At 44.1% G+C, this 144,179-nt stretch overlaps 2 protein-coding genes and 1 pseudogene across 5 annotated transcripts in view; 1 reads left to right on the plus strand and 2 right to left on the minus strand.

Moving 5' to 3' along the window:
* Positions 1-13,589: 13,589 nt before the first annotated feature.
* On the minus strand, positions 13,590-14,391 carry LOC111152956 (annotated as a pseudogene).
* A 3,641-nt stretch (positions 14,392-18,032) lies between these two features.
* LOC111152772 (WD repeat domain 59) lies at positions 18,033-110,672 on the minus strand. 3 transcript variants are annotated; one of them, XM_022511400.1, is made up of 27 exons: positions 110,480-110,672; positions 93,362-93,411; positions 88,373-88,508; positions 83,585-83,670; positions 82,509-82,589; positions 79,671-79,708; positions 76,392-76,480; positions 73,361-73,477; positions 69,184-69,261; positions 67,148-67,304; positions 63,823-63,902; positions 62,324-62,456; positions 62,064-62,188; positions 60,180-60,344; positions 57,297-57,392; positions 57,008-57,164; positions 56,467-56,536; positions 47,447-47,600; positions 43,935-43,991; positions 38,338-38,471; positions 36,623-36,704; positions 33,469-33,581; positions 31,796-31,946; positions 31,642-31,714; positions 29,623-29,749; positions 29,326-29,468; positions 18,033-18,878 (listed from the first exon to the last, which is right to left on the minus strand). In XM_022511400.1, the coding sequence occupies exons 1-27, from the start codon at positions 110,531-110,533 to the stop codon at positions 18,643-18,645; spliced, it is 2,982 nt and encodes a 993-aa protein (XP_022367108.1). In that variant the 5' UTR covers positions 110,534-110,672; the 3' UTR covers positions 18,033-18,642. The 3 variants fall into 3 exon arrangements, with proteins under 3 accessions (XP_022367108.1, XP_022367110.1, XP_022367109.1); XM_022511402.1 differs by lacking the exons at positions 43,935-43,991; positions 110,480-110,672 and having other exon boundaries at positions 93,362-93,675; XM_022511401.1 differs by lacking the exons at positions 43,935-43,991; positions 110,480-110,672 and having other exon boundaries at positions 31,642-31,946; positions 93,362-93,676.
* An 8,830-nt stretch (positions 110,673-119,502) lies between these two features.
* The window catches only part of LOC111153001 (zinc and ring finger 1), a 98,745-nt gene continuing 74,068 nt past the window's right edge, over positions 119,503-144,179 (plus strand). For both annotated transcript variants that reach the window (XR_002640976.1, XM_022511799.1), the window contains exon 1: positions 119,503-120,288. Coding sequence is in view for 1 of the 2 variants with exons in the window: in XM_022511799.1 (XP_022367507.1) it covers positions 119,865-120,288 (424 nt within the window). In the remaining variant the exon portion in view is untranslated. The remainder of the gene's footprint in view (positions 120,289-144,179) is intronic.

Below are 144,179 nucleotides of genomic sequence, written 5' to 3' on the forward strand. Positions count from 1 at the left end.
TTTGGGATACGTTGAATCTCAAATCTTTAAGCACTAAGTCTAGTAAAGATGTTGCCGTGTATAATAAAGAGCTAGTCAAATTAACTATGTAATGTTAACTATTAATACATTTTAATATTTTTCAAAATAAAAAAAAAGAATGGGAGACAACACAATGACTCATAGAAGAGGAAAAGGCACAGTATGCTTACTATGCAAAGAGCCTTTCCAGAGAATTCTACTTATGATATCATTATGAAACAAATCATAACATCTGCTTGCCTCGTGTTACTTGTGTTACGTGCAGGAACGCCACAGGCTTTAGAGTTGGTGACACCTGGAATAGTTCTGCACCTTTGCTTTACAGAGTGATGATTAGAGATTTACAGGAGTCCCGTCCTTGCTCTGCCCACACCCGGCAAAGCGGGGGTGAGAACAAAGATCTCCGATTTGTCAGCGCCCTTCCCACAGCCCCAGATCGAGAACCCAGAAAGCCCTCCTTATAACCAGCACTGTGCACGCCAAAACGCAAGATCATAGAAGAGCAGGGATGGTGTCCAATTAACAAGTGTGCCTTACAAACGTTTCAGAGTGCCTGAAACCCAACAGATAACTTGTTAAGCGAAGCCATGGAAAAGTGGAATCAGAATGAGTGGAACATCCTTTAAGAAATAATCCCTTGAGAGAAAATGAAACAAGATGGGATCGGGAGGGAGACAAACCATAAGAGACTCTTAATCTCACAAAACAAACTGAGGGTTGCTGGGGGTAGGGGGATAGGGAGAGGGTGGTTGGGTTATGGACATTGGGGAGGGAATGTGCTATGGTGAGTGCTGTGAAGTGTGTAAGACTAATCAATGAAATAATCCCTTGAGGGACTCTTGGGTGGTTCAGCCGGTAGAGCGGCTGCCTTCGGCTCAGGTCATGATCCCAGCATCCTGGGATTGAGTCCCACATCTGGCTCCTTGCTCCGTGGGGAGCCTGCTTCTACCTCTGCCTCTGCCTGCCACTCTGCCTGCCTGTGCTCTCTCTGTCTCTGATAAATAAATAAAATATTAAAAAAGAAAGAAAGAGGGGCGCCTGGGTGGCTCAGTGGGTTAAAGCCTCTGCTTTCTGCTGGGGTCATGATCTCAGGGTCCTGGGATCGAGCCCCGCATAGGGCTCTCTGCTCAGCGGGGAGCCTGCTTCCCTTCCTCTCTCTCTGCCTGCCTCTCTGCCTGCTTGTGATCTCTGTCAAATAAATAAAATCTTTAAAAAAAGAAAGAAAGAATCCCTCGAGCATCAGTGCATTGAGGCACATTACATTTCTGTAAACCCGCAGGTTGATCTTTGCGTGAAACGGTATCAGGAAGTAGGTAGAGGGAAAGACAGTGATTTTCCCTCATGGGGATTCTTGTGGAGCCTCCTAATCAAAGCAAGAACGCCCTCTATGATCCTCTGGATAGATGCTACTAGGAGAACTCTTCCAGTGACCGGGAGCTCACTGCCTTTTGCTAAACAATTCAAAGTTGAATTCTCCTCTGGTGTAATCAGATACACCGCTCCCCCCCCACCCCTCTATCTCGCGGATGTCACTTTTCTCTTTAACCCACTGAGCCACCCAAGCACCCCAACTTTTCTCCTTAATATGTCAGCAAGGCAGGCTGTGGGCTGCCTTCCCTACAGCTCTCACTGATTTCCTGGAAACTGATATGGATCCAGGCAGTCTGGGCTGCAACCTATTTGCTTGCAACTCGGGGACAAGATTCAAAGCCTCCTTTAACCCATCACTCCATCCTGACCCTTACTCCTCTGCTTTCCTTTCCCCAAACCTAGCGATGCAAAGATACTGAGTGTGGCCGACTTGGATGGAAGGATTGGTTGTAGTTGAGCGTAGCACAGGGAATGATCCGACAGGGAATGTTAAGTATCACTACTCTGAGAAACTTTTCAGCCATTTCCCCATGTCAGCAAACTTCTCAGCGTATCCCTCTGTGGGGCCAGACCTTCTGCCAGGTGTCTCTCTCCTCCCCATAGCTCCCCGGGAGTGTGAAATTCCTCTTGCCTTATTAGACAGGAAAACAAAGCTTTATTTTTTAGCATCTTTTTTTGATGACGTCAGAGGCAGCCCACCTCTCATACCCAAAGGGGCTCATCAAGTTTATTTCCCTAAATGAGAGTACTGTGAGACTCTGAGAGTCACATTATACCCATAATATGTGACACCTGACTTCAGCTTTACTTAACTATTTTACTTTCTCTGTACTTCAGTTTCTGCCTTTCTCATTCACTTCCAGAATTGATACTGGTAGAATCCTCTGAACCACCTCGCCCACCACCTGTATTTTAAACTAGGTTTCTCATTTAAAAATGCAATTTAAAATCAATGTTAATAGCTCAGATTTTAAGGGTACCTGGGTGGCTCACTGGGTTAAGCTTCTATCTTTGGTTCAGGTCATGATCTCAGAGTGGGATTGAATCCCCTGTCGGCCTCCTTGCTCAGCGGGAAGCCTGCTTCCCCCTCTGCCTGCAGCTCCCCCTGCTTGTGATCTCTCTCCCTCTCTGACAAATAAATAAATAAATTTTAAAAAAAAAGAAAGCTCAGGTTTTAGCAGTGCGTGAGACACGTTCATACTCAAGAAGGTGCAGGACAGGATCTCGAACGGCTTTTCTTTTCAGAGGGTTTTGTTCAATCCCTGGATCAATGAAGCTAGGGTGCATTACAGATAAGGCAGATTTTCCATTTCACTAGTAAAGAAACAGGTACAGTCTAGTCTGGATTAACTTTTATCCTCAACCTCGGTTCAGACCTGGGAATTGATCAGATTCTCTGAACAAGGTCTCTGCTGCCACCTGGTGGTAATAATTTCTCAGCTTCAAAGATGTGAATGTTCTGGAAGTCCTGGGCTCTTAAAAATTACACCTTGAGCTCTTTCCGCCCTCTCTACTTCAGATTTCCAACTCTATCAGAGCCTTTTGTGGAGAAAACAAGAAACAGTATATCTTCTATCTGTACTGCACAAACTTTACACTCTGTTGTATCAAATGTGTCCAAAATATTCACAGAAGGGACAAAAAGTTTTGATTCCTTTAAAGTTACAGATTGACACAAGTCTTTTAAAGCCAGCAAAAACATTAGTTAGTGGGATGCTTTCCAGATGGGAAAGAAAACTCACTTTTGTTGCATCTTTCTTTCTTTCTTTCTTCCTTCCTCCTTCCTTCCTTTCTCTTTCTTTTTTCTTTTTTAATATCTTTTTTCCATTTCTGATTTCCATTATGAAAAGTAGAAAAAACACAATATTGAGGGGTATTCTAAATTAAGAAAGTAACAGAAGAAGGTAATGTCTGGCCTGGCCCTGGCCTTTAAGACAGAGTCCCTCCCAGCTTGGACCTGTGTGTGCTGGCAAACTTGCAACCTTCCGAAAGCCCCAGAGGGTGAGAGAGAATGTCTTCCTGAATGGCAATCCAGAGAGCCTGACAGCCAAGAGCTGAGTTCAGTGACAAAACAAGGTCATTTTAACCTAATCATTTTCTCTTCCTTTATATCATATCTGGACTTAACGCAGCAAAATAAAGGTAGGAATGAAAGGTTGTTTCCAGATTTATGCTACTGAAATAAGTATTTTTATGATACAAGAAATGTACTTTTCTCACTGGTCTTCTGTTAGTCCAGTCTCAAAGAGTTGATTGATGGGCCTTACCTATACATGGACACTCAGTGTCCCTGGCGGCAGCGCTGGGGATTTCTGGAGTCTGGTCTGGGAGGTAATAACCAGTCTCCTAGGATGAGTCGTATATTTTCAAAACAGTGGCAGACGCCACATGTGTCATCGACTCCCGGGAGTTTTAACTGCTTTTCAGACCACAGGTGTGGCTTGAAAATAATGACAACCACCATAAGGGAACAGATGAGAACTAAAATCCAGATGAGACTCTAGACCCTAAGATGGGGGAAGGAATTGATTTTTCCTGTCCCCCGCTGGGCTGGACAGAGCAAGTCCACAAGCCCTTGTGTGACTGGTTACAAGATCTGCTGATTGTTACTCAAGAAAGTCTTCAGTTAGGTCCAGAGCTGGTCCAGCACATCCCAGGTGATGCCCAAAGTTCATACTTGTTTCTCAGAACCAATTGTGGTGCATCACAGTGTCTCACTTTTCTTCTTTTTTTTTTTTTTAGCAATTAAACTTTGAGATAATTATAGATTCACATGCAGTTTTAAGAAATAATACAGGGTGCCTGGGTGGCTCAGTGGGTTGGGCCGCTGCCTTCAGCTCAGGTCATGGGACCCTCGGCAGGGAGCCTGCTTCCCTCTCTCTCTCTCTCTCTGCCTGCCTCTCCGTCTACTTGTGATCTCTCTCTGTCAAATAAATAAATAAAGTCTTAAAAAAAAACACAGAGACACTGTACCTTTTGTCCAGTTTCCTCCAAAGGCAACATCCTGCAAGACTGCAGTACAATATCATACCCAGGATTTTTTTCTCTCTTTTTTATAGCTTTACTGAGCTGTAATTCGTATTTTAAAAATTGCACACATTTAATGTATACGTTTTGATGGGTTTGGACATATGTATAAACTTGTGATACCATCGCCACAATCAAGGTAATAAACACATCCACATCTCCGCAAGTCTGGTCTCACCCAGGATCTTGACATAGATGCGATTCACTGATTATTCACATTTCTGCAATTTTACTTGTACTTATTCGTCTGTAATTCTGTGCAACTTAACACCTGTGTAGGGGTGTATTCACCACAATCAATATACACAACTGCTCCATTGTCACAAGGATCTCTTGTGTGCCCTTGGACAGCCTTACTGCCCACCTGCCCCTCCCCCATCCCCTGACAACCAGTGATCTTTTCTCCAGGCTGATAATGTTGTCATTTCAAGAGTCTTATGTAATGAGAATCATACTAATGTGACCTTTTGGGATTGTCTTTTTCTGCTCAGCATAATTCCCGTTAGACTCATCCAGGTGGTTACGGGTATCACTGGCTCATTCCTTGTTATTGCTAAGTAGTGTTCCTGGTACAGATGTGCTCTCATTAACCAATCGCTTATTGTAGGACATTTAGGCTAACGCCATTTGGGGGCTATCACAAATCTTGGCCATTTTGGTATGATTTTCTCTGTTTCTTCTTTTTTTTTTTTTTTTAAGATTTTATTTTTAAGTAATCCCTATCACTCAAACAGGGCTTGAACTCACAACCCCGAGACCAAGAGTCACATGCTCCACCGACTCAGCCAGCCAGGTGCCCCAGTTTCCTCTGTTTCTCAGGTCTTGCCTTCCTGTGGTTCCTTGAACATTTTTAGAATCTCATCTTGATTTATGTATATATTGTTTTCTCCTTTCAAGTTTTTCCATTGGGACCAAGCACACAAAATGTAAAATTTATTATTTTAACCATTTTTAGGTGTATATTTACATTGTTGCATAGGCATCACCCCATCCATCTCCATAAATCTGTTCCTCTTGAAATTGGAAACTCTACATTCATTAAGTAACAACTCCTCACTCCCTCCTGCCCCTAGCCACAGGCAACCACCATTCCACTTTCTGTCTATGATTTTGACAACTCTGAAAACCTTATGTAAGTGGAACCATACAGTCTTATGACTGGTTGATTTCCCTTAGCATAACATCCTTCAGGTTCACCCGTTTTGCAGCACATTGCGGAATTCCTTCCTTTATTAAGGCTGAATAATATTCCACTGCATAAATATACCACAATCACTTACCCATTCAACCGACGACGAACTCTTGGGTTCTTGCTTCCATGTTTTAGCTGTTATGACCAATGCCGCTACGAACATGGATGTACAGATTACTCTTTGGGCCTTTGCTTTCCGTTCATTCGAGTACGTACCCAGAAGTGAAATTGCCATTAATTCCACATAGAACTGTGTGGTAATTCTGTTTTTAACTTTCTGAGGAACCGCCATACTGTTTTCCACAGCAACTATACCATTTTACATTCACAGTGTTTTTGAGTGTATCACACTATGTAGTTTGGTTAGTGGTGGTTCTGGGTATTACAACATTATGTGTGACACCACAGCCTACTGGTATCAATGTTTTACCCCTTTGGGTGAAGTGTGGAAACCTTCCTTCCATTTAAGTCCCTCTACTTCCCCACTTTTAAATATCATTGTCTTGAGTACCAAATGATGTTATAATTTTTTTTGATTGTTAAACATGATTTATAAAACTCATGAGGATAATTATTGCATGGACCCATATTTCTGCTATTGCCATGGTTCCTTCCTCCTTTCTGATGCTCCAACATCCCTTCTTCTAACATTCATTTCTGGCTGAAAACTTCCTTTGGCTATCCTTTCAAGGTATGTCCACAATTGCAAATTCTTTTCATTTTCCTGCATTCCGCAGGATAGTTTTGCTGGACATGTAATACTGGGTGGATAGCTCCTCTTTTTCAGCTCTTAAAAAATGTCCACTTCTTTTCTTTTTTTTTTTTTATTGTGTTACATTGGTCATTAGTTTGTTTTGTTTTTTTTTTTAAGATTTTATTTATTTATTTGTCAGAGAGGGAGAGAGAGGGAGAGCAAGCACAGGCAGACAGAATGGCAGGCAGAGGCAGAGGGAGAAGCAGGCTCCCTGAGGAGCAAGGAGCCCGATGTGGGACTCGATCCCAGGACACTGGGATCATGACCTGAGCCGAAGGCAGCTGCTTAACCAACTGAGCCACCCAGGCGTCCCTGGTCATTAGTTTTTGATGTAGTGTTCCTTCTTGCAAGCCTCCAGAGAGAGTATCAGATGAGAACTTAGTTGTCATTAGAATTGGTGTTCTCTTGGAGATAACATGTGGTTTCTCTCTGGTGGTTTCAAGATTGTTTCTTTGTCCTTTGTTTTCAGAAGTTTAATTATGATGTGCTTTGACATGGATTTCTTTGGGTTTATCCTGTTTTGATAAATGAATAAATTAAAAATTTTTTAGACAAATAAATAAATCCCAAGTAGATGAACAGTAGTTTTATGTTTTTCACTAAATTTTGGAAGTTTCTGGCCATTATTTCTTTGAATGTTATTTTTTTTTAATTTTTAAAAGATTTTATTTATTTATTTGACAGATAGAGAGGACTAGTAGGCAGAGCAGCAGGCAGAGGGAGAGGGAGAAGCAGACTCCCCGCTGAGCAGGGAGCCCGATGTGGGGCTCTATCCCAGGACCCCGGGTTCACAACCCCAGCCGGAGGCAGCTGCTCAACCAACTGAGCTACCCAGGCGCCCCGAATGCTATTTTTTGAAAGCTTTCAGTCCCTTCTGAGATTCTGATGGTCCAAATAAATCTTTTGTATTGTTCCTAAGATTCTGATCTCTTTTTTTTTTTTTTTTTTTCAGTCAACTGTTCTCTGTTCAGGTTGGGTAAATTCTAGCCTCAAATTCATGAATTCTGTTTTCTGCCATCTCCATTCTACTCTTGACTTCATCCAGCAAGTTTTAAAAATTTGCTATTGTATTTTCAGTTCCATAATTTCCATTTAGCTATTTTTTTTAATAACTTCTCTTTCTTTGATAAGACTTGTCCATATTTTTATTTTGAGAGAAGTTGTAATTGGTTGTAGAGGCTTTTTTATGATGGCGGCTTTAAATCCTCATCAACAGGACACCTGGGTGGCTCAGTGGGTTAAGTGTCATGATCCCAGGGTCCTGGGATCGAGTCCCGCTTCGGGCTCCCTGCTCAGTGGGGAGCCCGCTTCTCCCTCTGCCTGCTGCAGAGAGCTTGTGCTCTCTGACAGATAAAAAAGTAAAATCTTAAAAAAAAAAAAATCCTTGTCAAGAGATTCTAACATCTATTCACCGCAGTGTTGCATCAGTCAATTATTTTTTCTATTCAAGTTGTGTCAGCCTGGTTCTTGGTGAGACAGGTGATTTTCTATTGTATCCTGAACATTTCGGCTATTATGTTAGGAGGCGCTGGGTCCTATTTAAATCTTATATTTGAGCAAGCAGTCACCTTGTTCAGGTTTAATGTTTATAAGTGGGCCTGGCCTACTTTTCCGGGCTGCAGTTCCAATGACAATTTAATTTTCAGAGCTTTTGTGATGTTATTTTGGGATGCTTAATTTATCTGGAGCCACTGGGGCTCCTCTGGTTCCTGCTAATGCTGTCTGAGGGGGCTAAAGGAGTTTTCCAGGCCGGCTGCCTGGTCCCTCTGGGCAGGTAGGACTAAAGAGGCTTCCTGGGCCAGGTGCTGACTATGGTGAGATTCCTCTTGCCAGTGTCTCTGGCCACCTAGTGTCTCAGGGTGAGAGTGCTCACTGGTCACCATGTGTCTTTCAGTGGGGAAAAGGGTCTCAGACCCAGACAGGAGGGAGAGCATCTCCATAGTTGCTAGGCATAAATGGGACGGCCCCCTTCTTGGTGTCAGCAAGTCCCCAATCAATCTTTTGCTGGGGTTGCCTGACTCAGCTGGCCTTGGTGGAGCTCTCGTGCCACCTGGGCTGTCTTCTACTGCTAGGCTGGGGGTTGGAAAATGCTGGGAGCAGGTTACTTTCTTCAGCTGGTGGGGGAGGTGGTTGTAAAATGTCCTCCCTCTATGTTGTTCCTCCAGCCCTGGCATCCCAAGCAATTCACCCTTCTCTTTCCACCTTGCAGAATTCTCTGGTTGTCACCTGTACTGTTTCCAGAGTTAACAGCTGCACTTTGCAGGGAGGAGCAGGGAGAGGCAAGCCTACCCTGTCCTGCCCAGACCAGAGGTCCTGGTCCACTACTGTACCCATTTTGGTATTTCCTAGGTGTCTGCAAATGGAAAGTTCTTCTTTTACATCTATTACTGGAGGGATGTCATAAAGTATTATCAAGTAAGGCTAATTGTGGTGTAAAGCATATAATACAAACACATTATTCTACAAACAAAAAATACCTTCTAGTATTTGTTTGCACATTTGTATGTGAGAAAAGTGTGTAAGGGTAAGCACAAGGCTGTTAACAGTGATTGCTGGGGAGGCAGGAGGAAGATTATTAATTTTGTCCCCTTGTATTCTTTCACCGATTGCAGTGAAAGCTTTTTTTTTTTGAAGAACAAATTAAAATAATTTTAAAAAATCAATTCTGAAGACTGGAAACAACACAAATGTCCTTCAATAGGTGAACAATTAAGCACATTGTGGTCCATCCAGACCATGGAATATACTCAGCAATAAAAAGGGACAAAGCTATTTGGCTGGATCTCAAGGGAATTACAATGACTGGAAAAAGCCAATCTCTAGAAATTATACACTGTATGATTCCATTTATAGAACGTTCTGGAAACTACACAATCTCAGATCTGGAAAACAAATTGGTGGCTGCCAGGAGCTCAGGAGGTGGTGTGTGTTTGAGAGTGTGTGTCTGTGTTTGTGTGTGTGTGTTGGGGGGACAGTGACAGTGGCTATCACAGGGCAGCATGAGGGACCACTACTCTTATGCTGACTGTGGTTGTGGTGGATACATGAATCTACATGTGATAAAATTGCAGAAAGCTAAACACACACCCATACACAAGTGCATCTAAAATTGGTGGATAAGGTTGATGGATAGTACCAAAGTCAACTTCCTGGTTGTGATATTTATTACAATTACACAAGATGTTCCCCTAGGGAGAAACTGGGTGAAGAAGACACCAGATTACTTTGTATTATTTCTTAGAATCATATGTGAATCTACAATGACCTAAAAATAAAAAGATTAAAAGAATAAATTCTACTAGAGGGGAGGTGGGTGGGGAGATGGGTGAAATAGAGGAAGGGGATTAAGGGCTACAAACTTTCAGTTATAAAATAAGTCACAAAGGTGAAAAGTATAGCAGAGGGAACTCAGTCAATAATACTTCAATAACACTGTGTGGTGACAGACGGTAACTACACTTACCAGGGCAAGCACTGAATAATGTATAGAATTGTCAGATCACTATGCTGTGTGTGTGAAACTAATACAACATTGCATATCAACTACACTTCAATAATAAATAACAAGAAATGAAATCTAAAAAAGAAAAAAGAAAAACTAAAAAAAGTCATGAAATGCAATAATGATGATGATGATGATAATAATAATAATAATAATTCTGGCACCATAAGACAGAGGTTCAGGGAAGTATAAGCTCCCTGTGCTTGTTCTTAGCGACAGCAGCTCTCTCATCCTGGGAAGCAGTACCAAGGCTGACCATACATTTTTCCCAAAGAGATGATTTTCATCTCTTTTTGTCGTAGAGTCTGTATTCCCACTGTTGCCGTCCTAATTAAGGCACAGAAATAGACTTCTAACCAATGTCCCTTTCCACCATCTCTTCACTTCTAATTTGCACATGGTCAAACTAAGACCTGACCTGTCAGTCTCCCATTTAACCTCCCTTGAAGGCTCCCCATCATCTACAGCAGTTATTTCTCAAGTAAGATCCTCAAATCACAGGTGTTCCTAATTGGTCTGCAAGTCAAGCCCTCCAAGGGAAAAAGATAATTTGGTGTGTGTGTATGTTTCCTCAAATTTGACACATAACATTAACTACAATTTTAATAAACATCTCATTTTTTAATTAGTATGTTCTTAATGATATCCCCGAAGACTGCATATGTGCATATAAAATTGTGTTGGCCATTTCATTTTGTCTATCAAATGAGTGTGTTGTCTATTAAATTTGCATTTTCACTATTTACTGGTATGTATAGCATATCTCCATTTTTCAAAATGGATCAACAGCTTAAAAAGATTAACTGAGGGACGCCTGGGTGGCTCAGTTGGTTAAGCAGCTGCCTTCGGCTCAGGTCATGATCCCAGCGTCCTGGGATCGAGTCCCACATCGGGCTCCTTGCTCATCGGGGAGCCTGCTTCTCCCTCTGCCTCTGCCTGCCATTCTGTCTGCCTGTGCTCGCTCTCTCTCCCTCTCTCTCTCTGACAGATAAATAAATAAAATCTAAAAAAAAAAAAAGATTAACTGAAAAATAAAAATAGTGATAAAAGTGGACTGATTAACTTTCTTACACACACACACACACACACACACACAAACTCAAAATGGATTACAGACCTAAATGTAGGACATGAAACTATAAAACTCCTAGAAGAAAACATCGGAAATAATTTATTTGATATTGGCTGTCACAACATTTTTCTAGATACGTCTCATAAGGCAAGGGAAACAAAAGCAAAAGTAAACCATCGGGACTACATCAAATAAAAAGCTTTTGTGCAGCAAGGAAATTATCAATAAAATGAAATGGTATATGGAATGGGAGAAAATATATGCAAATAGTATATCTGATCGGGGTTCCTATCCAAAATATATAAAGACATATACAACTCAACATCAAAAATACAAATCATCCAAATAAAAAGGGGCAGAGTACCTGAATAGGCATCTTTCCAAAGACATACAGATAGCCAGCAGACACATAAAAAGATGTTCAACATCACTAATCATCAGAGAAATACAAATCAAAACTACAATGAGATATCCCCTTACACCTGTTAGAATGGCTAGAATCAAAAAGACAACAAATAACAAGTGTTGGCAAAGGTGTGGTGGAAAAGGAACTCTCATGCACTGTTGGTGGGAATGTAAATTGGTACAGACACTGTGGACAACAGTAGATTCCCCCCCAAAATTAAAAATAGAAATACCATATGATCTGGTAATTCCACTACTCAGTATTTACCCAAAGAAAACAAAAAATGCTAACTTGAAAAGATACATGTTTATGTAGCATTATTTACAATATCCAAGACATGGAAGATGTTATACACAAATCCAAGTGTCCATCCATAGATGAATGGATAAAGAAGATGTAATAAATAGCACATGACATGAGGAATTTAGAAAATAAAACATAAGAACAACAACAAAAAAAGCAGAAACAGACCCATAAATACAGAGAACATGTTGATTGTTACCAGAAGTGGAGGGGTGGAGACTTGGGCAACATGGGTGAAGGGGAGTGGGAGGTACAGGCTTTCAGTTATGCAATGAGTAAGTCATGGAGATAAAGGCACAGCCTTGGGAATATAGTCACTAGTATTGTAATAGCCTATAGGATGACTGATGGCAGCTATAATTGTGGGAAGCGTCTGAGCATAGCATAACGTATAGAGTTGTTCAATCACTATGTTTTACACTTGAAACTAATGTAATACTGTGTGTCAACTCTACTTCAATTTTTATTTTTTTCTTAGAGTTCAAGTCTACTTCATTTTTTTTATCCAACACTTTCATATATCACCCAGTGCTCATCATGACAAGTGCACTCCTTAATCCCCATCACCTATTTAACTTATCCCCCAACCCACCTCCCTTCTGGTAACCATCAATTGTTCTCTATAGTTAAGAGTCTGTTTCTTGATGTGCAGTCTATCTCCCTCTTTCTCTTCCTCTCTCATTTTTTTACCTTTGCTTTTTGGTTTTGTTTCTTAAATTCCACATATGAATGAGATCATATGGCATTTGTCTTTTTCTCACTGACTTATTTTGCTCAGTATAATACTCTCTAGCTCCATCCATGTCATTGCAAATGTCAAGATTTCATTCTTTTTTGTGGCTGAGTAATAGTCCATTATATATATATATATATAAAATCACATCTTCTTTATCCATTCATCAATCAGTGGATATTCAGGTTGTTTCCATAATTTGGCTATTGTGGATAATGCTTCTGTAAACACTGAGGTGCATGTATCCCTCTGAATATTTTTGAATTCTTTGGGTAAATACCTACTAGTGAAATTGCTGGATTGTAGGGTAGTTCTACGTTTAGTGTACTGAGGAACCCCCATACTGTTTCCGTGGTGGCTGCACCAGTTTGCATTCCCACCAACAGTGCAAGAGAGTTCCTCTTTCTCCACATCCTCCAACACCTGTTGATTCTTCTGTTGTGGATTTCAGCCATTCTGACAAATGTAAGGTGATGTGATATATCATTGCAGTTTTTATTTGAATTTCCCTGATAAGAGGTGTTGAACATCTTTTCATGTGTCTTTTGACCAACTGTATGTCAAATGCCTGTTCATGTCTTCTGTCCATTTTTAATTGGATTATTCATTTTTGGGGTGTTTTGTTTTCTTTTGGTTTTTTAGTAGACTCCATGCTGGGCATGGAGCCCAATGAGGGGCTTGAACTCACAACCCTGAAATTAAGACCTGAGCTGAGATCAAAATTTCGACACTTAACTGAGCTACCCAGAATGTCCCTGGGGAGTGAGTTTTATAAACTCTTTATGTATTTTGGATACTAAACCTTTATCAGATATGTCATTTACAAATATCTTCTCCCATTCCATAGGTTGTCTTCTAGTTTTGTTGATGGCTTCATTCACTGTACAGAAGCTTTTAATTTTGATGTAATCTTAATAGTTTATCTTTTTAAGATTTTATTTATTTATTTGACAGAGAGATGACAAGTAGACAGAGAGGTAGGCAGAGAGAGAGAGGAGGAAGCAGGCTCCCTGCTGAGCAGAGAGCTCGATTAGGGGCTTGATCCCAGGACCCTGGGATCATGACCTGAGCAGAAGACAGAGGCTTTAACCCACTGAGCCACCCAGGTGCCCCTCAATAGTTTATTATTGCTTTTGTTTCCCTTGCCTCAGGAGACATATCTGGAAAGAAGTTTTGATAACCAATGTCAAAGAGGTTACTCTGTTTCAGGTCTCATATTTAGGTCTTTAATCCATTTTGTACAGTGTTAGAAAAAGTGTTCCAGGCGCACCTGGGTGGCTCAGTGTTGGAGGACACATAGAGTAACAAGATGCTGAATCCTGGGCACTTTGGTTCAGGGGCTTCCTCAAAACCTACTGGTGGTCATCATCTTCTTTAGAGAGACTGAAAAGTTTGCGGATTCTGCTAGCTCTTTTGGGTCCTGGGCAACGAGGCACAGTAGTATCAGTGAGTCCAGGATTATCCTTCTTCCCTTTCTTTTTCTGAACAATGACCAAATTGAAAACACTGAGATTGGCATCCACAACCCCAAACAGATTGGCACTTTCTTTCTCCAGTCCTCCTTGGTCTGTAGCAGGAATGCTCCTTACTCAGCAGCACGCAGACACAGCCTTGGGTCAAGACATGCTGTTTCTTGGGGAAGCCTTGTTTGTCATTGCCACCACTGATCTGGACCACATAACCCTTCCATTCTTCACCCAAGACATCAGCAGCAACTTCTTTGGCCAAACACTTCTCCTAAAATGTATGAGGTTTCCATTCATCATCCACTTCAATGAGTTCCTCACAGCCAGTAGCTGGGAAAGAGATGTTCAGCTTCACCCGACCACCTCTGAGGTGCCACAACAAAGACAACAGCGTCTTGAATCTCTTCATCAGTATTTTATAGTTTTCAGAGTACAGATATTTCACCTCTTTGGTTGGGTATATTTCTAGGTATCTTTTTGTTTTGGGTGTAACTATAAACGGGACTGATTCCTTAATTTCTCTTTCTGCTACTTCACTGTTGGTGTATAGAAAAGCAGCAGATTTCTATATGTTGATTTTGTATCCTGAGACTTTATTGAATTTGTTTATCGGTTCTAGCAGGTTTTTTGGTGGAGTCTTTAGGGTATCTATATAGATACCCTATATCTATCATGTATCATGTATCATGTCATCTGTGAACAGTGAAAATTTTACTTCTTTCTTATTGATTTGGTTGCCTTTTATTTCTTTTTGTTGTCTGCTGTCACTAGGACTTCTAGTACTATGCTGAATAAAAGTGGTGAGAGTGGACAATCCTGTCTTGTTCCTGACCATAAAGTTCTCGGTCCCCCCCCCCGCCCCGCCATTTAGGATATTAGTTGTGGGTTTTTCATATGTGGCCTTTATATGTTGAGGTATGATCCCTCTAAATTTACTTTATTGAGGGTTTTTTTTTAAATCATGAATGGATGTTATACTTTGTCAAATGTTTTTTCTGCATCTACTGAAGTGATCATCACATGGTTCTTACCTTTTATTAGTGTGATATATCACATTGATTTGCAAATACAACTACCTTTGCAAGCCACAAATAAATCCCACTTGATTGTGGTGGAAGATTTTTAAAAATGTATTCTTGGTTTTGGTTTGCTAGTATTTTATTGAGAATTTTCACATCTATAGTCATCAGGAATACTGGCCTGTAGTTCTCTTTTTTAGGGGCGTCTTTATCTAGTTCTGAGATCAGGATAATGCTGTCCTCATTAAATGAATTTGGAAGTTTTCCTTCCTTTTCTATTTTTTGGAATAGCTTGAGGAGTCGGTATTAACTCTTCTTTAAATGTTTGGTAGAATTTGCCTGTGAAGCCACGTGGTCCTGGACTTTTATTTGTTGGTTTCTTGATTATTGATTCAGTTTCTTTGCTGGTAATCAGTTTCCTATTTCTTCCTGTTTCAGTTTTGGTAATTTGTATGTCTCTAGGAATTTACCCATTTCTTCTTGGTTGTCCAATTTGTTGGCATATAGCTTTTCATAATATTCTCTTGTAATTGTTTGTATTTCTGTTCTATACATTATTTCTCCTTTCTAATTTGTGATTTTATTTATTTGGGTCCTTTTTGTTTCTTTTTGATAAATCTCACTAAAGGTATATCAATTTTATTAATTTTTTTCAAAGAACCAGCTTCTGGTTTCACTGATCTGTTCTATTTTTTTTTCCTTTTCTTAGTTTCTGTATCATTTCTTTAAAGATTTTATTTATTTATTTGACAGAGACAGACACAGTGAGGGAGGGAACACAAGCAGAGGGAGTGGGAGAGGGAGAAGCAGGCTTCCCACCTAGCAGGGAGCCCGATCTGGGCTCTATCCCACGAGCCGGGGATCATGACCTGAGCCAAAGGCAGATGCTTAATGACTGAGCCACCCAGGTGCCCCTGTATCATGTATTTCTGCTCTGATCTGTATTTCCTTCCTTCTGCTAGCTTTAGGCTTTGTTCGTTGTTCTTTTCTAGCTCCTTTAGTTGAAGGTTGTATTGTTTATTTAAGATTTTTCTTGCTCGAGATAGGCCTGTATTACTATCTATTTCCTCTTAGGACCACTTTTGCGGCACCCCAAAGGTTTTGGACAAGTGTGTTTTCATTTTCATGTATTTTTAAAAATTTCTTCTTTTATTGCCAGGTGGACCCATCCATTGTTTAGTAGCATCTTATTTAACTTCCACGTATTTTTTGGTCTTTCCAGATATTTTCTTGTGGTTGACTTCTGGTTTCATAGCTCTGTGGCCAGAAAAGGTGCATGGGATGACTTCAATCTTCTTGTATTTGTTGAGACCTGTTTTGTGGCCTCATATGCTATCTATTCTGGATAATGTTCCATGTGCACTTGAAAAGTATGTATATTCTGTTGTTTTAGGATGAAATGTTCTGAATATATCTGCTAAGTCGACTTGTCCCATTGATATAATAGGGAGGTTAAAGTCCCCTACTATTAATGTATTATAATCATAACTAGTCCTTTATGTTTGTTATTATTGTTTTATGTATCTGAGTGCTCCCATGTTGGGTGTACACATATTTACAATTGTTATACCTTCTTGTTGGATTGTCCCCTTTATTATTATATAGTGCCCTTCTTTTTTTTTAAGATTTATTTATTTATTTGAGAGAAAGAGAGCAGAGGGACGGGCAGAAGAAGATGGAGAGAGAATCCCAAGCAGACTCCATGCTCAGTGTGGAGCCCAATGCAGGGCTCGACCTTTAGGTCTAAAATGAGTCACTCGTAGGTCACATATGAATGGGTCTTCGCCCCAAAATCCTCAGTAAGAAATGAATTTACACTGTGACCCATTATACATATATGCGAAGTGTGTACATATACACTCATAAACAGGTCACACAAAATGGTATTTATCCTTTTTATGGTACACGCTCATCGTTTCTCCTCTCCTCTATTTCATTTTTTTAATGCTGTTTTAAGATTTAATTTATGTATTTGACAGACAGAGACCACAAGTAGGCAGAGAGGCAGACAGAGAAAGAGGAGGAAGCAGGATCCCTGCTGAGCAGAGAGCCCGATGCGGGACTCAATCCCAGGACCCTGGGATCATGTCCTGAGCGAAGGCAGAGGCTTTAACCCACTAAGCCACCCAGGCGCCCCTAATGCTGGTTTTTATATACTAAATTGATTTCACAATCCATTACTGGGTCCTGACCTATAGTTTAAAACAGGGATGTACAACACATTTTGAGACACATACTTATATTTCTTAAGTTAATCCACTTGGAATTGTAAAATTCTAAGAAACAAATACATATTCCCCTAGAAATATGAAAAATATTTCTCTTTCCTGGCACATATAATATGTGAAGAGTTGGAAATCATTCTGAAGAATAAAACAGGTGGACATCTGAGTCATAGCCACTTGGAATGCAGATAAACAAAAAACAGAGTCTGCGAGGGAGCCCAAATGAAGAGTGGTAGGAACTTACCAGAACTCAGCCAACCTGCCCAGTGGCAACAAGAGACTGGATTATCAATGCTGTGAAGCCAGCTCATTTTCCTTTTGCTAAATGAAATGATTAAAAGACTCCTGGGATTGGGCTTCTGGGGGGCGTGTAGCCAGTTGAGCATCCAACTCTTGGCTTTGGCTCAGGTCATGACCTCAGGGTTATGGGATCAAGCCCCACATCAGGCTTTGTGCTCAATGCAGAGTCTGCTGAAGATTCTCTCTCCCTTTTCCTCCTCGCCACCCCTCCACACCAGCCCTGTGCTCTCTCTCTAAAATAAATGAATAGGGGCGCCTGGGTGGCTCAGTGGGTTAAAACCTCTGCCTTCAGCTCGGGTCATGATCTCAGGGTCCTGCGATCGAGCCCCATGTCAGGCTCTCTGCTCAGCAGGGAGCCTGCTTCTCCCTCTCTCTCTGCCTGCCTCTCTGCCTACCTGTGATCTCTGTCTGTCAAATAAATAAATAAAATCTTTAAAATAAAATAAAATAAATGAATAAATCTTAAAAAAAAAAAAACTCTTGGAATTGGAAAGAAACTTAAAATATCAAATTCTATTTTATCCCATCCAACAACAAGAGTAAATCAGCATTCCTTTGAAAATCTGAGCACTGACTTTGGTCCTATCCCAAAGAGTTAACTTCAATTAGAAAAACGATTAAAAACAATTTCATTAAAACACTGTTCAATCATCTCCTTTTTTTCTCCCCCAAACAATGACCTGACTTTTATTAGCCAAGGGAGAGCAGCTTGAAGAGAAATAACAAACATAAGATACATCTTTAGGGTCCGTAAGTACATCATGTATTTATAATTTAAGTGTCACTTTTAAAAGGCTACTATCCATCAGTTCATTGAAACGTACCAACTTGTATCACAGACTGCCTTATCAACTGAGTTAATGTCCGCTGTCCTTCGGCTCAGGAGACCATCCTTTGTATCTGACCTTGGTCTGAAATGGCATCAGAAAGGATGCTGTTCAGTGGTTTAAGGTTCATACCTTGAAGGTAAACATGGCTCTGGAGGCAGGTGCTTTACTTCAGGAAGATTTCCACCTGGCTCCGTGGCTCTGCACATCTGTCCCCTCCTTCCTGGTTACCTCTATGCCACCAACAGCCAAATGGAAGAGAAGCAAAAGCTCATGCACAGCCAGTGTGGTGGCAGTCTTTGAGGGGTACGTGCTCCAGTCTGGTCGGGAATGGCTTGCTGGAGCCTCCCTCCTGGTGAAGAGCTTATCATCCAACATTCATGGAGTCCTCTGGGATTGGCGACAGCGTCCCTGGTCCGTAAGTTCAGAATGTGCTTTCAAGCAGGCAGTGACATCCACACCCGGTGGGACACACCTCCTGGGTCCGAAACCACTCCATCATGTGGCTGGTGTGCCCACCATGCCCGCAGGTCAGGCAGAAATTGGATGATCCTCGTACCGCCACGTGGCAGATGGCACACTGGAATGTGAAGCCTTTGCAGATGGCACACTGCGTGCCGCGGACCTCGCTCCGGCAGTGGCTGCAGTACACGCCGAACTCTGCGGATGGGTGGAGGTGGCCAAAACAAGACACGCGGAAGGTTAGTTCTGCGAAACGCAACTGGGCATGGTGAGTGAGAATAATGTCTTCATGTGAGGAGTCTGCAAGGATTCTATTACAACAAAGATTCTTTTTTTTTTTTTTTTTAAACAGCAGATGCCCTTCTTCCACAATCTTGCTAAGTCTTACAAAGACACACCGCTGTCACTGCAGGCTGGGTGCAGGGGGACAGTGTAGGAGATGCCTGGCTGCTGGGAGGCCCAGGGTGAAAAGCCCAGGCGATGGCTACACCTCATCCTCTCCTACGCTGACGACTGCATGGGCCTGGTTCATAGAGGTGGTCACCAACTGTTGGCTGACAGAAGGTCACTGAAGGACTCAGTGACACCCAGCAACACCTGATCACTGTCACCAGTCCTCCCTATTTGAACACCAAGTGGCACAGATGCGCCCTGTCAGGATCCTGAAGTCAGGACCGCCGGGTCCCCAGCAACCTGGAAGAGACCCCGAGGGCTAAGCCCACCACCTGCATGTCCTAGTGCACCTCGGGCATGACCCCGAATCCAGGTGGCCCATGCGGACCCCCGTCTCCCCTACCCAGCTTCCAGTGTGCTTCCCCAGGAACAGACCATGGCCACACACTCTCCTCCGACGGCGCCCTCTGTCTGGCCCTGCCTAGAGCCCGCTGCCTGCCGCCTCTACGGGCCTCCGCAGGAAAGGCTGCTTCCCTCTTGGGTCCCAAGGAGCACTGGGGCGGCAGCGGCAGACCCGCGCCCCATTACTGCCTCAAGACCATCACCTCTCCCCTGGAGGAAATGCCACCTGGCTTCGCCGCCCTTACCTCTTCGCTGCCCTCACCTGCAGCCCTCTGGACACACATTCCCAAACCCCGTTCTCTCATGACTTCTGTTCACGGTTTTCTTTCTTCTCTTGACCCCAGTTCTTAGCACCATCCCCAGTGCCTTCAAAACCCAACCCCTGAACCTCTGCACACCCGACCTCCCCAGCAAGGGCTGCCTTCACCCTTTCTGGCGACAGTTTCCCTTGAGGCCAGACCGATGACATGGGCCAACATTATCATCACGTTTTTGGAAGTCTCCCCAACTCTCCCTCCATGGCACGAACCAGAACCCCCAGGCCAATGAGCGCTACCGGGCTGCCTACCCCACATCTGCCCCCAGCATTCCTGAGGGAAGGTGCGCCCGCAAGATACGCTTCTCACTAAATACACAACAACCAACCAGCAGACTCCCAGGGCTGCAACGCGGCGGTGCTGCCATTTTCCCGGGGGTGCTTCTTGCCTCCACCACAGCCCGTGTGCCCCTGCACAACCAGCACTCCCCTCTCTCACCTGCTGGCCTCCCCTCTTCCCTAAGAGAAGCCTTCATCTCTAGCCACCAAACCTTCAAATTTTCCTACTTGTTTCTCTTTTCCTTCTACCTCCTACAACAGAGGAAGGCTTTTTTCTTGAACCTGAGCCAATTTCTTTGACTCAGAACAAATGGCAGTCACAAAAATGTACCAGTAAAGACTTTTAAAATACATGGTAACCAAGGAAAAATTTTATCATGGTCCTAGTTCAGGTAAATCCTGAGATTAATTAGGCTGGTTTGATAAGTTTGGTGAAAAATATCCATGTCTTGTCCCTCTATGCACAACTTCTAGGTAAGAGTTTGGTTTATGTTCTTGTGAAAAGCCTAATTAGTTTAAATTCTTGAATTTCCTTTACTGGTTTTATTGGTTGGACAAGATTCAACCTTTAAAATTATGAGAATGTGAAAGTTGTGTATTCAATAAATTGAATTATGTCTTTAAAAGGGGGTTGTTTGGGCGCCTGGGTGGCTCAGTGGGTTGAGCCACTGCCTTTGGCTCAGGTCGTGATCTCAGGGTCCTGGGATCGAGTCCCGCATCGGGCTCTCTGCTCAGCAGGGAGCCTGCTTCCCTCTCTCTCTCTGCCTGCCTCTCTGTCTACTTGTGATCTCTGTCTGTCAAATAAATAAATAAAATCTTTAAAAAAAAAGGGGGGGGGTTGTTCTTTGACATTTGGGATAACTGTAAATGAAAACCCAATTATTCTCCAGATCTATCTGGGTAAAATTATTAAAATGTCATCTCCCTGAAAAACTCAGTATGTCATTAGTAACTGTGCTTCTCCATACTATGTCAGCTTAAATGTGATCTCTAAAATCATTATTAAGACCTGAACTAATGGGGCGCCTGGGTGGCTCAGTGGGTTAAGCCGCTGCCTTTGGCTCAGGTCATGATCTCAGGGTCCTGGGATCGAGTCCCGCATCGGGCTCTCTGCTCAGCGGGGAGCCTGCTTCCCTCTCTGTCTCTGTCTCTCTCTCTCTGCCTAAATCTCTGTCTACTTGTGATCTCTCTGTGTCAAATAAATAAATAAAATCTTTAAAAAAAAAAAAAGACCTGAACTAATATTTCATTTAGTTAATTAATGAGTCATTTGGGGAGATGTAGCCAATTTCTAAGTGGATATAAATTCACAAAGATAGGGAATACAAAAACACTAAGTCACTATGTGTAATTTTAGTATTTTTCTCTTGCCTCTTATTGTTCTACATAATGGAATGGCCATTAATTGAGAAGGACTGGCATGCATCTGGGCCACGCTGGTGTACAGATTCACTTCCTGCCACATGTGGAGATACAAAGGGATATAGAGATTGTATGAAAACACAAGCTGTCAAGGTGTCTTTTCCAGGAACCCTGACAAACTTGGGGAATCTCAGGGAAGGAAGCATATGACCACAGGTACAGGCTTTGCATGGGAAAGCTGGCAGAGGCGAAACAGAGCATTCCTGGTTCTCAATGGACAAACTAATAAGGACAATACAAATACGTCTGGCACATAAATGATCAAATTATGACTCCTAAGGCTTTATGAAACCCCCAGGCAGAAGTCAGCTCCCAAGGCTTAACACCACATGACCCTACATACAGAAGAGCTATGTGTATTAATTACCAGCAATTACACAAATATAAATAAAACCAGCAAGATGAATAAGATGTTAAATTAATAGACATAGAAGCAGAAAGTGGCTGAACAAAATTCAGGTGAGCAGACACACGCCTCTGAGGCAGGATTTGGGGGGTGTCCCAAATACCTCACCTGTGCCACCATAATTACCAAGCATCGCATACCACAAAGGAAAAAAAACTAAAATCAAAACAAAACAAACAAACAAAAAACCCCCACAAAATCAAATATCATCTTGTAGAGGAGAAGCAAGATAGCAGAGGAGCAGGAGACCTGAATCAGGGCCCAGGAGTTCAGCCAGACAGTCATTAAACCATTCTGAACACCTACAAACTCAACAGGAGATTGAAGAGAAGAAAAGCAGCAATTCTAGGAACAGAAAATTGACCACCTTCTGAAAGGCAGGAAGTGCGGAGAAGTAAATCCGAAGCCACTGGAAGATAGACCGCGGGGGGAGGGGCCGGCTCCCAGCACGTGATAGAGCAGAGCACAAAATCAGAACTTTTAGAAGTCTGGTCCACTGAGGGATGTCACCCCCAGAAGCTAAGTGGGGGCGGAGCCCTTGCAGAGACACTGTGGTCTCAGGACCCTTGGGGTCACGGGAAGACGGGGGTGTCTGAGTGTGGCAAAGCTGCCAGGTATCGGACCCAGGAAGCCTGCCTCAGAGTTGGAGCCAAGGTCAGGGTTCTCAGCTCAGGATTACCTTAAACCGGGATGAGCCAGCAGGGGATGCACAGGTTGTAGACCCCTGGATCTGGGCAGATCCTTTCTCTTCCAGGAAAAGCAGCGTGTGAGCACGCTGAGACTCCAAACGGGGCCAAGTGCCAGAGACAGAAACACTCGGTCACAGGCCGGGTGAGCATGGACCGCCGCCAGAGAACAGGGAGACAGGAAAGACTAATGGCTTTTCTCTGAGGGAGCACTGAGGAGTGGGGCCCCAGCTCTCCGCTCCTCTGGCTGGAGACTGGGAGGCCGCCATTTTCATTCCTGTTCTCCAGAGCTCTACGGAAAGCGTTCAGGGAACAAAAGCTCACGAGAGTGAACCTGAGCAGATTACTTAGCCTGACCCCTGGCAAAGGCGGTGCAATTCTGCCTCAGGCAAAGGCATCTGAGAATTACGGAAACAGACCCCACTCCCAGAGGATCAGCAAGAACATCCAGCCAAGACCAAGTTCACTGATCACTGAGAACTGTGAAACTCCAGAGCTAGAGGAAAGAAATACACAGAATTCATCGCTTATTTCCCATGATTCTTTAGTCTTTCAAAGTTAAATTTTTTCAAGTTTACTTATTTTCTTATTCTATTTAATTTTTCCTCTTTCCTACTTTAACATTTTAAACTGTTTTATTAAAAATCTTTTAATTTTATCTTTTTAAAAATCTTTTTAAGTTTTAAATTTACCCCTTCCTTATATTTAACCTTATTTTTTGTATACATATAGGTTTTTCTTTAAAATTTTGGGATACAGTTTCTTCTAATGGATCAAAATATACTCTAAATCTAGTACATGGCTTTGTTCTAGTCTCCAGCCTGGTCACATTCTTCCATCTTTTTTTTTTCTTTTTTTAGCCAACTTCTTATCAATTCCTTTTTTAGAATCTTTTAAAATTTTCATCTTTACAGTCATATTCCATCCCTTCATCATGTTTACCCTTATTTTATTTATATATATATATATATATATATATATATATAAAGTTTTTCTTCCTTTAAAATTTCAGGAGGTAGTTTCTTCTAATAGACCAAAATACAGCCAAAATCACGTGTGTGATTTAATGCAATCCCTATCAAAATACCATCTTTTTTTTTTTTTCAAAGAAATGGAACAAATAATCCTAAAATTTATATGGAACCAGAAAAGACCCCAAATAGCCAGAGGAATGTTGAAAAAGAAAACCAAAGCTGGTGGCATCACAATTCCAGACTTCAAGCTCTATTACAAAGCTGTGATCATCAAAACAGTATGGTACCAGCACAAAAACAGACACATAGATCAATGGAACAGAACAGAGAGCCCAGAAATGGACCCTCAACTCTATGGTCAACTCATCTTCAACAAAGCAGGAAAGAATGTCCAATGAAAAAAAGTCTCTTCAACAAATGGTGTTGGGAAAATTGGAGAGCCTCATGCAGAAGAATGAAACTGGACCATTTCCTTACACCACACACAAAAAGATAGACTAAAAACGGATGAAAATGCCTCAATGTGAGACAGGAATCCATCAAAATCCTTGAGGAGAACACAGGCAGCAACCTCTTCAACCTCAGCTGCAGCAACTTCTTCCTAGACACACCACCAAAGGCAAGGGAAGCAAAGGCAAAAATGAACTATTGAGGCTTCATCAAGATAAAAGCTTTTGCACAGCAAAGAAAACTGTCAACAAAACCAAAAGACAATGGACAGAATGGTAGAAGATACTTGCAAATGACATATCAGATAAAGGGCTAGTATCCAAAATCTATAAAGAATTTGTCAAACTCAACACCCAAAGAACAAATAATCCAGTCAAGAAATGGGCAGGAGACATGAACAGATATTTCTGCAAAGAAGACATACAAATGGCCAACAGACACATGAAAAAGGGCTCAACGTCACTTAGCATCTGGGAAATACAAATCAAAACCACAATGGGATATCACCTCACACCAGTCAAAAAGGCTAAAATTAACAAGTTAGGAAACGACAGATGTTGGCAAGGATGCAGAGAAGGGGGAACCCTCCTACACTGTTGGTGGGAATGCAAGCTGGTAGAGCCACTCTGGAAAACAGTATGGAGGTTCCTCAAAAAGTTGAAAATAGAGCTACGCTATGACCCAGCAAATGCACTACTGGGTATTTACTCTAAAGATACAAATGTGGTGATCCAAACGGGCATCTGCACCCCAATGTTTATAGCAGCAACGTCCACAATAGCCAAAGTATGAAAAGAGCCCAGATGTCCATCAAGAGATGAATGGATAAAGAAGATGTGGTATATATGCAATGGAATACTATGTAGCCATCAAAAAAATTTGCAGCAACGTGGATGGAACTAGAGAGTATTATGCTAAGAGAAGTAACTCAATCAGAGAAAGACAATTATCTTATGATCTCTCCGACATAAAGAATTTGAGAGGCAGGGTAGGGGGTCGTTAGGGCAGGGAAGGAAAAAATAAAACATCAAAGCAGAGAGGGAGACAAACCATAAGAGACTCAATCTCAGGGAACAAACTGAGGGTTGCTGGGGGGTGGGGAGGGCAGGAATAGAGTGGCTGGGTTATGGACACTGGGGAGGGTATGTGCTATGGGCAGTGCTGTGAACTGTATAAGACTGATGATTCATAGACCTGTACCGCTGAAACAAATAATACATTATATGTTAATTTTAAAAAAATGAAAAAAAAAAATCATCTCGTAATGGAGATGGTTTATTAAAAAGTGTTCTGTCTAGGACTATCCCTTCAAGATAAATGAAGCCTCAAGCCCTTTCTATAAATATAACCCCTCACATGAAACCAATTTTATCCCTAAAATTTGCTGCTGATATGGATGACCCTTGCAGATGTGATGAGCCCAAGAGGAAACTGCTGGCTTCCAGCAATTTCGAGACTAACTGTAGCCCTGGTAACCCCGGAGTATTTCTCTTTCAATATCTGCTGTTTGCTAGATTTGAGCAGTCCAATTCTTCCAAAGTGATAACTAATAAAGACGAAAATACGTAATGCTTTTGTCTGTGAGTCTCTCTACCAGAATCCCTCCCCTTTGAAATCTTGCAATACCATTTGCAATGGTACTAGGACTCACTATTCATGCTTCAGGGTCACTGAAGTCTCCATGAGTTCCTGTTTCGCTTCTCTGATTGGAGACTTTTTGACAGCACCCCCCAAACCACACCTCGTGTTCCCTTGCATGGCCAACAGAACCTAGCATGATGCTAATAATAATAGATGTCATAAGGGTGCAATGTATCCATTACCTATCTCTGGGATTCATATATTTTCCTGAAAACTAATTCTAAATGACAAATTGCTCCAGGCCTTCATTACTCTCTCTGATAAACTTCCATGCACTTAGATGCTCTGAAAAATACAATGTCCAAACAGCATTTTGCATCTTTGCATTCCCTCAAGTACATACACCAAAATAATCCATATTAAAACAAAACTTGTTTTTTGATACCTAAATCTCCATATTACTCTGGCTTGGTTTTTGGTTTTTTTGGTTTTTTTTAAAGATTTTAAGTCATCTCTACACCTAACATGGGGCTCGAACTCACAACCCCAAGATCCAGAGTCCCACGCTCTATCGACTGAGCTAGCCAGGCACCTTGTTTGGGTTTTTTTTTTGTTTTGTTTTTTTAGATTTTATTTATTTATTTGACAGAGAGAGAGAGATCACAAGCAGGCTCAGAGGTAGGCAGGGAGAGAGGGGGAAGCAGGCTCCCTGCTGAGCAGAGAGGCCGATATAGGGCTCAATCCCAGGATCCTGCAATCATGACCTGAGCCGAAAGCAGAGGCTCAACCCACTGAGCCACCCAGGCGACCCTTGTTTGGGTTTTTTAACCGAAACCACATACATACAACTTAAAGAGTCAAATAATACTATACGTTTGATTAACAAAACCGGCATTCCCTTCCACCCCCTCGCCCATCACTCCCGGGAGGAAATCCTTCCAACTCATTTAACTTTTTATTTCTACCTTCTATCTCCAAACACCCCTTTATGAAGCTAATTTTTAATTTCCACATTTAAGCATTCTCTACTTTCCCGTGGAAGCTTCTTTCACTCCCCAAATGCCCCCTAACCACACACACACCCCGTCCCTCATCTTCCCCACACAGTTCCATTATTACTTGGTTAGATCAGCCTTCTGTTTTCACATGATCTACCTAGGTGAGCCTTACTCAAGCCAAGCCATGTACCATGACCACTTTTCCCTTCTTGCACGCTTGGCTTTTCTCAGTAACCGTCTTATTGTTGTTTGCTTAGTTTGTTTACCGCATTTGCAAACCCTCTCTCAAATACCTGAATCTCTAAAAACAGAGCAAACACTGAAATCCAGTAGCTATTTTTCTAACTTTCTCTTTTTGGAGACGATGCTCCTCAGCACTAGGCTGGAGGGGTCTGCCTCCAGGTCAGCCGGGTGGGTCCCCCTTCACCACCATCCCGACTCCCTGCCTTCCCGGATAGGCGGAAGGTTTACTTTCACACGGGGACTAATCATCTGGGGCAGGATTCTAGGGCAGAAATCATTTTCTGGAGAATTCCGAAGGCAATGCCGCCTCATCCTCTCCTTCCCAGTGTCTGGTTCGCCGCTCCTGAGAAGTGCGGCGCTGCCCATATTCCTTATCCTCTGTGTGGGACCTGTGCTCCCTGGTAGCTCCCGGGTCTTTCTTTATCCCGGGTCTTCACTGACTATACTAGGTGCTTGGTGTACCCTTTCAATCTGGAAAGCTGTCTGCCTTCTCTGGAGAACAAAAATTCCTGAGTTTCTGTTGTGATAGAGGAAGGCTCATAACCTGCTCGGCAAACTGGGAGCAGGGACCTGGGGACCCTAAAAAAAGCCACCCAACAATAATCCTGTGTTTAGTCTCACCTTCGTGCCACTTCCCAAGGTGCCAAGCATCACTAAATTCTGAGCCACCGAGTTGGGGGCAGGGTGGAGAGGGATGCGGGCTCTGTTACGGTCGCACTGTTTTCCTGCCTCTCTGTTCAGGCCCCATAAAATCAGTAACCACTAAGCTGTCTCCCTGGTCCCAAATGCTATCAACAACATGATTCTCTTTGCATGGTTATACCTTTTCAGGAAAGCTCTGGATAGATGCTCGTTGGGGTGGGGGGCCTCTGGGGGAGAGGACATCGATGTGTGTTCAGACCACCCTCTCCGGTGACCTTCCACATCACCCTTTAAAACTCATCTCTTGGGGCGCCTGGGTGGCTCAGTGGGTTAAAGCCTCTGCCTTCGGCTCAGGTCATGATCCCAGGGTCCTGGGATCAAACCCCACATCGGGCTCTCTGCTCTGCGGGGAGCCTGCTTTCCTTCCTCTCTCTCCACCTGCCTCTTTGCCTGCTTGTGATTTCTGTCTGTCAAATAAATAAATAAAATCTTAAAACAATACAAAAAACACATCTCTTAGCTCCTTTCAGATCACACTCTTGCTTTTCCTCAAAAACTGGTATCTCCTTCTGAGTCTGTCTCTGGCCATTCCTCTAGACTTAAGTTGCAGGTACTGGCTTCTCTCAAAGCCCGGAGTGGGTGGGCTCTTGCTCTCCCTGTACTCTTCCTCCGCGCCCCCCAGGTCCCAGGTCAATGTACCCATTCTCACAGCTCCAGGACCACTTACATGCTGAGAATGCCCCAAACTGCTAGTTCTTGCCCCAGGCTCCCCTTTGAGCTCCAGACTCCTATCTGGCCACCTACGTGATGTTCCAGTCTGACAGCTCACACACATCTCCAGCTGTCCCAAACACACCTCTTAACTTTCTTCCAGCCTCTTCTATCTTAGATTGTGGCACCATGACCTACCCAGTTGCCCAAACTGGAAACCTAGGAATCATCTAAGCTTTGTCCCTTCCCCTCAATCCCACATCCAGTTTGTCCGCATATCATGCGGAGTCTACCTCTAGAAAGTATTTCGAATCTACCCCCTCTCTCCATCCCTGTTGCCCATCGCCCGAGACTAGGCTGTTGATCTCCCTCTGACTACCCTAAAGTTCTTCCAACTTCTACCCCACCCTCTTCTGATCCTTTCTTCATTTAACAGTCAGTGATTCTCTCAAAACAGAAACCAGAGCATGTCACTTACTTCTTAATACCCTTTGAAGCTTACCATTGGACTCAAAATACAGTCCCAATTCGTACCATGACTTGCAAGTCCCTAATTATCCTACAATTTAATTTGGTACCCCTCTCACTCACTGTGTTCTAGCCCTGAGCTTCCTCTCCTAATTTAATGTCTGCTGCTCTCCTCACAGATGGCTTCTCATCCCTCCACCGCAGCCCCTCAGAAAGGCCTTCCCCACACACGGCCAGACATCACCTGAAATTCCCCCTCCCTGCTCTACCTGTGCCAACATCCTTTTTGTTTGCTCATCAACAGTGACCACAACCTATAGTTATTTAATTTTTCTCCCCCACTAGTCTGTGAGTTCCAGGAGGGGAAGGAACATGCCAGCACTGTGCCTCACAGGAGCTCAGTATGGATTAGTTGAGTAAGTGAATGACTACCCCTCCTCCGAATCAGCATCTGAGTACCGTATGGAAAATTACTTCCCCTTAGAAGAGAAACGTACTCTTGTCATGAAATGCAAGGGTTTTCGGAAGGTTAGAGCAGACTCAAAATCCCTTAGAAATTTCTGTTTCTAAGTGAAAAGCTGGAAGACTTTTCACTCCAAGTCTTACATTTAAGGACAAATTAAATTATAGGACCTTTCAGACAGTGACGGGAAAAGAAAGAAATTCATATTCACCAATCCCTTTGTGAGGATCAGGAGGACAGGAGACAAACTTCAGCACCTCAGCTCGTTTCTCTCTCAGACCCCAGCGATAGAGGATTTCTCCATAGCATTTCTTAAAGTCATCAAATTGCTGGGTATTGGCAGGGTCCAGAAGCCTGGATAAAACTCAAAAGATTTCCTGTCAGTCCCTTTAAGGAAAAACAAGCTCGATCCCTAATGATCTTAACACACCTTTCTTATAGTAAGAGTCTTGATTTGGGGGACTCTAAGCATTATGAAACTGCAGCTCTCGCCGGGGAAGGTGTTTACCTTTTATTTTTATCATGCTGATCACGTTCTCGCTCACGGGGGTCATTGTAGGTGAGACTCCCAAAGCGGATTTCTTCTGGAGAAGACTCTCCCCAAGGTGAGGAGACATGTTCTGCCTCTCTTCCCGCTGAAGCAAATCGAACAGGAAGGGAAGAGGGAAATCAGAGAAGGCGTAGAAATTGTCTGGAAACTCTCATAATGCAGAGTGTGCTCAAGTTAGCTGCCAGAAGGAAAATAAGCTGAGTGGAAGATGCTGAGAAATGGACCTAAGGGGAGCTCTTTCGTAGCCTTACCTTTTTATTTACATATTTACTGTTAAGGTAACCTAATAATGAAGTGCACACAACAATTAAGCAGCAGATAACGGTAGAGTGATATAGGATATTAGATAAAGCAGTCATTATTGATAAAGACTTTTTCAATGACGTGAGAAAATGCTCATGATAAAATTAAAAACAGAACACAAAATCATATATATATATAGAATGACCCTTCACACACTCACACACACAGATTGGGAAAAGTGTTTTGGAATGCTAATAGACAATATTTCTAGGTGGAGGTTCAGTGATGATTATTTTCATCTTTAATACTTTTTAATACTGGGCATGTATTATTTTTTTAAAAGATTTATTTACTTATTTGAGAGAAAGAAAGAACAAACACGTGCGTAGATGTGCACATGCAGGGGAGAGGGGCAGACAGAAGGAGAGAATCTCTAGCAAACTCACATCCCTGAGATCATGACCTGAGCTGAAACCAAGAGTTGGACACTTAACCAACTGGGTCACTGAGGTGCCCCCATTGTAATTACTTTTATCATCAAGAAAATCAAAGGAACAAGGTTTCTGTCTTCCCTGCCCTACTTACCTGAATGGGTTTTCCAAGAAAGAGAAACTTCACTTTGTTGAAACATTTTAAAATTACATAGTTTTTTTTTTAAAGATTTTATTTATTTATTTGACAGAGAGAGATCACAAGTAGGCAGAGAGGCAGGCGGGGGCTGGGGGGGAAGCAGGCTCCCTGCTGAGTAGAGAGCCTGATGCGGGGCTCGATCCCAGGACCCTGAGATCATGACCTGAGCCAAAGGCAAGGCTTACCCCACTAAGCCACCCAGGCGCCCCAAGTTTCATAGTTTTAAAACTATTCTGAATATAATAAAATGACTTTTCCTGACTTCTTGTGCAAATGGTACTGGTAAAATGTTTTTCTGCACAACCCAGAATCATGGTTGGCAAGACAGCGATATTCTCTCAGGAAATTATTTGACACTGTTCTTACTAAGCACAAACTAATGTTTTCTGTTTGGGTCTTTTTTTTTTTCTTAATACTTTTTATCTCTTCCTATCAAATTACTGTAACTATGACTTCTTTGCCTGCCCTGCCTCTAACGGGCTCCACCTTTTATTTCCAAGTCTCTGTATCTGTGGCTTCTATTTTATAGACTAGGAAACTAAATCACCAAGCTCATTCAAGTTCAACATAAGAGAAGAATAAATTCTGAGTAAGAAAAAAAAAAAAAAGGGGGGGGAAGGAAGAAAATTAAGATGATTTTTAAAAAGAAATTTCAAAAATCCAGAAGCCACAAATACACTTGTTCGTTAAATAGACCTTTATGGCCAGCTGGAATCAGGCTCATCTTTATTTCTCTACCTTGAAAGGTGCACGTGGGAAGAGACAGCTATCAAGTGGCCCCACCTCGTGTGGGGTCGGGCAGGGGCGGCGTGTGAGGGAGAAAGGACGAGGGTCGGGTTTACCGGAACACTGAAGTCCCACTGCCAGTCTTTCAAGGTTACAAGTTGAAAAGCCACCCAGCCGGGCACAAAGACATACTAGAAACTGGCCTGTTCAAGTCCAGGCCTTGCTAATGACAGCATCCCCATCACATTAAATTGGAAGAGAAGTGAGAAACAAGGATAACACGGAGTGCATATACCAACCGAAGCTGACACAGTAACAATTCACACACAGTGTTCCGAGCGCCAGAAATCAGCGTGGCCAAGGCAGCGCCAAACCAACCTATGTTCCAGCCACCGGTGTTGAGCCCTGGGTCTGACATGCTTGAGCAGGAGCCTGAGGACGTGAAGCTGGGCTGCAGGACAAACAGAAGCGGCGTCAGAACAGGCTTCCCTTTAGGAGCAGTCGGATACAACGCACAAGGCCGCAGGCTTACGTATCGGCTGTGGGACACCACAAGGTTAGACGACCGGCCGGGAAAGGGTCCGAAGGGGTTTGGTATTCCCTGAGGCCGAGACTGGGCTTCAAACACGCTGCAGAGCATGGCCAATGTCTGGACGTCCCGGAGTCGGCAGTAGTGAGCCAACCTGAAGGAAAAGATAAGAGGAGAAAAAGTCAAGAGAACAGATAGAGGAAGGATAACTGTCACATTGTGGTGGGCTGCGGACCGAGGGCAGAAGGGAGGATTCTTAATTCTGCCTCACAAAATCGTCAGGATCCAGGGCTTTCTACAGATCCAGCAGCTTGTACTTTGAGTCTGGCTAAATCTGTTCTGGAAAAGAATGTATCCAAGTATTACAAATGAGCTGGATAACCCATGTGAAAGCTTCTGTTTGGGATCCAGGCACGGCTTAGACAAGCGTGTAGCCTCTCCAAGAACTAAGTGAACTAAGCTAACATCTGAATGGGGCCATGCATGTGCTCTTGGTTTCCCAGTTCCAAGAAGACTCCCTCTTCACTCATAACCTAATGCTACATTAAAGGTGCTCAGAACACTGTACCATCACCATAGTGTGGAGAGTTGACAAAAGACACAAAGGTGGAATTATGAATATGAGCTATTAAATAAGAATAACAAGGGATATTCTTACCTTTTACCCGCATCCTCTTTGCCCCTTTTAGGACCACTACGCTAGGATGTGAGATAGGGATCAGAGCAACATGGCCTCTGTGATAGAATGATACTGATATTTTCCTGCCAAGCAATGTATGGTGGGTTTTTTAAATTTTTTTAAAGATTTCATTTATTTGACAGAGAGGGGAGCACAAGCAGGCAGAGCAGCAGGCAGAGGGAGAAGCAGGCTCCCCTCCAAACAGAGAGCCCAATGCAGAACTCGATCCCAGGACCCTGGGATCACGACCCAAGCTGAAAGCAGATGCCCAACCAACTGAGCCACTCAGGCACCCCAATGCATGGTGTTTCTTAAAAGTGTTTTCACACCACCATATTTGAGCCTTATGTGATGTGGCTAGAACAACCATTATCATCCCTGCATCACCATGACGCGACTGAAGCCTCAGCACAGGGCCCAGGTCCAGCCTCAACAAGTAAGTCTAGCAATCCTCCACCTGAAGGCATCAGAGCTTCTCTGTCTCTCTGTCAGGCTCTGAGCCTCACAGTTATGATGGTTCAAGTGGTTGGACGTGGTGGCAAACCATTTTCACACTGTATTTCCAGCCCACCACATTTCAGAGCAAGAAATCCAACCTTCATAAACTGCCAATAGGGTGAAAACGTCATCGCCCTTAGGAAACATGTAAGTCAACACGGAGCTAGAGAATCTGCTCTTGGGGCCAAAACTCTATAGCACCCCAGAAATCTACCATTTCAAGAGTTCATTCTCCTGTGTTTCAGACTAGTGTGACTTATGGGCTAAGGCATAAATCTCTAAAGGACACATGAATCTCAAATCCTTGTTGTAAATAAAAAATACTGTATACTTCCTTCTGCTGTAAGAATTCAGTTCTGCACAGAAATTACTAAAGCACTAATGGGAAAGAGCTCATATTTTCCCATTTCTTAGACCTCCTCGATGAAAACACTGGAAAGGTTTACAGACCTAAAATTTACATCACTTGTTTTCCTCACTTTTAGCTCTCAAAACCTACAGAGACTCCAGCAGCTGTCGCCCAAATGGATGTCGAGCCCAGGGTGTTTCCAAATCTGGGTCAGATTTGGGACCAAGGCAAAGATCCGTAGCGACTGTAGCCAGCGACCAAACCTGGAACAGATCGAAGAAAAACACTTGAAATCAAACTGGTGAGGACAGGACCAGGAAGCATGGAAGAACCCCACTTCTCCACACACAGCCTACAGCCTTGCTGCTCTGAGGGCAACAGAAACTGGGAACATCAGGCCCCCTTCCAGACACAATGAATCAAAATATGCATTTTAACAAGATTCTCTGGGGACTGTAATGCTCAAGAAACACTAGTTTTAAAAACTTTTATTAAGCAAACCTCAAAGAAATGACACCACATATTAACCTCAATAGGTTATCTCAAGTGACTTCTTTTGTTGCTGTATTAGTGAACAGGCAGGGAAAGGTGGGGATAAAAGCATTCCCTATCACATTTCAGATCTGTCCTTGCCCAAGTAATGGGAAACTTTGTTGCTTTCATCACAGAAGTTTCAGCATACTCTTAAAGCTAAAGAAAAACAGGCCAGGACAAAATAGACTTGACTTTCTTTTTGTTGACATCAAATCTGAGGAGTATCTTCAAACCTGAACTCTCACAGGGCTTGGGGTCATCAAGCAGAAACTAATATCCATTAGGTACCTATTAAATTCAACACTTTGCACACACTATATTAAATACATCACGCCATCAACAGAGCCTCCTTCCTTCCACACTTTTAAAAATGGAGTACTACTGGGAAATCTTTCTTAGGGGCAATACATCATTGCATGCCCACTAACTGAAAAACACTAAACTAGACTCTGTGAGAAACTTGAAAGGAAGAAAATACAGAGTTTAATCAAGGAGTCAATAATCTAAGAAAAAAGAACAAACAAAAATACTGAAAAACGGGTAGAGAAACACATCAGATATACAGTAAAAACCTATTAAATTAGGTGGCACTAATATACTTAAACACGCAAGTATCGATTAAGACAAGAATCACAAGGTTTCCTTTCATCTCTCTAAACAGTGACCTGCCTGAATGATTGCTGGGAGAAGTTAATGTCTTTCTGGGATGGGAGAGGATGTTTACTACCCTGACAATTTAGGCATGTTACTTCCTTGGATTAAAAAAAGAGAGAGAGGGGCACCTGGGTGGCTCGGTGGGTTAAAGCCTCTGCCTTCGGCTCAGGTCATGATCCCAGGGTCCTGGGATCGAGCCCTGCATCGGGCTCTCTGCTCAGCAGGGAGCCTCCTTCCCCCTCTCTGCCTGCCTCTCTGCCTACTTGTGATCTCTGTCAAATAAGTAAAAATAAAATCTTAAAAGAGAGAGAGAGAGAGAGAGAGAGATTTCTTTCCTTTGAGAGAGAGAGAGAACACAGGAGGCCAGAGGAGAAGGAGAGAGAATCTCAAGCAGACGTCCCGCCCAACACGCACTGCTGAGCGTGGAGGAGCCTGGCATGCGGCTCGCCCTCACAACCCTCAGATCATGATCTAAATCAGAACCAAGGGTCGGAAGCTTAACCAATCAAGCCACCAGGCGCCCCCTTAAGTCCTCACTTTTAATACACATTTCTTGAATGGCTTTAACAGGAATAGTGGACACTTGGGATTATTTCTACAACTTTTTGCATTACAGTAGACACATCATCATCAACATATGTATAAAAAAGAACCAGAAAATATTCTTCAAGCATTTGCACCGATGCCATTTCTGTCCCTTTACAAGTACCATGCCACTAATGACCACGATAATTACAGGAACAGAGTGGCGACTATCCCATACGTTGGATATTTGCCATCTAGCAGATATAGACATGGGAGTTTCACATATATGACCTTATTTCTTCCTCACTGGTACTAGAATCAGGACTATTTCATACTCGAGGAAACTGAGGTTCAGAAAGATTAAGTGTTGCCCAGGATTACAAAACATTTTTTTTTTAAGTAGGCTTCACACCCAGCATGGAGCCCAACGTGGGACTTAAAAATCATGACCCAGGGGCGCCTGGGTGGCTCAGTAGGTTAAAGCCTCTGCCTTCGGCTCAGGTCATGATCCCAGGGTCCTGGGATCGAGCCCAGCATCGGGCTCTCTGCTCAGCAGGAAGTCTGCTTCCCTTCCTCTCTCTCTGCCTGCCTCTCTGCCTACTTATGACCTCTGTCTGTCAAATAAATAAATAAAATCTTAAAAAAAAAAAAAAGAAGAGAGATTAGAAATTAAAACAAAAAACAAAAACAAAAAACAAACATGACCCAGAGATTAAGACCTGAGCTGAGATCAAAATTGGATGCTTAACCGACTGAGCCGGCCAGGAGCCCCTTAAAGATTTTATTTTTAAATAATCTTTACACCCAACATGGGGGTTGAACTTACAACCCCACGATCAAGAGTCACATGCTCTACTGACTGAGCTAGCCAGGCCCCTCCTTGAAGTAAAGCATTAAAAAAAAAAAGACTGATTGATTGATTGATTGATTGATTGATTTGAGAAATAGAGCACCAGCAGGAGAGGCAGAGGAAGAGGAGGAAGAAAATCTGAAGCAGAACTCGGACCCCAAAAGGGGGCTTGATCTCATGACCCTGAGATCACAACCTGAGCCGAAACCAAAAGTTAGATGCCCAACTGACCGCACCACCGAGGCACCCCTGAAACAAAGCATCTTTAAAAGCATAAAAACCCCAGCAAAACAGAATTGACAGTGCAAATGGCAAAGGCACAGATACCCACATTTGTGTGTACAATAATCACCATGGTACCAGAGTAAAAGAGAAATGTAATAAAAAAAAATTATCAGTATGTGCTTTAGGATCTTCTCAACTAAGCTCTAATAAGAAAAAGACCCAGAGTGGGGTGCTTGGCTGCCTCAGTTGGAAGAGCATGCAACTCTTAATCTCAGGGTCATGAGTTCAAGCCCCACACTGGGGGTAAGAGTACTTAAATAAAAAATTTTTTTAAGAGAGAGAGAAAACCCAAAGGATTTAGAAAGCTACTCTAGCCCTGTAGTTGGGCAAAGAAAATGGTAGAGAAATTGCAAAATAGGAAGCACTCCTTGAAAGGTCACTAAACCAAAATTATGAAGTGAAAACGATCAGCTCAAAAAGAAAACTCCAGATGGGCATGAGAAGGGATGCGCAAACCTGGACAAGGTCCTTCCTTCCAACAAGCAAGGCAGAAGTGGCATTCTTCTGGCATGTTTCTTGAATATCATTCACATTTAATCTGAAATGTAAAAAGAATTAAAAAGTTTCTTTCTGGTCTCACCTCCTCAATCAGTGACGCATGATTTAACAAACTAAAAGTTGCCCCTTTCATTGTTATCCAAAACGTTTTATCTACGCTAGCCTTAAGCTTCACCCTTCAAGTCACGTAATGGAGAAAAAGCTTACCCACAGTTCAGGCTGCAGGCTCGCGCCTGGGGAAGATGAAGTTGTTCACCTCTCTAAAGTCAGGACGGGAAGCCAGCCCTGAATGACAATTTAGCAACCAGCTTTTCTGTGGATTTCCCCACACTTACGGGTTGAATAAAAAGGAATTTAAATATGTGCAATACTGTGGTTTCTAACACAAAGAGTGGTGTGCTGTGTATATATTACAAAATAAACACTTTTTGTTATGTGTTCAGTTCAAGAAGAAGGGTGACCACAGGGCAGCCTCTATACGCCTGGCACTGGCCTCCCAACTCCCTTCAACCGAAGTGGCTCTGCTTTTTACTGTTTTACATATCGGTATGGAAAGCAGAATTCTGAGGCTGTTCACAAGATTTCTGTGCCTCCCCCCACCACACATCTAATATAATCCACTCCCTTTAATTACGGGTGATACCAATGAATATTGATGGACTATCACACCCAAGATTAGATTATTAATCCGTCCACTCTGAATGTGTCAAAAGAGAGATTATTTTAGGTGGGCCGGACCTAATCAGATGAGACCTTAGAAAGAAAGTGAAGCATCAGAGAGAAACTCCTACTGGTCTCGAAGACGAAAATCACCGAGTTCTATGTCTTCAAGGAAGTAAATTCTGCTAACAACCTGAATGAGCTTGGAAGAGGATTGTAAGCTTTAGATAAGACCATTACATGGCCACCTCTACAGTTTCAGTCTGGTGAGACGTGAGCAAGGACCCGGCTAAAGCCATGCCTGGACCCTGACCCACGGAAACCCAAGATAGCAAATGTATGTTATTTTAAGTTGCTAAGTTTGTGGTGCCTTGTTATGCAGCAATAGAAAGCTCATATACTGGTCTCCTCCTAAAACTTCTGAAGAAAAGGTTCCAACCCTTACTTTTTTTTTTTTTAATTTAAGAGAGAGAGAGACACTGGGGTGCCTGGGTGGCTCAGTGGGTTAAAGCCTCTGCCTTCAGCTCAGGTCATGATCCCAGGGTCCTGGGATCAAGCCCCGCATCGGGCTCTCTGCTCAGCAGGGAGCCTGCTTCCTCCTCTCTCTCTGCCTGCTTCTCTGCCTACTTGTGATCTCTGTCAAATAAATAAATAATAATGAAAAAATCTTAAAAAAAAACAAACAACAAAACATAAAAAACAAACAAACAAGCAAAACATATTAAAAAAAGAGAGAGAGAGAGAGAGAGAGACAGAGAGTGTGCACGGTGGGGTGCGGGAAGGCAGAGGGGCAGGGAGAGGGAGACAGAAAATCTCAGGGAGGCTCCATGTCCAGCACGGAGCCTGACACAGGGCTTGAACTCACAACCCTGAGATCACGACCTGAACAGAAATCAAGAGCCGATCGCTTAACTGACTGAGCCACCCAGGCGCCCTGAAAGGTTTCCAAAACTTTAAAAAAAAAGAAAGGAAGCCACGTGGATTATGATGTGTGATAAGCACAGCAGACTTACATGTACAGTTCCCCCAGTGATTTGTGAACAGGAAGAAGGCACGCAGTGTCCTGGATGATAACTTTCCCGGCAGCCTTGATCGGTCGATTGCCTGAGTCTGACCCCTCACGCTTGCTTTTCCATCTCCTAGATTTCTGGGGGAGATGACGAGATATAACTAATGGGGACTCTGATGAATGGAAATCTACAGTTGCAGAGCACATCAGAGTTGGGTCATTGGTTATTTGCAGAGACTTTGAATTACATCATGCCCACAATTACATGAATCAGCATCTGTAGGAAATAAAAGGATGGCAGAGGGCATTGAGCTGTCGGTTCCAAAATCCTAACAGGAAAATATGCACCTACTGCAGGGCTACATACATTGTGCAGGTGCCCAAAAATAGATACCTCGAATCTAGAATTTAAAAAAAAAGAAAAGAAAAAGAATGAACAGCAGGTAAATAAAAATTAGTAAAGACCACAAAAATGTGGGAGAAGAGCAACTTTTAAGGTTGGGATTAGCCTTAGGGTCAAAGTTCTTGCTTGAAACTAATCAAAGTTTTTTTTTTTTTTCTTCTTAGACAGCTTTAATAGGGTTTGTGGAAAATTTAATTCAGACACAGCAGTGTGGGCTCTGCAAACCTTAATCTGTGGCAAGCAGACCAAGAAACGTAGCAGCTCAAGGAGAATTACCCGGTTTTTCCTGGCAGACTTGAATTACTTCTAAGAAGTGATCGTTTTAGAATGTCAAAAATACTTGAGCAGAGGTACCTGGGTAATGGACATGGAAGACCATGAGCAACTGGCCTATTTCCCCAGGGCACCCCCTACAAAGGAGCCCTGTGTGTGGGAAATGAGAGATGTCCTGGAAAGGGAGAATTATCAGCGTAGCCCCATCTGGTATCCTCAAAATGACAAGTAGCCGAGGAAACAATATTTTACTTTATTTTATTGCTGGAAGTTAAAAGGGGGCCCACCAAAGTGACTCAACTCAGGGGAGGTGACATACTTATTAACAAAGTTGCTAGCGAAGGGTCTGCGATCTGGAGTCAGAAAACCAAGGTGTGCGGGTCTTATTACCACCTGTGCTGGTTCGGTGTGACCCTGGGTGAGCTCCTTATTTGCTATGAACTTAGTCTCATGTCATCCTCTTTGCTCGCTGAGAACTATGCCTCACGATGAGCTCCATTCCGATCTTGCAAGTTTAATAAGGCCACAATGGAAGGGTGAGAGTGCAGACTGAAAACGTACAATTAAAAAATCTGTAATGATTATAAATGTATGATAAGCCTTCAGGAATTTAGATTAGATCATTACTTAGGTTACTCACAAATAATTGATTTTCTGCAAGTGATTTTTATACAACCGCTCTTCCATTCATGAGTCACAGTCTGTATTTAGTCGTTTCTGACCAGCGATGTCTGGTCTAATCCCCAAAGATGCCCAATGCATGTAGCTTCCTATGGGCTCCGTAAGTGGTATGGAACCGACTAGACCCAGGACACCTGGACTTGGATCGTGGCGGGTAAAGGTTGGCTGAGGATGTAAACTGTTTATCATAATTTGTAAATACATGTGCTACATTATCCATTTGGAACTCTGACCCAGTTACCTTTGGTAGCAACTGAGTTTCTCTGTGATCTTGATTCGTACACATTGTTACTATCAATCCAAGAGAAGCCTCAGCTACTACGTCCAGTAGCCCTTTGATTCTCGATTTGTGCAGGCTAGTTTCTAAAGAATTATGTACCCACTCACAAAAATACTAGCTTTGGAGCCACAGATATTCTGACAAGGACGCAATACAGGGCGAATGGGCTGAAGAGTGAACCACCTGACAGAACGGGCTGGAGCCAGGCGGCGTTAACCGACCCAAGACAGATGTCGCCCATGTGCGTGAGATCATTGGACGTGACTGGCTGGCGGTAGGGTACTTTCGTGGCCATCTACCGGGCAGCGACAGGAACAGCACAGTGTGGTGAACTGGAACAGGGAGGGTGTTAGGTACACAAACTTTTTTTATCCAGGTTTCCAGGAGTTTAAAAATTCCAGGAAACAACACCCATAGGTCCCACATAATTGAATACCTCAAATGAGATTTAGGGTACTGGATTTAAAAAGAAAGAAAGAAACAAGAGGAAAAGATGGACACTAAAAAGATTCCACCTGGAATGGAGTATGATCCATCTCGTTGGTTTTCTGTGCTGAGTGGAAAGCTTGTTTAAAACACTGTTCCAGGCAAACACTCTGGCTCGTTGTTTATAAGAGAAAATGAGCAGCGTCCGAAGAACTGGCCACTTCACCACAGCTCCACATAACTCAACCGTGGAAATAAATGGAGGCCCCATGAGGGATGGGGTCTGCTACCTTTCAGGCCACACAGAAAACCACCACAATTTCCTGTCTTTTTAAGCAAACTTAATGAAAACGGAGTATTAAGGCCTGTGTGCCAAAAGTGGTCCCTTTGCCTATAGACTAGCTCATTTAAAAATGTTTTTCCTAGCGACGTGTGTTATTTCTGAAAGTGATCACTTCAGAATGCCAAATGGACTTGAGCAGAAGAACTTGGGTAACATGGAACATGGAAGATCATGAGCAACTGTCCCATCTCCCCACAGCCTCACCTTCAAATGGCCACAGAGGGTCCTCTGTGCAGGAAATGAGGGATGTCCTGGACGCAAGTCCAAGCGCATAAATATTTGACTTAGGATTTACAGATTTGTCTGTTATTATGAACAACATGAGCTCCTGCTCTGGGATGTTCCCTCGCTGCGAGTGTGGCCATCACCACAGCTCTCTGAAAGAGGGGCTGCTGCTTCCGTTTGACAAATGACGATGTGAGTCTTACTTGAGGCCACACTCCTAAGAGCTGAGATTTGAACGCAGGCTGTCAGGCTGCTAAGCCCATCCTTATTAACCTGCTTTTGAGTGCATGATTTTGGATTAAAAAGAAAAAAAAGAAGCCCTAAGACTAAGCTACTTGTTACTATGTGAACTGTTTGGCCCATCTTTAAATGCATCCATCTCTGCATAGAAGGAGATCAACATCTGATGGGAGTGAGGCCTGTCTGACACCCCAGCCTCTCCAGTTACTGCTCATTTCACTTCTCTGCCAAGTACCCTGAGCACCCTGAGCCGAGCCAGAGCCGCAGGCTAAACACCAGCAGAGACAAGAGACGGCCATGGCTACTGGCTTCACACGGGGGCTCCAGGCTCAGCCCCAGATGCTATATTTCAGGCCAGGCTTGAGAGCCTGACCCTCACTCTGTTTCACCCCCTCTGGGGGAGTGGGAGGGGTAGGCACGTTCAGAGGGAAGAGAACAGAGTCCAAAGAAATGCCTTAGGACTCTTCCCTCTGCCCGTCTGGGGTCCTTGATTGCAGAGATGGGGAGGAAAAAAACCCGTGCGAGTCAACAGGTACTTGATGAAAATGTAGACAGCGGTCTTGGACAACCTTCTGTAATCACCCTTCACTGAACTATAGAAATCGTAGTCCAGATTTCCTGGGACTTGCCTGGCAACTTCTTGAGATGGCAGGCTTCTAGCTGGTTCCCCTGATCCGTTCTGATGTGCAGGCGATGTGTGGTGGGAACTCACTCAGCTGCCTCTGAGCCTGTAACAGGACATTTGCCAGTATTGGCAGCTGCCGCCAGGCCTCAAACTATAAGAGCAATTATGGGACTGCACTGCGCATTCATCTAATCCAGCAAGGAGCAAGTGCAAAACGTTATCAAAAATCTGTAAGGGGCCATAAAAGAGTCTCGTTTTTTCTATTTAGTGGTTGGTGGTTTTTAAATAGGAAGTGCCGCCCCTGCAGACTAGGGGAGTCACCCAGTACACCAGGCTAGTGACCGTGTATCCTGGGGACGCAGACATAGCCAGTCTGCCTACGTACGTAAAGACATGCTCAGTCTCCGAGCAGATGTCAGAGCCTTAGGTCCTCGCTGCTCCCGAAGGAGCACAAGTAATTTCCTTGCAGCAAAAAGGGTTCATATTCCATCCACATTTCCCCAAGACTTCCTCTTCCCTTACATCTTGCTGGTGATTGGAGGAATCCCTCATCTGTGCCACTGTCAGGTGACAACATGCAGAGAACAGCGACACACCAGGCTGAGGTGTGGCAGAGCGTTCCAGGTGAGCGGAGGGCACTCTGGCCTGACAGCCCCCGAAACCTCTCGCATTGCTCTAGTCCCACTCTGACGGGCTTCGAGGGGTCGCTTTTCTGTGCAGTAGGCTCGGTCCCTCTGGGAGGCAAAGGGCCCGTGTTTCTCTTAGGTCTTCTCAATGCCCCATCCCAGAAAACGCCCCTGCCCCACAGATTTCATAAGCAGGGATTGAGGAAGAGAGACAAAACGAGACAGACAATTATTACATGATGAGCACCAGAATACTCCTCTGAACATACCAAGAAGGCGTTCATGGACTCGTAGGAAGGAGGACAGGGAGGAAAGGACTGGGAGAGGTGGGGGCGGGGGGAGGCATTGGTGCGAATAGCACTGAATGACAACCAATATAGCCAGCTTGCGACTGTACCACCAGTGTTACTGCTACAATCGGAGGCAACATCAATGCCAATAAATGGGTTAAATGTAAAACAGCCCAAGAATAAGCCACCAACTGCTTCGCAGCAACCCCACCAACAATGCATAATGAGCAGAGTGGGCAGTGAGTCAACATGAGTTCCTATTTCAATAGCAGCGGGAGCAGAGACTTCTGGAAATCACTGGAAATCCAGCAGTCAGGTTGGCTGGGACAGGCTTTTGGAGGGATGGCAGCCACAATGGCCGCTCCACCTGCAAGCTATCAGCAGCCGTGGTAAGTGCTAGTCAGGGCTCCTGATTTCAACTGGTTTCGATATGAAAAGGCTATAAGGACTCTTCCCCCACCAAATTTTTTACACCGAATGAAATTTACACAAAAGGCGCAAGGCTGCCTTTCACAGCCCGAGGCCACCTTGGCACTAGTGAAACATGAAGGGGATGGGAGAGGAAGACAGAAGAGGGGGGATGGCCAACAGGAATGAGGAAGAGAGAAAGAAAAGGAAGAGAGGATGTCCACAGCAGAGGTTTCATTGCAATGCAAAATACTGTTGGTAAGGGAAAAAAAATTGTTCCAGAAAGTTCCCGAAGGATTAAAAACTAGCTTATGCATCATGCCAATGAAGCAGGTGAGCACTTCCCTCTTTAAACTAGACCAAGACGATAAAAACAGAGAGACAAAATGGTGGAAGCCTCTTCTATCTTCCTCTGCTTCACCCCATGCCAAAGGTAGGCTTTTGAAAGCTCCAGGAAACGATACAAATACTCCAAATGAAATCAGGTGAGCAAAAGGCTTACAGTTGGGGTTCTTTCCAAGAAACCCAGTGTCTGGCTTCATTTTCAAAGAAGCCGGTTCACGATCCTTAACGGTCTCAGTATTCGCCCATTGGAAACTGGATGAAACGAGGAGGAAGTCCTTGGGGCCTGACTCCCAAGAAGGAAAAATTTATTGTGCTGGTCCTGAAAACCAGCCAGCCTGTCCCTCAGGTTCCTCAAAGCCAGCCAGGTGGCATTTTATTCTTGGGCCTTTGGGCAGACAGGATTAGTCAAGGAGAGCATTTGCACAGCGCACAGTACCGGGAAGTCGTTAATTGCTTGTATGGACCAACGTCGCCGGGCAGAGCGAGGAGACATCTGTGCGTGAAAACGTTACACCCAGGAGGAGGGAAGAAAAACACCAAGAAAATTAAAAGGGAAAAATATAGAATAAAATGAAAGCTTCCCACACATCTGATGGATTAAAAGGTACCACAATACACTGCAAAACTGGGTTTGCGTGACTACCGATCTAAACTTAAACACAGCAGTATCTGAACGCCTTCACCTCCCTCCCGACCCATCGCACTCCGAACCCAGCTTCAGTGTCCTCGTTCTTCAGCTCAAAACGCATTTCAAGATATAAGGAGGCTGAGCTCAAGCTTGGGATTCTCTAGGGAGGATCCCAGGGCAAGTAGAGAGATGGGTGGAGGGTCTCCCCTTTCCATCAAGAGCATACATATGTGCAAGAAGATTCTCATTCCTAAAAAGGTAGAAACTGTTTCTGGTGTGTGGTTTGGGGGGCACTGGGGAAACTGGGAGCCTTGACCTCAGGCCCACAGGTCTATTTTCGGAGTGATGGGTAAGCAAGCACACGCGGGAAATGGAGGGAAAGAGGGAGCAAGGTTGAAGAGCTGCTCTCCCGAGGGTGCTCGCTGATAGCATGAGTGCGGAACTGGGGCGGAAAAGCATTGTCGATGGAAATCAGAAATTATTCTATTAACTTCAAGACCGCCTCAGTTATTTACATTAGAGCTATTTTAGTGACATAAACTGAAGCATGGGTGGAGGTTGCAAAATTTTAGAAATGTTTATAGGCCAAGGCCTAATGTTTATCACAAGTTCCGGGTCCTCTGATTTGCCCTAGGACTAAACAATATTTCATCAACTATTAATAGTTGGTCCAGTTACCAGATGAATGTTAGCATCTCTCTGGGCTTTCTAACTTCCTGTGAAATTTGATAGTTGGCTTTGGTTGTTGATGTTTTTTTTTTTTAGGTCTCTCACATTTTTTAATATTTAGGAATGAACCTTGGAATTCCATCCGGAGAACATTTGGGTGAATATAATAATATGACCTAAGTAGGGCAGGTTAAAAACACATAAAAACAAGAGAAACAAACAGTAAAATCCCCAGTGGGTCCATAAAGCTTCTTATAATCTTCAAAACACTCTATAATTCCTTCATGCTTTACTTTACATGCCATACTTTAATGCAGTTATATTCTTTTTCCTTTACTCTTACTCATTTAATGATCTCAGGGGTAGAGATCTGAAAGAGAATAAAAATATGTAGGGGAAAAACGGGGGCTGAAAATAAAGACTTGAGCACAAAGAAATGTAGTAATCTAGAATCATTTTGAGAACAAAAGTAATAAAAGTGGTATTATTTCACATGTCAAACTAGATACCTGAGGATAAAAAAATACTCCTCGAGGGATAAAACTGTATCGACCTCTAAAAGGAAGGAAGATGGTCTCTATAAGATATCATGGCCGTGTTTCATTCCCCTCACTCCCCCAGCCCCCGCCTTCTGCCCCATATAATGGGATGGACATGAACAAGGTTCAAGGAGAGATGAATTTATTTCAGATTCAACACAAAATGACTCACTCATTTAACTGCATATGAGGTTGAACCACATGAAACTTTTTGAGGTTAAAAACAGTCAAGTATCAGTAATTTCATAGGATTTCACCTAATTACTATATGTTACCCACTGAGATGTGCTTCCCTCCCCCAGAGCTTCTAGGGTTCTTATGATGTTCTATTTCTTGGTCTGTGTGACTGTTAATTCACTGAATTATATGCTTATGATCTGTGAACTTTTCGGTATGTATATTACACAGAAATACGAATGTTTCATATAAAATTACCACAAGTGACTACCCATATTTTATATGGTCTGTCTCTGAAATACAACGTCAAGATCACTTACTATACTAGGTCATCCTAAGGGACTATAATAACCTGTGGAGAAGCTGTATACTGGGAGTCATCCCAAAGTGAAGTATCACAGTCCTTCCCCTCCTCCCCAGCAGATCCTGTCTGGTAAAAGGTAACTATCTATGTGCCTTTGGTCCCTCTTTATGATTATGGTGTTTATGGCAGACCGTGAAAAACATGAATATAAGGCTGTACAAATGCTTTGGCATTAGGAGAGGTCCCATCGTGGAACGGGAGTTATTTTGACTAGGCGTGGCCTTTTTGCACTATCAGAGTCAAAATGCTAGTCCACCTCTTTTCCCAATCCAAACCCAAGCATGAGTAACACACGACATGACTCAGAGGAGGATTCAGACCTATCTCTTGGCTAAAAGATCTCCTCAGCCTGGCCCTGATGCTGAAGAAAATACCCCCATTTACCCAACCGCGAGTTTGTTTGACTGTTATGTCAATAAAATGCCTGCTAGCTTGCTTAAAGGGAAGAAAACCCAATAATTTTTAATGTAAAGGACTTGGGAAGATATAGGTGCTCCAATAAAGTCAGTGACAGCCAGCACAATTCCGCCAGAGAGGTGAAGGGGACTACAGAATGGCAATAATCACTGTCTCCATTCAACAGAGTGGTCTTGTCCAAGGTTGGTCCACCTCAAGCATCAGCTTCTGCTGTCCATTTCAGTTGCATACAAACTCTAAGACTCGACAAGTCAGAGGTGACCACCTACCAGTGTGAACCAAGACCAGACACTACAGTGCAATCGAAGTGCAGGCACCTCTAACACTAGCTGGAAATTGGGTTTTTATTTAAAATAACTCAAGTTTTTAAAAAACACATTCCATCTATAGTCAATCCATCATTTCCCAATTAGTTGAGGACAGCAACAAAGAATTCCCAAGGACTGAGCTGGTTAATAACTCAGTGGTAGCTCTGTTTAAAACATCATTGTCAGTTAAAAGCCAGTTTAAACCAGCCTCTCAATCTGACAACACAGAGAGAGTTCTTAGCATTCCTACGCTCTGCCAACATTCTCTACATTATCGTCACCAAAGGCTTCTGACAGCTAAATAGCTACATTAGGGATGATGAGTTCTTGAAGAACCCAGGAACACAAGGATGGGCTCAGGGGATTTTCATATAAACTTATCCATTCAGATGGGAACTCTGGTGTAGACAGTAAAAGCATAAGACCCCTCACATATCAACTTTAAAACTTCTCACCACTGTGACGTTCTAAGTATCTTGAGATCTCAAACCTTCAGAAGCATCCCTTAATTTGCGGACAAACATAAGACACTAAGGAAGATCTGCAGGTTAATAATTCTACCTGAAACAATGGGAATCACCTTAACAAATGGGGTAACAGGATAGGGTTAAATGGGGAGTGAAGAATATGGATTATAACAGAACCAACCCACCCCTCCACACACACAATTCACAATAGTTAAAATCAACTGTAAGGAACAAAGCAAAGGTCCTTCTTGAACAAACTAATTTTGAAAGTTAAAGACTAAGGGGGATTACTAACTTAGCTGCTGTGCATAGCAGGCAGGGAGACAAAAAACAAGAATCCAGTCGGAATTAGAATCAAAGACCATGGCCTGCTGCTTACCCGCTCCTTGTAGTAGAAGGAGCTGATGGAGACCTGCTCCTTCTCACTGCGAGTGGGGCTCCCACTGTATAAACGAAGGTTCCCAGGGGCTTCTGTGCGGATCTTCATGGGCGCAATCAAGCCAGTATGATAAGCAGACAAGGCTGACAGAGACCTGTGGTTGAAAATGCAGAATTATCCATACTGGCTACAGTCTTCCCATCTTTCCAAGTAGTGTTGCTCTTAAGCATGTGATGAAACCAAGAGAAAAGATGGGTAAAATGGAGGGGAAAAAAAAAAAAAAAGAAAACTCAAAAAAAAAAAAAAACCAAAATGAACTTACAAAACAAAAAAAACGCTTTGTCTGCTAAAGCAGAGAATACTTCCAATTGTATATATAGACAATTCAAGAAAATCAGCAAATTAGTAGAGCAAATAAGTGAATTTAAATAGGAGGCCAATCTATAAAAATCTACTTATTTCTATACATTAGAAACAAACATTTGGAAATAAACATTTAAAAATTTTCATTTACAATAGCATCAAATACCTAGAAACAAATTTAATTTAAAAATGTGCATTGAAAATATAAAATATTGCTGAGAAATTAAAGAAAACCCAAACCAATAGAGGCATATATGATGTTAGTGGATTGGAAGTTTCCATTATTATTGTCAAGGTGTCTGTTTTCTCCAAATTGATCTACAGAGTCAACACATTTCCAATTAAAATATGAATAGGCTTTTTTTCTGTAGAAACCAATAAGCCATTTCATATTTTTATAAGACTACAAAAGACTTAGAGTAAGCAAACAATCCTGAAGAATAATAAGGTTGGAGGACACACCCTTGCAGACCTGAAGACTTACTATATAAAAGCTACATTAAGAGTATAATATTAGGGGCGCCTGGGCGGCTCAGTCATTAAGCATCTGCCTTCAGCTCAGGTAATGATCCCAGGGTCATGGGATCGAGTCCTTCACCGGGCTCCTTGCTCGGCGGGAAGCCTGCTTTCCCTCTCCCACTCCCCCTGCTTGTGTTCCTGTTCTTGCTGTGTCTCTCTCTGTCAAATAAATAAATAAAATCTTTAAAAAAGAATTTTTTTTTTAAAAAGTATAGTGTTAGATAGCATCCAACAGTACATTAAAAGGATTATTCACCACGACCAAGTGAAATTTATTCATGGGATGCAAGGTTGGTTCAACACCCCCAAATCAACCAATGTTAATCAATACATTAATAAAAGAAAAGACAAGAACCATATGATCCTCTCAGTAGATGCAGAAAAAGCATTTGACAAAGTACAGCATCCTTTCTCGATTAAAACTCTTCACAGAGTAGGGACAGAGGGTACATACCTCAATATCATAAAAGCCATCTATGAAAAAAACCACAGCAAGTATCATTCTCAATGGTAAAAAACTAAGAGCTTTCCCCTTAGGTCAGAACATGGCAGGGATGTCCACTCTCACCACTGCTATTCAACATAGTACTAGAAGTCCTAGCCTCAGCAATCAGACAACAAAAAGAAATAAAAGGCATCTGAATGGGCAAAGAAGAAGTCAAACTCTTACTCTTTGCAGATGATACGATACTTTATGTGGAAAACCCAAGACTCCACCCCAAAACTGCTAGAACTCACACAGGAATTCAGCAAAGTGGCAGGATATGAAATCGCACAGAAACCAGTTGCATTTCTATACACCAACAATGAGACAGAAGAAAAAAAAAATTAAGGAGTCGATCCCATTTACAATTGCACCAAATACTTTAAGATACCTAGGAATAAACCTAACTGAAGGGGCAAAGGACCTATACTCAGAAAACTATAAAGTACTCAAGAAAGAAATTGAGGAAGATACAAAAAAATGGAAAAATGTTCCATACTCGTGGATTAGAAGCATAAATATTGTTAAAATGTCCATCCTACCTAGAGCAATCTACACATTCAAAGTTATCCCTATCAAAATACTATCAACTTTTTTCACAGAGCAGGAACAAACCATCCTAAAATTTGTATGAAATTTTAGCCAGAGCAATGTTGAAAAAGAAAACCAAAGCGGTGGCATCACAATGCCAGACCCCAAGATCTATTTCAAAGCTGTACTCGAGACAGTATGGTATGGCACAAAAACAGACACAAAGGTAAATGGAACAGAATAGAGAGACCAGAAATGGACCCTCAACTCTATGGTCAACTCATCTTCAACAAAGCAGAAAAGAATGTCCAATGAAAAAAGCCTCTTCAGCAAATGGTGTTGGGAAAATTGGACAGCCTCATGCAGAAGAATGAAACTGAACCATTTCCTTATACCACACACACAATAGACTAAAAATGGATGAAAGGCCTCAATGTGAGACAGGAATCCATCAAAATCCTTGAGGAGAACACAGGCAGCAACCTCTTCGACCTCAGCTGCAGCAACATCTTCCTAGACACACCGCCAAAGGCAAGGGAAGCAAGGGCAAAAATGAACTATTGAGAGGGCGCCTGGGTGGCTCAGTGGGTTAAAGCCTCTGCCTTCAGCTCGGGTCATGATCCCAGGGTCCTGGAATCAAGTTCCACATCAGGCTCTCTGCTCAGCAGGGAACCTGCTTCCTCCTCTCTCTCTGTCTGCCTCTCTGCCTGCTTGTGATCTCTGTCTGTCAAATAAATAAATAAAATCTTTTTTAAAAAAATGAACTATTGAGGCTTCATCAAGATAAAAAGCTTTTGCACAGCAAAGAAAACTGTCAACAAAACCAAAAGACAACGGACAGAATGGGAGAAGATACTTGCAAATGACATATCAGATAAAGGGCTAGTATCCAAAATCTATAAAGAATTTGTCAAACTCAACACCCAAAACACCTTGATTTAATCCAATCAAGAAATGGGTAGAAGACATGAACAGACATTTTTGCAAAGAAGACATACAAATGGCCAACAGACACATGAAAAAGGGCTCAATGTCACTTAGCATCAGGGAAATACAAATCAAAACCACAATGGGATACCACCTCACACCAGTCAGAATGACTAAAATTAACAAGTTAGGAAACAACAGATGTTGGCAAGGATGCAGAGAAAGGGGAACCCTCCTACACTGTTGGTGGGAACGCAAGCTGGTGCAGCCACTCTGGAAAACAGTATGGAGGTTCCTTGAAAAGTTGAAAATAGAGCTACCCTATGACCCAGCAATTGCGCTACTGGGTATTTACCTGAAAGATACAAATGTAGGGATATGAAAGGGGAACCTGCACCCCAATGTTTATAGCAGCAATGTCCACAACAGTCAAACTATGGAAAGAGCCCAGATGTCCATTGACAGATGAATGGATAATGAAGATTATATATATACAATGGAATATTATGCAGCCATCACTAAATGAAATCTTGCCATTTGCAACAACGTGGATAGAACTAGAGAGTATTATGCTAAGCGAAGTAACTCAATCAAGAAAAGACAATTATCATATGATCTCACTGATGGAATCTGAGAAACAAGGCAGAGGATCATAAGGGAAGAGAAGAAAAAATGAAACAAGAGGAAACGAGAGAGGGACACAAACCTATCTCCTAAGGGAGATAAGAGACTCCTAAACACAGGATGCCTGCGTGGCTTAGTTGGCTGGGCATCTGCTTTCAGCTCAGGTCACAATCCGGAGTCCTGGGATCAAGTCCTGCATCAGGCTCCCTGCTTGGTGAGAAGCCTGCTTCTCCCTCTGCCTGCTCTACCTGCCTTCCTCCTGCTTGTGCTCTCTCTCTCTCTGTGACAAATAAATAAAAATCTTTATGAAAAAAAAAAAGAGAGAGAGAGAGAGAGAGAGACTCCTAATCTCAGGAAACAAACTGAGGGTTACTGGAGTGGAGGGTGATAGGAGGGATCGGGTAGCAGGCAGATGGACACTGGGGAGGGTATGTGCTATGGTGAGCGCTGTGAATTGTGTAAGACAGATGAATCACAGACCTGTACTCCGGAAACAAGTAATACATTATATGTTAATAAAAAAGGGGGGGGGACAGTGTTGGCATACAGAGAAACCTATAGATCAAAGGGGAAAAGTAACAGACTCCAGAAACAGACCCACAAACAGGGTCAACTGATTTTCAACAATGATATCAAATGCAATTTTATTTAAAGTGGGAGGTTGGGGGGCGCCTGGGTGGCTCAGTGGGTTAAAGCCTCTGCTTTCGGCTCAGGTCATGATCCCAGGGTCCTGGGATCGAGCCCCGCATCGGGCTCTCCGCTCAGCGGGGAACCTGCTTCCTCCTCTCTCTCTGCCTGCTTGTCTGCCTGCTTGTGATCTCTGTCTGTCAAATAAATAAATAAAATCTTTAAAAATAAATAAATAAATAAAGTGGGAGGTTGGGGGAACCAGGTGGTGGGTATTAGAGAGGGCACAGACTGCATGGAGCACTGGGTGTGGTACAAAAACAATGAATACTGTTATGCTGAAAATAAATTTAAAAAAATGATTAAAAAAAAGAAGAAAAAAAAAAGAAAAAAAAAGATTTTATGTACTTATTTGAGAGAGAGAGAGTACAAGTGAGGGAAGGGGCAAAAGGGGAGGGAAAAGCAGATTCCCCACCAAGCAGGGAGCTCAACACAGGGCTTAATGCCAGGACCCCAGGATTGTAACCTGAGCCAAAGGCAGAGGCTTAACCAACTGAGCCACCAGGTATCCTAATGCAATTTTTTTTTAATCAATGCAAATTCAATGAGAAAATTCCATTTTTTTCCTTAAATGGTGCTGGAATAATTATATATCTCAATTGAAAAAAGTGAACTTTGGCCCCTACTCACATCATAGACAAAAATTAATTTGAGATAGACTATAGGCTTTATTTTTTTTTTAAAGATTTTATTTTTATTTATTTGACAGAGAGAGAGAGATCACAAGGAGGCAGAGAGGCAGGCAGAGAGAGAGAGGAGGAAGCAGGCTCCCTGCTGAGCAGAGATCCCGATGCGGGGCTCGATCCCAGGATCCTGAGATCATGACCTGAGCCGAAGGCAGAGGCTTTAACCCACTGAGCCACCCAGGCGCCCCAGACTATAGGCTTTAAATAAGGAATCTAAAACTATAAATTTTTAAAAGAAATTGGAAGAATATTTTTGTGACCTTGGGTAGGCTAAGTTTTTTTTTTTCTAGAACACAAAGGCACTAATCACAGAATTTTTTTAAGTGATAGACTGGACTTCATCAAAACTAAAAACTTCCTGGGGCACCTGGGTGGCTCAGGCTCAGGAGCCTCTGCCTTCGGCTCAGGTCATGATCTCAGGGTCCTGGAATCGAGTCCCGCATCAGGCTCTCTGCTCAGCAGGGAGCCTGTTTCCTCCTCTCTCTGCCTCCCTCTCTGCCCACTTGTGATCTCTGTCTGTCAAATAAATAAATAAAATAAAATAAAATAAAAACTTCTTGTTTATTAAAAATCATTAGGGAAGGAGAAAGATAAGCCACAGACTCAGAGAAAATCAACACATACTTCTAGGAAAGGATTTACAACCAGAATAAAATATTACCACAATAGAGCACCTGGGTGGCTCAGTGGGTTAAGCCTCTGCCTTCAGCTCAGGTCATGGTCTCAGGGTCCTGGGATCGAGCCCTGCATTGGGCTCTCTGCTCAGCAGGTAGCCTGCTTCCCTGTCTCTCTCTGCCTGCCTCTCTGCCTACTTGTGAATTCTCTGTCAAATAAATAAATAATTCTTAAAAAAAAAATTACCACAAATATGTAATAAGAAAAATAGTCCTAAAGAAATGGGCAAAATACTTGAACAGGCATATCACAAAAGAAACCCAATTGTTCAATGAGCACACAAAAGCTGCACAACATCACTAGCCATTACCTTGATGAGATACCACACACCCACCACAATGGCTAAAGTTGAAAAGACTGAAAACACCAAATTTTTGAGAGAATGTAGAGCAACCATGTGGTAATTTTTATTTTATCAGGCCCCAAACTGGAAATAACCCAGATATCCCTCAAGAAGAGAATGATAAATAAATTGCATTATTTCATACAATGGAACCGCTGACATATATAGCTATATGGATCCATTTCAAAAACATTAAGTTGGGGGCACCTGGGTGGCTCAGTTGGTTAAGCAGCTGCCTTGAGCTCAGGTCATGATCTCAGAGTCCTGAGACTGAGCCCCACATCAGGGCTCCCTGCTCAGCGGGGAGTCTGCTCCTCCCTCTCCCTCTCCAACTGCCCCCACCCCCGACCCATTCTCTCTCTCTCAAATAAATACATAAAATCTTTAAGAAATTTTTGAAGAACAGGGATGCCTGGGTGGCTCCATCAGTTGGGTGGCTGCCTTCAGCTCAGGTCATGATCCTGGCATCCTGGGATTGAGTCCTGCATCGGGCTCCTTGCTCCACAGGGAACCTGCTTCTCCCTCTGCCTCTGCCTGCCACTCTGCCTGCCTGTGCTCTCTCTATCTCTCTGACAAATAAATAAATTAAAAATCTTAAAAAAAATTTTTTTTAAAAACAAAAACATTAAGTTGAACAAAATAGGTAAGACACAAAATAGCACATGCTGCATGACAGTCTGCTTAGATGAAGTTCAAGCACAGGCAAAACTAGAACTACAATGATGGAAGTCACAAGACGGGTTTCATCTGCGTGAAAGGACAGGCAACCTTTGCTCTGTATCCTGGTCTGGGTGCTGGTCATCAAGGCATGCAATTCACATCCGTGTACTGTGAATTAGACCTCAGTAAAATGCTGTTCTGATCCGAAGTCCGGATACTCATCTTCTGGTTTCCCTTTGAGAGTAGATGATTGATTTTTAGTACAATGTTTCAAATAAGAAACCCCAAGCAATGTACGGGGTCTCTGACATGTAACTCCCCAGTCCTGTCGGCCAAGGTCTCATCTGCCTGGGTTACTGCAAAGACTGGCAGACTCTCAGGAAAGCAGGAGGTGAATCTCCTTTCTTTCCTGTAAATATGCTGATTCTATTCCAACCAGCACACCCAGGTGTTTGCACCGGGAGGGCTTCCGTGTTATCCTGGTTGCTACACTGCAGAACCAGAAGTCTACATATGCAACCGGTAATATTTAAGCTTAAAAAACCAGTGGTATGGGCGGGGAGGCTGCACATGTGTGGGGACAAGGGTATGTACCCAAACTTCCCACTCAATTCTGCTACACATTTAAAACTGTTCTAAAACATAAAGTTGATTAATGAAGAAAAAACACCCTTTACAATATGCCTCAGCAATTCCTCTCCTAGATATGTACCTGGGAAAAATGAAAATCTAGGCCCTCACAAAAATTTGCATACAAATGCTCCTAGAAGCATCATTCGTAATAGCAAGGAAGTGGAAATAACCCAAATGGCTATCGACTGATGAATAAAGAAAGAAAAGGTGGCATATATGTATGATTGAATATTATATGGCAATAAAAAGAAAGGAGGTTCTGATACGTGCTACATGTATGAGCACTGAAAACAAAACACCAAGTGAAAGAAGCCTGTCACAAAGGGCCACGTAACTATATGATTCTATTTATATAAAATGCCCAGAATAGGCAAATTTACATGCAGCCATCACTATAGTCAATTCTACAACATTTTTAATGACCCCTAAATGAAACTGTATCCCCAACCTGGCAACACTCCCAGGTCCCCCATTCCTCCAGGGTTAGGCAAACACTATCTACCTTCTGTCTCTGTCTGTGAATATATAACAATTATTTTAAATGGGTCAACTATATCCTGTGTGAATTATATCTCAATAAAACAGTAAAAACATAAAAAACAAGTACACGAACACACACACACACACACACACACACACACCCCCCCCAACAACCAGTAGTAATAATAGGAAACACAGAGGAACATGCCAGCCATTGTTCTAAATGCTTCTCAGGGATTTACACATTTAATCTTCCCAGCAACTAAAAGAGGCAGGTGCCAGGATCATCCCCAAGTTACTGTTGAGGAAACTCAAGCCCAGTTTAGTAATTTGCCTAAGGTCACAGAGCAGCAGGGCCAACATGAGGCCCCAGGGGCTTGGCTCCAAAGTCCACATTCCCATTTGCTACTTAGATTGCCTCTTAAAAATAGACCAAAACAAATAAACCAAAAACCCCCACACAGAAAAATAACGGAGACCAGACAGAAAGCATGTTGAAATGCTAACAGTGACTCGCCAAGGAAAAGGAGAGCTTTCAAATTTTAATTTAAAACTTCCATATTGTGAGTTTTTCCAACCACTTAATGTCATTTTTAAAAAAATTTAACATGTTTCAGTAATGTTAGGAGTGCCATACTGGCGCCGTGGACCAGCAGATGATTTTTCATTACTTTTTATTTTTTTTATTTATTTTTTTTTTTTAAAGATTTTATTTATTTATTTGACAGACAGAGATCACAAGTAGGCAGAGAGGCAGGCAGAGAGAGAGGAGAAAGCAGGCTCCCCGCCGAGCAGGGAGCCCCATGCGGGGCTCGATCCCAGGACCCTGGGATCATGACCTGAGCTGAAGGCAGAGGCTTTAACCCACTGAGCCACCCAGGCGCCCCTACTTTTTAATTTTTATTCAATGTTCAAGTGATACTTTAGCAATAGGGGAAAAGCACATTAAAAAAGAATTTGCTTTGTGTTGACAACAGCTTTTTTTTTTTTTTAAGATTTTATTTATTCATTTGACAGACAGAGATCACAAGTAGACAGAGAGGCAGGCAGAGAGAGAGGGGAAGGGAAGCAGGCTCCCTGCTGAGCAGAGAGCCCGATGCGGGACTCGATCCCAGCACCCTGGGATCATGACCTGAGCTGAAGGCAGTGGCTTTAACTCACTGAGCCACCCAGGTGCCCTGACAACAGCTTTTATCAAACTACTTCTGATGGTTTGGTAGTAACTGGACCTCCCAAATCTCAGCTTAGTGGCAATTTCATGAACCTCATCTTTCTCGAATAAATCTTATAGTGGGTATTTACTGAAGAACTAAAAGCACCTGTCCAAAGACAAACTCTGCACATTCTCAGACGTCTGCCCACTTACGGCCCCGTGAACACAGTGGACATCTGCATCTCTCAGGCTCACCTCGGAGTAGGTTCTGTTGGAGACACTGCTCGATGCATCGTCATTGGCCTTGTGAAATACACCAGATACCCTGACAAAGGAGACACCACATGTGCACATCAAGGTCAATGAGCTGCACGTGGGAAATCCTAAGGCTGCCCCGGTTAGCTCTGACTGTAGCCATACATAACAAGGACAAGGGTCAGAATCTCTAGGATCCAGGAGGGATGGGATGTGTGTGGCATGGAAAAAATCTTCCCAGATACTTTATATTTCTTTTCTAGGGGACCTGTCCTGTGTTGAGAATCAGGGATCTGAATAAGACTCAAATTCATGCTCATGAGAATGCAAAAAATTAAAACTGTAATTCTGTTGAACATTCTTATGATATGTCTGCAGAAGTTAATTCGGCATCAGACCATTTAACTCTACAGCAGAGTTCCCAGGAAACAAAACCAAATGACAATTTCCTGACTTCTCTGAGATTTCTTTATAGACTACAGGACATTCTGGGCTTCTTACTCTCAAAATCTAGAATCAGAGAACCAAAAAAGAGACCCACCTGCTCCGCAGAACCTGGCCCCCGAAGTCCTAGGGAAGGGAATATTGGCATCCTGGTATGACCCGTAGGCAGTGGTCACGCGGGCAAATGTTGGTAAGGGTGGAGTGACGGAGTTTGGGAGTGCAAAGGGGTTGCTGGAAGTGCTGTCTTCTTGGTTCTGAAATTTAAAAATTAACAGAGTAAAACCCACAAGCTGTCTTAAAGCTGACTTACAAAATACGGATACATTAGTTTGGGGAGGAAGAAACAAAACGGAACATCAAAGCAGAGGTTGGTAGGAGAATCCCACCACAAAAGACTCCAGGCAGGAGACGAGCTGGCGCAGGCAGGGCTCCAAACAACTCTGGTTTCGTTTCACTTTTTGCAGAGAAGTGTCTTTCAGGATCTAGAAAAGGCACGAAACACAGTCAAGAATAGCAACATTCCCTCTCCTGATTCACTTTTATTCTTCAAAGCAGTGGGAAGTCGTGAAGATGCAGGGAGACAGGAGCGTGGCTGTGTCTGAGGCTTCCAATGAGGCATCCTCCTTCCCACCTGCTCTAGAGGCTCACAGAGCAGATTCGAGAAGCTCTCTCTTTAGCCAGGGCAGGCATGGTTTGAGAGAACATGTTCTTTTTTTTTTTTTTTTTTTTTGAGAGAACACATTCTTTCCTGTGAATTCTACTCCTTTCCTCTCCTTCCAGCTGAACCCCCACCCCCTCATGAAAATCTCAGGATCCCAGAAGTAATACCCAATACAAGCCAGGGTGAACAGATTTCACTTCAGTGGAAATCACAACGTATCTTTTTTTTTTTTTTTTTGCTTCTTTAAAAACACAAATCCTAACATTTTAAAGCACATGCTGTAGACATAAACCAACATACATACTGAAGACAGGCGTGTTAACTGGGCTTGTGGGGTGCACTACAGAAGTCATTACCCACGGGGGCTACACAGCATGTGAAGAGAGGTTAAGTCTGAACTGAGATGTGCTGGGGCGTCTGGGTGGCTCAGTCAGTTAAGCGTCTGGCGTCAGCCCAAGTCATGATCTCGGGGTCCTGGAACTAAGCTCAGCTTCAGGCTCCCTCTGCTGCTCTCCCTGCTTGTTCTCTCTCTCTCAAATAAATAAAATCTTAAAAAAAAAAAAAAAAGGAAAGGGCCAGTGTCAGCTGCTAGGCGTGCTGAATTGAGATGTGCTGTAAGTGTAAAATTCATACCAAGTGTTGAAGATTTAGTACAAAAAAAAATGATGCAAACTCTTGCAATAATTTTTATATGGATTACATGTTGAGATGAGAATACTTTGCATATATTGGATTAACTAAAAATATTACTGAAATTAATTTACCTGCTTTCAATTTTTTCTTTTTTTAGTGTGGATACTAGAAAATTTTAAATTACGTGTAACCTGCATTCTATTTTTATTGGATGGCACTGAATTAGACCTTTAAAGATACCTCTTAATCCTATCATTTTTATAACAATAGCAACATCTATGTTTTTTGTATGTGCAAATAAGACAATGAAATATTCAAATTCCAAGTACAGACAGACAAAAAAACAGACTCATAACTCTAGAGAACAAACAGATGATTACCAGAGGGGAGGTGGGTGGGGACAATAGATGAAACAGGTAATGGGGATTAAGGAGTGCCCTTGTGATGAGCCCTGAGTAATGTACAGAATTGCTGAGTCACTATATTGTATACCTAACACTACGTGTTAATTATACTTGGATAAAAAAAAAAAATTTCCAAGCACAAAATGTACCTATATAACAAAATCAAAGTAGCATTTGAGAGATCCTTACACCTCTTGAAAAATTTCTTGGTTACATATCTCCCTCCAGGAAGATGGGTCAAGTGTCTATGATAGAAACTAGGCAAAGGGTGAATAGCGTTTGGGTCATCTTGGTTTGTCAAGACATTTCAGTTATTTCACTCATGATACTGCTCAAACTGAAAAAGGTGTACCATGCCCAGCTCGTGGGGCATTTTTTTTTTATTTAAAGATTTTATTTATTTATTTGATAGACAGAGATCACAAGTAGGCAGAGGCAGGCAGAGAGAGAGGGGGGAAGCAGGCTCCCTGCTGAGCAGAAAGCCCGATGTAGGGCTCAATCCCAGGACCCTGGGATCATGACCTGAGCCAAAGGCAAAGGCTTTAATCCTCTGAGCCACAAGGGGCACTTTTAATAGAGATTCTGCCTTATCAGCTCTGCACGAAAAGCAACTTTCTGAGTCCACAGGAGCAAGGACCAGATGCCAGGCTATCCCACCTCCATTCAGGCACTGCCATCCCTTCAGACATCTCACCTGGACAGCTAGCCAGCCTCACCTGAGCATGGCACCACCTCCTTCCGTGAAATGAATTTTTTAAATTTTTTTATTTTTATTATTTTTTTAATTTTAATGTTCTGAGAATTCTTTTTTTTTTTTTTTTTTTTTAAGATTTATTTATTTGTCAGAGAGAGAGCACAAGCAGGGGGAGTGGTAGGCAGAAGGAGAAGTATTAGGAGAAGCAGGCTCCCCGCTGAGCAAGGAGCCCAATATGGGGCTCAATCCCAGGACCCTGGGATTATGACCTAAACTGAAGGCAGATGCCTAACCAAATGAGCCACTCAGGCATCCTGGAATGGATTTAAAAGAAAAAAAAAACAAAAAAAAACAGAACAAAGACCTGAGCTGAGATCAAGAGTTGGACACTTAACTGACTGAGCCACTCAGGCATCCCTTGTTTTCCGATTATAAAATATCTTTTAGCTTCAGAATACACCTAGCCTACTGTTCCCAGATAAATGAAAATGTACTGCAGGGTTCTTAACCTGGGATTCGTGCAGAGCTTTAGTGAGATCTATGAGCTGATTATATACAATGACAGAACTACAACTATTTACACGCAATATTTCTAAGATTATATAAGGCATCTGTACAAATTTCTCTGGGGAAGGGTCCGTTGTTTTCATTTAATGTTTGAAGGGGCTCCACGATCCAAAAAGGTTAAGAACCACGGCCCTGACGCTTTCTACAGACAATGAAGTTAACAGAGAAGCACATCCGCACAGATGGGACTTTCAAATCTCATCTACTGGAGCTTTCATTCAACTTGACCACGCAGCTTAAGACGCTGATGCCCACGAACAGACGTTTCCTCTTACGACACTAAGGAGAATGTGTAAACAGAGAGCCCTACCTTTAGCAGCTTCGCTTTCATCGTGGATGTGATGGTTGTAGGGTTGATAAACTGGAAGGAAGGGGCAGCGTTGTTGGGGTACTGCGCAGGGAATTTCACCAGCATCTTGACGCGGTGGCCGCTGCAGTGCACTGACACCGTGCAGCTCCTGTCCGCCGCGTCCATCTGCAGGCAACAAAGGGGCAACAGCTTAGGAGAGGAACCATCGGGCATCTCCGGACACAAATAAATTTAAACAAGCTGACTGCAAGCTCGAGGTTCCCGGGACCGGGGCGAAGGGAGACTTTCCAGAGACAAACCAATTTGGAAGACTGAGACAACTCGTGTTCAAGACAGATTTTTAATTTTAGCACTGATTTAATAAGTTCAAAGTATTGTGACTTAAGAAAGCTTCAGCCTGAAGCTGTGAGGTAGACTGAAACTTGTTATATTTATTTTGAGATGAGAAAAGAGAGCAGGAAGAAGTGAAATACCGGTCTGAGTTAAAAAAGCACTCCTGGGAAAATCCACGGAGACAGCAGATTAGCGGTGCCCGGGTGGGGGTGGGGGTGCCCCCCCCCCCCGCAATGGACTGTGACCATGAATGGGTAAAGGGCCTTTTAGGGATGATGAAATGATGAAAATGCTTTGGAATTAGGGGTGATAATGGCAGAGCTCTGTGACTATTCTATGAACCACCAAATTATACACTTTAGAAGGGCAAACTTCATAGTTACGTGAATTACATCTCAGTACTTTTAAAAAAGCACTCCTGGAAAAGGAATCAAGACCTCCTTCTTAAACTAGAATCACTTGGCTATCCACACCGTTCTCACGTGTTCTCAACAGAGGGGTATGATCTGAATTGATACAGATAATCAATTAATCAAAGAATCCTTTCTCTCTCTTGATTTCTCGCACTGCCAACCAGAGAAGGCAGCTGCAGTAGAGCAAAGAAAGGCACACACAGGGGAAATCTGGAGACAGATTCAAACAGCTGCTGACTTCAGACAAGTCATGACATCCCTTAGTGTCAGCTTCCCCTCTGTGAAGTAGGGATAAAAGCATGTATTGCAGAGTTGTTTTAAAGGCCAAAGGAAGGCACCTCATCCAATTTTTGACTGCAGCTCAGATCATGAGTTCAGGGGTATGAGATGGAGCCCTGCCTTGGATTACGTCCTGGGCATGGAGCCTGCTTGGGATTCTCTCTGTCCCTTTGCCCCACCCCCACCCCCCAAAAGGCCAAAGGAGATAATTATGCATACACACATATCCATACCTGTTAGTTGAATCTAGGCAAAAAAAGAACAAAATCAAGCTTCAAAACTCAGACTCAGTTGTCTGAAGGAAAGCATTTCAGTATCTCCCCAAAAGGAAGAGAGTAAACGTCTCCATGTGTTAAATGAACAAAGAGGTTCGATGACCTTCTTACTATGAATCTAAGTCATTAAGGAAATGACCAGCTTTAAGGGAAGACAGTACAGCAGAGCACAAAGAACCTGGGGGCTGGGGGTGGGGGTCTGGGGGTCAGGATGTCTGGCTTTCAAACTCAGCTCTGCCACTAACTCTACCAGTAACCTTTGCCAAAGCACTAAGCCTTCCTGGCTCTAAGTAACTTCACACATGGTAAAACGAGGTGTTGGAGCAGCTAGGAGGATTTCAACACACATGAGCATCAGTTTACTCCTCAGTTCATCTGACGAGAAAATACTACAGTGAGGCTATAATTTGCATTTGCAAAACATCTATTTCTCTAGAAAACCTAGGAAATAAAAAAGCCAGCAGAGAGGTTCACTTGTTGGAGCAGCAAAGCTCTCTGCTAGCCGAAATGAGAGCTGGAGGAGTCCCCTCGCCCACCGACGGCCACCAGCCAGCAGGGGAACGAGGTGGTAAGCCAGTGAGCACCTCCACGTTGACGTTCCGGATCTGCACATTGATCAGGGAGAACTCCTGCTGCAGAGTCTGCGGGAGTCCCAGCTGCTCCGATTTCTTCTCTTCCAGGATACTGCTCGGGGGGTCTTCCTTTAAGACTAGCAGGAGAGAGAGGTTCTTTAGTTGTTGGCAAACACTTTTGAAAACGGGTCTGAGGGCCGTTCTAGGGTATGTGCTGAAACTCTGAGATGCACAGGGGGCACGTCACCTGAAACACCTGTCTGACCAATTACCTTCCTCCTCCCCGTGGCTCAGGTTGTGCTGGTGATCTGTATCTTGAGCGTGCAGGGTCTTCTCTGGTTCCGGCAGAAGAGAAATGCTCTCAATGAACTCATCGACACCATCTAGTATGTCATTTGCACAAAGCTGCAACAAAGGGTAGAAGATCTAGGTCCACAGAAGTCAGTGGAAATGATCTCCATGTCTGGTTAGGGTTCTGACTTAAAAATGGGAAGCACAAAAGCTAAAGGTGTCAGCCAAAAACTGATCAAAATGGGCTTTACCCACTACCAAATCTCCCTGGTTAAATACACAGGAGTGAGAGTTTCAGCTACCCTGGAAATTTTTCATCCTGTTCCAAGTTTATGCAAGCCTCAGAAAACATTTTAAATTCCAAGCCTTTATGGAGTTGTTCAGCTAACCCAAGACCAAAAATGAACAAATGGTACTTTCTGTAAAAAATATACTTGAAAGGCAGTAAGGTGAGGATATTTGACCCAAATGCTCAAGAGTGACTTTGTACTGAGCAGTGCTGCAGATTTTTTTTTTAAGATTGAAGGACTGATGGATCGGCTGATTTTTAAGTAATTACTACAGCCAACGTGGGGCTTGAACTCAAAATCCTGAAATCAAGAGCTGCATGGGTCCTGGGGCACCTGGGTGGCTCAGCCGGTTGAGTGTCTGATTCTTTGGTTTTAGCTCAGGTCATGATCTCAGGATCATGGGATTGAGGCCCACATCAGGTTCCATACTCAGCCAGGAGTTTGCGTGTCCCTCTCCTTTCCCCTCTGCTCTTCCCCAGACAGGCGATCTCTCTAATTAATTAATTAACTAATTTTAAAAAATCTTAAAAAAAAAAAAAAAAACAAAGAGAGCGAGAGAATTGCATGTTCTCGTTCCCAGGTTTTGGCACCCAAAAAAAAGGAGCTGCCTGTTCTACCAACTGAGCCAGCCAGGCACCCCCGTGCGGGAGGCCACACGAGGACGCACAGTTCCTATCTGTAAGGCACATCGCCACGGAATGGAAAAACCGTGTTGAGGCAGAGCACAGCCAGGGCCACAGCAGTTCACACCAGGTACCAACCACTGTGGTTCACGTAAGAAACAGGTATCATTTATAGGGCAAAAATTGAAAAGGGCTTCACAGGACAGGTGCCGCGGGTGGACGTTAAGGGCTCTGAACACTGCAGGTAAGGTCAGACGTCCCAGTTCAGTTAGAAGAAGAGAAAGAAATGATGCCCACAGGCCGTCTGCTCGGTAGGCTGCCCACACTCTCATGCCGGGACCAGAGAAAAGGCGGTCAGAGGCTCTTGACGCTTAAAAGTGCCCAACGCTGGAGTTGGCTCTTGAAGCCCTGAAAGCCTCAGTGTAGCCTCCACACGCCACTCGGCCAACAGCAAGTGTTAGTGAATGCCTCTCACGCATCCTCTGACTCCAAGTACTCAGGCCTGTACTTTCTGTAAGTTGCGAGCACACCCAGGCGCACTCCTCCACGACAGTGCTTAGTACGTACCCTCTGCATCTGGGAATCCACCCGCCACATCCTCAAGGTCTGATCCCGTGACCACGTAACCAGCTGGTAGTCCTTGGACCCTAGAAATCACCAAATAAGAATCCTGGAATTTTTTTTTTTTTTTTTTTTAATTCGACATCACTTTTGCTACAGGTTCCAATGGGGCGAGACTCCTTCACCCATCCAGTCAACAAAGACTTGCTGACCCTCTTCTAGATGCCGGGCACTGCTCCAGGTGCTAGGACAAGCAGGACTGCTACAACGTCTGTCTTTACAGATCTCACAATCCAGCGGTGGCAAGAGAAGAATAGATAAATACATAATAAAATGTGTGGTAGGGATAGTGTTATTTAAAAAAAAAAAAAAAAAGAAGAAGAAGAAGAAGAAACAACAACAACCAGGATAAGAGAACTGATGGCGAAGCTATTTTTAGATAGGCCTCCCTGAGGAAGTCATATTTGAGCAGAAACTTAAATGAAGTGAAATGATATCTGGCAGCCCAGCAGGTGAAGAGGGACGCTGGGATTTAACGTCACATTGAACTTTCGCCTCCACAAATGTTCCTCCTTTTATACGCTCCAGAGGAGCTGAGCGTGAATACGATTTTTGTGAAATGAATTGCTTTAAATGCATAATGGAATCTTACCACTGAAAAGAATTCTTTGGTAAAGAGAAGCACCTCTTTATGAAATGGATAATCGATCTTGAGTGTTCTTAACTGACTGAGTTATATTTTCACATGTCACATCTGGTCAGAGGGAAATTATTCCAAAATCACTTAGGGAGCTTTATGAAAAGATCAGGGCACTTCGGAGTAATTAGGTCATATCTAGAATCTCCTTTACGGCCATCCTTAGAGGGCAAAGAATTTAGAAGAGTTTAGAATTGAATTTCATCCAATTCCTTCATTTTACAGGTGGGAAAATGGAGGTCACAGAGAACATGATGGGTCCAAGCTAAAAGGGTAGGTAAGCGACAGAAGTTCCTTCTCTGTGTCACTGCCCTCAATCGGGCCTTCAATCCCTCAGTGTGTTACCGTATCCTTGTGTGTGCGTAACAGGCACAAGTCTTCTGAACAGCTGCCTGCCAGGAGTCCCCCGGCCGACCCCGTGCAGACTCAGGTTTACATCAGCAATCGTCTGCCTCCACATCTGGCTTCTTTTCGTGTCCCTGACTATGGAGAAAAGTTATCCCTAATTCCGTTCTAATCCCAACCCCTCTACCACTGCCTCCACCCCCATTCCCTCTCACCCTCACAAGGCCCTAGCTTTCCCACATACCCATTCTCTTGCATCCTCTCCTCACCCTCAGAGGGGGAAGGCAGCGGCTCTAAGATCAATTCAGTCTGCTCCTTGCCTGTGAAGGGAACTTCAATCACAAAACCAGTTCCTGCTGCCTCTGTCCAAGCTGCCTTACAATTTGGCCTCTATCTTCAGTCTGCTTCTGGAACTCGTCTCCTAATAATCACATCGCTTCCTATTTGTACAATTAAGGGCTTTTCTCTTATTCTACAAGGTGATCCTTCAGCAATATCTGAAACCAGTGACTGGCGCCTCCTTCGTGAAACACCCTTGCCCCTTGGCCAGGACACCCCGCTTCTTCTGCTAGCTCTCTAGGAGCTCCTGCACCACAGTGAAAACCCAAGTCAAAGCTTGAGATAACCCAGTAAAAACTAAGAAGACATGGCAGTAAAATAAAACGAAGTGGCAACGGTTGAAAAAGAAGTAAAATACAAGAAATGTGCGGGGGGATTACATTTACGAAAGGTCCAACAAGTGAGCTGAAGCCATTTCAGGGGCCGCGTAAACGGGTGGTAAACAATAAAAAATAAGAACAGCAATCACTCTCATAAATATGAGGACAGTGTTTCCTTCTGGGGAAGGGACAGGACTGTGGTCCAAGGCTCGAGCAATGTTCGCTTTCTAGACCATGGTGGTAGTTACACAGATTTTCTCTTCCAAATTTGTAAGACTGTACAGGTTTTATGCAACTTTCTAGACAGATGATATACTTTGCAAGAAAAAGGAATTTGAAAAAATACCTGTAACTTGCACTCAGAATCTCACTACTGACTAGATAGTCTCAATTTACACAATTCACCTTGCCAGCTTACAGATGACAGATAACTGAAAGCGGGTTGCTAGAAACTTTTCGTTTCAAGCCAAAACTACAGGCCAACCTCTCCCTGCCAGACCACAAGAAACGACATCATCTGTTTACTATGGCAAAATGCAAGAGATGAAGATGAAAGCCAAAGTCATGCATGCAAATTGATGGGATAAAGACCAAGCAGCCTCATGTTTCTAGAAGCAGGGATATTTGGGAAATAAAGATGAGAAAATTAAGAGGATGACCAAAAGAGTCCCTTCAAAAACTATCCTGGAAGAGAGGCTCATGAAGGTCACAAAGAAGCCGGGATAAGATGAGCGCTCTAATCCCAGGTCTACCCAAGACCTTTCCTGGGACTCTGGACAGGTCACACCACTCCACTGCCTGGTTTTCCTTCTTTAACACAGAAAGACCAAGAAATATGCTTCTGTTCCCTAAAACCTTTAGATATCGTGACAATAAGATCTCAGGAAAAGAGAAGCTGCTACTAAGTTTGCATGGTGAGTTGGTGGAGAAGTGAAGGCCAAGGGCTTCTGACTCCATTACACTTGACCTTGCATTGGTCAGGGCTGGCTAGACGAAGCTGCAATAATGAACAATGCCCAAATCTCAGGGGCTTAAAGCAAGGACACCTTGCTCACGGGTGCAGCTCCAGCTGGAGTTCTGCCAGCTGTGGTGGCCGCAGCAAAGACAGCGTGTAATTGTACAACGGCTGCTAATGCTTCAACCCAGAAGAGATCGCATCCCTCTGTTTATGTCTCATGATCAAAGCAAGCCATGTGGCCAAACCCATCTTCAAGGAGGTGCAAGATAAAACACCACTATGTGTTGTGAAGGGAACTAGGAACACGTGGTGGGCAGGGTGCTGATGGCGACCTCAGGTCTCCTTCCTCCCCAGAGTGGCAAGGAGCGAGCATCAGACTTCTGAGGACTGTGACCCCAGAGATAATCCAACAGCAAGTCTATCCATCTCTTACAGATCTCTTCCGTGCAGGTGAGAGATGGCACTGAACCTATGAGAAGGGACACTAGCTTGGGACAGAAGCCACAGGCACACACCCCTTTTCTCATCTACAGTGAATGGTGGCAGTCCCCGACTCTCCCATTCCTCAAGCCCAGTGCTGAGGGGTCTGCGTCCTCCACACTGGCCCACACAGGCAACCCCACTGGAGCTGCTGTTGAACAGGGCTCAGAAGGAAATCAGGCTCCCACTCACCCTCCTTCTGCTTCCTCCACTGGAACTCCAGCACCACGTCATCGTGCCCCACGAAGGTATGGACCGGGGTGTTCAAGTCAAAGACATTCCACAAGAGAAGACTGTTTTCCCTCCGAAGCTGGGGGACCATCACAGTCACCAATCCATTGCTGAAAGGCTACGGCAGGAAAGGGAAAAGCAGGTAATTATTCCAGGGAGAGTCAGCTGAATCTTGGAATTACCAAGGCTGGAATGCTTTCCTAACTAACATAAATGAGATGATGGAAGGCCCCAACCCATCTGGGGAAATGTTTTCCAAATACCGTAAGTTAACCATCCTTCTACTTTTCTTTTGCATTTATTCTACTTTTTCCTGTGCATGGAAGGGACCACAGCGAGTAAAAAAATAAAGCTAAGCCAAATACTTGGAGAACTTGAAATTCTAAAATAAGCAAACGGCTCTGACTGCTGCACACCAGAACACTCTGTTTCACATCCAGAGCGAGTATGCAAGACACGCTGGGGAAAACCCCAAAGCAGCGGGCGGGATTCTTGCCATGTGGAAACGCACCAGCAGCACGGCAGCCACACGAAGCATCACCTTCCCACGCCCCCCCACCCAAACCACAGCTATTCAGAGGGAAACCCTCCAATCTCAGGACTGGCATGCTTTACCTATCGACACCTCATCCGCTAGGTAGCAAAGGGGCCCACTGGGTAAATAATCAGACTCTGTTCTTGAAGGAATAAACTACGGTCACCTAAAAGCACATTTATCTTCACTTTCCCTCCTGGCAGTACTCCTGGACTTCTCTGTTTATTTTTTAAAGTAAACATATTAATCCAGAGAACTATTTCAATTCATAAGAACAATGTCTGGTTTCTTGACAAGCACTCCCAGATGCAAAAGCCACTTAATACCTAAATTATCTTCTATGTTCCACAGCGCGTCAGAGTGACAGCCTAACACATAAAGGCAGCTTTATTCATCTCTGTGCGCTCCCTTTCAAGTTGACAATGAAGAAAATATATTATCTCTGATCAGAAGTTATCAATGTGGCAATGGAAAAACTGCTGAAAGACTAATAGCTTTATTCTGCAGCATTTTATGGTTTATAAAGCATTTTCACATACCATTTCTCAAAAGGAAAGGCATATTGTACATGTGCTAAATGCCACTGAATTGCATACTTGAAAATGGTAAATTTTATCACAATAATAAAAAGGAAGGCCTGGTAAAAATTATTATTCAGATGCTACAGAGAAGGAAACTATTGCTCAAAAGCATCCAGCAGCTTGCCCAAGGCCACACAAAGATTAAATGGCTCATTGCAAATACAGAAACAATCTAAGTGATCTAAGTGTCCATCAATGGATGAATAAAGGGGTGCCTGGGTGGCTCAGTCACTTCCAGTTCGAAGATGAGCAAGTTCAGGGGATCGAATACACAGCCCGGGGATGATTGTTAATAACACTGTATTATATTCTTGGAAGTTGCTAAGAAAGTAGATGTTAAATGTTCTCAATACAAAAAAGAAATGGCAATTACGTGATGTGACAGAGGTATCAGCCAACCCTGGGGCACTAACAGTCTTGCAATATCAAATCCATGGGGGTATACCTTGAACTTACACAATGCTACAGGTCAATTACATCTTAATAAATGTTGGGAAAAAATTAAAAGGCACCAACGGGCCCAAAACCCAGGTCTTCTGAATCTAAAGCCAGATTTCTTTCTACCATGGTCCACTGACTGCAAGCCGCAAACCCTCTGGCCCCGTGTCCCCCGCTTTCCCTGCCAGTAGTGACCACCTCCAGGGGCCCGGCCTCCCAGGCTATGGTCAGCAGCTCTTGCACAGGTTGTTCCCCAACATTTCAAGGACAAGTTTTTAAATACATACCAGCTTTTATGCCATCATTACTGCCTTTGTCCCACCCCTCAGCCAAGACAGAAAGAGAAACTGCCTCACAAAGAAAATAAGAGAAAAGGGTCCTTGACCCCCATGTCTGGACACTAAGGGGAAGCTCCCCAGCAGGAGGTGGGGTGTCCCACTCACAGTGTATCTGGCCTTCCAGACAGGCACCTGGCAAGGGAGAATACTGAGGTATTTCCGAGGCTGGCGGTAATCCCAGAACTAGAAGAAAGAAAACAGGGTAATTTGTTAAACAGATGCCATTAAAAAACCCAACAACTGGGGTGTCTGGGTGGCTCAGTGGGTTAAGCCTCTGCCTTCAGCTCAGGTCACGATCTCAGGGTCCTGGGATCGAGCCCCGCATCGGGCTCTCTGCTCAGCAGGCAGCCTGCTTCCCCATCTCTCTCTCTGCCTGTCTCTCCACCTACTTGTGATCTCTGTCTGTCAAATAAATAAATAAAAATCTTAAAAAAAAAAACAAAACAAAAAAACAATTGAAATAAGCACAGCCTGCGGACCCTCCACTCTCTGTCCTCGGTGTGTCCCGGGCAGCGCTGCCAGCCAGGGGAGCAGGGCAGACACACAAACCTTTCCTATATATCAACATTACAGGAGAATTTCCCAACATCACCAGGACCAGCCCTTGGGACCAATCAGCTTCAGCCCGCCTATTAAACGGGCCTAGAGATGAAAGGTCAGAGTGACAAGCTTTCCCCCTGTGTCACTTTTATACCATGCAGGGCAAAATAAGAACTAACGACAGACAATGTGCTAACTACTTACTGCATTTCAGACGAGCTGAGAGCTTTAGGTTTTGTTATCCCATTTAATCTTTGCAACAACCAAATTAAGGATGTCATTCAGTTATTTCTCAAATGTAGAAGCTAAATGACGAAACAATCCAGCTTGCCCAAGGTCCCACAGGGAAGAGGTGGCTGTTTGGACACCAACGCACTCACATACACGGTCACCCGCTCTGCCACTGACCATGCGGAACTCGAGATTGCGAAATGCACAGAGGTGAGCCAGACACACTCCGCCTTAGGGACGCCTGCGCTTTCAATGAAGGGACACAACTATACTTGGAGCCTGAGCCTCGGCTGTGAAGCAGGAAACCGTATAGCACCAAAGGCAGGAGGACCAAGACTGCAACTCTGCGCTATTCCAGTATTAAGAAATTATTCTCAAAAGTAGATGACAGTTTGGCAGTTTCTTAAAAAGTTAAACACGCATACGCCATTGACCCACTGACCCATATGCCTTTGATCCCAACTCCTAACTATTTGTCCTGGAAAAGTGAAAAGTTCCATTCGCAGGAAAATCTATCCGTGAATGTTTATAGCAGCTTAATTCACAATCATCAAAAACTGCTGACAGCCCAGTCAATGTTCTTCAACGGGGCAACAGATGATCAACCGTAGTATGTCCATACAGTGGATTACCACTCGCCAACTAAAAGTATATGATCTATCGATTCTTGAAGTACCTTGGATGAATCTTGAAGGTGCTATCCTGAATGGAAGAAACCAACTCAGATAGTTACATACTGAATTATTCCATTTAAATGACCTTCTCAAAACGACAAAACTACAGTGATGGGGGCGCCTGGGTGGCTCAGTGGGGTAAGCCTCTGCCTTCAACTCAGGTCATTATCTCAGGGTCCTGGGATCAAGCCCCACATCGGGCTCTCTGTTCAGCGGGGAGCCTGCTTCCCCCGTCTGTCTCTGCCTGCAGCTCTGCCTACTTGAGATCTCTCTCTGTCAAATAAATAAATAAAATCTTAAAAAAAAAAGGATGTTTCCAGATTTAAATATGCTCGACTAGTGAGTATTATAACATATAATAACAACATATAATTATGGAACAAGTTAGAGGACCCTGGGGATTGAACCGAGTCCTCACTCATTTCATAACATGATCTTACTCTCGAAGGAACCACTGTCAGTCTTATGAAATGATGATATGCTGCATGTGAATGGCTTCAGTCTATTTAATCTGACAGACTGGTTAGTCAAAGTACCAGAGCAGCCATGCCATACTCTCGCCCATAGGTGATCTCTGCTTTTCTCTTGCTTGCCAAGAGACCCTTGCTACAAGTTACAGATCAGAAAGGAAAGCTTCTGAAGAAATATCAGAAGAGCCTCAGGCAAGAAAGAACCAGGTTTTTGAACAGCCTTGTGGGTACAGGACTCTCAGTTAGGCTGACCTTGACCCAGAGGCAGACACACATCTGTAAGGATGGACTAAGGATCTGTGTCTGGATTTCCAGGGCTGCTCGTCTAGAAGAAGGCAATATCATAAATTTGACTGCTTAGCCCAAGATCAGGGACAAAAACAATCATTAACTGGTATGAAGTCATCTCATTGTGGTTAATGTTCTATTTTTAATAGCCAGATAAGAAAAATCCTTTTCTTTCTTCTCAATCTAGCTCTAACCCTCAATTCAACAGTTTCACAGTTTAACAATTTACAAACTCAGGTGAAACATTCAGTTGTATCTTGTTCCGGCGTACCCCTTTAATTCAGAAAACAAAAATATCATAAAAATGTGTTACTACAGGGGCGCCTGGGTGGCTCAGTGGGTTAAAGCTTCTGCCTTCGGCTCAGGTCATGATCCCAGGGTCCTGGAATCAAGTCCCACATCAGGCTCTCTGCTCAGCAGGGAGCCTGCTTCCTCCTCTCTCTCTGCCTGCCTCTCTGCCTACTTGTGATCTCTATCTGTCAAATAAAGAAATAAAATCTTAAAAAAAAAAAAAAAAGAAAACGATTATGTAGGAAAAAATGACATATTGATACTAACATACCAATTACTAAAAAATATGGTTGAATATTATGCAAGTACCTCTGATACGGCTTCAATTACAATTATGCTATTTATATACATTCAACAGAAACGCCTTCCTTCCACCAGGATATGGTGGAATAAATTAAATACCATGTCAAAAGTCTCATTTAATTCCTAAGCTCAGCCTACAAGTAAGGAACAAAGACTGAGTCTCACATGTGGAAACTGACCTGTTGCCTGCTTCAATACCCACGGAATCCAGCCTACGGGTAGTAAAGATGTCGCTGAACAGGACAAACTTGAGGAAAGAGGAGGAGGGGAACTGGATGGTTTCTGGGTTCTGAACTTGGGTGACAAGGTGCCAAAAATCCAAGCCCCAAATAAACAAACAAAAAAACCCATTCCAGCACATAAAAGTAAATGACAACCCTAAGGGATTTACAAACCTCAAGACAGAAGTTAACTTTTCAGGCTTCGGTCTTATGGTTCTAGTTTTGCTCACCATATCATAAAATGACATTGTCTGTGTGCCCATGTAAACAAATCATTACGTTAATGATGCTGAATCAGAAAATTGCTAAGCCAACTTGTGTGGTCAAATCTCTGTCCTTCCAGAGACCTGACCACAAGGAGGGCCTGTGGAATGAGGCTGGCCCTGTGCCCTGCATCCTTCTAAACGCATCAGTCAGGACAGGAAAAACAAACAAGAAATGCTGCACTCTGAGATAAACCAAAATAATAGGGTTACAGAAACACATAAAGCTGGAGCATTTCCTGTAAGTGAGAGAGACTCTCTGTCAACTCTGTCCCTGACTTTTTTTTTTTTTTTTTAAGATTTTATTTCTTTATTTGACAGAGAGAGATCACAAGTAGGCAGAGAGGCAGGCAGAGAGGGGGAAGCAGGCTCCCTGCTGAGTGGAGAGTCCAGATGTGGGGCTCGATCCCAGGACCCAGAGGTCATGACCTGAGCCGACGGCAGAGGCTTAACCCACTGAGCCACCCAGGTGCCCCTGTCCCTGACTTTTGCAGTACTGCTGGCTGAAGATGTCCTAACTTTTGTGGATGGGATAATCATATTCGAAGAGTGCTGGTTTTCCATCCCAGGGAGTCTAGTAAGAAACTTGGTAACCTTAACAATTTTGTTAACCTTAACCTTAACAAAAACAATATCAGCTTTTCTCCTTTATGATATATCTGGTTTGGTTTGGTGTGGTGGTGGTGGTTTTTTTTTTTTTTCCCCTGCAATCTGATTTCCTGGCAACTTCTTGGCAAATAAACGTCTCCTTTCTAAATGGTTTAGTCTCCGACTTCCTTTCACAAATGGAAAGAAGAAAAAGCTCCAAGCAGATCCCGGGAACCCTATCAGAGATATGCTACTCTTCGTTCCTACTGGCCCACACGACCAGGCTTACCTGCCCGGAACCCCAACAGCACACACGCTGTGCTTGGCGTAGCTTTCCTTCCAAACGAGGTGCTGCTTCAAAATCTAATGCTTCCCGCACGCAGTGCCCCCAGCTGTCCCCGGGGGTCACTCACCTTGACAGAGTTGTCCTGACTGGAGGTAGCAAGAATGTGCTCAATGTCTGGGTGCCAGTCCAGGCCATGGATCTTGGAGAGGTGCGCTGCGAGATACTCTACCGCCGTGCTGGGTTTCTACGACAGGATTGGCAGAGTGTTGTCAATTTATAAAGAGCTCCCTGAGTGTCTACCATAGAATGGTCTGCTGGGGGCTGGGTGGGGACACAGAAACACAAGACACCAGATACTGTCTCTATCCTTAGGAAACTCCACTTTGTTTTGTTTAAAACAAACAAAACAGAGAAAGTCTTCTCCAACCCTCCTTCATACATGCTCTGTATTCGGGCCTGTGAACTTCATTTCTTTCTGCTCCAGCCCCAGGCATGGCTTTAATGAAGGACACCGGGTAGTGGGAGCTCTTCCGCTGACTAGTGGAGTCTGCAATCCCCACTCCCCTTCCTCGCTATCACCCAAGGAGAGGGGCTGCGAAGTTCAGACAGACCCCACCTCGAGACCAGAGGGAAAACCACCAATCTTAAAGTAATCGTGCACCAAGACCCCCCAAAGAGAATGAACACACATCACAAAAGATAACTCTTCATGATTAATAAGCTTATATAAAATAAGCAAACTCGGGAGGAAACCTCAGAAATATACATTAAAGTCAGATTTTATTAAACTATCAAATTAGAAGATACTTGTAAATAATACTCGACACTGGCAAGGCTCCATTTGTCACTGCTGGTGTTTATACAAAATAGTACAACCTTTCGGCAAAAACCTTTGACAATTTTTACCAAGCAACTTAAGATTTTCCTTTCCTAGGAGAATATTCAAATTTCACAAAAAGCTTTAGATAACTAAAGATGTTCATCTTGGTGATACTGGGAATACCAGAAAACTAGAAGCAACACAAACAGTACATGAGGAATAATTAAATTTTAGATCAACTACGGTACAGCTATCCAACATAGTATGGCAGAGTGAGTAAATGTTAGACACGGGGATTATAGGACAGGGAAAATGCTATTAAATGGAAAAAGTATCTATGACCATGTATGTAACAGGATAAACCATGTTTTTTAAAAAGCACAAAAAAACACCAAAATGCTAGCATTTGTTCTTGGGGAATGGGCCTATGAATGTTTTTTATTTTCTCTTCTACAGTTTCTACAAAGAGCATGTATTACTTCTATAATCAGTGCTGGTCTGTGAGGTTAAGAGCAATCTTCAGAGCCAGCCTCCCTGAGTTCAAATCCCAACAACAAACAGGCCTCAGTTTACTCATCTGTAGAATGGGGATAAAGACAGTACTTACTTTAAAGACTAGTTATAAAGCAAGTTCTTAGGACAATGCCTGTGCATAAAAAACATGTAGTAAATGTTACTATTATTCGTCTTTGGGGTGTTTGAATGAAATCCAACATTGCCACTGATACTGCACTTTTTTAAGCCTCTGATGCCTGGTGCCAAGAGTGCTACTTCGATACTGGAAAGTGCCAGAGAAGTAAAAATATGACCTACGAGTTTTACAACCCCTCTGAGCAAAAGTCCCAAGTATTAATTATGGGTGGCAGGGGGAGTTAAAATCCTTTAAACAAAACAGATAAAATTGTTGAGGGAAGTCAGGATTCTCAGTAGACTGACAGGAAGACTAGGCAGGAACAGTCTGGCCGTCTCTTTCTGGAAGATAAGGAACACTACTAGTTTTTCAACACTAGTTCAGAAGACAAGTACTGACAGGAATTAAGGGCAAACTACCAAATGGTTTATATTGCTGATGGCCTGAAAACAGTCTAAAGCCAAGTCTGTATGCACTACAAACTAACCAAATGTTTTATTTAAGCCATTTACATATTTAAACACTATACTAGTGATGAAAGAAACAAAACCAATCACCACTTTAGGGAATCAAGAGAGGGGAGAATGGCTAATATGAGACCGCACTAAGGGACAGAGACAAAAACTAACACATAGAAGACGTACCCATCCAACCCTTATGTACAAAGTCACCTTCTCACCCAAGAGCCACGGAAGGCAGAGGGCTTCAGCCAGCCCAAGCTTCCCTAGAAAGCTGTAGCACCCACTTCACCCGACCCCCCATCTGCTTCATTTCCTTCTCCTCTGCCCAACCATCTGACCAAATCCCTGCCACAAGGGAAGGGACAGGGCTGCCAGAAGCCGTGCTGGGATGAGACCGCATCCCGGCTGACAGTTTCGGGAAAACTACAAGTGGCTGCTTCCCACAGGAGCTGAGCAGCTCTAGCCTCCACCGTCGGAAAGCAGGAAGTGGCATGACACCCACATCTTACAAAGTCAACTGCCCCGTGCATTATGACCTCATCATCTGGGAGTCGGACACGGGGGAGCATTTTCCCGCATCTCTGTCCTCACCGATGCCAACAAACCAAACTCTCAATAGACTCTCCACAGCGGCAGCCACCGGGGGCCTGCCCTTCTCCCGTGCCCACCCGGTACACGGGTTGTGCAGGGAGAATATACGCTCTGCGAGCTTCTGTGAGGCTGAGAGGACAGCTGGATGTCTAAGGGAGGATTTGAGCACCCTAAGTACCTCGCCTTGGTGATTTCTACCAGAAACACCCAAGGTGGAATATGTCCTAGAACAACTAGTTTGCACTCTGCAAGCCGGAGCACTGACCTTCTAGAATAGTGTCTGGTCCCTGGGTTTGACCTCCTCAGTGACACACTCACTATCAGTATCTTCGTTTTGAAGATCAGGTAACCGAGGCTTGGAGAAGTGTAGTGGCTCAGCTGATAATGTAATTAGGAGGTAGCAAAATGGGGCTCTAACTTAGCAGGCCCAGTTCATTTTCTTAACCACTGATCCTAATACTCTCTATCTTCCTTCAACATCAGTTTTGATCAGGAAGCACATGTCTTCCGGGACTATGATCTTAAAATGGCAATTTGCTGCAGTGCACGGGGCACCCTGGCCTTTCTAGATGAGTCCTGCTACTCACAGCACCGTCCTCACACCCCCGGGGAGGGACTAAGGACCAACTGGGGTGGGAGACAAGAGATTACTCACCCGCTTGTCCCATATCCGCACATCCCCATCATGACTGGTGGCGAGGCAATTAGCATTTTTTTTATTCCATTTGACCTGTGAGGCACCAGCTGCAAAGGAAAATCAGGGGAAGAAAGCGGCTGCCCTCAAGCCCCCTGGCACCAGAGTAGAGAGCGCTTCCAGGGCGGCTGGATAATGAGTTCCCGCTGAAGGAGAACAGAACCCGTCAAGTGCCTGTGACTGCACCAGCCCCACATTAAAGAGAAAATGAAGCCAAAAAATTAATGAATTAACTCATCAGAACAGGATCAGAGTCACCTAATTGAAGAAATAATCGCACTCAGGAAAAAACCCTACTCGTGACCTCCGCACAGAATCAGCAGGGAAGCACGTTTTCTAATGAGCAGCAGCCCAACATGGCACCACGGGGGGTGGGGGGAGGAAATGACTACTCCTCACGCGGTCTGTCTCTTCCTCATCCCCAACACCGGGGCCAGCCCAGCTCTCCCACTCAGAAGAGCCTCAGCTCAATGCTGGCTCCCACCTACTTCCTTCCTCCCTCACTCCCCTATTTCGGAGGGTAACCTTGGAGAAACAAAGGTTCCCGAAGCTCAGCTGAAGAATAAGGCCCCGAGTTGCCCAATTCTGCCCTCAGAAGGATATGTGCACCAGCCCCCTCCTGCGCGCTCCCCTCCCATCAGCGGCTGCACATGATTCAGTCAGAATCCTGGATTCAGTCAGAGAACGGGAATATCCCCCCACACTATGAACTGAGTCCTTTCCCCACTCTGCCAACACAAAGAGGTAACAACAGTAAGAAGGGAGCTATCTGAGAGGAGGCATTAGCGTAAGATGCTAGACGGGCTGAGACCTGTGAAAATCTAGGACGTATCAGCACTGGTAGTTGGCTCTGAAAAATAACCAAGTTCATTCAGTTACACCAGAACAACACAATGGCTCTCCTTCCCATCTCTCCTTGTCCTTGCTCAGACCACAAGCATTTCTCCCTTTAGGTGGGGTGTTTATTACTGGGGACTGTGGTGCCCTGATCCAAGAAGAGTGGGAATGACACAACAAGGACTCAGAATCTAACAGGAAATGGAGTTAAGACCCAGAAGTTATCCTTGCTTGGCTTTTGCTTTTTGTGTTTTTTTGCTTGAGACACAAGGCATCTTAAGTCACCTAGGAATGAACAGTGGAGAACCCTAAAGGAGGAAGCTAGCGTAGGAGACCCAGTTTCTTTGCAAGAAAGGGTATCAACTGCAGGAGAAAGTGAGTAGGAAGAGTCTGCCCCATTTCCTCAAGACAGATTACTCGAAGACTTCCAAAAGAAATATACTTTCCCCAGTGTGGAGGCCATCAGACCATGAGGACTGCCAAAGGGTTCTGGGAACCCCTGATTCAATCTACTAGAGTTGCGACAACAGGGTCAAACAGTTCCCAGACCTTGGGTATTCTCGAACAGAGAATAGTTTGGAGTACACACAGGCTCCTACTTACTCCCTACCCCAAAGGCATAAGCAACGTGCTCATGGAGAGATAAAGGACCACAGACTCCAGGGAGCAAAACTGGCCAAGTTTCACCTTCAGGGAATGGTAGATCAAGCAGCTCACCAAATCCACAGCATCTCATTAGCCTCTTTTCTCCCAAAGCAGCTTTGCTACCACTGAGAAATCTCACTGAGCGGCGCCTGGGTGGCTCAGTGGGTTAAGCCTCTGCCTCCGGCTCAGGTCATGATCCCGGGGTCCTGGTGTCGAGCCCTGCATCGGGCTCTCTGCTCCGAGGAGAGCCTGCTTCCTCCCTCTCCCTCTACCACTCCCCCTGCTTGTGCTTTCTCACTCTTGCTCTCTGTGTCACTTGCTCTTGCTCTATTGGAAATAAATAAATGAAATCTTTAAAAAAAGAAAAAAGTACCAAAAAAATACAAAGGAGCAGGATTTAAGAGACAGATAATGTATATTTTTAACAAAGATGTCAAAATACAATACTGATGGGACACCTGTGTGGTGCAGTCAGTTAAGCCACCAACTCTTGGTTTCAGCTCAGGTCATGATCTCGGGGTTTTGAGATCGAGCCCTGCGTTGGGGTCTGGGCTCAATACAGATGTCTGGTAGATTCTCTCCCTCTTCCCTGTCCCTGCCCCTGCCCCACTCTTTCTCTCTTTCCAAAAATAGATGAATAAATCTTCAAAACACAATGCTGATGACTGGGCTTCATCACCATAAGATACACCATTTCTGGGCCCAAATTCTACTCTCTGTAAATACCCCACAATAGCCCCAAAGCAGAATTCCAAAACAATCAGTTCCAACTGAGAAAACAGGGGGACCGGGAAGTAATTTCGAAGTTTCAGTACATCCACATTAAATGACAACATGGGAGACACAATCAGCCTCATCTAGATTATGGGGAAACCATAAGACAAACAACCTGGTTTCCTCAATAAATAAACTTTAGGAAAAGAAAAATAAACCAAAAAAGGAGAGGGGGAAGAAACCTACCAATTGTAAAAGATGAGAAATATAACAACCACTTATAAGTATGTTTTTTATTTGGATTCTGACTTAAATAATTTGTAAAATAACAACAACTGAGATTAGGGAAATCTGCGTACTGCTTAAATATCTGATATTAAAGAGCCACTGTTAACCTTTTTAGGCCCGCTTATGGTATTGTGATCATCTTTTCTTACAGGGTTCTTCTCTTGCATAAATATCACCTACTGAAATACTCATTGAGGAAATGATATGACACCCAGGAAATGCTTCAAAAAAATTCTTTTTTTTTTTTTTTTTAAAAGCAGGCTTCATGCCCAATGTGAGGCTTGAACTCACAACACTGAGATCAAGACCTGAGCTGAGATCAAGAGTTGGACCCTTAACCAAATGAGCCACCCCACCCAGGCACCCCTTCAAAATCAACCCAAAAGAGATGGGAGTTGGGGCTGGGACAGTGGGTAGAGGTAAGGATGAAATAAATAAGACTAGCCAGCCAGTGACTATTGTTGAAGCTGGATCGTGAACATAAAGCAATTTCATCTTCTATTTTCATACGTGTTTGAAATTTTCCACAATAAAAAGTTTAAAAACAAACCATTTTGGCTCCTGTCCTTGAATCCTGAAATGAGTTCCTGACCATGCTTAGCACTCCTGACTCTAACTTCCGAGAGCAGCCTAAAACAAGCCCCTTGCCAGGAGGGACCTAAAATCCCACCCATCTGAGCCGGAGACTGGGGCAGGGGCAGCCCCATGCGAGAAGGGACGGAAGTAATGACCTAAGAGGGGGGAGCATACACTTACCTACAGCAGACAGTGCAACCGTGGGCTTCCTTGTGTCTCTGGAATAGAAAAGTCAGAGATCAAATGCCCGATCCATATGACACCACCCTGGTACTTTCTGCCCTCTGCACACAGTTCTCCCTCCCCCTTCAGTGGGAGCTTAGAGTTCAGAGGGAACACGAGGGCCTTAAAAACAAAGGTAAAGAGAGCCTTATCTCCCTTCAGGGACAAACTTTCTCACCTCCTTCAAATGAGGCTGAGGCTGAATTTCAAATCACATAGTTGAAGCCACAGAAAGCGAACTACATGATTCAGCATGGCCTGCGTGACCCTGACGTAGGGATGGAAGAAGCCAAAAGAATCCCTTCCCGGGGCCATTTCTCCTAGTGGCAACGAAGTGACAGTCATGGAGGCTTAACTCTGCAAGGACCTTCCCGGCAGGACTTCAGAGCTGAAGTAAAAGGTGACTCTCAAATTCGCAGTTGCTAAGAGGGGTAAGCAGCCCAAGGGTCCACCAACAGAGAAGTGGATAAACACAATGTGGTCTATACATACAACGGGATATTATTCAGCCTGAAGACGGAAGGAAGTTCTGTCACAAGCTACAATAGGGACAGCCCTTGAGGACATTAGGTTAAGTGAGATAAGTCGGTCACAAAAAGACAAACACCACATGATTTCACGTCCACTTATATGAAGTATCTCAAGTAGTCAAATCCACAGAAATAGAAAGTGGGAAGGTGTGGAATGAGTAGTTTTAGCTTTGTAAGATGAGAAGTTCTGGGGATGTGCTGGGCATACACTTTACTGAACTGCACACTTAAAAATGGCAAGGATCTGGGGCGCCTGGGTGGCTCAGTGGGTTAAGCCTCTGCCTTCAGCTCGGGTCATGATCCCACGGTCCTTGGATCGAACCCCACGTCGGGCTCTCTGCTCAGCGGAGAGCCTGCTTCCTCCTTTCTCTCTCTGCCTGCCTCTCTGCCTACTTGTGATCTTTATCTGTCAAATAAATAAATAAAATCTTAAAAAAAAAAAATGGCAAGGATTGGGGCGCCTGGGTGGCTCCATTGGCTGAGCGACTGACCAACTGTTGATTTCAGCTCAGGTCATGATCTCAGGGTCCCAATACAGAGCCTTTCATCAGGCTCTCAGCTGGGTGTGGAGCCTCCTTGAGATTTTCTCTCTCTTCCTTTTCCCCTCCCCTTGCTCTCTAAATAAGTAAGTAAATAAATAAAATCTTTTTTTAAAAAATGATGAAGATGGTAAATTTTATGTTTTGGGTTTTTTGACCACAATTAAAAACAAAACAAAAACAAAACAAAACAAAACAAAACAAAAACCTACTCCTGGATAGAACAGGAGACTCAGAGAGAGACTCCTGGGTTCACTGTAAAGCCAGAGGGCGACTTCACCTCCAAATGGTAACGTGACAGGACTGGGCGTCAATCCAGACCTAGGAGATGGATGGCCAATCTGCAGCTCAGGCTTACTATCCAGAAAACCTGAGAAGGAATCATCTGTTCAGTGTCCCTTAATCTTTAAATTATGAAAACAAATTATTTCACATCAGTGAGGAATACTCTAACCTTGCCCTGTAGTTCCTGGGGGTTTTGTTTTGGTGTTTGTTTGTTTTAAAGATTTTATTTATTTATTCGTCAGAGAGAGAGAGTGAGCGAGCTAGCACAAGCAGAGGAGAGGCAAAGGGAAAGGAGACTTCCCGCTGAGCAGGGAGCCCGATGCAAGACTCGATTCCAGCCCCCTGGGACCATGACATGAGCTGAAGGCAGAGGCCTAACCGACTGAGCCATCCAGGTGCCCCCTGGGGTTTTGTTTATTTAAGAGCAGCCTCCTCCCATCACCCCCGGATTTTGTGCCCTTCCCCACTCGGTGCTGCCATTAGACCAACTGCCACTGAGGCACTAACGAGAGAGGGTTGTGGGTGAAGTCCGCCACGCACATCCTGAGTCGTGGCTCCCTTTCCCTGGTCTGTCCACCTCTTAGAGTAAATCATCCCAGGGCCCCTGCCATTTGGGAGCAGAGCAGTCTGCCGGCGGGAGGGGGTCCTGTCTGGGGGACTGTACGGACTACACCCTCTGGTTAGTCGCAGCTGCTATGGCAAAGGGAACTTTGCTCTACGAAGGGAGAAGAAAAGATGTTTACTAAGAACTTCCGACACGCCAGGCCCCAGGCCGGGTGCTCCTTCACTTGTCACCTCATGAAGAGTAACCCTGAGAGGTGGCTCTCAGTGGCACTTACAGGTGGGCGATGGAAGTTTCGCCAAGAGCAAAGCAGACGTGCCTTAGAGCACTGCCTGCCATAGCACATATGTGTGTGTACCCACCAAGCCCCCCCACTGTCACCTGTCACTTCAGTTAAACTTCCACTGGACTTCCAGACACCAGCACCTAATTCTCCGCCAGAGTGATTTCCCTGCTTGCTGAGGCCTGCTTTGCAAACCTCCGTGACGGGCCTGAAGTGCCAGGGAAGGGGGGGCCCAGGGCACAGGCTTCAACCAATGACTGCCAATGGATGGCACCCCCACTTCCTTAGCTCTTGAGGGTGGGACACCTCCAAGGAGGGAGTTCTGCACTAGCACCTAGCAGCCCCCAGTAGGAGTAAACGCCACCTGTTCACAGGGGTACCTGAAGGATAACATGCCCCTGCCTGGAGCCTTCCTGGTCCTGTCTCTCTTCTCTATCCCCCACCGGCATTTCTGTCACCTCCTAAACAATGTGCCGGCCACGCGTCCTCATCTCAGGGTCCGCATCCCAGGGAAACCAAACTAAGACCCCTGATCTCTAAAACAAAGGTCCCAGATCGTCCCAAAGCCTGGTGGTTTGGAATTTTAATTGTTCTTACTTGATATCCCAAATGTAGATGTAGGTGTCCACGGAGCTGGTAACCAGGAGATCCGGCTCAAACACGGCCCAGTCCAAGTCACTGGGAATATGAGATATAAACAAAACAATTCAGAGTTCAGTTCCAAAGTGCCAACAGACTCAGTTTCTAGTAGCTTCCGAGAGTCACCACTCATAGGCCTCCCTAACATGACTTAAGGCAGCAATCTCCAAACTTCTCTAAACAAGACTTAAGTGAGCACCAGGGGAAACTTCCAGGCCCTCCTCCCTGTCATCCCCAGCTATACTATCACCTGCTCCCAAAAAAGAAATGGAGGATTTCAATTTCAAGTGCATGTGCGCGTGCACACACAGCAAAAACACAAAGTAATTTTTGACTTATCATTCTCTAAATCAGGTTCAACCACAGGTACCTTGAGTAAAACCAACATCTCTTAGAGCAGTGGCAAACTGCGACGTTGCCACATAGCTTTCAAGAAGGGCAAGGCCACCCTACCCATGTCCCCCCTCCTAGAAAGGCGGTTCCTGTGCAATTAACACAGGCCAGGGATCCAGCCTTTCCCAGCATTTCCTGGGCCAGCTGCCCCACTCCTGCACTCTCTGCTTGCTACCTCCCAGAAGGAGCATTCCCCACCCAGAAATAGGGACCTAAGGACAGGATGGATCAAGGAACACTCCAGAGGCCAAGGCCACAGGCAGGAGGTGACCATGCAGCTGGGTAATGGACTCTGCTGCAGGAGATCTGTGCCCCAAGCGGCTGAAGAAAAAGCAAAGGGCTGCGTCCTGCTTTCTGTACTCCTGGGCACTGTCGGTTGTCAGCGGAGTAATTCTGCTAGCTCCCTCCATGGTAAAAGATCAGCTCTAATCCTTCACTCCAGACTGGGCTGTATCTGTCTTGAAGGTCTCCTGGGATCGGGGTTAGTGGTTACACCAAAGCTGGTTGATCTTGGCTATGAGGGCCATCACAACGCAACACAGAGGGTCAGGCCATGCAAGGAGGACGGTGTCTTCGTTTTAGTTCCCATGAGACTACAACAAAGGGAGACAGGCCAGGAGCTGCGGAGGGCTGGTACCTACCTGATGACACGAGTATGGCCTTGTAGGGTGGTGCCAACTTCCCCACTGCCATCTTTCCACTTATAAAGGTCGACCCGCTGGTTACTCTGAGAAGAAACAAGGGAAAGAAGGCAGCCAGGAGCACATCAGAACATGTGCTCTCACCGCAATCTGCCGAGGGCTGAGAAGGGAAAGCCACGAAGAAACCAACTCGCATGGCAGAGATTTACAGACTGACTTCCTTATGAAGCCAAGAGAAATGAATACACTTAACATCTGAGCCACCCTTAGCTCAGTCCACAGCACTAAAGGGCAGTGCTATCTTCAGAGTAAAGATACCCTGAACAGGTACAGCTGAACAGAAGCTACAGAGGCAGTACTGAATGCATGAGCAATGGCTTATGGAGATGTTCCTGGCCGCTAGAGGGACCGCCTCCCAACTCGGAAGGTCACACACCCATCTCTCCAGCTGCTGTCACACTAGATGTTTTTAGTTCGCCTTTCCCACTTATCAAATGCCTGGAGTCCTTCCGCCACGCTTTAAAAACACATACGCACGAAAAAGTAAACAGAACTAACACCAAAGGCATGTCCTAGGAGGCAAAATTATACAGATTCCTTGAAATATGCCTATACTTTCTTAAAGGGTTAAGTAAAAAGACACGGGGAAAAAACTGTCCAGAAGAAACCATACTACAATAGGGAAAGGAGAAAAGAAAAAGCCATGTTTCACTAAAAGAAACAACCAGCCAGCAAATACTTAAATATCAAGAGCTTGGGGCGCCTGGGTGGCTCAGTGGGTTAAAGCCTCTGCCTTTGGCTCAGGTCATGATCCCAGGGTTCTGGGATCGAGCCCCACATTGGGCTTCTCTGCACAGCGGGGAGCCTGCTTCTTCCTCTCTCTCTGCCTGCCCCTCTGCCTACTTGTGATCTCTCTCTGTCAAATACATAAATAAAATCTTAAAAAAAAAAAAGAAAAGAAAATATCAAGAGCTTAAGAAACACACCAAAAGTGAACAAAGATTATAAGTCTGATTACTAATAGTTATCTAATAATTTCTGAACAGATACAGAAGATGCAGGTACATTAATATCTGTATATTACCAGACTGATTTTCATTTTAGGCTCAGAGATAGACAGATGTACAAAGTTCTAAGGTTTTAATCCAGAAATGCCAGTTTCCAATTCTAAATAGATAAGGTTCCCAGTCTAAAGGTTAGGATTCAAAACAGCTTCCAACGAGAACAGGAATGAGAAGTGAAGCTCCCCTCATCTTACAACACTACCCCATCTCCACTGGGCAGCTCTGGGAGTCTACGTCCTAGGAATCTTAAGAGCCCTGCTTCCTGCTCTCCCTCACCATATATGCAGACTGGCTGCCATCACCCACCTTACAAGGGAGGCAGCTGAGGCTTGGAGAGCTGGGAGAGCACTAGAGATAAAATAGTGTCAAAACTAGGCCTTGACCTCAGATGTCCGTAACTCCAAAGCTCTTTCTCCTGAAAAACGCTGTCGTCCAACCAACAGCAATAAAACAAAAAAATCAATAAATTAAACTTCATCAAAATCAAAAGTTTCAATATATCAAAGGACATTATCAAAAAAGTAAAAAGACGACCTACAGAATTAGAGACATATTTGAAAATCATATCTCTGGGGCCTGGATGGCTCACTCCTTAAGCATCTGCCTTCGGCTCAAGTTGTGATCCCAGAGTCCTGGAATCGAGCCCCAAGTCGGGCTCTCTGCTGGGTGGGAAGCCTGCATTTCCCTCTTGCACTGCCCCTGCTTGTGTTCCCTCTCTCGCTGTGTCTCTCTTGGTCAAATAAATAAATAAATAAATAAAATCTTAAAAAAAAAAAAAAAAGGCCAACTTTAATAAAAAAAGAAAATAAATGAAAAGAAAATTATATGTCTGAGGCATCTGAGTAGCTCAGTGAGATAAGTCAACTCCTGGTTTTGGCTCAGGTCATGAGCTCAGGGCCATGAGATTGAGCCCTGAGTTGGGCTCTGTGCTCAGCAGGGAATTTGCTTGTCCCTCTCCCTCTGTTCCTCTCCCTGCTCTCTGTCTAAAATAAATAAATAAAACCTTTAAAAAAAATCTTATCTTGGGGAGCCTGCGTGGCTCAGATGGTTAAGTGTCTGCCTTTGGCTCAGGTCATGATCTCAGGATCCTGGGACTGAGCCCCAAGTCAGACTCCCAGCTCAGCAGGGAGTCTGCTTCTCCCTCTCCCTCTCCCTCTGCCTCTCCCCCTGCTCATGCTCTCTCTCTCTCTGTATCTCTCTGTATCTCTCCGTCTCAAATGAATAAACAAACAATCTTTAAAAAAAAATTGTATCTCTGAGAAGAGTCTAGTATCAAGAATATATAAATAACTTTGACAACTCGGCAGCAAAAAGACATACAGTCCAATTTCAAAATAAGCAAAGGACTTCAACAGACATTTCTCCAAAAAAGATGTGCAAGCAGCCAAAGGGCACACGAAAAGATGCTCAAAGCATTAGTCATTAAGGAAATGCAAATCAAAAACCATAGTGAAATACTACTTTATACCCACTAGGATGGCTGTAACTTAAAAATTAAAGAAAAAAGGGGCACCTGGGTGGCTAAGTCAGTTGAGCATCTGCCTTCAGTTTGGATCATAATCCTCCAGTCCTAGGATCAGTCGCTGCATCAGGCTCCCTACTTAGCAGGGAGTCTGTTTCTCCCTCTCCCTCTACTCCTCTCCCTTGCTTGTGCTCTCTTGCATGCCCTCTCTCTCAAATAAATAAGTAAAATATTTTTTAAAATAAAAAAATTAAAACTAAAGAAGAAAAACAACAGAAAACAACAATTTTGGTGAGGATATGGAGAAACCAGAACCTTCACCCATTGTTGGTAGGACTATAAAACGATTCAGCTACCATAGAAAAGTCTCATGGTTCCTCAAAAAGTGAAACACAGACTTACCATATGACCCTGCAATTCCACTCCTAAGTATATACCCAAAGGAACGGAAAACAAGTACTCAAAGAAGCACATGTACACCCATGTTCATTTCTGCTTTATTCACAACAGCCAGCCCAAATGTCCACGGGTAAAAGAACCATTAAACAAAATGCATTACAGCTGTACAATGGAAGAGTATTTGGCCATAAAAAGGAGGAAAGCACTGATTCATGCTACAACAGAAATAAAGAAGGTAGAGACAAAAGGCACGTATTGTGTGGTTTTGTTTATGTGGAATATCCAGAACAGATAAATCTACAGACAGAGCACAGGCTGGTGGTTGCCAGGGGCTGTGGGGAGGGGGAATTCAGAGAGATGGTTGAATGGTAAGGGGTTTTACTTCGGAGTGATGGAAATGTTTGGGAACTAGAGAGGAGTGTGGTTGTATATATCATGAACGTAGTAACTGACATTAAATTGTCCACTTTAAAATGACTGCCAAAAGAAATTAAGAAGAAAAAAGAAAAGAAAACAACTGTTTCCCCCCACGACCCCAAAAAGGACTATCTCACCACTCGTAAGCAAATGCAGGGCTAATCCACTCTGGCCAAGTACTGACTGGTCAGCCTCAATCAGCGGTTTCTCATCAGAGCAAGTTTACTTGCCAGGGACATTTATCAATGTCTGGAAGCATCTTCGGTTGTCACGATGAGGGGAAAGACGAGGAGGCCACTGGGACTTGCGGGTGGGAGCCAGGGATGCTGCTGGAGCTCTCACAATGCAGGGGACACCCCCCACCACAAAGAATTATCTAGCCTGAGATGTCACTAGTATCCAGGTTGAGGACCCCCGGACCAAATGAACAGGGGCTGCGGGTGAGAGGGGAAAGAAAGTCCTAAAGGTAGAAGCCAACAAAAAGAGCACTGTTCCTAACACACCAGGAAAGGGTCCGGAATGGGAAAGCAGGAGACTGGCCCCCGTTTCTCCGTTGGAACAGTCCCTAAACCAGCTCCACCTCAGATGTCTATGGTGAGAGTGAGACAGTCAGATTCTATTTTGGAAATGACGGGGAAGAGCAGCTTTTTGTTCCTCCTGAAGCTGACAACACTGCTCTTCTTTCTCTTTCCTCAGATGCTTTCCTCTCACAGACTGTCATTTCTGATAAGAAAAGACCCAGACAGCCCCGTGAATGGCTGCGTCTCCTGGATGATAAGACGGGTTTCCTTTAAATACTGTCCTCCCGGCCCCATGCAAAAGAGCAAAAGGTTTAGATTTCGAATTGTTCTAGAAGAATAGAAATGCTAATAGAGAATCTGGCGAAAGATTCCAGAGATGGATCTAGCCCAGATCTTTTTTCAGTCATGAATCCCTTGAAAAACCTAGTAAAACGTGTGCACATTTTCCCTGGAAAAATTCACAGATAAAGAGGCACATAAAAATCTCAGAGGCTTCGCTGATCTAATAAAATCCCAATCGAGCCTGAATCCCTTCCTTTGAGTGGAAGGGTGTGTGGAGTCTTCTGATCCTTCCGAAAAGCAATGAAGGTCAGAGTCACTAGCCAGTTACCTTCTTGCCAGTGAAAACAGGTTCCTATCACACAGAGGAACAGAGGCATCTACTCATTTCCCTTTCAAAATGTGGAGCCTCAGAAACACAAGATCCTGTACCACGGGTGCCAGCAAATCTGCTCCCATCTACGAACACACGCACGTGTATATACATGTCAGCAATGTGCCTCAATCTTCCTTTTAGAACCATCCATACTTCTTTTCCGCCTGACAAGTGAGGGTTACATTCTCTTCTCTACATAGAACACAGACCTACCGGCCCCAGCTCATACTTATAAAAAGCCTTTTCCTTGTACCCCTTAAATGACCTCACCGAGGCTGCAAAGTAGTGTGCGAAGCTGTCATGAGGGTTCCACTGCACGGCTCCAATGTCCCATTTGCTCTGGCGAGAGATCTTTCGGTGGCCTTCGAAAGGGGCATCTAGATTAACGATGTATAAGAATCGGCGGCTAGGAAAACAACATCAATATTATAACGAGAGAACAGCATTAGCATTAAGACAGAAAAGCACATTTGGAATTACATATGGTTTGCAAACAGAGTTCAAAAATATCCCTGGATGTGTACGACCTTTACCTCATCTGAAAGGCATATGAGGGACAAGAGGACATCAAGGTGACTATTCAGTGAGCGGGGAGCCACATCCCTGGGAGAGCCTGTCTCTAGACATGGCCTTCCCCACCCCAGATCTTTGGGAGTCTGACTTCTGCCCACCGGATTCAGGTCCAAGCCTCTCTGGTCTTTCCCAATCACAATGCTAGGATAGGTCCCTGCTTCCGCACTACGCCCACTGAGCAGTTTGCATTGTGACGGTAGCATTCATCTGTGTAGGACAACTACTGATGGTAAGACTTCGGTCCTGAACCGAGTGAGTGGAGTAGGGACCGTGTCTCCCATCTCTGCAGGTCCCTCCTCACCAGGCACAGTGCTCTGCATTCGGTAAACAGGCGCTACACACATCACTCATCCCTTAGCCAACTACTCTGGAGAAAATCTCAAATTCCCTTGCAAGTTGGTAACCTGGTGAAAGCATCTAAATTAAGTCCACCGGGAAGGAAATAATAACCAATAAAGTAATAATGAAAATAACATATTAAGCGCTGATACCGTTCAAGGTGCCAATCAGTATAAAGGCTCTGAAAACAGAAGTGTCCTGTGCTCACCTATCTTCCCTTTGCTTTAAGCGAAAAATCCTTGGTGTGTGAACGAATCAACATCTCGGCAGCCATCAGCTGTCGTTAGAGAACGCTCCGAGCCCCTGGGAATCCCCAAGGAGAGGTGGGCCCAATGATGAGGAAAAAGATTAATCGTCCCTGCTCAGAAGAGATAGGAAACGCGAGGTAAAATGGCACGTCAGACTCTAGCAGAAACCCCACAACAGAGGGCTGGGAAGGAAGCAGGAAAACATGGGCAAGACACAAATTCACAGAACTTCCAGAACTTCTGGTGCAGAACAAAGATCTAGAATGTCTGAACCCCTCCGAAGGAATCACCTGATCCTGAAGCAGGGAGGCTGGCACTTTTGTATCAGCAACAACAACAGAGAAAGGCCGAGAGCTAACTGTGTGGGGCGCGTGTCAACAAGGCAGGTGGAAGGCATGACAGAAGCATAACAGAGCCATGGCAGAGCCGCAGGACGCAAGCACTTCAGCATAAACATGTCTGATCGAACACACGTGTGTATCTTCATTCCCCCAGAAGACCCACCAACTATGTAAGAGTGAAAACATAAAATACAGAAACCCACAAAGACAAAGACAGAGAGAGGAAGTGGAGAGCGCAAGGACAAATGGTAACTGATGAAGAGAAAGCAAACTGCAGAGGGGCCAGGAACGACAGGCAAGCTGATTCACGCTGCAGAGCCCAGGCCAGCCCTGGAGCTGGAAGCTTCGGCCTCCAGGCAAGGGGAACAGAGAGGGCTGGAGAACCAAACACTGAACAGAAGAACACAGTTCGAAAGAGCACTAAGGAGAGCAGTTTATGCGCTGAGAGAGCCAAGGTGAGCCAGGTGAGTCACCAAGAGAGCCAGGTGACCACCTCTCCTTCACCTGGCGGAGCAGGGGGGATGTGCTTCGGAGAAACTACTTGAGGGGTGTCAAGGGCCTGGGACAACAGGCACAGGGGCGGGTGAGGATGAAGAGCTGTGCTCAAAACAGGGCATGAGGTAGAGTATGAGGCCCCCCCGCCTCTTCCCTCCTCAACACCCACAACACTGAGCTTTTGTCTTCAGATAACATGTGACAAGAGGATTCTTCTCAGGGGAAAATGACCAGCCCAAGAAAGAAACAAAAGCAAACAAGTTAACAACACAGAATCCAAGAGATAACGACATCTGGGCACCCTCTGAGAAAAGGGGGTCTGGTTGCCACCTGATCTCCCTCCAATGAACCCCACCGTCACACATGTAAACTGATCACTCTTTGACAGCAACAGAGAGCCCATGAGTATCAGTCACCAGAGGAAATATGAAAGGCAGGCACCAACTCGGTCGAAAGAAATAGAAGGAAATAGCAAAGAGGAAAGAAGAAACCTAGAATGAACACCTTCAGAGAGGTAAAAGAAGACAAGGTAAAGAACAGAGAACAAGAGAGAGATCCTGGAAATGAAAAGCATAACTGAAATAAAGAAATCTGATCGAAGAGTGGCAAGTTAAAGCTGAAGGAAATGCCCAGAATGTAAAACAAAATGGACCAAAAGAGAATTCACATAGGATATCCAACAAAGACTAAGCGCAGCTCCAGAAAGAATGAGAGCAGGAAGTTGGGGTGTGTGTGTATGGAATTGAGACTCAGCGCAGGAAAACTTCTCTGGAAGACACAGACTTCCAGACTGAAAGGGCCTTCCAACACTGCTAAAAATTACTCTGGATCTCACTCTGACTAGGGATCACACGGGCATATACACCTATAAATTTACTTGAGCTGTACACTTAAATACATAAATATATAATATATATTATATATATTATATACCTATATATTTTCAAGTTTATATATTATACATAAACTTTATATAATAAAGTTATTATATTATATATTGTATATATTTTTCATATATTTATATGAATATAAATATTCATTTATATATTTTCAAGTTCAATGTAAGAATATGAAATGGTGAACCTTCAAGATCTTGTTGAAAAATAAGACGAATATATTTGTATCTAAGAGCACACCAAAGCAGGAATGCCGGCCTGATCTCCAGTGACACGATCCCATTCCCTCCTACGATGCTACAAATGACAAGAGCCACATCAGTGAATGCAGAAAAGTCTAACATTTGAGACACAGTTATTCCTGAGCACCTCAGTATTTTATGGGTTGTTAATGTGGCTACATGATGCCAGGCATATGTTATGTTTCATCTGTTTAGATAAAATAAGGCAAGATGGAAAAAAAAGAGGAGTCCTCCAAGTGCCCAGCACAATAAATGAAAATTTATTCAACCCACTGCCTTGGTGTAACAATTTCACACACCTGGAGGTAAAAGTAACACTAGAGACGAAGATAGCATTTTAAAGCTTCCAAAGACAAAAAACAGGTCACTTAAAACGTCCAGAATCAGAATGGTATAGGACCTCTCAAAATTACTCTGAGAAAAGAACCCCAAATACCAATTCAACCCATAAATTGTTATATAACTATACTGGAAGGAGGGGGAAGGTCCTGTAAGGGACTCACAGAGGAAAATAAAAGTGCTAACTCCTCACCTGTTTTTAGAAGTCAATTTGTTAGATCTTTGATGGATAAACCAAGATACCAAGTATAGGTATACTATTTGGAAAAATGGAGGCAACCCCGAAGAAATAGCTAAAAGAGTCTCAATTAGTTGCTTCTAGTGAGTGGGATCAGGGGTAGGGAAAAGGTAGGATTCTGCTATCTGACAATATAATCCTTGTAATGCTATACTGACTTTTTCAACTATATATAAGTATTTCCTTGATTTTCAAAAAACAAGGCTTAAAAACTGAGTAGTTAATATCCCCAAAACCTCTGACTTGTATGCTTAAAATGGGTAAACTGCATGGTCTGTGAATTATATCTCAATAAAGCTGTTTTTTCTTTTTTTTCTGAGTGAGAAGGCGGCAGTGAAAAGACATACCAATAGTTCCTTATCTATGCAACCAGTATGACATAAGAAAATGGTAATGGTAACTGTCCCTGGGGAAGGGGGCCAAAGGGAGGAGGAAATCTTACTTTTCAACCTATAGCCTTTTGAATTATTTAAATGTTTGCTACATTTTTTAAGGCAAGTGAAAATATTATTTCAAAATAAAACAATGAAGTAGAAAATAATTCATTGGGTGCCTGGCTGGCTCAGTTGGTTGAGCAACTGCCTTTGGCTCAGGCCATGATCCTAGAGTCCCCGGATCAAGTCCTGCATCAGGCTCCCTGCTCAGCAGGGGGTATGCTTCTCCCTCTGACCTTCCCCCTCTCCTGCTTGCTCTCTCTCATTCTCTCTCTCTCTCAAATAAATTAATAAAATATTTTTTTTTTAAAAAGAAAGAAAGAAAATAATTCATTAATTTATAAATGGGTTCAGGGACACCTGACTGGCCCAGTCAGTAAAGCATGTGACTCTTGATCTCCGGGTTGTGAGTTCAAGCCCCACACTGGGTGTAGAGATTACTTAAAAATAAAATCTTAAAAAAAAAAATTTATAAGTGGGTTCATAAACAACTAAGTTAATGAAAATACAGCAAACTTGGAGAGATAGTGATTATGAGAGGGGAGGTGAGATTCTGGCCATTAAGTGGGATCACTCTGGTACCGTGGTGGAATAACTAGCAATGCTGGGATGGTGCTTACTTGCCAAAATCTTAAATATGCTGGGCCAGAAGACACCACAGAAATTATGTTGATTTCTTCATAATGAAATCAAATTCCTTCACAGGAAAACTGAAGTCCACGGAGGCCGACTGGATAAATGTCCCAGGACTTGTCATTAAAGGCAGTGCCAAACTAGGACCCAGATGCCCTCCATCCCTGTAACTACCTGTGAGACCACAACAGAGAGCATCCTTCTACAGAGTCCATGCAATGAACAGAAAACTGTAATTCCAAGACCAAAGTCCCACTCACTAAAATTTCAAAGGAATTTTATTGCTTACATGTTAGGGCAGAGACAAAAATAAACTGCTAACAATCCCTCTAAGTGCCCCCGAGGTCACTAGGAGAGAACTAAGCCCTAGGGCCACAATCCTTAAAGAGAAGGAGTATTTTCCGACTTCCCAGAAACCTCCTTCCTGATTTGCCATTTGTTCCCAGAAATCGCAGCAGAGGAACACTGCACGATCACTTACCCGGAAAGCACAGCATGCTGTCCCAGACAGTCCACAGACATCGCCGTTGCCTGCGAGAGAGAACACACATTCAGTTCTGCCAGCAAAGCGAGCTCAGGATAGGGAAGACACACAGGTTGTCACCTCGGCGTCTTCTCCTCCTCTGGCCCGGGGGAAGTCCCCAGCGGGCAGGAAGGATTCACTGTTTGCAGTGGACGCTTTTACCCCCTTCTAATCCTCATCCACATCTCATACTCACCTGCCACAAGAGGGTGATGCTATCTGTTCCCCGACACCAGGATTACCCACAAGCAAGCTGGCATATTCTAAATTGAGAAGACATCGTCCTAGGACCCTTAGAGCATCTAAGTACCTCAGAGCTAACAGAGCAACTAAGAGCCCCTCCCCTTCTGAGCAAAACCTAACCTGGGACATCACACATGCATACACACACACACACACACACACACACACACACACACACCCCATCCCAGACCACACCACCCCCATCCCTTTCCCAAAGGGCATAGACTCCTCCTCCGAGCTAAATGGCAAGAATAGTCAAACACCACCCATGCTGAATCCATGGCCACAGTCTTGTTATTGAGATCCTCAGCTCCCATTTAATCTGAGATTTCTAGCACATTCTAATGATTTCCATTTCCCAAGTATCCCAGTTCCTAGGGAGCACCATCTTTTCAGGATCCAATGTCCAATTCCCAGAAGACCAGAACGAGTCAAATGAATTTGCATTCAGGCTGAAGCATGAGGCTAACTTTAATCATGGCAATTATAGCCCTAAATTCTCTTAATTTGGACAAATTCAAATCCTGCTGCATTCTCAGGACATTACTGCACAATCTCATACATCCTCAAGAAGTATGTCACAGGTAATATCGGGGAGGAGAAGCCAGAGCGCTCAGTGGAGGCTGAAAAGTCATTGTTATGCATTCTTCATCCCACCAGAGTTGTGAGTAGAGAAAAGCCCAGCTGGAAAGGCAGGCAGTGAAATGAGATGTGATTTCCACACTCTTCTGAACAATTTATAGACAAAGGTATGAAAGAAGGCAAGATGGTAACTCCAATCTTTCTAGAAGGCGTGTGGTAGGCAGAATCCAAAGATGGGGGCGCCTGGGTGGCTCAGTGGGTTAATAAGCCTCTGCCTTTGGCTCAGGTCAAGATCTCAGGGTCCTGGGATCAAGCCCCGCATCAGGCTCTCTGCTTAACAGGGAGCCTGCTTCTCCCTCTCTCTCTGCCTGCCTCTCTGTCTACTTGTGATCTCTCTCTCTGTCAAATAAATAAATAAAATCTTTAAAAGAAAAAGAAAAAGAATCCGAAAATGGCTCCAACATTCTGGGCCCTCGGTACATACACACACTCTCCCCATTATTCAAACACTAATCTAAGGATTGCTGAGAAGGGATTTAGCAGACATGATTAAGTACCCAAATCGGCTGACCTTAAGATAAAGAGACCCGAGGGGCGCCTGGGTGGCTCAGTGGGTTGAAGCCTCTGCCTTCGGCTCAGGTCATGGTCCCGGGGTCCTGGGATCGAGCCCCACATGGGGCTCTCTGCTCAGCGGGGAGCCTGCTTCCCCCTCTCTCTGTCTCTGCCTACTTGTGATCTCTGTCTGTGAAATAAATAAATAAAATCTTAAAAAAAAAAAAAAAAAAAAAGATAAAGAGACCCGAAACAACCCAAATGGCTACCAGCAAAGGAACAGATAAGCGAAACGTGGTATATACATATAATGGCCTACATACCACGATAGGGATGAAACTTGGAAATATTACGCTAAGTGAAACAAGTCAGGCACAAAAGAACAAATGCTGCATGACTCCATTTCCAGGAGGTACCTAAGATAGGTATATCCATAAAACCACAAAGTAGAATAGAGGTGGAGGGGGCAGGGAGTGGGGAATGCAGAGTTACTATTTAATGAATACAGAGTTTGTGTTTGAATTTTTTTAAGATGTTATTTATTTATTTGACAGAGAGAGAGCACAAGCAGGGGAGCGGCAGCGGGGGAGGGAGAAGGAGAAGCAGGCTCCCTGTTTGAGCTGGACCCAGGGCTCAATGCCAGGACCGAGCCAAAGGCAGACGTTTAACCGAATGAGCCACCCAGGCGCCCTCAGAGTTTCTGCTGAGATGATGAGAAGTTCTTGAGGGTTGTGGGGAGACAGAGAAACCCCATCCCGTCAGCCCTTTAACTCTAGGTCCAGAGGTCAGAGACAGAGGCAGTCAGAGATTCTAAATGTGAGGCATTTAATGTGAGGAAGATGGTTGCCGGTTGTGAAAGAAGGGCTTTCAGCAAAGCCCTGAAAGTGGCCTCTAGAAGCTGACAGTGAACCCTATTTAACCATCAGCAAGAAAACAGGGACCTCGGGACACCCAGGTGGCTCAGTCAGTTGGGTGTCTGACTCTTGATTTCCGCTCAAGTCAAGATCTCACAGTCGTGGGATCCGTGCTGAGTGTGCATCTGCCCTCCCTCCAGCCCCCTCAGTCCCGCTCTCGGGTGCTCTCTCTCCCTCCCTCTCTCTCTTTCTCTCAATTAAACTAATAAAGTAAATCTTAAAAAGGGCGCCTCTGCCTGCTGCTCCCCCTGCTTGGTCTCTTTCTCTCTCTCTCTGTTAAATAAATTTTAAAAATTTTAAAAAGAAAAGAAAAAAAGAAAAGGGCTGGGGTGCTTGTCTGGCTCAGTGGAAAGAGCATGCAGCTCTTGATCTTGGGGTCATGAGTTTGAGCCCCGTGTTGAGTGTAGAGATTACTAAAAAATAAATAAATAATTTTTTAAAAATAATAAAATAAAAGACATCAGGCCTATTTTACATAATTTTTTTTTAAAGGAGAGCCTGGCTCTGACTCGGCTGGTAGAGCATGTGACTCTTGATCTCAGGGGTCATGAGTTAGAGCCCCATGTTGAGAGTACAGGTTAATTAAAAAAATGAAAGAAAGTAAGGAAGAAAGGAGGGGAGGGAGGGAAAGGAAGGAAAAAAGAGAAAGAAAACAGGGATGGACCTCAATCCTAAAACCCCCAGGAAGTGAATTCGGCCAAAAACCTGAATGAGCCCGTTAGATTCTTCCTTAGCCAACCGAGCCTCCAGAGGACAGCCCAGCAACTGACACCTGGATTTCAGCGTGGGAGACTCAGAACAGAAAACAAGCAATGCCTGGACTTCGGACCTACAGAACTGGGATCTAAAAAATGGGTATTGTTTCCAGCCGCTAAGTTTGTGGTGATAACAGAGAGTGGCCTGGTAGTAATAATAATAATCATGATGATAAAAAAGTTATGCCTTTGACTCAAAAATTCCACCTCCAGAATCCACCCAAAACACAGAAAAACTTCTATACACAGAGTGGCTTATTTCATGTTATCTACCAGTAAATGATGCATATTTTTATAACAATATTCTCAAAGTGTTTAAAAATGACACTGAAAAACACAGGATCCAAAACTGCAAAGAGAGCAGCATAACTCACCACATCACCTCATCAGAGGAAGCTATTTTTAAAAAGACACAAAAGCACACCGAACTGATGTGTCTCTACTACCCCAGAAAAAAGGGCCAACATCATTTCGTAGCACACTGAGGAACGTCATGCCAGGCTGTCACAAGGAGAGAATGGAGAGGAAGAGAAGGGGACCTAATCAGAGTAAAGCTGGCGCTTCAGGGTGGGGCGGGGATAGGAGTCCCCCTGGAGGCCTCCCCACCTCAGGGCACTGGGCAGGGAGGAGCTGAGAGATGCTAAGTCTGGGAGTCAGGGAGTTAAGAATCCCGGGAACCACAAGATCCCACTGCAAGAGAGGGAGCGCAGCCCCAATGATGACTGACAGAGAAAGACAGAGAGAGAGAGAGAGAGAGAGAGAGAGAACTTCCCAGTAGCCCGCAGGAAGGGACTTAGGACAGATTACAGACAGCTTACAGGAGTGAAGGAAAGTGGTATTTTATACTGTACTATGAACTGAAATTTCAAGCAGCTACTTATGCCTAAAAAACCCTGAAGAAAGTCCATCAGAATGCTCAGATGGTAGTTATTCATATGGGGTTTTTGTTTTATTCCTCCACATGAGCCTACGTTTTTGTATTACTTACAAATTCACATGATTTTATAATAAAAAATACTATTTTTCTAAGGCATCCCAAGCCTCTCCTGTTTCCATGCCTCTCATCCTGGGCCCTCCAGGCCTGCCAGCCTACAGCAACTCCCTCCCAACAGCGCTCCTTCCCCTCTCCATTTTCTGTTCCCGCCCCACACTGAAATTTCTGAAAGCAGACTTCTGATTACATCAATCCACTGCTCTAAAACCTTGCAGGTTTTCCACTGAAAATAATCAAGTGGCAACTCCTCAGTCTTCAGACCCTTCCAAATAAGATGCTTATAGAACCTTCCAGTCTGACCTTCCCTCTTCTACCTGCCCAGGCCATACCCATTCGAAGCATTCACCTTTCTGGAAGGTCAACAAAGCTCCCAATTCTAAGAAGATGCTTAAGCTCGTCTTTCCACCTGGCAAGTCCTTGTCTCCTACTCTGCTGTGGAAATTCTGCTCCCTTTTAGGTCCTAAAACACACCTCTAAGAAACTCACCCAGAGTCCACCACGGGGATTCTACCTTCTCGCAAAGCACCTTCTAACCTCGACACAGGAATGGCTGTCACCTGCTATGTGGTAATTGTTACTGTACACATTTATCTTCTCCCACTAGCTGGGGATCCCCTACAGGGCAGGATCTATCTTATTTCTCCCAGAGCACCCAAAGAGGGGCTCTGTGAACATGTGCTGTTTGGAAAGCAGATCAGAATCAGGTCAAAATCTAATGAGCCAAGGCGTTCCTTGACATCTCAAAGAATTTTTTTCAGTAGTTTCCCTTGGTAATTTACCATGCATGAATTTATCTTAGTTCCTTTTCTTCTGTAATACCTTCTAGAATAATAAACTTCAGTAGCTCACTGCCTGCTGTGTGAAGCCTTCAACTAGAATAGAGAAACCCAAGGAACAAAATGTGTGCATCCTAGCCACGCTTTATAATGTAAAATTCCAATCATACCTTCTTTCAACCTTTGTTTTTAGATACTGAAAAGTCCTCTCCCGCCTGCAGGAAAATAGACTTACTGTTCAGAACTGCTTCCTCTCGAAAGCAGTATCTTTAAACCAAAGAGAATAAAGTTCTTCCTAGCCCTTGTTCCTCCAAATGCAGGATGGTGGCTTTGGTGACACACTTCAGGAGTCATACGACCTTTATGAAATAAGACTACCATAGCATTGACAGTGCTGCTTGATTCTTGCTGGCCTGGAAAATACGTAACTAATGGATGTGGAAAGGCAGGCTGACGGCAAATAAAAAGATATCAACTCCATGAGACTGTGTAAGCCTCCACACAAAAAAGGCAGTATCAGAACTAATGATGGGCACCTGGGTAGCTCAGTCAGTTAAGCCTTTGCTTTCGGCTCAGGTCATGATCCCAGGGTCCTGGGATCGAGCCCCACATCAGGCTCCCCGCTCAGCCTCTCTCTCTGACAAATAAATAAATAAAATCATAAATGAATGAATGAATAAAATTTTAAAAACAAATGATCACTCCCTCCCAAAAACCTATGGCTACCATGACATGACTGACCTTCTTCTGAGCTCCCTCCTTACTCTGGATGTCCCTTTCTGGTCTATTCCTCATCAATCCATTTCTCCCGATCTCTGCCTCGGTCAGACCTGTGTCAGTCCTCACCGGGTCAGACACCTGTGCAGCAAGATACCTGCCTTGCTCCTCCCCTCTCAAGGCTTCTGCTGGATCCAGGGAGTGTCACAGGGCTTACTCGGTCACCTCTTTTAGTAGTTCCCACACCCCACACGATGAAGGACAGCACCATTAGCATGACAGTAAAGATCACTTAAGACCTCTTTTGGGCTCACTTCTACAGCCAGCTCACATCACTCACCTTCCAACCCCATCCCAACACTCGGGCCATGATGAATTCTTTACTATGAATCCCCTCCAAACTCAAGCAAGCACCACCCTCCCTCTCACCTCTGGGCCCCCACACCTGCTGCTTCCTATGCCTGGATGACATTTTTTTCCCTTCTTTGCTTGGCCAATCACTTCTTGTCCTTCACAGTTCAGGGCACGCTTGTCCCAGAAAGTTCTGACCCACCCCCTCCTGCACACACCCAGTGGCTCACCAGTGCTTCCCTCGTGCTTCTGTAGTACGCAAGGGTTATCTGTACACAGTACTTGTGATATTTTATAATAACCCTCTACTTACTGATACATCCCCACTATTTGACTGCAACTGCTTGAGGGTAAAAACTGACTCACTAGCACAATGCCTGGCGCAGCCCACGGTATGTACTGCATAAATGCGAGCTACCACGGACAACAGAAGTTTATGCGGCACCAAAACTTATACACAAACGCTCATGGCAGCATGAGTCCTAACAGCCAAGATACAGAAACCACCCAAATGTCCAACGGTTGATGAATGGATAAACAAAATGTGACATAGCCCATAGTAATATTTCATTGTACTCTGCCATAACAAAGATGAACCTTAAAAAGAACTAAGTGAGGGGTGCCTGGGTGGCTTAGCTGGTTGCGTGCCAGGCTCTTGGTTTTGGCTCAGGTCCTGATCTCAGGGTCATGAGACGGAGCCCATCCTCGGGCTCCTCGCTCAGCGGGGAATCTACTTGAGATTCTCTCTCCCTCTCCCGACTCCCCGACGCACATGCTCTCTCTAAAAAAAAAAAACAACAAAACACAAAAACTAAGCAAAACAAGTTAATCACGAAGACCACATACTATGTGATTCATTTTTTTGGTTTCTTTTTATTTTTAATTGTATTTATATGAGAATATATATTTTTTACATTTATTTTTCCCTCACCATAGCACATACCCTCCCCAATGCCCATCACACAGCTACCCCATCCCTCCCACACCCCCTCCCCTCCAGCAATCCTCAGTTTGTTTCCTGATATTAAGAGTCTCTTACAAAAAAAAAAAAAAAAAAAAAGAGTCTCTTACGGTTTGTCTACCTCTCTGGTTTCATCTTGTTTCATTTTTCCCTCCCTTCCCCATGATCCTCTCTCTTCTTTATCAAATTCCTCTTATCAGTGAGATCATATGATAATTGTCTTTCTCTGATTGCCTTACTTAGCTTAACATAATACCCTCTAGTTTCAGCCACTTCGTTGCATATGTGATTCCATTTCTATGAAACATCCAAAAAGGCAAATCTATAGAGAAGACACCGGATCAGTGATTGCTTAAGGCTGGGGGAGTTGGAGGACTGAGGGGTGATGGCTAAAGGGTACAAGGTTTCTTCTGGGGGTGAGGAAAATGTTCTACAAATGATGGTGGCACTGGTTTCAGTCGGTGAATATAATGAAACCCACTAAACCGTGTACACTTCAAGCAAGTGAATTATATGATGTGTCAACGATATTTCAATAAAACTACCACCAAAAAAAAAGGCTTACACTATAATATTCTCATCTTTTAGATAACAACAGGGATGATACTTCACAATGGTCAGGAGACAATGAATTTGGAGATAGACTGCATTTCCAATCCATGTTGGATTTACAGTTAAATTTTGGTACAAACACAATGCTTCTCTCAGAAAGTTTATCTCTCTGGGAAGAATCTGTAATATATAACTTCATAGGACTACCTTTCTACCCTGATTCAACACAGAAGAAAGCCCCTCTACAGAGACCACTGCCATCTGCAGAACAAAATCTCAGTTTACTTGAAGGGGCTAGGAAAGAAATCAACTCTTCCTGTCTCAACCCCAGCTGAATTAGAAAGAGCTGTTCAAAAATACAAAAACACTTTGCCCGTTCATTCTTCGAAATGATGCAGAGTGGAAACATCCAATCAACACAAGTCAGAGCTGGGTCAGGTCCCCGAAACTCAGTCTGTCACGTGTCCAAATAACGAATGTAATGTACATACGCTTGGATTTCATAGAATAAAACCACAAACTAAAACCGATGGATATAAAAAGGATCAGAACATTTCAAATGACGAGATCCAGTCTCTAAATCAGAGACAGACACTGCTGCTAGGGCTGCTTTTGAACCATCCTCATATAATACCTTCTAGAGGTTTCTATCTGAGGTTGTGTTCACACACTCAGCACAGTGGGTGTCTTCTGGGAAGTCTTTTTTTTTAAGATGTTATTTATTTATTTGACAAGAGTGACAGAGAGCACAAGCAGGGGGAGTGGCAGAGGGAGAGGGAGAAGCAGGCTCCCTGCTAAGGATCCTGGGATCATGACCTGAGCTGAAGGCAGATGCTTAACCGACTGAGCCACCCAGACACTTCCGGGAAGTCTCCCTCTTTAAAATGAGAACATCCTTGCGTTCTCACAAGCTGAAATGGCTCACACTGGGTATGACTAGGAAAATCACCTCTCCTTCCTGAGTCCCCGGTTCCCCATCTATAAAATAAGGAAGTGGATGAGCTGTCTTCCAAAGGTTCCCTCAGCTCCATAAGGCTCTTTTGTCAGGCTATTTGTTGCTTCCTTACCAAGTTTTCTGATATAACCATAATAATTAACATGTATCAGGTACTTAAAATAAGTTGGTCACTGTGCCAAGTGCTGGGGGGGGGGACTATCTCATCTAATCCTCGCAGTCACTGTCACGTGGTGTTGCAGAAAAGAGCGTAGCAGGCACGAGACTGCTCACCTCAGAAAGGCCCGCTTGCAAGGCTGGTTCTTGGCTGGCGCCTGGGAACTTGGGATCTGGAATGTTCCCACCATTCCCCAACTGATAGGAGTGGCTCACTCTACCCACACCTCGCGTACAATGTGGTTTATGCTGAGCACCTGCTGCCCTTCTGAGGTGTGGTTCACGCTAGCTGGAGGGTGCTTCCGTGACCAGCCCCAAATAAAAACTCGGCCACTGAGACTCTGATGGGCTTCCCTGGTCACATTTCCTAGGTATCGCTAGAATTCGATGCTGGAGGAATTAAGCATGTCCTGAGTGACTCCACGGTGAAAGGTCCCTTGCACCTAGCTTCCTCTAGACTTCACGCCATGTGCTTTCTCGCTCTTGCTTTGTGTCCTTTCCCTGCAATAAATCCTAACTGCGAATACAAATGTGAATCCTCCTAGTGAAACTAGGCATGGTACGGGGACTCCTGGACACAGGCAGATACTATTATTCTTTGAGGCTAAAATGGAACTAACTTGTTCAAGATCACATGGCAGAGAGATGATAGAACCTGGGTCCTAACACTGGCACTCCCTGGCGGTACCCTACTCCTCCCCCATTCTTCACTGCATTTTGCTATCAAATTTTCTAGAAAACAAATAATTGGCAGCTTTCACAACCTAATAGTCACTTCCACCCAAAACAGCCCTCTGTGCCCTTCCATCCCCATAGTTTCCAAAATGAACTTGAAGCGAAACTAGAAAAGCAGGGACCAAAGCTGGATGGCTCCAGGAAACGTCTGGACTATCAACTATTCACAACATTCCTCTTAGCTAACAAATTTGCCAAGTTGTGTTTTGTTTCTTATTTTATTTAGAGCAGAAAACAAAACAAGGCCTCAATTTTTATCTGTCTGGAAAAGTAGCAGTAATGCTGAGACTAGTAAGTCACCCAATATTAGGGTACCTAAGCAGGGTAGCTCTCTAAAATAAATAAATATATCTTTAAAAAGAAAAAGTAATGCTTCATAAAGATTATACCACAGGGGCACCTGGCTGGCTCAGTTGGTGACGCATGGGATGGCTGACCTTGGGGTTGTGAGTTCAAGCCCCAAGTTTGGTGTAGAGACTACTTGAAAATAAAATCTTAAGGGGCATCTGGGTGGCTCAGTCAGTTGAGCTCCCGACTCTTGGTTTCAGCTAGGTCACGATCTTGGGGTCATGGGATCGAAACCAGTGTCTGGCTCTGTGCTCTGTGCAGAGTCTGCTTAAGATTCTCTCTCTCTCTGCCTTCCCCCCTGCCACCCTACTTGAGCACACACAAGTGCACTCTCTCTAAATAAATAAAATCTTTAAAAACTAAATAAATAAAGTAAAATCTTGGGGAGGTGGGAACAAGGAGTGCCTGGATGGCTCAGCGAGTTGAGCATCTGCCTTTGGCTGGGGTCACGATCCCAGGAGCCTGGACTCAAGCCCCAAGACAGGCTCCCAGTTCAGCAGGGAACCTGCTTCTCCCTCTCCCTCTGCCCCTTCACACTGTTTGTGCTCTATATCTCAAAAAAATAAATTAAATTAAATTTTAAAAAGACAAGACTGGAACACAGTGTGAAGTGAAAAAGGCTGCTTAAAAATGATGAAAACCTTAGTGAAATCTGTAAGACTAACGGGGAAAAGAACTGTACATAAGCACTGTGCTCTAGTATATAAAGTCCCTGCTATACAGGTGAACAATTCTGAAGCCACTGTACAAGTCTTTTGGAATGAACAAGTACGTAAATGCATGGAGGATGGCGGGGGGGCCCTGCTTCTCACAGTAAGAGTGGGAGGTTACTAGTAGGCAAAGGGTGGCACAATGACACTTGTGATAATGGATTAGAGTAGAAGATGCTAAGTATGAACTCGTGTTCAGCTTAATATACAGATAATTACATATGGAAATACACACACACACACACACACACGGATTAGTATGCACATACATTTCCTGTTTTGTCAGATAAGAGTGCCTACAGGCAATAACACCCCAAGAGCAGTGAGTACATCTAGCACCAGATCTTGGTTTCTGATGTCATTCTCCAATAAAAGAAACCAGGGATCCTTAGAGAAATGGCTAGTTTGGGGACTAGGCAGCAAATATACATGATAAGAGTTAAGCATCTTGAAGGCACCTGGGTGGCTTAGTCGGTTAAACAACTGTCATTGGCTCAGGTCTTGATTCTGGAATCCCAGGATGGAGGCCCACATGGGGCTCCCTGCTCAGCGGGGAGTCTGCTTCTCCCTCTGACCCTGCCCCCCATGCTCTCTCATTCTCTCTCCCTCAAATAAATAAATAAAATATCAAAAAAAAAAAAAAAGAGTTTAGCAACTTGCAGTGCCAAAAAATAAGAAAGTACTGTATATTTAAAAGACACACAGGGGCACCTGGGTGGTTCAGTCACTTAAGTGTCTGCCTTGGGCTCAGGTCATGATCCAAGGGTCCTGGGATGGAGCCCCACATGGGACTACCTGCTCAACAGGGAACCTGCTCCTCTCTCTCTTCCCTGCTTGTACTCTCTTTCGCTCTCACTCTCAAATAAATGTTTTTAAAAATAATAATAAATAATAAAAAAGTAAAAGACATACAAACAAATGAAAACAATGATGGGGGTATGTCACAAGAACACATGAACCACCTGAAGAGCTCCCAAAGGTGAAGGCTGGGACAATCTGAGAAACAAAGTAAAAATGATAAAAATAAAGTAGTACTGGATTATAATCCAAAGTATAAGTATCTAAGAATTCACACTGATATAAGCAACTAAGTGGAAAGAAAGAAAGAAAGATAGGAAGGAAGGAAGAAATGAAGGAAAGGAGGGGGTAAGGAAGGAAGAAAGAAAGGAAGGAAGAAAGAAGTCCCCACTCTTTAATTTGGGCTGCATATACTGACTATTTTCCAAAGAGTACAGAACAGACACAAAGCAAAAAGAGTCAAGTTTATAGTAGGGAAACCTGACAAGCACTACCTCAGCCAGGTCAACATCAACAGTGATCTGCCATGTTCACAGCAAGTAGCCTTGATATGATGGGATGAGAATGACACCTTATCTCCGAGGTCTTCCTCCCCAAAACCCATAATCCCAGGCTAATCACGAGAAAGACATCAGACAAATCCCAAGAGGGACAGTCTATAAAATATCTGATTGGTACTCCTCAAGGTTGTCAAAGTCATCAAAGACAGTCTGAGAAACTGTCATAGCCAAGGAGTCTGAGGAGACATGATGACTGCATGGAATGTGGTAGCTTGAATGGAATCCCAGAACAGAACAAGAACATTAGGTAAAAACAAAGGAAATATGAGGAAAGTACGGATTTGTGTTAATAATATCAATACTGATTCGTTAATCATGGAAAATGTACCATACTAGTGCAAGATGTTTTTAGTAGGGACAACCCGGTACAGGGTATATGTGAACCCTCTGTACTATCTTCCCAGTGTTTCTGTACGTCTAAAATTATTCTAAAATCTATTTTAAAAAACCATGATAACCTAAACACTTTTCCCTAATTCCTATTAATACTATTAATCAACATAATTGATTTTTTAAAATTTATTCATTCAACAAATACTTGCTGGGTGCTACTGTGTACCAACCACTATTCAAGGCACCAGGGAGACAGCAGGAGTCAACAAGACAAAAATCTCTACCTTCAGGGAGCTCACACTGGAGCAGCTGGAGAAAGATGAAAATAAACAGGGACAGAGGGGGAAAGTAGGTGTAAGATGTGATCCGAGAAGTAGGCTGAGACCAGCACATTGAACAGTCCAAAATAAGGAATTTATATTCTACACTCAGTCCAACAGGAAGTCACTGAAGCATTTCCATTGAAGGAGGGATAAGTTAGGAGTTTTTGTTGCTGTTGTTTGTTTTAAAGATTTTATTTATTTATTTGACAGAGAGAGATCACAAGGAGGCAGAGAGGCAGGAGGGGGGGGGGCAGGCTCGCTGCTTAGCAGAGAGACCGATGCGGGACTCGATCCCAGGACCCTGAGATCATGACCTGAGCCAAAGGCAGAGGCTTAAGCCACTGAGCCGCCCAGGCATCCCAAGTTAAGGGTTTTTTAAAAAAGATATTTATTTATTTGAGAGAGAGAGGATAAGAGAGAGGGAGAGCACAAGTAGGGGGAGTGGCAAAGGGAGAGGGAGAAGCTCACTCCCCACTGAGCAGGGAGCCTGATGGGGCTTGATCCCAGAACCCTGGGATCATGACCTGAGCTGAAGTCAGATGCGTAACTGACTGAGCCACCCAGGTTCCCCTTAGGTTTTAAAGTTAGGTTTTAAAAAAATCACCTTGATATTTTATGATTTTTTAAGATTTTATATTATTTATTTGTGAGAAAGAGCAAACTCCCCACGAAGCAGGAAGCCCCACATGGGACTTGATTCCGGGACTCCAGGATCATGACCTAAGCCAAAGGCAGCCACTCAACTGACTGAGCCACCCAGGCACCCCTTATCACAGTTTTAATCATAATCACCAAAAAGTGGTAACAACCTGTATATCCACAAACAGGTGAACTGATACAGACTGTGGTCTCTCTATACACCGGAGTACCACCTGTGGGCAATAAAAAAGAACAGACTAGGGGCACCTGGGTGGCTCAGTGGGTTAAGCCTCTGCCTTCGGCTCAGGTCATGGTCTCAGGGTCCTAGGATCGAGCCCCGCATTGGGCTCTTTGCTCAGCGGGGAGCCTGCTTCCCTCTCTCTCTCTGCCTGCCTCTCTGCCTACTTGTGATCTCTCTCTCTGTCAAATAAATAAATAAAATCTTAAAAAAAAAAAAAAAAGAACAGACTAACTGATGCTCAACAACATGGATCAATCTCAAAGGCACTCGGTTAAGGGTGAGAGGCCAAGTTCAGAGGTTTCCACACTGTCCATTCCTTTTCTTACAGCAATTATCTCAGCAGCTGCCAGAGGGAGGCACTACGACTGGCTACACAGGGGCACCAAGGAACTCTGGAGTGTTACTCTTGAGTGTAACGCTGGTTACAGGACTACATACACGGGCAAAACTCAACAAACTGTCCACATAAAAAGGGGAATTTTACTGCACATTAATTATACTTCAATAAACCTGGTTGGGGTTTTTTTTAAGATTTTATTTACTTGACAGGGAGACATCGAGAGAGGGAATACAAGCAGGGGGAGTGGGAGAGGGAGAAGCAGGCTCCCCGCTGAGCAGGGAGCCCAATATGGGGAATGATCCCAGGATCCTGGGATCATGTGAGCTGAAGGCAGATGCCCAACAACTGAGCCACCCAAGCGCCCCAGTAAACCTGGTTTTAAAGGAAAAACAAAACAAAACAAAACAAAAAACCCGCTCTGGCTCTGTGGAGGATGAACTGGAAAGCAGCAAAAAGCTAGAGTGCAGGGAGAGTGGTTCCCGAGTATGGCCGGCTACTTTGGAAAACTGAGTTTGAGACATCTCACAGATGCCAAAGCGGAGACATTAAGCAAACTGTTGCTATGAGCCATGAGTTCAAATTCCTGTCTTCATCCCAATCATTTTCTGAACTGTTTCTGCTCTTTCCATTGTTTTAGAGGCTTGTGAACTACGCATTCTGCCATCTGACCTCTTTGCCAGGGGTACTGATCTCATCTCCCATGCACTTTGGAAAAGCACAGCCACTCGATTTCACAGCCCCATTTCAACTGTTCAATGCCACATTTCCATCATCGCAGAAAATTCTACTGAATTTTCTAGAAAGTTATCTCTAAGTTTTCTTAACACTCATCCATTCCAGGGATCACTTCAGAGTAGTTGTTAAGTACCACAGTTTCTTCGCTGTTAATCAGGTATGGTAACATCTGAAGGCATGGTTTCATAAAGTGAATGGCACTTGTAGAAACTGAAGAAAAAGGGACACCTGGGTGGCTCAGTCGGTTAGGCCACTGCCTTCGGCTCAGGTCATGATCCTGGGGTCCTGGAATCGAGTCCCGCATCGGGATCCTTGCTCAGCAGGGAGCCTGCTTCTCTCTCTGTCTCTGCCTGCCACTCTGCCTGCTTGTCTGCTCGCACTCTCGCTCTCTCTCTCTCTCTCTCTCTGACAAATAAATAAATAAACTCTTAAAAAAAAAAAAAGAAAGAAACTGAAGAAAAAGAATTTCACCTTCCAGGCTGGGCTTTTTCTCTGAAAAACCAAAATATTTTAATTAGAGGCAGGGGGTTTTGACAAGTTTATCGGTCTGTCCTCCCTTGTGAGAAAAACAGTATTAAGAGCTTTGTTTTTTTTTCTTTCCACATGAATAAAGTTAATAAAGTAGGTCTAGATCCCTTCCAGTTGCCACCAGAAACAACCACAAAACCATACTAATTCAAACTAAGTCGTACCCTTCCAACTGAATAGAAAAATCAAAAAGAAAAATAGAAACCCCCACAAGGCAGTTAAATTACCCAATTTACTTTGTTCTCTTACTATGACCACTGCTGTTCAGGTTTAATTACTTGATATTACATACATCCTAATATATGTGTCAGCACCCTCTCCGCAGGTCTCTCCAATTACAGCTCTATACAGAAGGAGTGAGACTACCTGAGTTTCCCTGAGAATTAAAGCATTTGCAGATTAGTAGCTTCCAAATTAATAGGCTCAGAGGTAACTATACATGACTGTTCCCACTCTCCAGGGAAAGCAATTAACAAGAAGGGTAACAAGAATACAGTTCTTTTTCTCTAGGGGTCTGGCGCCTCCCATGGGACAGCAGGCCTCCCAGAGACACCGTGCTGACAGTGCAAAGTACCTTAGAATGCTTTAATCTGTATGTTGCTGCTCAAATTCTCCATGGGGGCTATGTGTCAGAGGGAACCACAGAGCAAATCAGTGGGTGGCTCCTCCACTTGTAAATCTTTTTTTTTTTTTTTAAAGATTTTATTTATTTATTTGTCAGAGAGAGAGAGGGAGAGAGAGCGAGCACAGGCAGACAGAATGGCAGGCAGAGGTAGAGGCAGAGGGAGAAGCAGGCTCCCTGACGAGCAAGGAGCCCGATGTGGGACTCGATCCCAGGACGCCGGGATCATGACCTGAGCCGAAGGCAGCTGCTTAACCAACTGAGCCACCCAGGCGTCCCTCCACTTGTAAATCTTTATGGCAAAAAAAGGGATGGAGTTTTAGAAAGAAGAAACCACATCACCCCTTGTTGTAATCCAGATTTGCCTTCAGTATAAACCATCTGAGTCCTGATACACAGTGCAGTGTTCACCTAGCAAGGGCTCAGTAAATTCTTGTTGAATAAATCTGTGGATGAAAGCCTGGCACACAGAAGGTAGTCAATAAATATTTGTTGAATAAATGGAGAGAATCACCAAGACACTGTCCTAGGTGATGGGGAAGAGGAAATGGGTTAGTTGTTGTGGAAGGACTGGACGACAGATTGCTAAAACATGAAGCAAAGTAACAAGAGCCCTGAGGTCAGATGCCTGCCTTCAAATCCCAAATGCGCCACATAATAGGAGACCTTGGCCAAGTCACTTGAGATCAGCCATACACGGATCAATCCCACCCCCAATTTGGATAAAAGGGTTAATAACTATTTATCTTGGTTCTCTCATGAATTAGAGAAAGTAAATGCAGATAAATCACTTACCACAAGGGCCAGCATTAGCAAGGCACGAAATACAAAAATGGTAAAAAAACAAACAAACAAAAAACCCTAGTAAATGCTAAAGTTCCATGAGGCTAACACGTGCCCGTCACTGTGCCACATATCCTAAATATAATAATACATCATAAAATTCTCACGCCAGCCCTGTGAGGCAGGCACGACTCTCACCTTCACACAGGTGAGAAAGGTGACGAGCTGAGAGGGGATGACAGGCTAGGGCTGAGCTGGGATTTTGAACCAGGTATTCGAATTTGGGCAATACGTACATCGCACACTCCTATTCCCTATAAGGTATTTTCCACTATTCTAGCATCAGCAGCCACCTCAAAGATGTTTGCCGAAAACAGGCACCTTAGCTGCCGAAACAGGCACTTTATAGTTTTGTGTTTCTTTTAATCGAATCCATTCCAAAGTCCTGTGAGGCAATGATACCTCCAGGCAGCTGAAGCTCAAAGAAGTTCTGCGACTTATCCAAAGTCACTAAGCCTCGAATCCCCCAACCTTGCAGAGCAAACCCACTCGCTCACCACCCGGGTGTTGGGAAGCCTCCCCTCAACACTCGCTCGCGCGCAGTCTCCACGCTTCGGTGTCCCAAGGCAGACCCTATTCCCCGGACCCCCGCGGGGAACCCATACCCCGTCCGTGCCCGCCCCAACCGCCCCCAACTGTCATAAAGGCTCCCCTCGCTCGCTCGGGTCTGACAGCTCCGGGTCACCCCCTTAACCATCTCCCCAGCCCAGGCTGGAGGGTCGCTCCGCCACCCGGAAGACGGACCCGGCAGCGTGGGGGAGGGGAACCAGAGAGGGCGCATGCCCAGAAGGCTCCATTTGGCCCCCGACTCACCTGGGAGTCGCGGAACTCCACCACCACGTTCTCGCTGCTCCATCGCGCCGCCATCTCCTGCACCCGACCGCCCCTACCCCAGGATTTCGCGTTCCACTCCCAGCAAACTCGCGTTCCTGGGCTCGGTGAGCCTCAGGCAGCCCGCGAGTAAGCCCTGCCACGCCCCGTCCCCCTCTTCCTCCAGACCTCAAACCATTGGCTGACCCAAATACCGGCTCCGCCCCTCCTCCCGGCTCCTCCAATTGCGACACCGCACCGATCCAAAACAGGCACGCCCCCTCCACTTCCGTCACTCGGCCTGAGTGACCCACGCTCCCTGCCGCTGTGGTACACGCCCCCTTGCCGCAAGTTCTACCGGGAGTCGTAGTCCGAGGGTGAGCAGCGCGTGGGTAACTCGCCGAGAGCTCGCGAGTGCGGGTTTGGCGAGGGGAGGCGCATGCTGTCCTGCCTATCTCGTCGCTCGTGTCCCCCTCAAGGTCCAGATGGCCTAAAAACCAAAGCCCAGCATTCGCGCAAACCAAAGGTTTACTCCATCCCCGAAGGCTTGCCGTAAAGGCATTGATAAGTCTGAAGGCACGATTTATTCTTAGAGTGCAGCAGCGCCTACCAAAGTGACCAGGGACCCCAGAGGGTCTCCAAAGGCGAAAACTTCCCATAATTCTAATAAGGCCATTATTTACCTTCTACAGTTTCTTTCTTTCAACAGTGTACAGTGGTTTTCCAGAGGCTACGTAGTATATAGTGACAAGCTGAACGTCAGAAGCAGATAGGAGAATCCAGCGGTTTTCTATTAAGCCAGACATTGAAAAGATTTGCCACTCTTCCTACTAAATATTTTTCATTTTATGAAACACAGATATTTTTACTTACGAAATGTATTATTAATATTAATGTGCATTAATATTCAAGTGAAATCATGAAAAAATATTTTTTAAATTCTGTTTTAATTTCTTTTTTTTTTTAAGATTTTATTTATTTATTTGACAGACAAAGATCACAAGTAGGCAGAGAGGCAGGCAGAGAGAGGAGGAAGCAGGCTCCCCGTTGAGCAGAGAGCCCTATTCAGGGCTCGATCCCAGGACCCTGAGATCATGACCTGAGCCCAAGGGAGAGGCTTTAACCCACTGAGCCACCCAGGCGCCCCTCAGTTTTAATTTCTAATAGTTATGGGGTGCCTGGGTGGCTCAATCAGTTAAACTTCTGCCTTCAGCTCAGGTGATGATCCCAGGGTCCTGAGATCGAGCCCAACATGGGGCTGTCTGCACAGTGGGGAGCCTGCTTCTCCCTCTCCTGCTCCCCCTGCTTATGCTCTCTCTGTCGAATAAATAAATAAAATCTTTAAAAGATAATAAAATAATAAGAAGAAGAAATAATCATTCCTAATAATTACTTATTATCAGTAGATACAGCCCACATATAAGTTTGGTGGGGAGGGTCCTTAATAATATTTAAAAGCATAAGAGATCCTGAGATCAAGAAGTCTGAGAATCACTGTGCTAACATGGTGGTGAGTAGAGTTCTCTTCTTCTGTCCCACCCTTTCAAATCCTAGCTTACCTAGCTTAGCTTTAGTTTCTTTATGAATAGGAGAAATAACCTATTTTGTTAGTTTGGTTCTTATAAGGAGTTAAGCACAAGGGCCAGGAATATAGTCAATACTCTTGCTGTTGTTAATATTACCATTATTTCTGTATACAAGTCCTTGTGTGAATACGGATAAGAAAGATTACCCTCCCTCCTGGAGTGTTGCATATAATGCGGAAAGAAAGACATATTAACAAATGAGGGTGACCAGCTTGCCCAGGAAACCCTTCCGTCCAGACAAAGTGGGACAGTTGGTCGGCAGGACAGCAAGTATACACTTGGGAGAATGAATTGGGGTTTTTTTTGGTAAGATTTTATTTATTTATTTGACAGACAGAGATCACAAGCAGGTGGAGAGAGGGGGGAGAAAGCAGGCTCCCCGCTGAGGAGAGAGCCCGACGTCGGGCTCAATCCCAGGACCCCAGGATCATGACCCGAGCCGAAGACAGAGGCTTTAACCCACTGAGCCACCCAGCCACCCCTGAATTGGGCTTTATAAAAGACTGGCAAGCAATGTACTAGGAAAGGACACCCTAAATAAGAAACCCGACATGGCATCCCATACAAGGTGATATTTAAGGTTCTCAGTATAATATCAGCATTTTCATAGAAGACACTATAAAAAAAAGCACTTCAGCACTGAAAGTGAGCAAAGACCCTTAAGTGTGAAGACGGGGGATGCGTTCCAAAGATAAAGCAGTTCCCGGAAAAACAGTCACAGAGCCGTGCTGCTTTCTTTTCCTTCGGAATACACATCACAATTTGTAATTCAATATTTGTTTGTTTATTTAATATTTTCAAGCTTCGGGAGGCTAGGGACCAGATCTGTTTGGTTCAGCCTTGCTTCGTAACTACGCATCGAGGCCTTCCATATTGGTCCAATTAATGAATGGAAAAAGCATATAGAGTCAGGCCCCCAGAGTACTGTCTAGGCCAAAAGGATGTCTTCTGTGAAACCGAAAGTAATTTCTAAAACCATTCAAGGTCTTCACTTGTAACTCTTTGCACCCACAAGGGGATACAGAACCACACCACCTTCTCCTCAAAACACTTCACTTCTTAGTTATTCTCACACGCCGCAGCCCTTCAAAAACCCCTCCGCCCTGGCCTTCACACTTCTGTAGTGGCCTTTCTTCTTGCCTCTCAAGTTTCCTCCCAGTTCTCTATCACAAAGGGCCAAAGGCTGCTCTGGAGAGAAGAGCCTCAGCTCACCAGGCCAGAAAGCAAAAGAAACAAAACAAAACAAAAATTCCAAGGCAGGTTCAAGGCCGGAGAAAAGAAAAGATAGAGAATATTTTCTATGCGCGTTCACACTGTCACAGGGGAATAAATGAGTCCGTTCATCTAACATGTCATATTCTTGTTTGTTTATTTGCCTACAGCCTCGGATATAGTAGGTGCTCAATAAATATCCACTAAGTGACTGGCAAATAATCAGGTATGGCTATAACTTAGGGTATGTGACAGGATGTAGCGAGAACTACAGTTAAAAAAGCTGGAAAGGGCTAGTGAGGAAGGCCCCTGCTTAGGCCTTTGAGTTTATTTTGGAGATCGAGATAGAGATACAGGTATTTCAAAGCTCTCTGTCTATATATAGCTTGGTAATCTGTTTCCCACTGGAACTGGTAGGTTTGCCCTCGCCTGAGCATTTCTGCAACCCTCCCCCACTCCCACCTCTTTGCTTCGTATTTGTCTAGTTCTCCAAATCTGCTTGTCATGGTTCGTAGGCACAGAAAGTACTTCGGGTTTCAAGTCCTTGGTGCTCTCTGTTCTCTCAATATTTTCTCTCTTAGATGTGGAAAGGGCCCCAGTAGAATTTTTGAGAGAAGGAGCATGAGCACCATTCATACTGCCCCCTGGGGCCCTTCCTTTTTCTGTCTCCCACCCACACTGTCATCACAAAAGAGTGGGGACTCTGGAGCTAAATCTAGAGCTCTCTGGCTGCTTCCTGATTGCTGTGTGCCTCTGAGACCCACAGATGAATGTCCCGCCTCAATCAGAGACTGGGAACTGTTGGTGGCGGGGGACAAGGCGGGGGGGTGGGGGGTTCCCTTGTCAAATAGATTTCAGCTTGCTGACCTGGCCACAGGGCTCTGATCACCAAGCAAGCTCTTTTCAGAAGGTCACCTGCCAGCCATCCCAGAGGAAAGCAGGGGACATGGTCAACCCAGAAATCCAGGGCTTTTGCTAGTTATCAGCAGCTGCCCTTGCAAAGTTTTAACTCAGATCCTTTATCTTTCTAGTCCTTCCTTTCCTCTTCTGCAGAATGCGGAGTTAGCCCACCCCTCAGGCTCTTTACATCTGGGAATCTTGGAATCCTGCCCCGAGCCCCACTAGTAATTTTCCTCTCTATCAATCAACAAATATTTGTGAACGTGCACACAAGCTCGTGCTCCTGGCTTTGTGCATTTGGTTGCCCATTGGCCTGGTTTCTCTAAGTTTTCTCTTTTCAAGCAAAATAATACAAATGTAAAGAGCTCTGAGAAATCTGGGGGGAAGTTTCTTACTGGGAGACACTTATCTACCCCAGAGGGACTGCTGGGGACTTCCCCCAAAGACGTGGTTCATGGAGACAGAGAGGAAGGAGGCCACAGGTTTCCCAAGGATTCTCAGGAGTTGGCCCCAGCAAGCAGTTTCCCTCATTTTCCAAACCTTTCAGGAATCTCCCAGACTTACATTCTCCCAGAGATGTTTGAAACTGGGGCTTTGTAACATTGTTATGTCCTGGCATTTGCAGGGTTTGTCAACACCAGTCTCATCAGCCTTTTCTCCTATCAGTTCTGGTAGGTGGGTCCATGGTTTATTAACCCTGTTTCACAGCTGAAGAACAGCCAGGAAGCAGCTCACCCAGGGTCAGCGAGAGCAGGAAGTTAAAAAATAATAAAACAGAGTTCTCAATCTAGCTGGGGCCCTTTCTGCATCTGACCGCCATGCATCGAGACCATCCAAAATGACTCAACACCTCCCCAGACCCATTAACTTTCAACCAAGAATCCACAGGAAAAACTTGCAGCCCCCCTACTGGACTCTGAATGCAACAAATGACAAAATGAAACTAATCAACTAATTGGAGCTTGCAAGTCTCTGTGCATGCCTGTTGCTATGCCCTGAGTCACTCTCCCTAAGATGTAAAGGGTAGAGCCAAGCTACTGAATGAGGAACTTGCCCTGCTCTGCATTTGAATATTTTAATTTCAAAGGAAATTTGTTCTTTACTAAGTGCACAAGGAGATAACAAGGGCATTGCCTGAGAGAGGCTGCTAGTCAGAGTCCCACAGGGCACCTGAGCCTGGTGTCATCATACTGGGGAGAGTAGAGGCTTCACCCCCAGCTCAGGCTCTCAGCTGTTCCGTGGTGCCAGATGCGACAGAGGCTGGTGTCTCCTAATCAGTAGACAGGACTATAAATCCTAATGGCAAATTCTTAAGTAACAGAAAGAAATAGAGCTGTTAAGCAGATCTACTCTTTTGCACTCCATTGACGAGCATGCAGAGAAAATGAACTTGGCGTCCGAAGAGTCCTTGATGAGCCAGTTTGCTGGGAAGCGTAGAAGTCTGGCTCTACCCCTACTAGCCCAGTGACTTGAATGCCCGGGTGTAGACTTTATCTCTCTGTCTCTCTCTGTTTACACGGCTCCAATATTAAAATACTGAAAAAGTACATGATGAGGGGTGCCTGGGTGGCTCAGTGGGTTAAGGCTCTGCCTTTGGTTCAGGTCATGATCTTGGGGTCCTAGGATCAAGCCCCGCATTGGGCTCTCTGCTCAGCGGGAAACCAACCTGCTTCCCCCTCTTTCTCTGCCTGCTGCTCTGCCTGCTTGTGATCTCTCTCTCTCTGTTCAAATAAATAAAATCTTAAAAAAAAAAGTACATGATGAAACAAAATCTTTGTCATCCATCCTGTCATCCCACTGTTCAGTTCCGATGATGGCCCACCCCCAGGGGGGCTACCTCATATTGTTTCATGTCTCTATCTAGCACCTTTATGAATCTAGAAGCTAAGAAAAATATAGATCTTTAGGTGGGGAGGGGGCAAGTTTCTTAATTTTTCAAGTCTTGACATCTTCATTGCTCATTAGTCATTGGCCATTCTTATGTGTACTGATAATGATTTTGGTAAATCTTCCCAGAGCTCTGTACACCCTCAGGATATGGTCTGTGCTCTCTGTTGTGGCTCCTAGGACTCTCAGGTTTGCCCCCTGAGGACCAGCTTCATCTTTGGTTCCCACATCCTCTCCTATCAGCTCCACTGCTGCTTTCAGTCCCTTGAAGATGCAATGTTCTCTAGGCCTTTGAACATGCTAGGAACATGCTTGGAACATGCTCGTCTTCCTTCAGCGCAGTTCTCCCCCTGCCACCCCATTCCCAGGCTCATCACCAGCTCATCTTTTAGGCCTTGGCTTAAGATCGCTGCTGGTGCCTGTCTCCTTCCACCAGCACCAGAATCTTTCACTCTCATGGCACTTCCTCATTCACTCATTCATTCACATGAGGGGCTAACCACATGCCAGGCACGGGGCTAGGCATATCTGTCACCCTGTACTGTCACTGCTTACTTCAGTATTTTGTATGACATTGCACTGTCATTCACATACCATCAAATTCACCCTTTTAAATGTGTAATCAAGCAGAGTTTAGTATATTCACAAGATTGTGCAAACATCACCACTATTCTTTAAAAAAAAAGATTTTATTTTTTTGAGAGAGAGAGAGCACGAGCAGCGGGTGGGGCAGAGGGAGAGGGAGAGGGAGAGGGAGAGGCAGACTCCCCACTGAGCGGGGAGCCCAGCAATGCGGGGCTCAATCCCAAGACCCCCGGACCACAACCCAAGCCAAAGGCAGATGCTCAACTGACTGAGCCACCCAGGAGCCCCTCTTTTTTTTTTTTTTTTTTTAAGTAGACTCCATACCCAATATGGAGCCCAATGCAGGGCTTGAACTCAGAACCCTGAGGTCAAGACCTGAGCTGAGATCAAGAGTCAGACACTTAACTGACTGAGCCACCCAGGTGCCCCAAACATCACCATTATTTAATACAGAACATTTTCATTACCCTAAAAGGAAACTAACACTTTAGCAGTCATTCTCTATTCTTGCCAGTCCTTCGGCTCCAACAACCAGTAACCTTTCTGTCCTAATGGATTTGTCTATTCTGGAAATTTCATATAAATGAAATTACACAATATATGGTCTTTTGTGATTAGCTTCTTTTACTTGGTGTAATGTTTTCAAGGTTCATCCATGTTGTTACACATATCAGTACTTTATTTCTTTTTGTGGCTGAATAATAGTCCACGGTATAGGCACAACACATTGGCTTTATCCATTCATAAATGGATACACAGTTGGGTTGCTTCCACTTTTTAGCTATTTTGAATAATGCCATTACGAGCATTCACATACATGTTTATCTGTGCATATAGGTTTACATTTCTCTTGGAAATAGACATAGGAGTGGAATTGCTGGGTCATATGATAACTGTTTAAACTTTTTGAGGAATCACCAGACTGTTTTCCAAAGCAGCTCTACTATTTTCCATTCCCACCAGCAAGGTATGAGCGTCCCAAAGTCTGCACATCTCACCAACATTTGTATTTATCACCTTTGATTATAACCATTTTAGTGGGTGTTAAATGGTTCTTCTGAAACTTTGTGAGAACCCAGACTCCATCTGTCTTGCTCGCCACCAAATCCCAGAACCTAGTGCTGTGCCTGGCACTTACTAGACATTCATATTTTGTTCTATGTGCTAAAAAAAAAAAAAAAGTGTTGAATGGATAGGTAAATCAAAAGTTACTTAGATGGTTACAATAATGCTTACTGATTGTGGATTCTTCTCCCCAGTAGAGGTCTGTCAAGGGATCCAGTATCCTTTCTCCTGCACAGAACTGTACCACCCCTTTTCTGTTACCATACTTTTTCTTCAGGGAGAAAGGAGGGTTAAATGTAAGCTTTCTTATTTTCCTTCAGACCACTCATTTGGATCTTAGGTGTGCACAGATTCCTTATTTAGCCACTTAACAGATAATTTCTTGGGTATTGGAACATTTTGTTTTTTTCTATGTTGATTTCTTAAGCAGAATTTCTGCTCACCTCTAAGCACTCCATGCTTGCAAATAAATATCCTTCCTCCTGTTTCTTTCCAAGCTGCTCACCCTGGGACAGTCAATACCTGTGACAGACCAGCTCTGCTTTTGGGGGGATGGGTTCTTTTAATATCTCTCTACCCCCTGTTTTGGCTCCTTGATGTGGAAGTATCTGAGGGACGTTTAGAGCAAGGAAGGTGGACTAGGGACTGGGTGATGCTCATAGCCAGCACCCAGCACTTGAAAAATGGTTCTTGAATGAATGGATGGATGGATGGATGGATGCATGTGAATATGTGAGAGAGACATATTGCAAAATGCAGACTCGGTGGACAAATACTTATTGAGTACCCACTGTGCATCCCACTACGGTGCATGTTGGAATAAAAGGTAACAAAACCGGTGACTCGCCTTGGACTAGGAAGTTTCTAAAATTACTAGTCCTGGCTGTGTCCCTTTCTTCTCACTTTCTATGTCACACCTAATCATCTTCAGGACCGCATTTTAGATAAGGAATCAGTCCACTGCTTAAGCCTCAAGTAGGAAGTTCCGATCTACTCTCAGCAAAATCCGGAGTCACAAGTGCCCCAGTGCCAAACAGCTAAAAATTCCCCAAATGCTAGGCTTCCCGATCTGATCTTAGGGGTTCCTGGTTGGGAAACCTCCGCAAAAATGGACAGCACGTCCACCAGAGGGTGCTGTGGGGGCAAATTCGTGCCGGGAGGGAGGCTTGACCAGTGACCCTCAGAGCCAGGTAGGCGTCTCGAGTAATTTTCATTCTTCCTGGCTTTTCCTTCCCAGCCCCTTGAACCGTCGCCGCCCCTCCTCCCATAGGTGGTTCCCCCTCAATAATTAGCCATTTTCAGGACCTCTAAAGAGCGCTTGCTTTGAAAAGACGCCTGGTTTCTGTTCCTGACGCCCCGTGGCTCGGGCCACTCGGGTCACAGGCCGGTCGCGCTGGGTGGGTGGGTGGGGACCTCCTGGGCGTCAGCGGCCGGGCGCCGCAGGGGCCGCGAAGGGGTTAACCCGGCGGGGGGGAGGGGAGGGGGCGCGGGCCGCGCCTGCGCTCTGCCGCCCTCCATTGTCTCCACGGCGGCGAGGAGCGCCGGCGAGCGCAGCCCGGGACCGAGCGGGGCGGAGCGGCTGGCGGGGCCGGCGGCGGCAGGAGCGAGAGCGCGACGCGACGCGACCGCAGCTTCCCGAGCTCCGCCTGGCCGTCCAGCGCCGCAGCCCGCCCGAGGCCTGGAGGGGTCCGGGCCGGCGTCCATGGTCGCGGCGTCCTGAGGCGGGGGACGCGCCCGGTGCCCCCAGCCCTCCTCCGCCTCCTCCTGTCCGGCGGGCGGCCTCCTCCGCCGCCTCCCTGCGCCCGCCCGCCGCCTCCCTCCCTCCTTCCCTGCGGCTCCCCCGGCTTTCGGGAGCCCGGGGGCGGCCTGTGGCGCGCCGAGCCCGCGCCGGACTGCGCTTCTTTGGACCTTGAGGGGAAACATGCGTTTGGCTTGGATCGTTTTAAATTCTTAGTTTGGGATCCCCGCCCGCCTGCCTCTTCCGCCCCGCGGGTTTTCTTTTCTTTTTTCTTTTTCTTTTTTTTCCTTTTTTTCCTCCCGGTCTCCTTTTTGACTCCCTCCCCCTTTATGCTCGCCCAACCCTCCCCCCGCTGCTGAGAAGTGGGGGAGGGTCTCGGCCTCCAGGTTCCCGCCCCACCGGGGCCCGGGCGAGCATGGGGGGCAAGCAGAGCACGGCGGCCCGCTCCCGGGGCCCCTTTCCGGGGGTCTCCACCGATGACAGCGCCGTGCCCCCGCCGGGAGGAGCGCCCCACTTTGGGCACTACCGGGCGGGCGGCGGGGCCATGGGGCTGCGCAGCCGCTCAGTCAGCTCGGTGGCGGGCATGGGCATGGACCCCAGCACGGCCGGGGGGGTGCCCTTTGGCCTCTACACCCCCGCCTCCCGGGGGACCGGCGACTCGGAGAGGGCGCCCGGCGGCGGAGGGTCTGCGTCCGACTCCACCTATGCCCATGGCAATGGTTACCAGGAGACCGGCGGCGGTCACCATAGAGACGGGATGCTGTACCTGGGCTCCCGAGCCTCGCTGGCGGATGCTCTACCTCTGCACATCGCACCCAGGTGGTTCAGCTCGCACAGTGGTGAGTCCGCGGGCGGTGGAGGCCTGGGAGGGTGGAGTGCAAGGGAGGGCGCGCCGGGGCGCCCCAAACCTTCGCGCGCGCTTGCGAAGATTTGGATGTGGAGTGCGCGACCTGGATCTGTCCGCCTTTCCTTTGGTTCCTGGGGATGAATGGGCTATCTACCCTTTAGAAAAGAGGCTTCCTGCGAGGCTGCGGAACCGGGCGTTTTAGGACTTCAGGCGTTGGTTCACTTGTGGATGAGCAGAGTGAAACCTGCCCATTGAAGTCCCATGTATCGGCATCACCGTCCTCAGAGAGAAGATCTTGTCTGGCTTATAGCAAGTCGGCCTCGATGCTTCCTTTCTGTCACTGCAGCATTGTGCCTACCTCCCCGTTAACAGGGAGAGGGATCCGGTTTGACCAAGCGGTGTCTCCCAAACAAAGAGTGTGAAAAGAAGGAAAATTGGGGGCAAGTGTTGTTTGGATTAGAGCTCCCACTCTTGCTGAGAGAAGGGGGTGCCCAATTTTGCCACCCTGCTGGAGAGCTGTCTGAATTGTTTAAAATGGAGCAGCCGGAAGGCTGCTGCCATAGACAGGTGTGGCCTGCCGAATGGAGGGCCTAGCCAGGGAGCCTCCCTCTGAGGCTTTGCAGGACCAGGGCTCTGGTGGCGGGTGCTGCATGCATGCAGTAGGCTTGGCTGGGTGACTCTCACATCCCTCCATCTTTTTTCTTCCCCTCCATGCCAAGTGCTAGGTCTTCCTGGTAATTTCTACCTTTTTGTCATGGGAGGTGGGACTTCATTGCCTGGATGTTGGTGGTGCGTTACCGGGGGAAGAGAGGGATTCAAAAAATCTGGGTGAATTCATTTTGTGAACTTCTGGTGACAGGCCAGCAAAAAAGCTGGAGGAGGATTTCCCAGGCCCTGACTGGCAGGGCGGAAAAGGCACTGGCAAGAACTTCTGGAGGAAAACAGGTCTGTCTGCTCAGCTAACCTGAGAAGCCAGGTTAGGCTGCTAGAAAATTGGTCAGAAGGGGTGTGGGGCCGCTATTTGCTAATTGACAGGTCAGTGTGAAGAAGTTAACATTTTCAGACTCTTTGGGAGAGTTAAGCAAATCTAGATATTGTGTAGAAAGAAGGGAGATTGCCTTATGGAGAGTGTATCTATTGGAACACTGTTCTAGCTATTGTGAAATAGGGTAGACTTTTAAAATCTTTCTTATTTTTGGAAATAGTGTTGCTTTTGTTTCGATTCTATGAACTTTAATTTGTGAAATAATTTTTGAAGGGGAATTAGTGACTAATTTAGAGTAACATTGGAAAGTGGCTTTTGAATTGCTAAAATGGTATTTTAATTTTTTTAAAAGATTTTATTTATTTATTTGACACAGAAAGAAATCACAAGTAGGCAGAGAGGCAGGCAAAGGGAGGGGAAAGCAGGCTCCCCACTGAGCAGAGAGCCCAAGTCGGGGCTCGATCCCAAGATCCTGAGATCATGACCTGAGCCGAAGGCAGAGGCTTAACCCACTGAGCGCCCCAGTATTTTAATTCTTGAACGGACCTCTAAATACCATCCGAGCTTCCTTGATCTACATTAATCTCTGTCCTGAATAAGATGCAAGGTGTGACTGCTTTGGGCACTTTTAGACATTTGATCATTTTTAGACATCTTGAAATTAAAATTTTTTCTTATGAAATTAGATCCAGAAAAAGGAAGCTCTATTTGTGAGATGACTGTGATTAACTTTTTTAAAAGAACTGTCATTAGTATCCGATTTTAAACTGAAAAGCAGTGCATGACGGTTCTCTAAAATCACAGAATTTTGTGTTTTGCAAAACACATGTAATCTTATGGTTGCTTATCTGGGGAAGGAGTGTCCGTTTTGAAAATTTCTTAACTGTTTCTTACTAGAGAGTTCTTTTTCCTTATTCCACCTGGTACCAGGTTCCATGATGGAGTTATGAGCTTACAGTTGGATTCCAAAATTTCAGACTCCTCAGCTGCGAAACCTGAGTTTAATTTTTTTCATCTAGCTGTGTGAGGGTAGGAAGAGCCACAGAACCATGAGAATACAGGAAAAGCTGGGGCATAGTAATCCTTCTGGGATCAATATGAAAGTGTGTATGAGGCAGCTCCTAATATTTTGGGTAATACATTCGTTTTCCAAATTTTGTGTATATATATACATACACACTTTTTTAAAGTAATCTTTATACCCAGTGTGGGGCTTCAACTCACGACCCCAAGATCAAGGCTCATGCTGTACTGACTGAGCTAGACAGGCCCCCTGGGTAATACATTTTTTTATAGGACTGTCCTTTCCTAACATTTTGAGCACACCTGGCCCTGCCCACTACATGCCTCCACAAAATTTCCAAATGCTCTTGGTACAGGAGCGGGACACCATCCTGACTGACAACCACTTGTTTAGGGATTCATTCTTTTATTCAAATAAAATAATTAGTTTTTCCTTTGCAGTTCATTTACCATGAACCTTCATATTTCCAGTCTTCTGCACTGGTAGTTCTGTCTCACTTTCCGGAACAGGCCACAGGACCTCCCTTCCAGGACATCCCTTTCCTCTCTTGTTTATTACTGTAAGAAGAGAAACTTGTTTCTATTTTGGAGCCTTTGAGTAAGGCCAAGCAGTTTTTGCTCCTGTGTCGTAAGAGTGAAGGATAAGACTTCGGTGCACAATTGACTAGATGCCTAGAAGTTGATGGGATGTTGTTGCTTGTGTTTTTAAGGCGCTTTTGGAAATCTTCACGGGCACCGACAACAGTTGTCAGTGAAGTAAGCGGGGGAGTTCAGGGCACTCGAAGCTTCCTCGGAGGGAGGGAGCTGATGTTGTGTCTGGAGGTAAAATACTAGGGTCTCTGGCCCTCCTCAGAGTAGCTGTGACCTTGGGGAAGACACATCACCTCTCTTGAGCCTTGTCTTTGTTATTTTTAAAATAGACGTGTTAGTCTTTGGCAGCCAGCCTGGAAAGGTTATTCCCCAGGTCCCATGAGGATACGTAGCCGTCACATTTGTCTTCTCTCCGTTCCTACGCTTCCCCAGGTTGTGAACCTTGCACGCCCTGGTCCCTATAATTGGAATGCTTTCCCTTCCATTCTGTTTTTGGGTAGTTCTTTCTGATCCCTCATGACTCAGACTTAAATTCCTCCTTAGAGACCGCTCTTAAAATTTGCCTCCCTCCTCTGAATCTTTCCAGCCACTCACCTGTTACCTTAACAGCACTTCACACACTTTATAAGTATTTTATTTTCTCTGTTTGCCTTTTCTATTTAGTTTGGCTGATTTTTAAGCTCCATGAGAATAGGATTGGGCCTCTTGCTCACTACTGTATCGTCTGCACTGTGCGTGCCTGGCACAAGTATTTATCGAGGGAATGAATCTGAGTGCCTCCTGTCCATCATCTCATTTAATCAACCCTATAACTGTGAGGTAGGCGGTTTCGTCCCCATTTTACAGGAGAGGAAGCAGAGATGTAGGGCAAGGTCAGATAGTGAAGACGTGGCAGAGCTGGGGTTGGAATATAGGTCTGCTGGTGTCAGAACCTGGGCTCCTAACCATTACACTGCACTGCCTCCCATCCCAGAACACCAGGAAGCTGGCTAGTGTCCTGGAAATCGTGTTGGCCGGCGAGCCAGAGCGCTAGGCTCATCTGCTGGTTGGGCTATCAAATAACCACCTGACTTGTGACCTTGGGCACGTGACTCATTTAACCTCAGAGGCGCTGTTTTCTCACCTGGAACATGGACGTAATGCCTGTCCTGCTTACCTCTCAGAGTCGTCGGCGGGGGGGGTCTCATGAGCTAGTATTTACAAAAGCCAAATAGCAGATGTAAGCAAAGGGGGGTTCCTGTAGGGGCACTTCTACAGTTCTCTGCCTTCTTTCCTCTGAGCAGAAGGTGCTAGGCAGGGAGATTGAGAACTGTGTGAACTTTTCCCCAAAATGGAAGCTACTGCTCTCTGCTGAAACCTGACCTACATTGGCGAGCCGTTGATAATAACGAACGCTGTGGAGAAGAGCTGTTTTAGAAGAAGAGAGTTAGTGTCCTTTCCTTTCCACTTTAAAGTGTCAATTTTGCTATAAGGTGTTTAACCTCCAGATGGTCTTCTGGGTGATGTTCTGGAGATCTGGTTCTCAGAACATGGATTTCTGGGGCGTCTGGGTGGCTCAGTTGATTAAGTGTCTGCCTTCGGCTCAGGTCCTGGGATCAAAAAATCTAAACTGTTCTTTGTTGTCACCAAGTCATCCGCGGGGCTGATAGAAGGTAGCTTTTGCTAAGTCTTGGACCAAGCTAGCAGGACATCTCCTGGATTCGATTTGCTGCCATTCTAGGGTTCTCAAGTGATTTAACTGTCTCCTCTTAAATAATTTAAACAGAGTTGCCAACTCCTTTGGAGGGGATCAGAAAGCCTCTTTGTGCCTCACCATAGGTGTGCTAGAGGTAATGGTCCTTTACATGGCTTCTGGGGAAGGAAAAGTGTTCTGTGGTCTTCAGAGAGCAAGATGGGTCTCCTACGCTGCAAAAGTTCTATTCTTAATGAAAATCTTTCTGTATAGCGGAGTTTATAGTTCTCTGTTACTATGAGGGCTTACTTTCTACAAAATAAAAATTTAAAAAGTTCCCTTGAGAAGCTGATAATTCCTTGAAGGTCACAGTTCACTCTTCCTCATTGGGGTTTGAAAGGTGTTGCAAGAAATAGTGGCTTGGCTCTTAAAGTGTTTGTTTTATGGGATGTGTGCATTTAGCTACTAAATAAAGACACACCCCAAATATGTCATAAGGAGTACTCTGAGCCAGGCCATTCTGCACCAAGGAAATGCAATTCTAATTCCTTTTGAGAAAAGAAACCTGCTTTGTATTGTATCAGTGTGATACTCAACACAAACTTCTAGGGCACTCACATTTTAGTAAATCTGATTATAAAACTAAACATCAATTTCAACAGTTCCAAAATTAGAAAAAACTTCATAGAGAAGTCGTAACATAGACAGACTAGTCTTGCTCCTGCTAACCCTTAAATAGGGTGCTTCTAGTGATCGTGGGTCACTGAAGCTATAGTACTAGAATCTTTTTTTTTTTTTTAAAGATTTTATTTATTTATTTGTCAGAGAGAGAGGGGGAGAGAGCGAGCACAGGCAGACAGAATGGCAGGCAGAGGCAGAGGGAGAAGCAGGCTCCCTGATGAGCAAGGAGCCCGATGTGGGACTCGATCCCAGGACGCTGGGATCATGACCTGAGCGGAAGTCAGCTGCTCAACCAACTGAGCCACCCAGGCGTCCCTATAGTACTAGAATCTTAAAGATAGCTCCAAGCCTAAATCCTAATCCCAGTCAGGGATTTAGAATGCTGGAGGAGTTTGAATTACCATCTCTTTCTTTTCTAAGCGTTGTCATGGCCTAATCTGTATCAGATCATCCCTAGTGATTATTAGTGTACAGAAGGCATTTGTCATAGCACCAGCAGTTTTCACTTCTGAATCTTATTTTCTCATAAGGACAGAGGTTTATCCTTGAATGCAACACATGGGTTCCTGGTTTTGGTAGTTGAGGAGTAAGTTTTGGGTATGAATGAATAACCTGAAAACCAGTTACAACCCTCAAGTGTGAAGCAGATAAGGAGCTAAATTTAATCTTAAAGCAGCAGCTAGGGGTAGCTTCTGGACCGAAGAGACTGTTTACCCCGAAATCTCCCTGGAGTTGTTAGAACTGAGAGTGCAGGCTTCCTCTGCTGGAAGTAAAGAGGAAGGGGGAATTCACTGGGTCTCTATAAACGCCAAGTTAAAGGAGGCATGGTAAGAATTTATAGCGCACTCTTTAGATCTGTAACAAGGAGGCAAAAGCAAGAGCGCTCTTGATTTCTGTGAATGGTTCAAGGGGTTTTCAAACTTGACGGCCCCCGTATTCTCTGGGGGGCTTGTTAACAATGCAGATGACTGGACCTCACTCCCAGAATTTAGTAGAGCTAAGGAGACACCGAAGAAGCTGAACTTGGAACAAATGATTCTGAAAATTCTCATCCCAAACAAAAAAAGAAGTCTGAATGCTTTTCGGTGCACTCATCAGTGTTATTTTCAGTATTACTAAACGAATCGAGTGTCACCGAAGCAGGATCCATATAGATCTTCCTTTCAGCTGCTCCAGAGGCTGGATTTACCCAGCAAGAGCATTGCTCATGGTTTGATGTTTTTCTTTTACATGGAACTGAGCATTTTCCTCCCAGAGATAGGCCTGAGCCCATCTGCCTTGGTCCTGAGAATTGAAGTTGCTCAGAACAGAAGGTAATTGTGGCAGTGTCCCTTCTCCTTCTGTGCTTGCCTTCCCCCTGATTTTTCTCCTAAGGCACAGCTGCCTTTGGCTGCTTGTGCTACAGAAGGGCTTGCTGAGCTAGATCCTCTTTTATGTGTCCCCAGCCAGCAGCTAGAGAAGATCCTCGAATGAATCCAGACTTTAAATGGACAAAATACCTACTTTTCCTTTTTTCCTGGAGACCCAAAACTCTGAGACCTTTTGAGTGTGTGTATGGAGATCTGTTGAGCCAAGACATTCATTTATTCAACTGCCAGTTACTGAGTGCCTTCAGTATCCTAGGACTTGTGTGAGGTGCGGGGAATATATTTTTATTATAAGGGTGATTAACATTACTTTGTTCTTTCTAAGAATTTTGCTTCCTTACTCCTTGAGAGAGAGTCGGAATCTTGCAGCTTAAGGGGAGATTTTTACCTTCTCCATCAGTTCTTCTGTTGAACAAACAAATTCAAGGTTTCATCTCTGAGGCTGCTATGTGGATAGTGTTTGCTCCCTGCTCTTCACAGACAGTCTTCATTCTTTCCTAAACCCTGTTTCTGGGCTGGAGCAGGTGATTTTTCTTTGGGTTGCAGACCAGTGAGTGTTAAGAAATTCCTCATGTAGCCTCATACAAGTGGTCCTGTATTTTCTCAGTGAGAATATCTAAAGGAAAAACTGTTTTGCAAACTCTTTGTATGTACCTCTGGCTTTGGTGTCTTTGTCATCCCTAGAGCCACATTTCTTTCTGGTCATTGAACACGGTTTTCTAGAAGCTGATCCACCACTTTAGTAATCTTGTCTCTGTAAAATTTATCCCAAGCCACAAATACCCATAAGGAAATATGAGGAACGGTTTTTCCCCTTGGTCTTGTATGTCTCTGAGCTCCACAACGTTGACACTTAGTGCTATTTTTGGTGATTTTTATTTTTAAAGATTTTATTTATTCCTTTGAGAGAGAGAGGGTGAGACAGACAGAGTGAGAGAGTGTGAGAGGGGAGGTCAGAGAAGAAGCAGACTCCCCATGGAGCTGGGATCCCCGTGTGGGACCTGATCCCTGAACTCCGGGTTCATGACCTGAGCTAAAGGCAGTCACTTAACCAACTGAGCCACCCAGGCACCCTTTAAGTGATTTTTAAAGCTTTGTTTATGATAGCCAACGTTGGTGACTGAAACGTCCTCCCTACCTCCCCCGAATAATTATTAAATGTGTGTTATATTTGAGTTTTTGTTTTTTTTGGTTTTTTGTTTGTTTGGGTTTTTTTTTTTTGCTGAAAATAAAGGGTTTAAAAGAATGTTTCCTGCTCAGAGACTTAATATGGGCTTTGGCTGTAGGGCGATACCTTAATTTTTGGAGAAACCTCACTTTATATTTAGGAATACGTAGTCATCTTGATCTTAGTGAATTAGGTTTGTCATAGCTTGGCTCCAGCTTTCTCGTTGGTAGTACCTTTTAGCCCCCTAAAAAGTATGATTAAATAAGCCATTGCTTCACAAGGAGTTGTTCTGAAATTGGTCAGCTTTGCCATACAGTATCTCTTAAGGTCAAAATTTATTTGTTAGCATGTGGGAGAAACTTACATCTGGAGTCTTCTAGATGATCTGGGCAGAAGGGGGAGAACCCAAGACCCTAGACCCCAGCTGTTTTGGTCACTTTGCCCATATTTCTCAACTCTTTGAAGATGTTTTCATTTGATTCCTCTCCAGTAACCCTTTTTTTCCTGCTAACAGGGTGCTTTTCCTTAGGGAGAGCCATTAGAATTCTTTTATCCTGATGTCTGCCTAAGTACTCTGGGAATCCTACAAGGATTTGAGGGAATCCTTGGGATTCCAGCCCAAACCAATGAAGTACTTGCCTACCATAAATACAAACTAGCTTTTTGTGATATGGTTCTATTCTGTTTAGATAATTTATACTTTTAATGCCTTGTAAAATATAATGCTATCTAAGACAGCTTTTCAGAGAAACTCTGTTATGACACCACTCACTACGGTAACAAGCATCACCACATACCCCATGTACACCATATATTATTAGATTTCCTCCGTCCTGGTCAGATGTGGCTGCAGTAGTCATACCATTGCAGCCAGCTGCCCTGGGGAACTATGGCAAGTCTCATACCTCTGATGAGGGCTGGTTTACACGCGCTGAACAAGCCCAGCCTTGTTGGCTGTATTTAATCCGTCTATTCCCTACCTCTTCCCTCAGCCCAGAGGCCAAGTGCAACATAAAAGGATAGTGAATCTGAGCATCTCCAGTATTTTGAGGTATAGGGATCGCCTATGAAGTGGCAGGCCTTTGAGAAATAGTATTATGAGCTGTTCTGTTTTTGCTGTGGCTTTAGAAAACCTTTGGATTCTTCTACTGAAAATTTGTTTGAAAAAAAAAAAAATCTTTTTAATGAAATAGTGAGTCACAAAGCAGCCACTCCTTCTCATAATAGCATTTCTCACCAGGGGAATTTTTGGTAGCTGTTGGGGGAGGGATTTGAGTAGGTTGTGGATGATAAATCCCTGGGTGGAACATAACCAGAGGATGCCATATCAGAACTCTGGTGCTTTCCACGCTGACAGAGAGCCCTGAATTCAAAGTGCAGGACAGCAGAACAGAATGGGGAAGGCCTGTGCCCAGTGAATTGCCACAGTAGCATGACCAATGAGATTGGAGTTGAACATTCAAACTCAGTTCATTAAAACACCATTGTCATGTAAGAGGATCATGAAACTGAGGCCTTGGGTGAGAGGGCCTGAGGCCCCTTACGGGAGGAGCATCACACATCTGGATTAAGGGATGGCTGTGGACCTAATGATGACAATATGAGAGTCAGGAATATGCCTCCTTTCTCCATAGTGTGAAATGGTGGCCTGGCGCTTGGTGCTGACTGTGGGACTACTTTACAAGGAGACAATTCATACAAGGTCATCTGTGCTCTGAAGGTTTTAGGTCCTAATAAAGCGTTTACAGTGACACCCAAAGTGAACACATGACCCACCCAGCCTCTGTAGGATGGTGAAAAGGAAATGTTAGCGATAGTAAGAGTTTAGAACACACCAGGATTATGTTGTCTGCATCCAAAATGCTGTCCTCAACCCCTCTGCCCGACCAAACCAGAGCTTTAACTGTTCCCAGCTTTAGTGACCTACAACTCCTCAGTCCTCGTGTCTGAACCACTATCTTATGTAAGCTACAGACAGAGGAAAGTCTGAAAGGTTATTACAACCATGTTAAGATTTGCTTTCCTTTGGAAAGTCATGGCTGTCTCCACTCCGTGTTTTCCTGGCTTTGTACTTTTCTTCAAAGCCTCTTCCCAGTTCCAAGGCCCCAGAGCTCAATAAAGGGGAACAGGAAGTCAGCATTTAATGCCTAAGAGCCAGCAATAACTAATAGAGAAAAGGGCACAAACAAGGGACTCAGAGGGGGTTTTCTGGGCCTGAAAGCTCTCAGGCCTGTAGGATTATAGATCTATCCCTCAGAGATGACTTTGACCAAGCCTTCAAACAAGGAAAGAGTAAGAGGAACCTCTACCCTGAGAGGACTTTTTCTTGGGTTATATAGTGGAAACGCCACATTTTTTTTTAAGATTTTATTTATTTATTTGACAGAGAGAGAGATCACAAGTAGGCAGAGAGGTAGGTAGAGAGAGGGGGGGAGCAGAGAGCCCGATGCGGGGCTCTATCCCAGGACCCTAGGATCATGGCCTGAGCCGAAGGCAGAGGCTTAACCCACTGAGCCACCCAGGCGCCCTGGAGACTCCACATTTTTAATTGATGTCATAATTACAAAGTATCTTTTGCCTAAGGAGTTCAAAACACTGAAGGAAAAAGTGATGGTCACTTTTTTTTAATTAACTTTTTAATTTTAATTCCAGTATAGTTAACATACAGTGTTAAATTAGTTTCAGAGGTGCAATATATACAATATATACAATATATAAAATTCAATATATATAATATACAATTCAGCAGTTCTCTACATAACCCAGTGTTCATCACCGATAAGTATACTCTGAACTCCCAGCACCTATTTCCTGCATCCCCCCACCACCTCCCCTCTGCCATCCATCAGTTTGTTCTCTGTAGTTAAGAGTCTTCCTTGGTTTGCCTCTCTTTTTTTTTTTTCCTCATTTGTTTTATTTCTCAAATTCCACATATGAGTGGAATCATGTTGGTATTTGTCTTTCTCTGACTGACATATTTCATTTAGCATTATACTGTCTGGCTCCATCAATGACATTGCAAATGGCAAACTTTTATTCTTTTCTATGGCTGAGTAATATTCCATTGTATGTATACACTACATCTTCTTTATCTGTTCAGCTATTGGTGGATTCTTGGGTTGCTTGTCGTTTAGCTATTGTAGATGATGCTGCAGTAAACATAGAGATGCATGTATCCCTTTATGAATTATCGTTTTTGTACTTTTGAGATAGATACCCAGTAATGTGATTATTGGGTTGTAGGGTAGTCCATTTTTAACTTTTTACATTTTGCTTATTTAAGTGATCTATACACCCCAAGTAGGCTCCAACTCACGACTCTGAGAATCAGGTCTTCTGACTGAGCCAGCCGGGTATCCCTTTGTGTGCCTATTTTTATGCCAGTACCATACTGTTCTGATTACTACAACTTTGTACCATAACTTGAAGTCTGGAATTGTGAGGGATTTTTTTGTTTTTTGTTTTTGTTTTTGTTTTCAAGATTGCTTTGGATATTTGGGGTCTTTTTGGTTCCATACAAATTTTAGGATTGTTTGTACTAGCTCTGTTGAAAAATGCTGTTGATATCCTGATGGGCATTGTGTTAAATGCGTAGATTACTTTGTGTGCTATACTTTGGGTACTCTGGGCATTATAGACATTTTAACAATATTTGTTCTTCCAACCTATGAGCATGAAATGTCTTTCCATTTCTTATCGTTCTTCTGAATTTCTTTCATCACTGTTTTACAGTTTTCAGAGTGCAGGTCTTTCACATCTTTGGTTAAGTTTATTCCTAGATATCTTATTGTTTTGGGTGCAATTATAAATGAAATTGTTTTCTTAATTTCACTTTCTGCTGCTTCATTATTAATATATAGGAATGCAACAGATTTCTGTACATTGATTTTTGTATCCTGCCACTTACTAAATTATCGGTTCTAGTAGTTTGTTGGATTTTTCATATATAGTATGATGTCATCTGCAAATAGTTGAGCTTTTACTTCTTCCTTACCAGTTTCAATGCCTTTTATTTCCTTTGATTATCTAATTGCCATGACTAGGACTTTCCAGTACTATGTTGGATAAAACTGGTGAAAGTGGACATCCTTGTCTTGTTCCTGACCTTAGGGCAAGAGCTCTTAGATTTCCCCATTCAGTATGATGTTAACTGTGGGGTTTTCATACATAAGACTTTTATAATGTTAAGGTGTGTTCCCTCTAGACCTACTTTGTTGATGGTTTTTATTACAAATGGATGTTTCATTTTATCAAAATTTTTCTGCAAGGCAGTGATCACTTGCCTTTTCTTTAAGACTTTTATTTATTCATTTGACACACAGAGAGAGCACAAGCAGATAGAGAGACAGAGAGAGGGAGAAACAGACTCCCCAAGCCTGATGTAGGGCTCAATCCCAGGACCCCAGGATCATGACCTGAGCTGAAATCAGACACTTAACTGACTGAGCCACCCAGGCACCCCAATCACTTTCATAAAATATCACGAATTACTTGCCCACCTTTTTTTCCTTGAGGGTCCTCAGGGTACATCTTGTCATAGGATCCAGACTGGAGCCTGACCCTTCCTTCTCTTGTCTGTTTACTTATATTAAATGAACTCTAAAGTTTTTGTCCAATGATTGCAAAATGGAAAAGTTGCAGGATTTTATACTATCTCAATTTTTGGTTTCATTTGCACATTTCAGGAGATCAGATACTAGTGTGACTAAATAGGAGCTCTGATGTCTTGGAATCTTTTCCAAAATAACTGTTGTAGGCATTCAAAAGAGATAATGTATTTACCTGCCAAACAGATTAATAAATAAATAAATAAACCATTACGGATGAAATTGCATAAATCCCACCCCATTCCCATATTTTTTCTTCCCTCCCCAAAGGTATTCACTGCCTGACTCTCCTGTTCATCATCCTCTCCATATATTCTTTATTTCAGGTTTCTGCTAAAACAATATTCATTTAATTCATATAAACATCATCGTAATGACTCTATTCTTTTATTTATATCCATATATATATATATATATATATATATATATATATACATGGAGATACATATATATATCCCCAAATGAATTTGAGATCTGTCAGTCCCTCATCATAGTATTTATTGCTTATGTTGACACATTCATTTTCACTCTTGTATTCTGTTGTATGACTGACTCTACCACAATGGATTTTTCGATCCATTCTTTTACAATGGGTATTAAAGTTATTTTCAGTTGCTTTGAGAATTTTTTCTGTTTCTTTACATACTTGAGTGAGAGTGTTTTTTAGGGTGCGTCCTTAGTTGTGAAATAGCTGGGCCATAGGTATATATATCTTCAGCTTTTAGAGAGATATTGCCCACTGGCTCTCCAATATGCTTGTACCAGTTTACATTCCCCAAAATAGCATATTTTCACTTCCTCCATGCCCCTTGCCAAAACTTCATTATCATCATACTTTAATTTTTGGCAAGCTCTGGTGGGTATGAAATAGAATACCACTGTGATTTTGTTTTTTATGTATTTGATAAGGTGCATTTACATATAATTAATATATTAATATAATATATTTAAATGTTTTTCTTCTATGAAATGCTTGTTCATGTCTTTTTACCCAGATTTATGTTGGATCTTTTATCCTTTTCTGACTAGTTTGTATGAATTTGTGTTTTTGTTTTGTTTCCAGACAATTATTATTTGTTGTCATATGTAATGCAGATGTATTCTCCCAGTGTGTGGCTTCTCTCTTTATTCTTTTTGTGATTTGTTACAGTTAAGTTAATTGTGTAATTGAATATTCCACTGTTTTTCCTTACATCATATGCATTTTGTGTCTTAAGAAAGATTTTCTTTGCCCGAGGTCATAAAGATACTATCTTACATTTTCATCTAAAAGTTTTTAACTTTTGTCTTTCACACTTAAGTCCTTAATTCCTGGAGAATTAAATTGTTTGAATGGAGTAGGGTGAGGATATCTTTTTCTTTTCGGTATGACTACTAGCTCTCCCAGCAGCAAGTGAAGAATGGTGAAATCCTTCCCCACTGATTTGCAAAGCCCCCTCCGTCATATATCAAGTTTCCTTCCAGGCCTGTATTTGTTCCTGGGCTTTTTGTTCTGTTCCATTGGTCAATTTGTCTATCCTTGTGCTAACACTTACTTAATTACTGTAGTTTTGTCTTGCTGTGTGGAAGGGCAAATCCTTTCATCTTGTTATTCTTTTTCAAAGCTGTGTTGTCTAAGTGAAGCTTTCTACGGGACAAATAAGGGAATCAGGATAGAATAAACAAAATGAAGTACAGAGTACTAGGAACTGCTCTGTTTATAGCTGGTGTTCTTAATGACAGGACATCTGGCAAACTGACCCTAATGGGCAGTTTCAAATTTTTTCCCTTACTATGTTGTACAAACAATAACGTTTCCCTGAGTCTTTGTATTGCAAACAGCAGAATAAACAGTTCTTTCTGTATGTTACAGACAACAACAATAAAAACAACAGAAACCGGTTAGCTATTTTTGGCACTTTCTGCTCCCAGAATCAGCTTTGTCAACTTCTATGGGGGAAAAGCCATTAGAATATTTATTGGAATTACATTGAGTTTCTCAGTTGCCATCTTTATAAATTTGAGTCTACCTATGAACCTGATGGGAATGGGTTTGTAGATGCAATAGAATTGTTAAATATTTGTTTTAATTTTTTTTTAAGATTTTATTTATTTATTTATTTGACAGACAGAGATTACAAGTAGGCAGAGAGGCAGGGAGCAGAGAGCCCGATGTGGGGCTCGATCCCAGGACTCTGAGATCATGACCTGAGCCGAAGGCAGAGGCTTTAACCCACTGAGCCACCCAGGCGCCCCGTTAAATATTTTTTAAAGCTTTGAAATAATTTCAGATTTACAGAAAAGGTGCAAAATTTGCACAAAGAAATATTGCATTTGTGTCACCCAGAATCCTCGGATGTTACTAGGAAGACATAAATAATTGAATGTCCAATTCAACTGGACAAAAATGTCCAGTGACTCTGTAAAGTAGCTTAAGATGTTAATGAAACTTCTCAAATATGAGGAGCCTACATTGACCTGCTCCTAGAAATGGGAAAACCACATGATCTTAAAAATGACACGGTGTCTGAAGGGGTGGCTAGATCTAATGCTGAGATCTATTTTCATCAGAGTTGGTCTGTATCCTTACCATGAACCTTTGCTCCCAAGGTTTGTACTCTGGTCCCATCTGTTGAAATAGGGGCTTGTTGCCCATAGTTCAGGTCAAATCTGCCTCAATATGACATGACATGAGACTATCTCCTGGAGTCTTGACTCAGCTGAGCTGGAGGTGCCTTCATGGAAGGAATGGGACACCCCCCTCTTGGGAGAGGCAGTGTAGGATACCTGTTAAGATTGTAGGCTTGGAGGGGTGCCTGGGTGGCTCAGTGGGTTGAGCTTCTGCCTTCGGCTCAGGTCATGATCTCAGGGTCCTGGGATCGAGTTCCGCATCGGGCTCTCTGCTCAGCAGGGTGCCTGCTTCCCCGCCCCTCTCTTCCTGCCTCTCTGCCTACTTGTGATCTCTGTCTGTTAAATAAATAAATAAAACCTTTAAAAAAAGAAAAGATTGCAGGCTTGGAGCCAGATTGCCTTGGGTCTGAATCCCAGGGTAACTGAGTTTTAGTTTTGGAATCTTGGGCAAGTGATTTACCCTTCCTTGCACCGTAATTTCTTTAATTCTAAAGTGAGGCTAATAATAATTATATCTATCATGTGGGACTATATGAATTAAACAAATTTGTAGGCATAAACACACCATTCAAAATAGTTCCCAGTAGATAATAAGTAGTCTTTAAATAGAACCTCATGTTATTACTTACTGTTTTTGGATAAAGCTTTAGAATTTTTAAAGATCTTGAATCCCTTTTGTTAGATTTATCACTAGGTACCTTGTTTTTGCATTATTACTGTAAGTAGCTTTACATTTTTTAATAATCATTTCAGATTTCTTGTATATTTGGCAAATTTGCTGAACTCTTAGAAAGAAAGAGACTGAGTATAATAATTATAATGTGAAATGTCTACAGAGAAAATTCAAGAGAATCACATCTGCAAATAACCACTCTTTAGTTCCTTCTTTTCTAATCCTCTTCTGTGTCACATCTTTTTCTTTTAAGATTGTGGGCTAGTTCCTCCAGTAAAAAGTTTGTGTGAGTCGGTAATCATGGGCATCCTTGTTTTCCTCTTATTAAAGGGAGTGTTTCTTGCATTGGAACCATTGTCTGTTTTGGGTCAGTTTCCTTTATTCCCTTCTATTCTTAATTTGTTAAGTATCACAGCTGGCTCTTTGATCAGATTTTTCCCTTGCATTTATTCAGATGGTCTTTCTCCCTCCATCTATTAATGGTTACATTAATAGGTTTTATAATGTTTAACTATCCTTATCTTCTTGAAGTAAGCCCTACTTGGCTGTGGTACATACATTTTTTATAAATTGCTAGATTTAATACGTGAATATTCTACTTGGGATTTCTGCATATATGTTAAGAAATTTCACTCATAATTTTATTTTCTTCTATTGCTACTATGGCTAATGTAGAATTTTTTTTTAAGATTTTATTTATTTGTCAGAGAAAAAGGAGAGCAAGTGCACAAGCAGGGGGAGCGGCAGGCAGAGGGAGAAGCAAACTCCCCGCTGAGCAGGGAGCCTGTCGTGGGACTCCATCCCAGGGCCCATGGACTGTGACCTGAGCTGAAGGCAGATGTTTAACCAACTGAGCCACCCCTTGGTCCCAAAAGTTAATGAAGACTTTTAAAAGGAGTTTAGGAATATGTATATGTTCATTCTCTTCTAGAAGAATTTGTACAAAGGCCTGTTAGAGTTCTGGCTGCAAACAGATTGCACACTCAGAGAGGTAATGGAATCAAATTTAATTGAAGAGACAGTTTAAGGTGTGGGCAGGATTAAAGGCACTGACAGTGGAGGCTGAAGCCTCCAGAGATTGGCCACAGTGGCAGTCTGTTAGCACTCCTGGATCCGAAGTGCAAGGGGATGGGAGTTCTTATTAAACCTGGTAAGAGGGGTGCCTGGGTGGCTCAGTGGGTTCAGCCGCTGCCTTCGGCTCAGGTCATGATCCCAGGTCCTGGGTTCGAGCCCCGCTTCGGGCTTTCTGCTCAGCAGGGAGCCTGCTTCCTCCTCTCTCTCTGCCTGCCTCTCTGCCTACTTGTGATTTCTCTCTGTCAAATAAATAAATAAAATCTTAAAAAAAAAAAAAAACCTGGTAAGAGGGGTGCCTGGGTGGCTCAGTGAGTTAAGCCTCTGCCTTTGGCTCAGGACATGATCTCAGGGTCCTGGGATTGACCCCCGCATCGGGCTCTGTGCCCTGCAGGGAGCCTGCTTCCCCCCTCTCTCCGCCTGCCTCTCTGCCTCCTTGTGATCTCTGTCAAATAAATAAATAAAATCTTAAACAAACAAACAAACCTGGTGAGAACTCTGGCTCTGGGAAAGATCTTGCATGTAAAATTGTCCTGTTAAAGTGTCTGGGCCTAGCGCTTTTTTTTCCATGGGTAAGTTTTTATTTAATACGATTCAAGTTCTTCAGTATTATTGGTATATTCGAGTTTCCTATTCTTGTGTCAGTTTTGATAAGGCATATATGTCCAGGCAATCTCTGTGTCTATGCCTGTATTATGTCCTCCTTTCCATTCCTATTATTATTTGTAAGTTTTCTCTTTATTCTTGATTAGTCTTACCAGAGCTCGGTTTTATTAATTTATTTTCAAAGGATCAGCTTTTGATTTTGATTACCCTTTATTCCCCTCACATTTTGTTGCTTTTTGCTTTTTTTTAAAGATTTTATTAGAGAAAGAGAGAGAGAGCACGTGCAAGCAAGGGGAAGGGCAGAGGGAGAGAAAATCTTAAGTAGACTCCCCACTGAGTATAGAGCCTCATGCTGGGTTCGATCCTTCAACCCTGAGATCATGACCTGAGCCAAAATCAAGACTTAGAGCCTTAACTGACTGAGACAGGCTCTGTGCTTTCTGCTCTTAACTGTATTTTATCTTTCCTTCTATTTCCCTTGGGTTTACACTGTGTTATTCTAATTTCTTGAGTTATCATACTTCATCTGAGTTAAAGTTCTGTCTTCCAAAGGTAGGCTTTAAAATTTTTTTCCATGAGCCTCTTAATGGCAAACTCTTTTTTGGCTTGCCTAAAAGTGTTTTTATTTGTCATAACCATTGAATGATAATATGGCTTGATGTAAAAATCTGGGCTGACAGTTATTTTTTCTTTGCAATTGAAAGATGTTATTCTGTCGCATTAGCTTCTGGCTTCTAATATTGCAATCGAGAAGTCTGCTTCTCCACTCTTAATCTCTTTTTTTTTCTTTCTCTCTTAGCTGCTTTTTTTTTTTTTTTTAATTTTATTTATTTATTTGTCAGAGAGCGAGAGAGGGAGAGAGAGCGAGCACAGGCAGACAGAGCGGCAGGCAGAGGCAGAGGGAGAAGCAGGCTCCCTGCCGAGCAAGGAGCCGGATGTGGGACTCGATCCCAGGACGCTGGGATCATGACCTGAGCCGAAGGCAGCTGCTTAACCAACTGAGCCACCCAGGCGTCCCTCTTAGCTGCTTTTTTATCTTCTCTTTGTTCATAGTGTTCTGCACAGTTGCTGCCATGTGGGTTTATTTATGCTGCTTGCTGTTTGTCTTCGAGTCTGAGCCTTCATGTCTTTCAAAGCACCTGAGAAATTTTCAGCCGTTTATCCCTTCAAATTTTGCTTTTCTTTTATTTCCTTCCATCTTTCCTTTGGAAATCCTGGATGTTCTGTATTGGACTTTCTTATTCTTTCCTTCATGTTTCTGAAACAGTTTCATATTTCCCACGTCTTTAGCTCTGTATGCTGCGCTGTGGGTAGTTTCTTACCTACGCCTTTCAGTACACACTAGTTCTTTCTTCGCCTGCTTTTTAACCCATCCACTGATTCTTCTATTTCATTGAACTGCATTTTAAATTCCTTGGAATAAGTTGGTGGATTGTTTACTTATTGCCGTCAACTGCATAAAAACAAACAAACAAAAAAACCGAATAAATCACTTTATTTCCATGGTTCTGATTTTCCTCATTTGGAAAGTAAGTGGGGCTGGCTAGTTGCTTTTTGTTCTCGTCCTCAGAAATTCCATGAAGCCATATCACTGGCTTTATACCCTTGAGCAAATAAGCACTAGAAGCAGGGAGGCAGGAAGCTGGAAGCCCATCTTCATTTTGGTTCCTACTCCCAAGGGAAGAGTAGCTCCTGAGTCATCTAGGGAAGCCTTTTAGCACCGTACCTCTTTGGGGTGGAGGGAGCTGGCTCACAGCTGGGACAATGACCCATGTCTATGGCCACAGGAAGCGTAACTCTTTCTCTGTACTCAGGATAAACTTAGAGCTTTCCATTTTCTCAGGAGGCTGAATTTATTCTTTTTCTTCTTCTCGACCGCACCATCCAGTACGGTAGCCACTAGCCACATGTGGCTATTTGAATTATAATTAATTAAAATTTAAAATTTAGCTTCTGACTCACACTAGCCACGTTTCAAGTTCTCACTAGCCACAGATTGCTAGTGACTGCTGTAATTGGACAGCACAGATATAGAACATTTCCGTCATTGCTGAAGGCTCTGTCGGACAGGACTCTTTCACACTCTTCCACAGTATTCTGAACAGTAGATAGAGAATTGGTAAACATGAAGTTTCAGGAAATGGATCAAATGGACTTGTTGATACCCAGAATCTAAAAGGCTCTCTTTAGAGTTACCATAATTCTGCACCACCTACATTTGGAAGAATCCAGAGAGGGCATTACATTCTAAGAATGATTTATGGGATGAAATGGTGTATGGAAGCCTACTTGTCTTACTGTAACTTGGTGCCGTGGGAAGAGGGGGAGCCAGGTAAGTAGAAAGGTGAATGAACCCCTGATGTTCAATCATCTTTGGGAACATGGAGAAAAATTACTGCAGGGGTATCTGAAGTTATGCCATTGTGATTAAGGGAAGGTGGCCTTGTGAGGTAACTAGAGAAAACCAGCCCAAGTTCTTATGACTTGAAATTTGACGCAGGTTGGAAATTCCTTGTAATGAAGTCATCTTTTTCCACCCCCTTAAATTGACATCTCATTCTTCTTTGAGTTGCTGTAGAAGAGTTAAAGATTCTCAAGAAAAGAAAAGAGGTACTTTTGTTCTCCCCGCAACCACATACACACAAACACCCACACTTTCTTCACATATAGCCGCGTTTTGCAGTGACTGGTCCCCAGATAGGCCAAGAATAAGAGCAATGTAGGTCAGCCCTGGCCCCAGCAGGCTGTAGAGTGAAGAACCACCGACCCTAACTTTGTTCATCACGCATGGCAGACAGTGCTAAAACTTAACCTCACTCTTTATTATGGAGCTCTGTATGGACTCAGAATCCTTCTCAACACAGTGCTCTCGGTTCCCAAACCATATTATGTAGCTGGAACTGGCAGGTGAGACTGAGACTAAACCTCTTTACTGCCCTTTGCTAGGGATTGAGGCTTGGGATTTGCCATTCACAAAAGGGACATTGTTCTTACTGATTTCAGAGTGTAGTACCAATTATAAGCCGGATGAAGTAGTTTAGCTGTCTGGCTGGCTCAGTGGGTAGAGCATTCAGTTCTTGATCGTGGAGACTTGAGTTCAAGCCCCATGTTGGGCCTGGAGCCTACTTTAAAAAAAAAAGTCTATCTTGAGTATTTATGGCCCAATGTAAGAATGGATACCAAAATAAAAGTTGTTAGTGAAAATGGGTGGTAATTTTAGGGGAGAAGGTAAAGGGAATTCGTAATGGAAAGGAGTTCAATACTTAGTTCATTCCATGATTTTTTGTAGGGTTGGCAAAAGTAAGTTAGAGTTGACCTTCTGGAAGAAACTGATCTGAAAGAAAAAGATGGCTTGTAAGATGACTGGGAGGGATTTTGGAGGAATTCAGAGACAGCATTTGTAAAAGGACAAGGAAGTTCTATAAAAAAAAAAAAAATGTCCTACAGCAGGTGAAGGAGTAGGAACGGATTAACTAATAGGTGATAGGCACTTTGCAGAAACACAGAAGTTAGCAGACATTTGTGATCTCTAAATCAGTGGGGGTTTTTTTAAAGATTTTATTTATTTATTTGGCAGAGTGAGAGAGATCTCAAGTAGGCAGAGCAGCAGGCAGAGAGAGAGAGAGGGAAGCAAGCTCCCCGCTGAGCAGAGAGCCTGATTCGGGGCTTGATCCCAGGACCCTGGGATCATGACCTGAGCCGAAGGCAGAGGCTTAAACCACTAAGCCACCCAGGCGACCTGAGTTTTTTTTGTTTTTGTTTCTGTTTTAAGCAAATCTGAAAGCATGGGTTCTTCCCCAATTTTTTCCCCCCAATTACAAAAATAATCAAAATATTCATTGTAAAGATTTCAAGCATTAATGTAGAAAGCAGGTTTCCCATGGTTCCTCCGGTATGTATCACAGACTTTTGCTCTTGTGGATGAATGGTTATGTATAAGAAAGTAGCACCGTGTTACCATTTCACAACTTGTCTGTTCTGTTTAATGCCTTTTTCATTGTTCCACTTCCTCCCATGTGCATGTGTGGATTTCTTTTGTTTTGTTTTTGTTTCTGTTGTAGTTTCTGGAAACTCGTACATGGAAGTAGAGCCTATTCACAGCAAATCCCTCCCCTTGTCCCGTTGTCATCGTGCCTGTTTGGGTGAAGTCACAATGAGGCAGGTCGCTATCCGTGAAGTTTGCCTAGAAATGGCTTTTGCTCCTTTACTTCTTTGCTAGAGAGACGATATCTACTATTTGGTCCAGACTTCTATGTAAGTTGTTATAAAAGTGCCACAAGGAGGGGCTCCTGGAGGGCTCAGTGGGTTAAGTGTCTGCCTTTGGCTCAGGTCATGATCTCAGGGTCTTGGGATCGAGTCCTGCATTGGACTCTCTGCTCAGCAGGGAGCCTGCTTCCTCCTCTCTCTCTGCCTGCTTCTCTCTCTGCCTTCGTTGTGATCGCTCTCTGTCAAATAAATAAATAAAATCTTAAAAAAAAAAAAAAAGAATACCACAAGGAGAGTTCATGAAGCCCCTCCTGTAAATTTAGTTCATTTTCATAGAGCAATTAAATTATGAACTAGAAAGAGCTCAGAGCGCAGCCCCAACGGCAGAGGATGTTTGGTAAGGAAATCACACCAGGTGAAAGGTTTCATAGGAGCCCTCGTTCTCCTCCAGTCTTCAATTCTGAAACAGTCTGAGTATCTCTCACTTGTTCCAGAGTTCGCTGCTTCTTTCAGTTTTTCTTTCTGATGAGACGATTGCTCCTGCCAGTAGCTAGACTTAAAGCAGGAGAGATTTGTCTCTGGGATCTACAGTCTCAGCTACTCTAAAAGAAAATACCGGGCGGGCAATGGGGGTGGAGACATTTCAAGCCTGGCCTGTAAGAGGCCGCTGATCGTGGCTCTGCACTTGGCTGGTGCTTTCGCTTCCTTGTGGGGTTGCAAACAGAAACAGTCAAACAGGCAGCGTGCTGGTGGGGTCTGCAGCCGTCTCCTGGGACCTAGCGACTGTCCAGGATTATATCCCACAGGGGAGTCTTACGTGGGCCTGAGTCGCACAGCCCCACGGTCTGAGGAGCTGTCAGGTGCCAGTCGGGCAAGGGTCCGTTCCTCCTCCTCCTTCCAGTAACCTGTGGAATAAAAAAAGTACCCTTTCCCGAGGTGTTTTATTAAGATGTTGCTGTTCCATGTGACCGTCCCGTTATGTGGGCAGGAAATAAAGGTGCTGGCCCAGAACCTGGAAATGGAGTTTAGGATGAGGTGAGACCCCTCAACAGCCAGGTTCAGTGTTTATAGGATTCCTATCCTTGAGCCTACAGCCCTTGCGGATGGCGCGTGTCGTTTCCCCCAAGCCCCTGGAAAGTGGAGAAACCGGAGCAGAGTGGGAAAAGTACTTGGAAGAATTCTGGAATGACTGAACACTTGAGTCTCTGAACTCTTCCCTACAGGGAGTTTTGCTCTGATAACACTCTGTTTTTGTTGGTTATTGCATCTTTTAAAAATAAGGAACATGCACAGCCTCAGCAAATGCTAATGCTGTTCCTCAGAGCAGACGTTTATCTGTTGCTTACAGAGTGCCAGGCCCAGTTGTAATGCTTCTCAGATGTTGCTCGAATCCTCATCCTGTGAGCGGTTACTCTTACCCCCATTTTACAGATAACTGAGCCCCAGTGGTTAGGGAATTTGCCCAGTGCCCCACAGTGAGGGAGTGATGGGGCTGTAGTTAACAGCACCTCCTGTTGTTACCAGATGCCGTCAGTTTGGACGCCACATATCACATGGTGGGAGTCTTTTCAGTCCTGTGTCCTTCCTACCACTTAGGAGCCTAGAGCGTTCGTTGTAGTTTTGTGAAATGGTGGAGAAATAAACCTGATTGCCTTACCACGTCAGTTCTAAGAGTTGCCGCTCATGAGTGCGCTTCTCTGCTCTGTATCATAACATCAGCCCTGTCAACAGTCTGCCCCTGGCAGGACCTACCGTCCTCCTTTCTCCCTATCCCTCATGCCCTCATGCTCTTTCTTTCTTTCTTTCTTTTTTTTTTTTTAAGATTTTATTTATTTATTTGACAGATAGAGATCGCAAAGTGGGCAGAGAGGCAGGCAGAGAGAGAGGAGGAAGCAGTCTCCCTGCCGAGCAGAGAGCCCGATGCGGGGCTCGATCCCAGAACCCTGGGATCATGACCTGAGCCAAAGGCAGAGGCTTTAACCCACTGAGCCACCCAGGCACCCCTCTTATTTTCTTTCTTAAATAACTTGCATTCCAAGGAATTATCTACACGGCCTCAGGTAACACACGGTTAGTCCCCTTCCCCTCTTTTGCTTTGCCACAGTTAACTTGGCTAAGCCACAGCTCTGATGAAATCCAAGTCTCTGCCTCCTGTGTGGCTGTGCTTCTGGGTTGGAGGAACCGAGCATGTTGGCTGACCTCACTCCTATTTCACGGTCACTCACCTCAACCAGGCCTCTAATGCTGCCAGGGAATCCTACTGTGTTTCCACAGTTCATTCATTCTGCCCCCATCCTAGAGGACTAGGCTATACCTTCCCCTCTCTTCTCAAAACTCCTTTCTCAGCCTTTGCTGATGAACTTACTTCTTCTGATTTCATCAAGGAAACCTGTTATTGACACTCACCACCACATCTGTCCACCCATTTGCATCTCTGCTGTTTGCCCCTTTCCTATAACTAGTACATCTGAGTTGTCTGTGCCCCTGGGAAGGGCCAGGATGTCCACTTGTGTGCTAGACTTCATGCCTACTTGCTGAGTCAGGAACGTCGCTCTAGCCTTCCTCTCTGTCTCCTAAATGTTGCTTCTCTGGACTGGCATGTTCTCTCAGCCCACAAACTACT

Source organism: Enhydra lutris, unplaced genomic scaffold (assembly GCF_002288905.1).
Source record: "Enhydra lutris kenyoni isolate GAN:26980312 unplaced genomic scaffold, ASM228890v2 scaffoldscaffold30, whole genome shotgun sequence".
Taxonomy (NCBI): Eukaryota; Metazoa; Chordata; class Mammalia; order Carnivora; family Mustelidae; genus Enhydra; species Enhydra lutris.

Excerpts from the sequence above, each read along its gene's own strand:
- LOC111152772 (XM_022511400.1), bottom strand. The coding sequence starts at position 110,533 with ATGGCGGCGCGATGGAGCAGCGAGAACGTGGTGGTGGAGTTCCGCGAC. Across the intron at positions 79,709-82,508 it reads ATCTACATTTGGGATATCAA|AGACACAAGGAAGCCCACGG; the intron begins GTAAGAACAATT and ends TTTCTATTCCAG. Across the intron at positions 62,189-62,323 it reads GAGCCACGGGGAGGAGGAAG|TCTTAAAGGAAGACCCCCCG; the intron begins GTAATTGGTCAG and ends CTCTCCTGCTAG.